Source organism: Sylvia atricapilla, chromosome Z (assembly GCF_009819655.1).
Source record: "Sylvia atricapilla isolate bSylAtr1 chromosome Z, bSylAtr1.pri, whole genome shotgun sequence".
In the NCBI taxonomy this organism is placed as follows: Eukaryota; Metazoa; Chordata; class Aves; order Passeriformes; family Sylviidae; genus Sylvia; species Sylvia atricapilla.
The window spans coordinates 45,086,595-45,209,792 of NC_089174.1; the positions used below are offsets into that span (position 1 = coordinate 45,086,595).

At 41.4% G+C, this 123,198-nt stretch overlaps 3 protein-coding genes across 4 annotated transcripts; 2 read left to right on the forward strand and 1 right to left on the reverse strand.

Annotated features, from left to right (window-relative positions):
• The first annotated feature begins 28,373 nt into the window (after positions 1-28,373).
• LNPEP (leucyl and cystinyl aminopeptidase) lies at positions 28,374-80,147 on the forward strand. 2 transcript variants are annotated; one of them, XM_066339729.1, is made up of 18 exons: positions 28,374-28,554; positions 47,452-48,292; positions 50,603-50,741; positions 53,406-53,537; positions 55,781-55,901; positions 56,536-56,690; positions 57,008-57,121; positions 66,883-67,014; positions 68,920-69,051; positions 70,166-70,326; positions 72,838-72,926; positions 73,636-73,816; positions 74,416-74,572; positions 75,956-76,140; positions 76,845-77,006; positions 77,829-77,969; positions 78,457-78,538; positions 79,497-80,147. In XM_066339729.1, exons 1-18 carry the CDS (start codon positions 28,536-28,538, stop codon positions 79,626-79,628), a joined length of 3,075 nt encoding a protein of 1,024 aa, XP_066195826.1. In that variant the 5' UTR covers positions 28,374-28,535; the 3' UTR covers positions 79,629-80,147. The 2 variants fall into 2 exon arrangements, with proteins under 2 accessions (XP_066195826.1, XP_066195827.1); XM_066339730.1 differs by lacking the exon at positions 28,374-28,554 and adding an exon at positions 45,355-45,399.
• Positions 80,148-83,678: 3,531 nt separating this feature from the next.
• Positions 83,679-86,027, forward strand: LOC136373638 (acrosin-like). The gene is made up of 5 exons (XM_066338576.1): positions 83,679-83,740; positions 84,045-84,257; positions 84,559-84,824; positions 85,076-85,212; positions 85,616-86,027. The coding sequence occupies exons 1-5, from the start codon at positions 83,679-83,681 to the stop codon at positions 85,940-85,942; spliced, it is 1,005 nt and encodes a 334-aa protein (XP_066194673.1). The 3' UTR covers positions 85,943-86,027.
• A 16,329-nt stretch (positions 86,028-102,356) lies between these two features.
• Positions 102,357-111,799, reverse strand: LOC136374262 (serine/threonine-protein kinase PAK 3-like). Its single transcript, XM_066339564.1, has 12 exons — positions 111,724-111,799; positions 110,793-110,830; positions 109,637-109,759; positions 109,226-109,406; positions 108,209-108,272; positions 106,914-106,962; positions 105,645-105,757; positions 104,983-105,100; positions 104,233-104,332; positions 103,599-103,795; positions 102,848-102,985; positions 102,357-102,468 (listed from the first exon to the last, which is right to left on the reverse strand). Exons 1-12 carry the CDS (start codon positions 111,797-111,799, stop codon positions 102,379-102,381), a joined length of 1,287 nt encoding a protein of 428 aa, XP_066195661.1. The 3' UTR covers positions 102,357-102,378.
• Between the last annotated feature and the right edge of the window lie 11,399 nt (positions 111,800-123,198).

The following is a 123,198-nucleotide window of genomic DNA, read 5'->3' on the forward strand; positions in this document are numbered from 1 at the left end:
TTGTCCACAGGCTATCAAGATGCTCGATGTTTTCCTTCTTGTGCATATGTATGACTAAATACAGGATTTTTAGGGAGTTGTGATTTTTTTCTACTTTCCAGGGTGATATCTTCCCACAGTTAGTTTATTCCCAAGTAAGGAGAAATTCTTATATTGTGAACATGTGTTAGTTATTTAAGTCCAACCAATTTGTCCATATTCTCATGCTGCAGGGGAAAAAACCTAACCAGATATTCCTCTTGAATTTTACTTTTGTGATGATCTGTTTGCCTCCAAGAACAAGTTCACATCAATCATTTTTGGTTTTCTTAAATCGTATGAGCAGTGCAAAATCAGATTTTGAAGGGTTTTGTCAACTACAGATATCATGCAGAATTTGCAAAAGCAGCTTCATTTAGCCAGCTGGATTTAGAGCACAAGGTGCTTGCAGATAGTCTATTTGTCAGTTTCTTGTATTTTTGGTGCCTCTCTGGAAAGCTCTGGCTCAAGTGACTGCTATGATCTGCATCATAGATTTCCTTTGCACACACTCCAGTGCAGTCACTGGAATGATGTACTTCAATCCCAGCTACTCTTCAGACAATGGCAAATTCTGGCAAAGATGCAGCTGTAACAGCACAAGGTTCTCCAAGGACTGCAGATTTTGTCTATGACATTGAATTAGCCTGAATTCAACTGGATAAATGGGAGCTCTTTGGTGCAAGCACTTCTGATGCTAGCACTTTAACTTGTTTTTTGTTTTGTTTTTTGTTTGTTTTGTTTTGTTGTTCTGGTTTTGTTGTTGTTGTTGTTGCTGTTGTTGTTGTTTCTTTTTCTGCAATTGCACATTGCAATGTGCAATTATCTCAGGATTCTGACCTTCCTGCCCTGACTTCTAGTGCAGAAAAATAAGCTTTGGGTTGTAACAGGGCCTCCTGCACAGTGAGGAGAAGTTGAGCACTGGTACAGAGTGGTAATAATATCTCCATTGTTGGAAACTGAGACCTCAAATGGAGAGGGCCCTGAATACTCAGATTTAGACTGGCCCAGCTTTCAGCAGGACAGTGGTCTGGAGATACCTGGAGATGGTGCTCAACCTAAAATAAAGCTGGTCTCCTATCCATATTCTTTCCAGTTCTTGTGTTCCTGTCCTGCATAAGGCAGGACACTGACCAAAAGCCCTCAATGGCCTAACAGGACAATCTTCCATATGAATACACCTGATTCCTACCCTACTGAGATGCCACTATTCAACCTTAAATTGAAAATGCTTGTCCTATAATTCTACGTATCAACTGCAACTGTAAGGGCAAACTGATTCTTTTGGAGAACCTCAGCAGAATGATGGCACTGAATTGTAATTACAATTAAAAATCTATTTTTTAAAAACATAATTTTATGCTCAGCATAGTATAGAATTTTATGATCACAGTAGCACAGGTTTTTTTTTTTTTGTAACTGGTATCAGTGTAGCATGATTTGTAAGTATCATAGCACCAAATTTAGAATCACATCTTAAGTGATGTTTCTTCATCACCTGGACTCTCTGCAGATAGTGTGGTTGGCTTGCAATATAAATAAAACAATCATAATCTATAGTCAGTCTTCAGAGGAAGCAGACAACAGTGGAAGGATCCCTGGCCACTGGGGGATTGTGGGTTTTACTGTTCAGCAGCAGCTCTGGCCCAAGTCCCACTTTGGGTTTGTAACTTATCCATTACACAGAGTGCTCTCTCTGTGTGATGTTACGTTTAATTTTTCTGTGACTGGGTCATCAAACTTGTGTGACCAGGTGCCTGAGACCTTCAAGGCTGTAAGGAGGGGAGAAGGTGGGCTGGTGCCCAGGAACCTAGAGGATGATATGGAGGACAATAAATCTGCCTGGTGTGTGGTATCTTAAACACCTGATAAAGGGAAGGAAGGCAGCTGACATGTGACCACACAGTCACAGGAACAGCTCTTTGACATACTAAACGGCATTAGTCTTGCTAACCATATTGCCAAGTGTCAGGAGCACAGGAGTGGGGCACCAGAAAATGTGTAGTGAAAAAACAGACCCCTAGATAATGAGGGAAATTTTTGATACAGCACAGAAAAAGATGCAATATCCTGCTGGCAGTGGTACTGTTGCATTGCTTTAGGTGCACTGTTCAGGAACCATAATTTTAAAATCATTACGCCTAAATTCTAGCCTTCTGATAACAAAAAATTAAATTAATTTATAAAAAGAATACCCCTTCGCTCCGAACTTATTTCTAGTTTCCGTAAACTAAATAGGTTTTCTTATTGGTTTAAAGGGTTTCACATTGTACTTTTGGAATGTGTGGAAGTAGCAATTTGGAGACTCGCAGAGAGCTCCAAGATTTGCTGAAACATTGGAAAAAATTTCTCCATTCCTTTCAACTCTTGTTCACATCACGCTTGGAATACCTAATTACTTTTTCAATATAATAATGAAGAAGATATAGTACTTTACAGGAATCAAGTTGTGTACTTCTCAAGAAAATTATCAGAATAATATCGGAACATCAGGATAATTCCTCTTCATCATTTATTAATGACCAACTTCCACTAGTCAGATATTGGAAAGATTTCTTCATAAGGAGCTTCGCAGTAGAGAATTAGAACAGAAGCACAGACAATTCTGCACTAAAACACATTTAACTGCCTTGGTCAATTGCAGGGAATTAAGGTATAGCTCAGCACAGAGACTCCAGAAAATTAACACATGCACCCATAAACATTCCTCTGAAAGGCTGAAGCAGACACTGCAGCACAGTGAGTACAGCCTCAGCAACTGGGCAAGTAATCATACCTCTGAAATACATTAGTGGCAACTACTGGGACAAGAGATGTGAGAAACTTCATAATCTTCTTTTCAAATTGGTCTGTATGACGCAGGAAAGGAAAGCAGTATTGAACTCACGCTTCCAACAAGCAATCCATACAGCTAGTGCAGTAATTTGGCCTGGATTCTATGAAAACACAAAGCATAATTCTGTAATTACAGATAATTCTGTAATCATAACAAGTAAGTAGTCCTAAATCATGCAAGTAAGGTATTGAATTAAGTTTCTGCATGCCACTTGGACTCTAATATTTCCAAATCTACAGTGCAGATAGACTATTGTTATTGGTTATTTTTTTAACATCTCCCTAGTTCAGGCAGAACAATGAATTAATGTCTCTCAGAAATCTTGTCTTACCTCATTTTCATGAAGTTGTAGTTATCATAGAAAGAAGAACAGTTCTGCAGTTCGATTTTTCAGATTGGCCATACAGGAGCCCTCATACTACTATTGGAAGATGGGCCTGCAGATTTTGCTGTTGATATCTTGCTCTTGGTAAATCTAATGAAGAAGAATGCTACAGATAATCTGTGTCAAGTGTTGCTTCATGCCTCTGAGAGTCAGCAACAGTCATTTACATGTTTGTTTATCTGTCTTGGTGCTCTTCTGTGCAGTAAACAGCCTCTATGCGCCTTCTCTGGTTCACAAGTTCCCTGGTTCACAGCTTTCCTGCCAGGTTCTGAATAACCATCAGGAACATAAACTGTGTTTGTAGCTCCTGATTGCACTCTGTTGACAAAAAGGATTTTGCCTCTCAAAACCTGCCTTTTCCTACAGGTACATTTTGTAGGTCATTTTTCCTCTGTAGCTTGTACAAAAGCGGAGAATGATCTGTAAATCACATCAGATACTGAGGAGTTTCATAATAATCAAGCTCCTACAATGGAAACAGACACATAAGAGTTGCTGAAGCCTGAAATTCTGATTATATAGAGGGAGATAGTTTGGCGACTTGTGCACTGGCACATGCTGCAAGGCAATCAAGACAGCTCTGATTCTTTAATAAATTACTCCTGTGCCTTGAGTCACTGTCCCCTCTCTGACATTTCATTCAATTTGACTCAGTATAAGGTTAATTGCTCCCATTTAGTGTCTACTGGTTTATGGATGTGGCCATTTTACATAATGAGAGATTTTGCAATTGCCTTGCGAGTAGTCCAGATGCAGATTTGCATTTTAGCATGCTTGGAAACCATAAAAGGAGCCTTTAACAGAATCAGGTTGTTCAAATGCAGTCAAATGGCTGACTTTTCAGATAGGCTAATGTAATACACAAATAATATAACTCACCCAAATGCCAGGGATTTTTCTGCACACACCTATTACAGCCTTTACACTTGTATTTGGTCTGTTTGAGGCAGAGTTCATTTTCCCATAGCTGCTCTCCCAGTGCTGTGCTTTGCATCAGTGGCTGGAAAGGTGTTGACAGCACAGCAGTGCCTTGGCTGCTGCTGAGCAGTCAGAGCTTCTCACAGAGGCTGGCACAGCACCAGCCTCTCTCTCCAGCATTCCACCCCACACAGGAGACTGGGCTGGGCAGCATCCTGGGAGGGCACAGAGCTGGGACATCCAACCCAAACTGACCAAAGGGGCTTTCCACATCATAGGATGTCTGTCCACATACAAAACCTAAGGGAAAGAGGAGGAAGGTGTGGCTATCATTGCTTATGGTGTTTGCCTTCTGGAGCATATGGTGTGTGTGTTGAAGCCCTACTTCCCAGGAAGTGTCTGGATATCATTCACTAGTGGGAAATAATAAAATCTTTCAGGGTGTTGTTTTTTTTTTCCCTTTGCTTGCACACATGCAACAATCTCTTTTGCTTTATTAAACTGACTTTATTTCAACCCATGAGAGTTTGTTTCCATCTTATTTTTTTCTGCTCCCACTGTTCTGAGGAGAATAATAGAAAAGTTTGTTGGGCTCCTGGGTCCCAACCCGTCATATCGCTGTCTCATTGATGCCCCCAGACTTCACCAAATTTTTGAAGCATATTCATAGTTTGAGCCACAAAGAGACAAGCGGCTGCTGATTATCCACAGAGGACTTCTTAACAGTTCATTTCTTTATCAAAGAAACATGGGGTGTTTTTGAGGAAAAGTGCTGGTGACCCTTGCTATCTCCCTTTAAAACATTCATTGCAATTTCAAATGGAGGATGTCTGTCATCTGGTGTTTGTGATCACTTTTAAAGAATGGTGAAATGCAGTGGCCTTTTAAATATAGACAAGTATTTTTTAGGGTGTTGTATACTTTTCGCCTGAAACATAAATAATACTTTGAAGTAATTCAGGTTAGACTTTCTTTTTCAACAACACAACAGGAGGTATTGAGTCATTTGAATAGTTTAGGTTTGAAGGAACATTTAAAGGTTGTTGCTTCAAGTTTGCCTGCTTTTCACTGTTTGCATTTTGTTCTCATGCAGCTTCAAGTAAACTATGCATGTTTTTAGAAAATTATCTTTTGTTTACATACTTCTCCTCCAGGAGGAGAAAGAGGCTTGATTGTGATGTTCACCAACGAGGTCGAAGAGGTGGCTACCTGTGTAGCCAATCTTGGCCTGTTTGTGAAACTGTATATATATGGAGTTAGAAAAATAAACTGGAGGGCTTTTCCTGGTTGACCTCCTGCTGCCTGCTTCATCCTTCCCTGTCGCTGACAGTTACAAAAGGTCTTCTAGTCCAACTCAGCCCTTCAACACACCTGAATAGGGACATTCTTCAGCTAGATCAAGCTGCTCAGAGCTCTGTCTTTTGGGGGTTAGGTTTTGTTCCTTTTTACTCTAAAGAATTTTTTCCCCATAAGTTACCAAGGAGACTAAATGTCGTACTTAAGACTATTTAACAAAACCAAGGAGTGGTCAAAGCTCCGAGAGGGGTGGGGGGTTGGGGCAGAAAAAAGGACAGAGCTTCAGGTAGTCTCTCGCTGGTTTGCGGCGTTCAGGGAGAAGGCACGGCTGGGTTGGTGCTCCTGCTGGAGAATTTCACTGCAGTCCAGTCTTGGGAAATCTGCCATCATCTGCTCGTCCTGGAATTCTGAGGTTCTCTGCTGCCCTGCGAGAGCTGGGCCAGCCCCGCCGTCGTGGTTCCATCAGTGCTGCTTGTCTGCTACAGAGTGATCCTGCACCCCTCTGCCTGCTGGGACACCCTGCCCCTGCCCTGCTGGGACATTCTGCCACTTCACAGCTACCAGCCTGAGACTCTTTTCTCCACTGTTCCCAGCTTGGTGCTCTGAGGATCCTGCGGGGGCACCAAGACCAAACTGCCCTGGGTTTTTGTGAAGCAAAGTCCTCAAAGTTCTTGATACTGTTTTTGTTATCAATGTGTAGTTGTGGGTTTGTTCTGTTGTTTGTTTGTTTATACATACCAGTAAAGTACTGCTATTTCTATTTCCAAAATCTTTTGCCCAAAAGCTTTTTTGAAAAAAATTATAATTGGAAAAAAGTTGTTGGTGGTGATTTACATTCTCCATTCCAAGGGAAGCTCCAGCTTTCCACCTGTCTTCCCAAACCAAGACACTGTCCAACATGATCACTTCTGGAAAGGACCAAAGCAAAAAAAAAACAGTATTTGCAAAAATTTTCCTGATGACTTCATCTCTTTAAACCATCCTAATCCCCTATAAAATATTATGTGTGGAATAGTAAGCAGTGAGTATTACATCAAATATTATAACTTGGCAAAAATCCATCTGTCAGTGCCAACAGTCACCTGCTTTGAAGGAACAGACCTACCAAAACTAGAGCTCTATCTACCTGTTACTAGCCATGAGATATAATGCTCTGTGGAGAAAAACAATGGGATAAGAGTGTACATGCACTCTGCATTGTTCTAAAACAGCAAATAATTTACTCATTCTTAGTTTCTCAAACAATCAGTCATTCGTCTTCTTGAAGGGGGGAGTAAGTGCAACAGAAACTTTTGAAGTGAACTGAAGAGAAACTTTCTCTGCAGGCTGTGAATCTCATGGAGTCTTGCCTGTGCCACTGGTTCTGAAATCAATAGATATCTGCTGGCAAAAAGAAATAAAGAATAGACTTTTCTACTATTCCCACATGAACAGATATAAGAAATGTGCCATTTGTCACCCAGAAGAGACAATGTCACAACTGTGGCCATAATGCGGCTGTCTGGAAGAGGCGATCTCAAGCATATACAGATGCTTCCTCATTTTTCAGTAGGCAGTGTGGTGGGCTGACCCTGACTGGGTGCCAGATGCCCATCAAAGCCACTTTATCACTTCCCAACTTCTCAGCTGAAAAGAGGAGAGAAAACAGAACCAAGGGTTCATCTGTCAACATAAGGACAGGGAGAGATCCCTCACTAATTACCATCAGAGATAAAATAGAATTAACTGGGTGCTGTGGTTTGAAAACAGACCAAGTGAGAGGCTCTAAGTCAGAAATAAAATTTAATGAGAAGAAAAGGAAAATAAAAATAAAATAAAATAAAATAAATACAAAAAGAAAAACCACTGACAGAGTCAGAATACAACCTGATCAGGGTGATGGAAACAGTCCAGATGAGGTGGTCTTCCTGAAGCAGAAATCTCGTAGAAAAGTCTGGTAGCTCCAGTCCTCTGGGAATCCAGTAGGCAAAGGCTGTTTTTACTGTCCCAAACCCCAGCTTATATCCAGGTGAGAATGCTTGGCTCCTCCCCATGGGAGGAGCATTTCACAATGGGATGATGAGTCATGGAAGAGAGCCTTAATGGCCCATTAAAGAGAGAGATAACTCCCCGGAGGGAGTTATCTATGAGTCATGCAAAAGGCATTGATGGGCCATTAACTGAAGATGGTGATAGAATACATCCTAAACTATAACCCGGGACACTGGGGAAATTTGTTTAATTGATTGCCAATCAGAGTCAGATAAATACAAATAAACTCAAATTTTAAAACACCTTCCCTCATCCCTCCTTCCTTCTTGAGTTTAATTTCACTCCCTATTTTCTCCACCTTCTCCATTTCCTAGAAGCACAAAAGGATGAGGAATGTGGGCTGAGGTCAGCTCCTCACATATCTCATATGCTTCCTACTCCTCACAGGAAGGACTCCACTGCACCAGTGTAGGGTCCCTTGCAGAGGATATTGCTCTTCATGAATGTCTCACATGCTACAGTTCATCATGAACTGTTCCAGCATGGGTTCTTCCCACAGGATGCAGTCCTTAAGGAACAGACTGCCCCAGCATGGTTCCACCACGGGGTCACAAATTCAGCCAACCTGCTCCAGCATGGGCTCCTCTCTTCACAGGGCCACAGGTCCTGCCTGGATCCTGCTCCACTGCAGATTTTCTGCAGGGCCACCACCTCCTTCAGATATACCCATCTGCTCCAGCATGGATCTGCAGTACTCTAGCACTGGGGTGAACCAGCACTGCTAAAAGGAAGGCATGTTCTGCATCCACACTGCACGTTTCTTCTCCTTAACCACACTTATACCCACAAGAAAGCTGGCTGACCACATGCCCAGCAGCACAACAGTAGGGGCTGAGATTATTAATCTACCTTCTGCCTGTCACAACAAAGATTTTGGTAGGATTTCAGAGTGTATCTGGATTGTGGACCACCATAGAGTTCCTGGTATAGACTTTCCCTCTGCAGAAAAATGCATTATATGTGCAAGCGTCCAATGACTGAATCCAGTTTTGAGGAATAATTCTTGCCATAAAAATGAACTATAAAGTACAGATATATTTATTTTTCAATACTCAACTTGTAAACTTCTTTAACATGTTGAGCAATTTGTTAATCACTCACTCATGAAATTACATTCTCTTATGAACTGCCACTTTACCTTTTACCCTGACTCAGTAAAACATTATTATTTTGGGTGCCAGAGCTTAATATCCTTTTAATTCCTGGCTCTGAGTCCAGATGGTTGTTTTCCAGGAGTCATTCAGTTATGACCATAAATTTACTTGACTCAAGGCATGTAATAGCCATTATGTCTTTAATTGACATTATTTCCCAGTAATTCTATTGGAACCTGAATATCTGTTTAATTGAATTTAAAAAAACAAAGAAAACTTGTCTCATTGTAATCTCATATGCTGCTTTCCCAAATTGATATGTGGTATTATGAGGGGAGAAGTATGCTTATATAATTACAAAACTGCAATATGTTTTGGTCAACTGCTGCCTTTCTAGTAATAGAAGAATGTTGGAAAAAAAAGAAAAACCTTTGCATAAGAAACACTGACATTTTCTAACTATGTTATTGGTGAATCACCATGAGAAGCCAAAGCATTCCTGAAATATCAAAGGTGAAAAGTAGGTTATTTATTTTGCAGAGCAAGGTCCTACACCTGGGTCATGGCAATACCAGCCACAGCTACCAACTAGCTGGAGAAATGATTGAGAGCAGCTCTAAGGAGAAGGGCTTGGGGTGATGGTTGATGAAAAATGCAACATGACCCAGTCACATGCATTCACAGCCCAGAAGGACAATGGGATCCTGGGTTGAATCCAAATTAGTGTGGACAGCAGAGCGAAGGAGGGGATTCTGGCTCTCTGCTCTGCTCTGGTGAGACTCCAGATGGAACACTGCATTCAGCTCCGAGATAAGTCCAGAGGACGGCCATCAAGTTGATAAGAGGAGCGGAGCTCATCCTTCAGAAAGACAGGCTGAGAAATAGCATCTGTTCATCCTGGAGAATCTGTGTAGACACCTCATGGCAACCTTCCATTATCTCAAGGGTCCTACATGGAAGCTGGAGCAGGATTCTTCATATAATAGCATAGTGATAAGACAAAAAGCAATGGTTACAAACTGAAAGAGGGGAAATTTAAGTTAAGATATTAGAAAGAAATTCTTTATTTTCCAAAGAGGAAGTAAAGGAGGAGATGAGGCACTGGAACAGGTTGCTCAGGGAGGTTGTAGGTGTCCTGGCCTTGGGATTGTTCAAGGCCAGGTTGGATGAAGCCTGGAGTAAATTGGTATATGGGAAATGTCCCTCCCCATGGCAGCTGGAGCTGGGACTAGATGATCTTTTAGGTTGCTTTCAACCTTAACATTCCAACGTTAATATAACTAGTAAATTAAGTAAGTAAATATATTTCATATGGCATAGCTGGCATAAAAAATATTTTCAAAGAGTAATAATATTAATTGAAATAAAATTACAGAGAAAAGAAACAGACTTAATCCATATTTTCCTGCAGAATTTTTTTCTTCATAGAAATGGAAGTAATTCTGTAGCATGATTGCCTTTTTTAACTGAGAACTGGACTTTGGTGACCCCAGGAACTTGTCACAGATCACACTTTTATATATATCTGTCTGAAAACCACACCTGGCTGGACAACAGTCTTACCTGGGAGACTGGTAAGAATGAGAAGGTCCAAATGTTAGCAGTATTCATTTGAAATTTTCTTGTAATGGGTTCACCCTAGCTCACACAGCCACCCATCAAAGCTGCTTACTCACTCCCCTCTGCAGCTGGACAGTGGAGAGAAAATACAACAAAGGATTTAGAAGTTAAGGACTGGGAGAGATCATTCATCAAATACTGTCACAAACAAAACAGACCTGAATTATAGATATTAATTGAATTTATAACTAACAAAATCACAGCACGATAATGAGAAATAAAAAATACCTTAGAAACACCTACCCTTCCCAGCCCTACCTTCTCCCAGTCAGTAGCACAAGGAGACAGGGAATGGGTGTTGGTGCTCAGTTCATCATGTTTCTGCTGCTGCTCAGGGACAAGCATTTTTCCCCTGCTTCACTCTGGTGTCCCTCCCACAGAAGCCACCTCTTCATGAACTTCTCCAATAAGAGTCTATCTCACTGGCAACTGTTCTCCACAAACCACTGCAATGTGGGTCACTCTTCCACAGGATGCAGTCCCTCAAGCACAGCCCACTAAGGGGTGGGTCCCCCACAGGATCACAAGTCCTGCCAGGAAACCTGCTCAAGCATGAGATCTTCTCTCCACAGGTCTATAGGTCCTTGCCAGCACCCTGCTCCAGCATGGGCATCCTACAGAGTCACAGCCTCCTCTCAGGCATCCACCTGCTCCAGCGTGGGGCTCTTCCACGGGGTGCAGGTGGTTCTCTATATCCTCATGGGTCTCCATGGGCTGCATGGGAACAGCTGCTTCACCGTAGTCTGCACCATGGGTTGCAGGAGAGTGTCAGCTCCAGTGTCTGAAGCACCTTTGACCCTTCCATCTCCACGGACTATGCTGCCTTTAGAAAGGTTCCTCTCACATATTCTCACTGCTCTTTCTTCAGTCCACAATTACATCTGCACAATAACTTTTTTTTTTTCATTCTTAAATATCTTATCACAGAGGCATTACCACTACTTCTTATTGGCAAGGCCTTGGCCAGCAGTGGGTCTGTCTTGGAGAAATAGGGCATTGGACCTGCCAGACACAGGGGAAACTTCCAGCAGATTCTCACAGAAGTGACTGTACCTCCCCACTACCAAAGCTTGGCCATACAAACCCAGTACACAAGCACTGATTCGTGAATCAAAACCAATGAAGTCTTCTCACATCTCCGACCTTAGAGGTTTGGCAAGACACAGTCTCATGAAGGTTTGCTTAGACCGTTCTCAAGCCACTCAGCTCTGCCAAACTGATTATGAGCTCTAGTCTTTCTTGATGACAGGCTTTCTGGGTTACAATATCTTCTAGCATATCTTTCTGGGTGTGCTGCACCTCCACCCTTTCCCTCACTCTCTTCCTTTCCCTCCACCTCCCATTCTTCCTGCCCCCTTACCCCCCTCTCCTCCTCTTCCTTGTTCTTTTTTTAAATTAAAAAGTTATTTTTTCAGTAAGTGAACTGGAAATTGTGGGAAATAAGGTCTTCGACTAGTTGGTTTACTTTTCAAGCAATCATAAAGGTGGGCTAGTAGGAAACTAATGAGAAATATTTTTGTGTATGTGACAATTACAGTTAGATCAAAACATCATATATTATTATCAAATACTTTTTAGCAATTTCTTTTTAGCATTCATAATTTTTCTTTCCCCTCTCCAGTGTTCTGGAGTACTTTTCCAGATTACTTGGAATACTTGACTGGAAAGAGAATACACAGACATCACATGTGACTCTTTGGGGTTGAACCAAGACCTGCTACCTCAGCCCTGTATCTGTAAACTGTAGCTGCATCTTAAAAAGTCATGCGTTCTTGTATTTCTTCTCTTAAGTATTTTCCCTATGGCTTGTGGATTTTTCTGTTAAGATAAAGTACATAGACTTTAACCATGTTACTACTCTTCTCATTAGTACACTATGAATTATGTAACACATGCCTGGCAAAATTATGACAAAAGGCAAAGCAAGTAGAAAATTACTTGTTAGTAAAAAAAATAGAAGAGAAAAGAGAAAAATTAACATCTGGTTAGTTAGGCAAGGCAATAACTGGCCTTCTGTTAGAAGGTAAACTGAATTTTGCCAGAGTGGTTACAGTACATAGAACTGACATTTTGGTTAATATTTAATAACAGCTTGTCGTTAGGTATAGTCTTATTTTCTCCCATTTGCTCCTTGTCAGCTGTAATAACATCAAACAAGGCCACTTTGAGTGTCACACATCTCTCTGACTTGCAGTTCTTATGCTTGCCATGTAATTTAGAAATGCAAATGCCTTTGTTGACCTTTCTTATTCCTTCATTCTGCCACCTGGTACATTTATACAGTACAGTGTAGCAGTTCTGCTCCTTGGTGAGAGATGAAAACTTCTCAGATATATTTCTTCTGTCCACCACTCTGTTTATGGACCAGAACACTTTTTCTTGCCTCTCTGATCGCATGTACTGAGAAGCCTTAGTTTGTGTGTTAATATGAGCTACCCAAGCTCAGCAGTGAGTGCCATAGTTGGCTAACAATTAGCTTGCTCAGAAAGGACAGACTGTCAGAAAGGCAGAGTGATAAACACACAACAGCCAGTGAAATCACTGCTGTCTTGTATATTGGGCAGATTTCCAGCTGCTTGAAAAAAATGCAGTATGCATGTTCATTCAGCTGTTAACTTAAACTGGAATCATTAGCTTCTAACATGAAAACTTGGCTGCCTTCTGTATTAGTCAAGTGTAAATCCATTGGAGGATTAATAATGAGTGAAAATATGACCTCATTATATACATGTGAAATATTTGCATTGCAGATTTAAAATTCTGAGTGTATTCTTTAGTTTTTATATTATTTTCATGAAAATATCCCACAAAATCATAGACAGTCATCTCACTGCAAGCTATTGTCTGAATACAAACATGGACTTTTATAATACTACGCCACTCAGTCAACATGAGAGAAAAATATCAAGTATATTAAAGTGCATTAAACAAAATCACAGCAAATATTATGTAAAATGGTTGTCACAGACACACTTGACCCCCACCCATGCCTTTGTTCAGACTAAGTAGCAACAAGCCTTGTGCCCTGTGGTGGACTTCCATGCTGTTTAGCTCCTGGCTCATGGATAAAGGAGTGAAAATGCCTTATAAAAATATTTCCAGAGAAGGTTTCAAAACCTGAAAGTACAAAATAACTAAAACACAGAACAAGATGGCACAGCTGAAATGAAGACATCTGTCTTTCCTTTATTATGGAGTAAGAGCCTGTAAATCAGGATGGGCCCAATTCGAGCTGTGCCTGAACTGCAGCTGAACTGCATGCCAGGTGACTCCTCTCTTCAGCAGGGATGCCTTATGAGGTTTGAAATTCCTTACCTGAGACTAGGATAGTCTTTCTTACCCAAGGTGGAGAGAGATCCCTTATATTTGACAGATCCTTACTAAGTGATTGAAATGCTGATTTAATAGTAATGAAATGTTACTAATCCATGAAGCTACCTATTATTATTATTATTATTGTTGTTGTTATTGTTAACATTGCATAGGTTAATTTCATTGCATATAAACCAAATACTAAGACAGGATTTAGCCCTAGGATTTCTAGGATTCCTAAGGAGTTTTGAAAGGAAGGTGGCCTGTTCTGAACTTTGAGATTTAAAAAGGGGGTCTCCCTTGTTCTTTGTCTCTCTGGTCTCTGTGTGACTTGGTCTAACTCAATTCACTTATATTTCAGTAAAAACTTTTTTTGCTTCCTGACAGATGTTCTACTCTAATACTGTATGCTTCTTGTTCCTTCAGCTCAACAGAATTAAAAATGCTGTAGGTGACTAGTACCAGCAAGCAGCCTGTACTTTGAACTGCTCAGTACGTAGTCGTCAATTGCATCTGTTCTCACCTGATTTAAGTGATTTGCAGCTCTTTGAACCTTCAAAAGAAAAATACACTTGCAAATACAGGTTTCTAAAGTGATGTCAAATCTCTAAAATCCTGTCAACATGATAATGCTCTGATTATCACAGATGGTGTTCATCTCTCCAGCAAAACTCTGAGGAAGCTGTAGGTGCTTCTCTTCTCCTTAGATTACCTCTGATAAGCAGTATAGTGTTATCCAAGTTGCATCAGCCTTCTGGAACAGCCAGATAGCTACTGAGCTAGCTACTAGCCAGATTTACCACTGAGAAGTGCTTCTCAATGTGATTCTAGTTGATTTTTTTGTCATAAGTCAGGTTTTAGTAGACTGCATTTTCTACTTCTTTTTTTTTACACTTTTTAAAATATCAATTATTCATAATGTGAACAGCTGTCATGACCAAGGAACTGTCTCTATCACAGAGGCAGAGAGAAATAAAATAGAAAATATGGGTGATTATCTACTGCTACTGCAGAACAAAAGTAAACATTCAGTCCGTACATTCTTGTGGGAAATGAACAAAGAACAAGATAAAGGCAACAGTTTTAACTTAATTTATAAACAAGTATAGAGTCATTCTTCTAATAAGCACAAACAAATAAATATTACAAAAATTTTTTCTAACAAGTCTCTCTTACTGGCTGTCACAATAAAGAAGTGCTTCTAAATGAAATTATGTTGTTGTGCATAAAATGAAATTTTAAAGAAACTCAGTTATGAGAAACACTGCAAGGATATAGTTCCAATATTATAATTATTGCTGAAAAATATTTATCTTCATCTTCACACATTTGAATCAGCTTTTTTCTCTCTTAGAACTAATTATTCTGGGAGTGCATTTTACTTTTTCTGTGGCTGAGTTAGAAGATGTTTCGACATACCAACAAACTAAAAGCACAGAGTACCACAATTAATGCCATTAAACTTGTGTCTTAGAGTACTGGAGTACGACTGGATGATTAGAGAAAAGAAGATGAGGTAAAGTTTGGATATTTAGCTAATCAAGGGTAACAGTTTAGCCCAATGTCTGTGTTAGTTCAGTCTTCATCTATACAGTATGATATGAGCTAGTGTCCTCCAAACACATTGCCATAGCCAATATTTCCTACTACTGCAGCATGTGTAGCCCTTCTTCAATTATAAAGAAAGTGATTTCATCTTCTGGTAACTGTGTTTGTGTTCAGGCTTTACTTTGGAAAACATATATAGCTCACAAAACAGAACATGTTTATGATCAATAATCACTGTCTCACACAAGTTTTCTGGAAGATGAAAACTTGTGTTTGTATTTATTCCTTTGTTTCCTACACTTATTCATTAAGCGCTGGTAATGTGCAACCTTTAGAGACCATATATTGTGCCAAAGAATTAAGCCAAATGCAATTTTAACACTAGGAAGCTCTTATTAAAATCAAATTGATTTTTTTATTGAGAAAACTGCCAAGGAAGGAGTTATTTTAATCATTATGAAAAGTTCTACAAAATTCAGGAGGTGCTCTATTCCATCATAGGATAACTTCCTCTGTTCCTTCATATAAAACCTATCTCAAGAAAGATGTAGTCAAAAGACATGAGCAGAACTTACTATAAACTAGAGCCATAATGGGCTGGAGCATTGCTTTGCAGAAGAACAAACTCACCTTATTCCTGTGATCTTACGGATTTTCACAAGTCACTGGTTAGGAAGATGCACACTCATGCACACTCTTTGAAGTAAAGATCAGAGAAACCTCACAACTCAGTAGTGTGGTTACATATTTTAAACATGGTTTACCTAGTCTACTCTGTTTGATAAGAAATGTTCTTCTGGTAGAGGTGCTTGACTAAAGCTGACCCAGATCAGGCACTGATTGACATGTCTTTATTTAGTTGCCTGTAAGCCTCTGGAAACCATGGACTGTGGCTGTAAACCAATGGGATGGTGTCAGATACCATCATTAGAAGTATCAGACAGCTGGGCAAAAAATCTCAACAGCCTCAGACCAGTTGCTGAATCCAGGTTGAAAATGACTGATACAATGTCTGATACACATGACCTAAGTGAGAAAGGATGTTAGTATTTATCTTTTCTGATGGTGGTCCTGATTAGAGTATAGTGTTCCCTCAGAAAGAAAATCTTGGGGCAAATAGTCAAATATGGTGAACCTGGCAACAGCAAAGGTACACATGCAAACTGGCAAGAATCTTGAGAAGTTTTCCCTGTTTCAAAACTGGCCAGTATGTTTGGAAAGAGAACGTGCTGTAAAAACACAAAGGGCTGTGAAGATATTAGAGTGTTGTCATGATATAATACTGTATATATTGGCCTGTAAATAATACTGTAATATAATACTGTAAATATACAGCTTAAATGTAGAAAAGTGAGCAGATACTTTTTCCTACTGCCTTCTATTCCTCTCTCCAACTATTATTTTTGTCTTTTACAGTTTTGGTAGCAGAAAAACTTAATGTGGTATTGCTAAAAGCTTTTGAGTACAGGCTGAATTAACTCAACTGGAAGGATGCAGGACTGAGAAAAATAGATTTATTAGATATTTGTTAGATTTGTTTATAGGTGATTCCAGAACTTGCTACAGAGAATTAGTCCAATGGAAAACATATGATAATGGATCACAGGATTTAATTCTACTTTAGACTCTGTCAGTGAGCTGCTATCTGACTTCAAATCAAAGGATCTCTTCATTTTTTCTCATTCTAAATTATCTCATCTCCTTCTTTTAAGATTTTACACTTCACTGAAACTTTCTATTGAAAGCTTTCTTTGCAACAGTGGTCTAAAATGGAGTCTCCTTTCAGTGAGTCTCCTCTCAGTGCTAGTCTGAAAAATTCTTTAGAATAAAGTCAGAAACTTGGGAGAAGAGTGCCCTGGTTTAATTTCCTACATGGCAAGTTCTTAATTTGTTTTCTCCCCTAGCTGAACTTGTATTTATTTACTTTGTTACTTTACAGTTTCCAAAATGGCTAAGGTGCTAATAGGTGAAATAAATGGTCTACAATATCACACCCCATTTTCCCTCATTTCCATGTCCCCCAGATTAGTGAGCACCATGTAAAAGCACAAAAAGACAGGAGGCTTATTTAAGAAACTGTAACACAGCATTCTAGAGGGAGTTTATAAGTATGTTGTTTTAAAGGCATTTAGCCAACAAAATACCCTATATAAGCCATTCAAGTTAGCCAGCAGTCACAATGCTTTGACTCTTACTTCTAAGATTGCTAAAGATTATTAAATTGGCATTTTGGATAGAAAAAAATTCTTTTTTTTCCTATGAAATCAACTCCCAGGAAGCATCCCACTGCCTCACGTAATGGAAGCTAAGACTGTGCAGCTAGGTTTCCACAGTAAGAATTTTACAAGGCTTGGATGATCAACTTGAAACATACTTCAGCCCAAGCCATGAACATTATATCCCAGTCTGGGGTTTCTGGGAGCTGAGAGATTCTGTATTTGTCAACTGATCACACCATCATCTCTAGCTGGTATTTATATATCATTATATATAGTTCATATTCATTCTGGCTAAAGGCATTACTTCGAGGCCTCATTTTAGCCACATCCAACATAGAAACAGGGTTCTTCATATGCTTTCCAAGTTTATCTGCCTTTAGCTTACCTGAAATTTCCAGCATTGGGTGGAAAGAGGTGAGAATCAGCTACCCTTCAGTGGCTCTATGTGATCACAGTGTCTCTCCTTTCTTCGAGAAGTGCTTTGTCACTAGAAAGTAAAGGTAGATAACTAATGTAAACCCTTACAGCTAGTTATTATATCTAGAATTCATTTGTATGCCCCAGAGAAAGTAAATTAATAAAAAAATGGGGAGCTGCTCCCTGAGAGTATGTGATATCTTCCATTTCCTACAAAGGTCAGGGTCCCAGAAAAAAACCTCAAAACCTCAGACCAACCAAGCAAAAACCAAACCCAAACCAAACAAAAACCAACCAAACAAACAAGCTGTAAACAAAACAACAAAAAAATCAAACCACAAAAGCACTCCAAAACCACATCAACAAGAAAAAAATTTATATTGTTCAGTTGCTGGTCTGACACTTACCTAAGGCTTCATTATTGAGCTTACAGTTCTCATTTTACCTGACCTAGAGGTGACAATTGCTCAGGCCTGCAGAATCACACCATCTGTCTCACCAGTGACCTTAGCAACTCAACTGTTAAGGAGAGATTTTGACCTTAACACAGTCTCAGCCACAATATGTACCATGTATAAGACTGAGAATTAGTATGTTTACTAGGACACAGAGATCTAAAATCAAGTTCTTGCTATCTTCAAGTTCACTCCAACATTTCAGGACATATAATTGATCTTCACTATATCTCGGTAACATCTTGACAAATCAGATGACTCTTTAGATTTAGGATGAGCTATTTTCTTGTGAGTATTTTATAGGCACGTGCTAAGCCAGGGAACATGGCTGATCCAAGTTCTACAATTCTCTGTCTCCAGTCATCCTGCTTCACAATTTCTTCACAAGTGATATGACAGAAAGGAGAACAGAGTGGAGAGCCTAATGTGAACAGAACAAGTCATCAGTACCTCTTACTCAGCACAGGCAAGGATTGCTTTCCTCAGGCTGAGTTAAATATCCAATGAAGATATATCCTAAGACACCTGCATTTTATAAGACTACTGTAACTCCTCTAAGTTACAGTATTCTAATTCATTAGTTTAATTTCTCTTTAAATCCATCTAGGAATTCACATCTGATGTCAAAATGCTTTGCCAACTAACATTTTATTGCTAACAGTACATTTCCAGGAAAAAATTGCAGTTTGACAAGCAATACTTTTCCAAACTGTATACTGTACTCTCAAAGCTCTCAACCGTTTCCAGGAAGTGCCTGAGTTTTCCTTGAATATTTTGCTATTTATCACTCTCAGTATTTCCAGGCATAAATGTACAAGATGTATGTCAGTCTACCTCCAATTTTTCAACAGCTGAATTCTACATTTGTTCTGTAGCTTAAATACATTGTCCATAAGATGAAATATACCAAATAATTGGATTTCAAAAGTAGTTAGGAAAGTAGGAATATTTCAATATTATCAGGCACATGACACCTTAAATTTGTTCTAAGAATATTGTACCTCTGGCCTGTTATTCATTGGTCAGCATTTGAAACTGGGATATGAAAAAACCCTGATATGACATCATCTTATCTTGTTGTTATAACCTCAGGGGTTTTGTGGGGATTTTTTAGTTTTTTAATCTAACTTCATGCTGGTATCTTATCACAACTGAATGAAGAAAAAGTTCTTTTCCTTAGCTTGGCATCTATTTTTTGGTAGGATGGTATTTTCTGGTGCTTATAGCAAAAAAATTGAAGCAGAATTAGAGCTAAGTATATTCAAATCTCAAACAAATACACACTTTGTATAACCAACTAACATCACACATAAAAAGTATGTATGTAAAGCCATGTCATCATGCATAAAGAGTTTAGACCTTTCATGTGCCTAAGAACTTTTTGTCTTTTTATTTTATTTCTTTTCCACTTGGATTTGTAAGAAGATAAGCACCTGCATTTTCAAGACTCCTTTGAAGGGGAATGTGGATGCAAGAAAGTTCCTTTGCAGAAGACTCCAGTGTCTTCTGAGGAATTTAGCCAAGTGCTTAATGCAGCTCAGTACTACATTAGTGCCATAAAGCTGACTGTCTTGGGGAGGCAGTATGCTCCCGCTGCTTCCCAGCCCCTGCCTGGATTATTTATGATCAGCTCAGATTTCAACTCATGTGGGTGTGCCCAGAAACTTTTGCCATAGAAAGAGATTGTGTGAGGCAATGCTATTTTTAGATACCAGCGTCCTTCAGGCATATACTTGTCTCACACAATTTTTTGTTAAATATGGAAGTGACATCTTGTCTGCTGCCTATGGAGATTTTTTTCTCTTAATAGCCTTCTCATATTAATGCAACTGGTTTTGTTTGCAGTTTGTCTCCTCATTTGTCAGTTGTAAAGCATTATCTATGCTTGAAGCATACTGCTGTGAGTCAGAACGAAGTGATTCGAGGCAATTGCTGGATGTTCAGTTGAGTATCCCTGACATTGTTATGTGCTGATTATATTGCATATTCCTAATATTACATCCCTTCACAGAAAACTGGTGTTTCAAAATGCACGCTCTGCATTCCAGACAGGCATCCTATCAAGCATCATTCTGTTCTAATACTGTGTGCATCTCCTGGTATTAATGAGGGTTTTGTAAGATTCCCTCCTGACATGAAAAGTACTTTTAAAGTTTCACCTACAGAAAAGCCTTATAAGCCTCCTAATAGCCTTTATACAGTTCTCTTCTTCGAGACACTGATACTTTTCCAAGGTAGCACTGGTGAGTGCTAAACTTCTCAGAACAGTGAGCACAAACAAGCTGCTGCACCCACAATCCAAGTCATGTGAATTCCTCAAAAACAAGACTGAAAGACTCTTGGATGTTATGCACAACCATCTGTTTTATTTTTCATAGATATGCCCTTCCTAAGACTGTTGAAGTAACTACAACCACTATTTGGTCACTGATGTTCTGTGTCACTGTGGATGACTCGGGGTTAGTATGAAAAGTTCAAAGCTGTAGGCTGCAAGTGAGCTAATCTCCATACACCATTCTTAGGAGCTTGGTCCAAGGTTTCTGAACAGTAGCTTAGGTTTTCTGCCTAGATTTCTTATACTATTGAGGTTAATGAAGTGGGTGGAGAGAGTAGGATAGAAAGAATGGCATTTTAATCATCACAGCAATTGGTAAGTGAAGACATGCTGTGGTTATTCTGGAAAACAAGCTAGGATGTTGCAACATCAGGCTAGTAATTGCATAATCATACTCGCAGTTAGTTCTAGAAAATTATTGCTTGCCTTGCCTTGCCTTCTTCTGAGTTGGAAATGTACTGGTGCAATGGAGTATCCTAGTTCACCAAATCAGAGTAATTAAAACTACTGTGAAATGCAGAGCTCTGTTTCTCCTCTCCCTGGCTGGCAACTATGCTGGAGACATGTTATTGCATCATAGTGGCTGACAATTCTACACTTGCACAGAAGTCATCTGAGTGAGACCTGAGCATATTCTTTCAACTAGTGTGCAAGTATTATATTATATTTCCAAGGTTTAGTTTTCAGGAAAGATAGCAACATTTTTTCTCTTTCATACCAGTCCATGGGAAAGCTAGCCATTAGTCTGGAAATTAAGGAGTTAAATCATTAGCTTTAGTACTTAATTGTAAAACTACTGAAGGTCAATAGAGCTATGTCAGTCTACTCATTCATTCCAGCAGTGTGACCCATTAACTACAGTATACACACAGTCTTGAGAACTGGGGTCTATCTAAAACATTTTCAAAAATGGATGTATTTAAAGTATTGCATAAAGGAATAAAACCAGACAGGACTAGTTAACTCTGAGTCCTTAGGCTAACATTTAATATTATTTGATTCTTAAATAAGTTGCCTTTTTTTTTTTTTTTCCTCTGTGACAATACCTTGTTTTATTGTATGACTCAGTCTCAAAGGAACTACTACAGTGAAAGGTGTTAAGAAAATAAAGGGAGCACCAGCCACTCTTTAGGAGCATGAGAACTTCAGATAAATCCCCTCAGGAAAGCTGAATTACAAAATTACTTGTTTTTTTAGTTCAAGGGCTTGTCAACACTTAAAAGGTATTCCAGATAAAATATCATTATTCAGTACTACGTCTTATGCCCAGAAACAGTTTTGTACATTAACGGTGCTTTCATTACTGGCAATTATTCCCTGCATTTGGAGCCAGAAGTGGGAGGATTATGAATTTCTAATCCATTATAAATAATCCATCCAAACCACGTTTTGCTAACTGATAGTAAATGATGTTGCTTTTCAGCTATTTGGATTCTTTATCAGTTCACATCTATATCATCTACTGGGTCAAAGTTAGCCAGACCAAATGGCCAGCTGATTTTAAATTAATGTTTTATACACCACCCAGAACCATCTTTCCCATCTGCCATCAGTTGTAAATTTCACATACCTGTCTACGTGATCATATTTCTTAATCATGAGTATTCACACCACTATTTTGTGACTCAGACTGCATTTATTTTCTCTGCAGAAATCTTGTAAATATACTGCTGCTCTAATAAGAAGAACCACATGAAATCAGTATTTCTTAATGTGGTTGTGGACTAAATGTATGAACAGAGATGTTTCAAAGGACAGACATAGACTATAATTTTAATACCAGCAACAGTTCTATAACTAGTTTCTCACAATAGCACATAACTAGCATCAAGCAGCAGCACAAAAGCCCAATTAAGTTCAATCTACTGCTTAGAATGGATAACAGGAATAAAAAGGGTCTAAAAGCATTAAGATTTAAGCATTAGCATTAAAGCATTACCATTTAAGCATTATTCCTTAAAAGAAAAAAAAATTGTATTAACACCTGAAATTGTTTTAAATTCAATTTCAATCAGAAGCAAGGATATGTCTTTTCATGCCAGTGTTATCAAGTAATTTGCTACCTGCCTTTCTCAAAGATTTGGTTTTAAAGGAACACTGCCAATATGTGGATAGCCCTTCAGTGAAATAAATACACCACTGAAAAATTCACCACAGGTAACTGGAAAGAACTCCAGTTCCTGAACATACACTTGAATTAGAACTCAAGCACATTAGCCATATTTTATGTTTCCTTGTCTCGAGATACTGTAAGTTAGAGTACCGTGGCTTAATATAGACATCACTGGCATTTGCACCTTGTTTAGCATACGGTATGTTGTCTATCCTTTAACATATCCTATCTGACTGAAGGCCACATTTTTTTGCAAGTAAAACTCTACAGTTTACTAAATAATTTAAGACTATGAGAGAGCATCAGTACACTATTTTGCTACAGACGTATTAGTCATGCTGTTTTCATACGATTTTCTTTTATAATCTTTTTAATGGGTGTGAGGGGTTTTGCCCTCATTGCCCTGTGCAAATAGAATCAAACTGGGGATGTCAACACTGAACACTTCAGAGAAGTATATGTTGAATGTGTTACACTGACCACTCGACTACACCTAGTGCTTACTTCCGCTTTATTGAAGATCAAGAACACATCAAACTACCATAGTACCTTATGGTAAACATGTTCAAAGAACTCAGCATATCAGGAGCAAGTTACATTGGATGGTTCCTATTTCTCATATTCAATACTTGCCTGATTCACGTCACTTAACTTTGTAGTACTAGACAAAGATTAACAAATAAATTAATAAGAACACATTAAATGAATAGTACTAGTTTTTCGCTGCACCTGATAGGTGCCTGATAATTTCAGATTATAGCTCTTCAGCAGCTCTCTGGTTTGAAAAGTAGAAAGTAATACTATTCCGTTGCTTAATGGCATGCTTCGGACATGAGCCATAAGCATAGATGACTTCTTAAATTCCAGTGTTATTCTGGCTATAAAACATAGGATACTTATGCTTGTATCTTATTTATTAAGCATCCTGTTTGTATCCTATTTATTAAGCACAGTAATTGAAATTCTAAAAATCCATAACCATTGTTGCTTTATTACTGTTCATGTCAGTGTTGATTTCAAAATAAAGTAGATCTTGTCAATACTAAGTGCTTTTAAAATGCTCACTGTGGATTTATTCTGGGCAGACTTCCTACTTTATAAAACTTCAATCTCAGTGAATCAATTTACTACCATTTTTTTCTCAGTATTTAAGAATGGTAATTTTCAATGCTATTTAGGTTCAATTTATGGTAGATAAGAGGAAGTGATTTCTCCTGAGCTGAGCTGAAAATGGAAGGAGAGACAAATATAGGGATGATCTATGGATCAGGTGAAGAACAGAACCCTAGGAGGCAGACTGGCATGGACAGTTTATTACTGGAAGCAGAGGAGAATTCTGAGCTGAGATTGCTTAGCTGCATGTTTATGAGCCCTCTTGTTGCTGTTGCTATTGTGATCCAGCTACTTTGAAGATTCTGATAAAACTCTGAAACCCAAAATTAAATTATCCACTATTTTGGTGAATTCGTTTTCTGCCAGATTAGACAGCTGAAGAGTTGCAATCAACCTTTGGAGCAATATAACAAGCATTAAACTTGGTGTAAAGTAAGCAGTGAAACATGAGGCAAGAACTGAGCAGGGAAAAGGACACTGCCATTTTGGAAAGTGGCAAGCTGTTAGATCTGCCTAAATCATCACTTAACTGTTTCCAAATTCCTCCTATGGAAAAAACAACTTTTGAATCATGTCCAATAGCATTCTGGCCATAAAAACTGGTAAATTAATTCTGTGCTACTTGGTGGATATATTTATAGTACATGATAATTTTTAGCTAGTACATGCTTTTTTGAAGAAATGAAACTCTAGATGTACATCTTTAGAATTGAGATATAAACATATCAGCAATATTCCAAGAGAAAGAAAAATGCACTGGTTTAATTTTTAGGACCTGAAAGTTCTTACAGTAGCTTATTTATTTTTCTGAATTAAACAAAATCAGCAAAGCAAGAAAAGCATTTATGGTGAACTGACTATATTACAATAAAAGTTTTCAGTGCTCTAAGCCTGTCATGACTCTTCTTTACAATAGCTTGGATTTTTTTATCTGTAATGTAGCACGGTAATCTACCCAAAGGCTCACGTGCCACAGGTGTTTATTCCTCCATGACTATTGAGAACGGATTGCAACTGGGGCTGGGCACCATGTCAAATCCTTGTTGTAGGCCACAGAGAATAAAAAGACTTTCTGGATTCTAAGAAAATACGCAGGGGTCTTAATGTTTCTGAAAGAGACGTGGCCAGAGGCAAGGTGAAAGCATGACCTTAACCGCTCTTTCTTAAAAAGAGGAATGTGGATCTAGGAAGTATTGCTGAAAGGTGGCTTGTAGACAACACAAAGCAGATAGCAATGACACTTCTATGGAAGCAGCTGCTTCTCCTAGCAAGAATCTGCAGAGTTAAGATATCCAAAAACAGCCATGCCTCATTTAGCTACACGGTTCACAAAATTATTTACTTTAATTATTTAACTGGTTACACCTGTAGAAAGAGATAGACACATAGATAAGGATGTTTATTTTGCAAATACAGTGCTATGAATTGCTTGGGACAGTACTCTGTGCAAAAAGTGGTTACAAGTGGCTGTAGCTCCTGCTGGCAGGGGATGAGGCTGTCAGATTTGTTCAGAGCAGTGTGCACACCAAAGAAACAATTTTGGCTTTAAATACAAAACCTCAGATTCAAGAAGAAGTTAACATATTAATCAGTTAATCAGTAGTATTAACCACTTCAATCAATGAATAAAAAGAACTTCCTTATTCCTTATCCCTCAGCTCAAACTTTAGGCACAAGTATTTGTTGGGACATTTTTTTCATCTTACTTTAAGGTTGTCAGCCAAATGATTCACCAGCTCCATGCCTGAGTCTGGGCTACTTCTGACATGTTTTAGCAAGACTGATGAACCCTCGCCTTCCAGCACCTGGAGGCCTGGCAACTTCTCAACTACAAAGCCACACTGTGTGCAGTTGCTTGTTATGTGAAAACAACTGAAGACTTTCCACTGGATCAAAAGCACCCAAGTGTCTACTGACACTTGTACTGTTCATGAAATCTCTGTGCCTTTCATGAGAAAAATAAACCGGAAAAAGACAGTCTGAGTCATGTTTCCAGGTGTCTAAAAGCTGGAAGATGTAAAGCATTCTTTACAGATGGCTTGTCTTCAAAGTTAAAAAAGGTGCAAGGTTACTAGCAAACATATTTTAACCCATAAAAGGTTTCAATTAAGCTATTGCTGAATGGATGCTACCAAACTATGGCACAATACAGAATATTGCAGATGTTTTAAGGATATATTGAGGGCTTTGAGCAATCACAGAAATGTTTTATTCTGCATCTTAAAAAAAAAAAAAAAAATTAAAAAAAAAGAGAGATTGTGACAATGCTTGACTTAAAATTTGAAAAAAGAAGCAATCAAAAATTATTCACTTCTACAAATCACTCACAAGCTATAATTAAAACTGTGTTTTATAGTGGAAAGGACCCGTAACTTTTAGGCACTTTTTAAAAAATCATATTGTAGAAATTCTAGCTTTTTACCAGCATAAGTAAAGACAGACCTTCAAATCCATTCAATTTTTTTCTTCTAAATGATGTTATATAACACTACAGCAAAACCATATTCTTCTACAAACAGTACAAACAGTGCTAGTGTGAAATGAGCTCTATACCTGATTTGCACTGTATGACTAATTCCTATTGTATTATCTTAAAACTTGATGTTAATAGGAAAATCTGGGTATGGAAATTTCTGCACATATAATGGAGCATAATCTTATTTTAGCTTTTTAGCTTCCCAAAGATGTATTACATTAATTGAGGATTTTTGATTGGAAGAAATAAAGAATGGTGAAAGTAAGTGATGAGGTCTCACAAAACACTATTCAGACCTCTCTTCAGCCTCTGTATGACACTGTGTAGAATCCCAGCAAAGTTAGCTACATAGGTATTGTTTTTTAATACATTTAAATATAGGCCAAACATGGTTAGTGCTTTGAAAAGAAAGCTCTAGAGACCTGTCATCCTATTAAAATAAATTATTTGATGATTTAATAATTTAAATAACTTATTCTTTTGAGGAGGGACTGTTGTGATATGTTAAGGAGTGTCTGAGAAAATGTAAATGGATATTAAAATTCACTTAGCTCTGGGCCAACATTAGGGCCACTGCTAAACTCCAAGGACTTAGTGTGAAATATGACTTTGACCTAGATTATGCTACAAGGTTGTCACCATAACTAAGTCTGTGAAACATGATCGTATGTGGAAAAGTGCCCTTCTAGGTTTACGAAACACAGAGAAGAGGTACAGAGCTGCACTAGTGCCTGGGCTCTCATGGATTCCGGCCCCATGTCCCTTTCTCTACCCAAAGAACAATTAGCCTCAGATTCTTTAATTTTTAAAATAAGTATGGGACATTAAATTTGTGTTCTTTGGGAGTAATCTATTTCCATTTTCTCCTTTCCCAAAAATCAGTGTTTAAAAATCTCCTGTGTTAAGAAAAAAAGTTAGCCAGTCAATCAGATGATGGCAGAAGTGTAGCTGTCAGGGCTAGATTTTGAACACATATAATTTATATATGTTCCTTTTCCAGGCTAAGTATAGATGGCCTGGCCACCTTGATCAACATAAGAAAAATTTTGTCCCACATTGATGGTATGTGACATATCACACACAACTCTTTCATCATCTCTACATACAATCCCTCCCTAATGCCAAGAGGATTGCAGTGGCTTTAATCCTATGGTTTCAATGTTATGGCTCTTTGTCGATGTTGGGCCATAATCACAGGCTTTTGTCTATCGCGTCCCCACCCCTCTGGGGGTAAAGGGGTTGGCAGCAGGTGTTACTGGCACCTATCAATACTCCATTATAAGTATTAACCCATCTTACAATAAACACAGTAGTACAAGATGTTATGTAGATATTAAATATTACATAGGTTAAGATAATACAATACTATGTGTTCTACTAGCAAATATGTATACAATATCCATCTAAGTAAAAAGGGCCTTGAAAACCAAATCATGGGCAGTCCTCTCTCCTCAAGCTGAAGAGACCCAGGGCCTTTGAAAGCTCGCAGCTGCTGTGCCACTTCCCACGTATGCCAAGTGGAATATCATAAATATTTGTAGCAATTTTTAGTTATTGAATTTGTTCTTGACGATGTTTATAGTTCTCCCCTTTTCCCACAGCAGCCACTTCTAATGATATTTCAGTACTTTGATATCTCATGATGACATCCACCATGGATGTCTGGTTCTCTTTCACATACACCACGTCCGGTTTGTATAATTAATTGTTTGGATCTCCTGTGTTTGGTTGAAAACCAAACACTATCCCGTATTTCTTTGTAGCATCATTTGATCACATTTGATACAGTCGGTTGTGCCTTTTGATTCTTGCGTCTTGCACAGCGTAACACTACTGAATGGTAAGGGAATTACTTATTTGTTTAACTGGAAAATAAGGTTAAATTGCGATGGAAAGGAGACGGCAAGGATATGCAGGCAAAGCTGGCCCGACGGCATCGCCACAGCCTGCGCGTCCGGAGCGCAGCGGGCCGGGCCCAGGGCGGCCGGGGCCCCCGCCCGGACCAGCGGCCCGGCACACGCCAGCCCTGGCCCCTGCGCCTCCGGAACCGCCCCGGCAGCCCCGGCGTGAGGCGGGCCCAGGCGGGAGGAGGCGGTGCTGCGGGGCCCAGCGAGGGGCGAGGAGGAAGCGGGCGCTGAGGCAGCGGCGGGTGCTGGTTGGCAGGAGCTGCCTCTCCTGAAAAAGCTGCCGAGCAGCGAGGGAGCCGCGGGCTGATATCGCTGCAGCCGAGGCGGGGCGGTGCTGGCGGTGGGCAGGGACTGAGTCAGTCCTGGGAGCATGCGGCGGCAGGAGGAGGAGGGGTGAAGAGCTGTGCGGGCGCCTCCGCTGAGGGCGGACTCCGGGAGGAAGATGGAGCCTTTTCCTAGCGGTGAGTAGCCGGGCGGCCGCCGGAGCCCGGGACGGGGCCGCGGGGCCTCCCGGCGGAGCCGCGTCCAGCGGGAGCTGCTTGCCCAGAGGAAAATGAGAGGCTACATAGTCTTGCTGCCGCCGTGGTCCGCGGCTTGAAAATTGTCTCAGGTTAATTAGGAATAGGTGTCTTGAACGACAGAGGTGTCAGGAGCTCCCTCGCTTTTTCCGCGCTGTTGCACGTCTCACTGCCCGGCCGGGGTCCCAGACTGGGAAGCCGTGGCCACTTGTACAGCGGGTGTACGCTCGCCGTGTGTGGCACCATTGAGGAAGCCTTTATAGGTGTCTGGAGTGCCAAAGCCATCATGATTCTGATAGAAAGTAGGAACCAGACCCCACTGTTCATGGCATTTTCCTGATCGGGGCGTTCTCGCCAGAGCGTGCCTCCCCACTTGCCCCCACCTCTTTCCCCATAGCGAAAGGAGAAATAAAATACAGAAGTGTCAGCCATGTACGAAATAGTGTTTCAGGGTGTTCATGAAAGCCAGAAAGCTTTCACCCAGAGAGCTGCCTGTGCAAGAAGTGCGTGAAATACAGACGTGATTGCATATGCTTAAGAGATAAGCATCGGGAGCGTTTGCTGACATCGTGATACAGCAGTGTGCGTGCGTCCTGTGCTTGTACCTGAAATGAAGCCATGAAAAGTCCGTGTTGCTACTGCCTCTACTCATGGTAACACATTCTACCCGTCCAGGACAGAGAAGGAAATGAAGCTCTGAGATAAACTGAAACTAAAGTATGTTTATTTAGATTCACGACCATGGCCAAATATGGAATTAGACAATGTGTAAAACAACAGCCTTCCTGCTGAAAACGCAGCACTTTTGTTACAGGTGGGATTTAGTCTGTTAAATGACAAGCATGTTGGATAGCCATCGCTAAAGTACCAGGTAGAGTTTGCTGCATCATATTTTAAGTCCTCCGTGACCTGCCGTATCAGAGTATGAAACTTATGTCAAATTCAGAAAAACCTCATGCATTAGAAAATAAATTTTCTGTCTCATGGCAAGGGGGCTGGAACTAGATGATCTTTAAGGTTCGTTCCTTATAATCCCTTCTGTGGTTCTATGAACCATGTTATGAATCTCTAAATATGTCTTGATTACCTCGCCTTTCCCTTTTTTCTAACTCATGAAATATCCTCTATCATTCGATGCTGCTGTTTAGAATATGAAGGAAACAGAAGGTTATGAGCTCTGGGCATATTTGGTGGCATAACTAGCAAGAGAGACCTTCTCCCTGTTTTTTTTTTTTCTTTGTATTGTCATGTTAAAATTACAGTTTGTACAAGCAGTTGATGTTTTGGTTCTCTAGTTAATCCTGGTCTTAGTAAAAGGTCTTTCAGCTACAGCCTTTTTCAGTCACTGTCACTCTTATCTGCGTCATGAAAAGAGCTTGTCTTTAATAGTAATGCAGTTTGGGGGGGGAGGGGGAATTTTATTTTAAAGTCATCTTTAAAATATGGCTAAGGCCATTCCCTTTGAAAGAGATGAAATGTTGTTTTAAAGGTCCATTTGACATAATACTGTTCCTGCAATGTGCAGCAAAACAGTAAAAAAGTTCTGCTCCATGCAACTGGAAGAAATGGACCTGTGGGCTTGAGCATGTAGCTTAAGGTACTGAAAAGCAATATTCATTCACTGAGCTTCCTAATTTTGTTCCCTGAAATTAAAAGCCTGCAGATGGTGGTAAGACTGGAAGAAATTTTGGAGCTGAAGTTGGTCAATAAGTTTCTTTCTGAAAGCTGGCACTGCTGGAATGGACACCATAGAGAATATGAAAATATTAGAGCAAAGATGTTCCATCTTATTTCTGATATCTTGAGGCATGTTTGGTGCTCAATAGCAGCTTCAAAAATCTGAAGTGATGAGGCTGCTTACGTTATTGGCTTTTTTAAAAGAATTTTCATTTTCATAGCTGGTGGTCTGAAACCTTTTGTGGGCATCAAATTTTTCCGATAACTGTGTTCTTAGTCTTACACAATAGTTACGAGTTCTGTTTGTGAGTCTGTGTTGACTTCCTGTACAAAGTGCTGTTTAAATTCAGAAGAAAGGATGCCTATCACAGGAAGGCAATATTACAATATTATACTTGAAGATCTCTGCGGTTTTTGGGGCTTTTAACCTTGTGAAACACTAGGAAGAGGGAACACAGTGGATTGATGCTTTACAAAAGCGTTTTAGTTGGGTTCAGAACTCTGATGCCCATTGGGCAAACTAGCAATGAGACAATTTCTTGTTTTACTTTATGGAAGTAGAGCTGTGTCAGAATGAGTATGTATCTTAAAATAGACTTTAAGGCAACAAGTGCACTAAAGTTGATATAAATCCTGGTTTATCTACTTCATTATTTTTTGGGACCTTTTTTCTTTTCCTAAAAAAAAAAAAAAAAAAACCAACAAAAAACCCCAAAAAAACCAAAAAAAAACCACAGCCATAATGCATTTCAAAAGTCAAAGAAACTCTTATCTTTTCCTTGAAATCCTAGTGGCTGTTACTGTTTGATTAGTGTCTCCAATGGAAATTCTCAGATAAACTAAATAAACTTAAGTTTTTGGGTGGGGCGTTGTTTTGTTGGTTTTTTTTTTGGGGGGGGGGGTTTGGTTTTGTTTTTGGTTTTTTTACCCCTCACTTCTGTACTGCAAACTTGGTTTTGAATCTCTGTGAAGAGATCTAGAATGTGTCTTCTCCTATGTCTAGGAATTTAGATGAAGATAGTATATGAGGTCTGTAGCTCTGGAAGAACAGTTAATTGCATATTTATTTTTAGTGCCTGGAATAGCTGAGTTAGTCGTAGAATATTTCAAGTTGGAAGGGAACTATAAGGATCATAAAGTCCAACTCCATGATCCTCTTAGGACTACCTAAAACCAAACCATATAACTAAGAGTGGCATCTAGACATTCTACGATCTCTGGCAGGCTTGATGCCATAACCACATCCCTGTTCCAGTGGCCAGCCACCCTCTTGATGAAGAACATTTTCCTGATGTCCCATTTGCACTGCCTCTTAAAAGTTACGCATGCTATAAATTAGAAAATGTTCTAGGAATGGTTACTGGTAGGATTTTTTTTTTTTTTTTGAGATGGAATCCTCTATTTTGCATGACTGTTGTTAATTTGAGATATTCCCCAAGAATGAATAATCAAAGTTTAATTAAAAGTTCATGGAAGTCTTCGTTATTGTTGCACATAATTTTTCCCCCTAAGTTGTATGATGTCACATTCCTTTGAATTCTGCTCTGAATCAATAAATTTATTTATTTTTACTAGTAATTTGTTACCTAAACAGTTTCACGAAAATTTAAAGGAAAAAAAAAAACAAACCCAAAAACCAAAAAACCAAGAAAAAACCCCCAACCAACCAAACAAAAAAAAACCCCAAACAAACAAACAAAAAGGCGTGAAATATGGACTAAAGGGAGTATGTAATGTAATTTTGGACATCAATACAAATTATTTTGCAAGTCTTTTGCTTACTTTTTTAGATTGTATGTGTTTCTGAAAGGTCTTTTCATAATTTCCTAGTTACATTAAATATGTAATTCTCTACTCCAGACAGAAAAAAGAGGTAGAAGTGAGCTGTTATAGAGTTTCTCATTTAGGACAGGTGACATGCATGAACTTGGGACTGCAGATGGGATAACTGTAGATGATCTGCTGAAGTGCAGGTAACACTCACTTTCGCTGGCATTCCTGAATTATTTTTATCCTTTTCATACAAAACAGATGCAATCTTTGATATTAATTTTGTTACTAAATTGATGAACAAAATAAAAAGACTCTCATGGGAAGAAGTGTTTTTTTGTGTGTTGGTTTGTTTTTTTGGGTTTTTTTTGGAAAGTAGGAATAAATTAAATTCGATAATGTTCATTTCAAATGAAAATGTCCTAATGTCCTTTGCAAAGTCTAGTTATTTTGGGTAGTTCCTGTCAATTCTAAAATGTTTTTGTTCTTCTTGTTAAGTTTTGTTCAGTACTGAAATGTATTGGAGAATGTTCCTATGTGCATAGCTTTAATTCTGTTGGGGCCAGCAGACATAGCCTTGACTGCCAATGTTTTACACTGTTCTGTCATGAAGCAGAAGGGTTCCTGTTTGTCTTAAACTGTTACTCAGTCCTGAACAACAGATTGAGTAACCTTTTTTTGGTAAGATGGTAAATAGAAGGCATCAAAGAGGTCTGTTCTTAATGTCTTTTTTTCCTGCCTTGTGTTTTGTCTATTCCAATTATTACTGGAAAAAAAATGCTGATTTAATATCTTCCGAAGTATGAGGTTTATGTTGTCTGAGTGCGTAGTGCTGGGTAGCAGTTTTCCACAAATCCGTGTTGTAGTATCTGCACTTGCATTCCTGTGTCAGCTCAGCTGAACAGGAACCTGTTTTTTCAGTGTGCTGGATATGTGTTTGCTTTTACTGCTTCACTGTGACCTCCCTGCCAAGCAATGGATGTTCAGAAGGGGAAATCAGTAACTTAAAAAATGTCTAAACATGAGAGTATAGGTGCTCACTATTGGTCATTTGTTAGTATTTTTCCACTAAGCGGTTAGTCTTCCCCTTGCAGAATGAAAACATGGAGTATCTGTGTGTTTGTCTCATAAGTAAAAGATTATGAGTTTATGCTGACCTCAGTATCTACATTTAAAAGTATTCCAGGACTGTCTTGTCGTCTTTTTTGGGAAGATGATGTAAAGTTGAGCCACCATGTTTCACATTGTTCAGGCTATATGAATGTGTGGATAAAGCCCTGTAATGGCTGCCATAAAAAATTGTAGAAACAAATAAAAACAAGGATAAAACCACCCCTGTTTATTTCATGAGAGTCAGAATATTTTTTTCATGTAAATGGGCACTGATTTAACAATTGCATACAGGGAAGCTGAATTTATCTTTAAGGAATCCTCTGATTTCAGTAGTGAGGAATTCAGAGAATTCAGTTTTTTCTTTTCATCCTTTACTCAGTGGTTTAAGAAAGTTCAATGAATTTCCTGTTTTCCTGTGCAAATTTTTTTTCATGAAGTACAAAAGCAAGGATTGTGTAGAAGAGCAAAACCATTAAGATTAATGACTGGGAGCAATATTATTCCTTTGTCTATCAGAGATGTATGCATGGCAGCTGCTGCTTAGACTTCTGTCAAACAGTATCTTAAGATCATATTAACTTTTTAAATAAACCAGGATTTTGTGTTGTCTGGGTTTCCATTGCCTCAAAGTATTTTGAAGAGTACATATGTACCTTTTGAAGTTGTGTTTTGACTACTTATGATACCTCTTTAAATAGTGGAAGTATGTTTACCTCAAATTGTAACAGTCACAAAAAGATTGTGTGCCTTCTTGCATACAGAAAGATCTATACTCCTAAAGAAAATTTTTACCTAGGAGGGGAGGGAACATGTCTGGAAAACTCATGCAGTTGATCAAAGAGACAGGAGTTTCAGGGTAGTACGGTGTGTAGGTTTCTGCGCAGTTCATGTCCCTAGGGCACAGCTGATCCTTTATTGCTTCATGCGTGTTGTCTTAAAATAGATGTTCAAGGAAGACCTCAGAGCCCAGATCTTTTTTTGGATTATTCACACCCTGCAGTAGTCTGTTAAAGCAGTGGTCTTCTTTACTACATCTGGTGGGGAGTGAGGAAATGGAATCCTAATTCCAGTGAAGCATGAGATGCCTTCAATCAGCCGTTTGTTAATGTGGAAATAAGTGAGTTTTGATTTTGGGATTTGTTTTTTTTTTATTCCAATCAAAACTCCCACCAAAACGTTTGGAGGAGTGTTTCAGTGTGCTTTGCTAAACATAGTTTGTGTGCAGAGAACTCTCCTTCACTTGTAATCGCTCTGACATTGAAGGAATATATTCTGTTAACTGGAGTTCTTATGTAGCAATACTTCTGCCACAGTGCCATTGACGTGTATGGAGAATCGGTTGTGTTCAAAACTAAGAATGTGCCTAATTCACCTAGTGTTCTGGGGCCTAATAGTGGTTTTTGTTTAAGCCTTTCTTTGTATAAAAACTAACAGTTTCTTCAGTAATGAGTTGGTAGCACATTAGTAGAACCACTTTTACTATTTTTCATGCATGAAAAGTCTAAGTTCCAGACTTAACAAGATCTGTGTTAGTAGGAGACCAAAATGCTTTGATATACTTTAGAGTCCCAATAGTAGCCTGGCTATTAACATATAAATCTAGTTGGTAAATGGTGAAATGTAATTAATCCATATCATTCTTCAGCCTGAGATACTGCCAAAGAAAATGCAATGGTACTTTGCTTAAAAATCAGGAAGAGATTTTTAGAGAACCTTTTAGAAGCACCCAAGACTAATAAACAGTGACTTCCTTGAAATTACACTCCTTACTCATGTTTCTTATGGTAACTTCAGATAAGAGAGGGTCTTAAAATACATAATCACACATTGTTTTAATTTCCATGATACAGTGAGTTGGTAGGGTTTTGCTCCAGCCTATATGCATAAGCTTGTCATTGCAGTACTAATCTCATATTCATTTAAAAAACCCACATAAACAAGTAAACAGCAGAAGCAGACAATGCAGTATGGCTTGAAAGGGTGAGTGATCTTGTAAAGCTTGGAATTTGAGTTCCCTTGCGTATTTTGGAGTGGAAAGCAAAAATTGTCCTGATTTGCAATACAGGAAAATCTACTAATTTCCAAGTTAGCAGGTCTTTTTGAGAAAGAAGTTGGAGGTTTGGGTCTTTTTCCCCCAAAACTGGCTTCTGTTTTAAAGACCTTTTGTCTGTCCAGTGGAAGCTATGATATATGTTTAACTATACGGATTCTTGTAGACTTCTACCAGTTATTTGTATCTTGAAATTTTCTTGAAATTTGCAGAGTGGCAAATGTGTGTCAGGTTGTGAGCCGATGTTAGATACTGTCTGCCTTTTGATAAGATTATTTATTAAAATCATACAGAGCCATCGGTACTTTTTGCATATAGACGTTGACACTACAAAAAGCAACAGACCCTCTTTTGTTTTCCTAGAATATGTACCTTTAAAAAAAGTTACGTTTTATTCAGCATATAAAAGTATATATAAGCATATGTATGTCCAGTTTTGGTCTATTAAAAATATGCAGTGCATATGTAATCTTACTGCATAGTGGGAATTAAGAGCATGTTCTTAGCCTACCTGTTGCTTCTGTTCTGTCTCTAAAAAGCAAGTCAATCCCATGGATGATTCAGGTTCTCATAGCAATGCTTCGAATTGCCTAATACTTCTTCATTTGTTTTTTTTTTGTTTTTGTTTGTTTGTTTTTGGGGGTTTTTTTCCCATTGGATTATTTCTTTTTTTTGGTCTGAATCCAGTATTTGAGAGAGAAAAATGGTGACATCTATCTTGTAGCAGCCTATACTTTTCTCCTCCACTAATGTTGTTTGCCTTGTCAAGGTCCTTAAAGTAAAGGTTTAACACATTTAAAATAACTCCAGGCATTCAAGATTTTTTCCAAAATGGAAAGACTTGTGCTTTCCTGTAAGAAGCTGTATATTAACCATTTACACTGACTATACTAGTAAGTAAAAATTCTGCTAAAATGTTGTTCTTGTAGGTAAACCCTGATAGGCAGCTAGTCCCTCCATACTTAATTCCATGCAGCAGGGTGGTGGAGAGAATCAGAAGGATAAAAAAAGGGAAAAGTCAGGAGTTGAGATGAGCGTATTTTAATAGGGAAAGCAAAAGCTGCGTACACACAGGGAAAGAAAAGCCCCAGCTCTGAAGTGGTAGGTCAAACCACAGTGAAATGAAGGCAAAGGACTTTCCAGTAGGACTTGTGATTTCCTTGACATTCCAGTGAATTGTGTCTTTATTAGCTGAGTAAAGGTGATAACTGTTTTCTTAACACAGATAGATGCAGATTTGAAAATACGTTAATAACATTGTGTACTGTCCTGCTTCAGTAAGAGCAAATAATTTTTCTATGTAAAATTGAATTATTTTCTTGCTCAGAAGGAACTTAAAATGTATGAGGAGACACTGTAGAGAAGAAGGAAATCTTTAGTCAGTCTTAATATAACTAACATGTTTGTGGACATGAGCTTTGTTTGCTGAACAAGCTTATTGGAAAAGATAAGATAAGCTTTTCTTCATTCCCTCCAAACACAGAATTTTTAATGGATGAGTTGGAGACAGCCCAGAGCATAACAGAGCAGGAAGTAATTTGCATTATAGAAGGAAGAGCTAAATTGATATGACAGAGAATAATAATCATAAACAAGTTTTTAGAGCACACTGAAAAGATTATAAAATTAAAAGGCAGCCCTGTAAAAAAGTCACTTCTTTCTTCAATTCAGTGATTTTTAATGTCTGATGTGATGCATCTGTTGATACTTACCCACAAGAAGAAATAGTGTAATTCAATATTTGTGTTAATACAGTTACCTTAATCACTGCTTCTGCAAGACACAATTTTACGGAAAGAATTTTGAAAATACGAATATTTTTACTTGTTTTCCTCTTTACTTATGTTTTACTTACACACTGTTTCACTAACAAAGTACAGTATCTTTCAACAATTAGATTTCATAAGTAAATCTTCAGGGTGTGGTGGTTGGTTTTTTGTTTGTTTTTTTTTTTTTTTCCGGTAAATATGTGAACTCAAATTTGATCATGTCTTAAATTTAAGAAGTTGTGTTTGTTGTCTATAAGATCCCTGCAGCCAGTCTGCAGCCAGTCTTCAGAGTTTTCATGTTGAGTTCTGGGTCCAGAAATGCCGTAAGATGACTAATTTGCTCTCATGAAGACTTTGAATAAATATAACTCTTTGCTTGACGTTCGTCCTCACACTTCCTTTCCTCTGGGGGAGGGAGGATAGAACCAGGAACATCACTGCTTGCCTGACCCACAAAAGCTTGAGGTTTTAGTTAGGATTTTGAATAGGTTTCCCAATATACTCAGACATTTGGCATGTGATCATGAAGAGCCTGTGCCACTACCCTTATACTCTTTCTGCAAGTGAATTTCTGTGTCCCAAAGAGCAAGCAGATGGCAACAGGAATTTTTTTTACTGACAATGCTGTAAACCAATTGTCTATGACCAAAATTCAACAAAGCTGATATAACTTCTGTTGGGTGATATTTTAGAAGAGCAAAAAAGCAATTCTAAAGATTAATATTTCTTAGTTAAGTATATTTTCCACTTCAGAGGTATTTTTTAATTGCTTCCACCAAATTTTTGAGGTAATTCTTTTCAAGCTGTGATCAGACAAGATATAGAGTGACAGAGCAGGGAGAGCTGGCAATTAGAAAAGCTGAGTTCTTTACCTTTGAGTTGAAACCAAGGTAAGGAGGGAGGTTATTAAGAATTTGTGACTGTCCCAAAGTTTCAGAATAAGGAACTACACTAATTCCATATTAACTGCTCCTCAAAATAGGTGTGGAATCCTACAGTGAATCAGTGAATATAGGGCTCAGAGGAGAAGTAGGTAAAGCTTGCTCACACTTTTTAATTATTCAGTCTTCTGCTGGATAGCAGCAACTGGATGTCCAGAACTGTTATTCTAAAAAGAGGAAAAAGAACAAAGAGGAGAATGGAAAACAAAATTGTCTGCATTATCCTGAACACAGGATATTTGTCTGGGATAAGGATGGTGGGATGTGATGAGGGGGTGATGTACTTTCTGTTAGAGGAAGTGGTGATTTAGGTGAAGGAATAGGCCAAATAATGTTCAGAGTGATGTTCTACCATTTTTAACAGCTAGGAATACAGTATGACATCAGCAAATAAATTGAGATGGTATACAAATTGTGCAATTTACTTAATTAGATCAGAATTATAGAATTTTTGTCTAATATTAGAAGTCCCCATGCTAAGCAATTATTTATCGAATCATAGAATCATTTAATTTCAGAAAAGACCTTTAGAATTGTCGGGTGCAACCATTAACCTAACCCTGGCAAGTCCACCACTAAACCGTGTTCCTTAGTGCCGTCCATGTGTCCTTAAATACCTCCAAGGATGACAACTCCCTTGCCTGGCCAGCCTGTTCAAAATCTTGATAACCCTTTTGGTGAAGAAATTTTTCGTAATATCCGATTTAAACCACCCTTGGTGAACTTGAGGCCATTTCCTCTTGTCCTGTCACTTATTACCTGAGAGAAGAGACCAACATCCACCGCACTAACCTCCTTTCAGGTAGCTGGGGAGAAACTAAGCAATTTGGGAAAATTCCTGTCCACTTAACTGTGATTTGTTCTTGTGTTTTGGTAAGATTCTTGTTTTTCTTCAGAATTTGTAATTGAAATTTGGTGTAAAAATGTATCTTGTGTTGGAACTGGTATACAGTTAAATAATTAACTCAGCATTTTGGCTCTAAATTTTTCCTTGTTATTTCAACTCACTTAGGTTTAGACTAATTTACCCATTGATAGAGCAAGTGAAAGACCAGATTTAACCAAATAAGAATTAAATTTCTGGATAGAAGACATTAAATCTGTATGCTGACCTGAGTTCCTTCATCATAAACATTAAGCAGTGGGTCTATGAGTTGATGAGGTAATAACTTTAACCAAAGTTCTGCTTTCCAAGATTACTGAGACTACTGAGTGTTTATTTTTTGGTGCACCTTTTTTTGGTGTGCTGAATACTTTTTCCTTGAGGTAGTTGAGTAACCAGTGAAATGAGAGAAGGTAGTGCCAAGGCAGTGTAAAGGGTTGTGGGGTACGACTTCAGATTCATATTTTTCACTTTTTTGGGGGAACGGAATTGCATGTAAAACTGTCTGGATTGACCATCAGTTGCTTTGTGTGTCTGTGACAACAACAACTGTATTGTATAGCTCTAGTCTGGGTCCAGTCAATACTGTAGTCCTACTGTTGAAAATCTCTGATTGAGCAGAGATTTCTGAGGCAGTTCTGCTTCAGAAGTAACTTTGGTGGGTGTCTCCTTTCAGATGTCAAAAGGTAATGGAGCCTCTATGTACTCATACTCAGTGTTCAGGTGGACTGAGAGGCTCCAACCCGTAGTTGTGGACTGGCTGTGAACATTAAGAAGACAAGTGTTTCTGCATATGAGTGGGTCTGTTTGTTTATCTGTTTGCTAAACTGACTTTAAAAATCTAGACTCAATGGTGAGAAAGCTTGGTTTTCCTTTCATGGCTTCATGATCATGCTTCATCAACAGTGAATTATAGCTGAAAGGTTAAATACCATTTGGTTGCTTTTAGCCAGTTAATTAACATGTCTCTTGCATAATTTTTGTTCAAATTTTGAAGTGATTGCCTGAGCAAGCAACCTGTCATACGCCTTATTACAGAGCTGAGGTTATTTCTGGTTTGACAAGTAGGTTTTCAAATGGTGGTAACACAGAAAGCGGCTCTGAATGTGCATCCAAGTGTAACAGAAGGCTTTTGATAGCAGGAGGCTTTTTTGTCTTAAGCACTTACTGTAGACTGAGCATTTGCTGGCATGTACTGCCAGAGATCAATCAGTGCTGATTATTTGTATTCTTTGAGAATTTTGGGGGAAAAAATAGAGGTCACTTAGTGATGAGATAATATCATCTATGTGTTCAAATCTATATGCCAAATATCTTTTGATACAGCATATAAGTAGGACATAATAGATCTATAGGGATTTGAATGATGCCTAAATGAATAGTGAAGTGAGACTGTGAAAAACAAAAAAAACTATTGCCTCAGTAATTTGTTGAAGGTTTTATTCTTAAAATATTTATCTTCCACAAAACTGTTGATATAAAATACTGTTAGTTTTCTAAGTTGTCCCTTCTCTTTCTTGATCTTTGTTTTTTTCTCATTTAATTTGCTGAAGTGGTTAAGTAGGGTAGAATGTTGCTTCTTTCTCTGCTAGATTCTTGCAACTCATTTCAGTCATATTAGGTTATGCAATTCATAAACAGCATTAGCTAAAGTTTCCAGACTTATTTCATCTTTAGATTTAGAAAAAAAAAAAATTAAGCTTGTATCTAAGAAGATGTTAGCAATGAATGTTTTAAGTGTGCATTTTCAGAGTCTAACAATCCAGATGTTTAACTGTCGATAAAACCTCTTCTTTGCTGGCCATTTTATTCCTCACCTGAAGAACAACAACTGATAGACAATTCCATTTTATCTGTGCCCCTGACAATTCTTGTTTCTGTTTACTTAAAGTCTAATGCTGATTTGCAGTGGTAAAACCTCTTGACTAGTAATGTTTGAAACTAGTGATTTTTTGTCTTCATTGAGAAACTGATTGCACTTTTTGAAATATTTCTCACCTTTTGGATTTCCAGTGTAGTATTTGGAATCAAAATTTTGTTCAAAATGCCTCTGTCTGCCTTGTTTGAGTGTCTGTGACAACCAGTTTGTTTTGGCATTCCCCTTTGGGCTCTGTCTCTTCTCACCTCTCAGATAATGTAGAAACAATAGCCAGGACAATAGTTTTGGGTGAGAAGAAGGTGCAAGTTTTGGAGCAGGTCTCAAGCAATGAGTCTGGCATGAGATGCACAAATAAGAGTGAATGTTCCCTTCTGTCTTCTATAAAAACATTAATATTTGGCAGTTCAGAATTGGGGTGATTTATCTGCTGCTTCCTGTTAAGTAGAATTGGTGAACTGCCATTAGTAAGAGCTGAGCCGAAGTATATAGTTTTAATTTTTACAACTCTGTTAAAATTAATTTTTTACTAAGTAACTTGGCATAAATAAATAGATTTGTGGCTTTTATTAGTTACATGTGGAAGTTGGGCCTATGGAATTTTATTTTAAAAACCCCCAAACTTAAAAAAGGTGATTGAATACCGTATGTTATGTTGCTTTTCCATAGTAGCACTTCTGAAATTTTAGACAGGACAGTTCAGGGAGATTTGGTGTATTAAACATTTCTCTGTCTCTACCCGCCCCCCGCCCCCTTTTGAGATTGAAGATGCAGATTTGCATCAGACAGTTCAGGAAGGAAAGTGTAAACCTTTAATAGTGTTTCCAGATCCTTAGGGCCTCAGATGTCCTTAAACATATTTTAGATAACTCTTTAATATGAAAAAACACAATTCTGTTTCTACAGTCAAGTCTAGCCTTTCTAGGACAGAAAGGAGCATTAAGATTTATTTTTTATAGTGACAGCCTTAGTGCTTTGCGCATTTAAAATGTTATTTTAAGTTTAAATAGAAACTAATAATAGGAACACATAATATTTCTGAAAGTTTGCTGAATATTTGTTATACTATTCTCCTGTAGGTAGCTTGATTTGTTCCTTCTTGCATGCAAACTATACAATGCAAGTACCTCTGGTTTAATTGTGTGTCATATTTCATCTTGTTCTGGTCACTAGCGTGGGATGACTGAAGATGTATGACATGTGTGAGAAATTTCCCTAAGCAGATATATTTTTGGTTTCCTCTCTCATAAATATATATGAGTACTGTACTGTGAGTACAGTAATATTGTGTTCATCTTTTCCCTAAAATAACAGATTCTATAGCAGATACACCTATTATTTGCAAACTTTCTAGAGCCATGTCTGCACAAATCCTACTGTCTCTTAAAGACAGTGCAAATGTAGTAGAAAACTTCAATACATTTGTCATGGCTGATAGGTTCTTTTTAATTTCTGCAGTGTTTCTATTTTTTTTTTTCTTTCAGATACAATGAGAAATGATTATGTCACTAAGCAAAATATAAATTATAAGTTGGAGTGAAAACATTTCTTCGATATTGAATTTTCAGCCTTTGTTTTTTTTTATTTTTCTGGGAAATAGTTACACTGAATTTAGTGCTTTCAATACGAGAGAGGGCAGTGACTCCATATGAGGCATTATTTCTGCAGAATTCCTTCATTGGTTTTTCCATGGGACATAATGTTAGTTACTGAAAAGGACTAAATAACTTAAAGAGCAGTAGCATTTGTACATTTTTATATCCATGGCTGTGTATCAGTGACCTGCTTTAGTGGTAACTACTGCATTCCTTTCCTTTAATGTTTGTCCTGAAGACCAAGTAGAGGAGAGAAGGTCAGGTTCTGTGTACTCTAACCAATCTTATATTTTTACAGTTGAGTTAGACATACATACAAGTATCCATCTCTGCTTGGAGCATGCTTACATGCCATACACAAAGTATTTGCAAGTGCTCATAAGGGCTTCAAATATTTCATCAGAGTCCTGGAAACAAGGAATTTTACACTGTTTGCTAAACCTTAAGAGTGTACAACTAATTCTCTGATTCTTGAGTAATAGTGGAGCTTTTGTTATTTTAGTTTTAGACTGTGTGACACAGTATTTGTGCCCAATAGCATCTTCTCCTTAACCTCACTTTGCCATCCTGGTAGCAAGCTCATTCATGTGTTAGATATAACATACTCTGATCTTAGTTCCTGTGCTGAGATCTTGCCAGTGTTTCACCACTACTTCTAGCTGAGGTGGCATTTAGACAGGCACATGAAGATAAAACATATCTTTAAAGGGAAAAAAATCTATCTCAGAGTTCCTTTTTGCCCTGCTGGATGGCCTTAGCCAAAGTAACCAAGCTTTTAATATGAGCAAATTTATCTGATTTGTCTATGGAATTTGCTGTTTTGTCAGCAACTTCTGCCAAAAAAAGGGCCAATGCTTTCAAATTTAGACGTAAAAGTTAGGTATGCAAAACAGTATTATGGCTCTTCATAGCTAATGGCATTGTTAAACATCTATTCCTGAAATAATTGGACAAAATTATTCTTTCACATAATGTCAGTGAGTTGCTTGATTGCAAACTTTCAAATTGTTCAGTTTTATTATGTTCTTTTCTGACCCACCAATCTGGTTTTGGGCAGGCTTAACTCTGCACCTTCTCTCCCATTATTTATATGTAGCTGAAGTAGTTTAAATTCAGTGAGAATCAGTTTTTATTCTGGTTGGTTGCCACACTTTTATATTCCTGGCCTTGGGTTTTGGTCTGGCCTTGAGTTTTGCTACTTCTGCTGCTACATGCTACCCAATAGTTGTTTTAGGCCTAGGGTGTTCCAGAAGTACAGAAAGGTTCTCACTTTTCTGCAGTGGGAGTTTGTTTGCTATAATGTGTCAGGCGTAACTGTAATTCCTCTAACATTTCAGTTAAAATATTGTATGATATCTACTCACTATTTAAAGTTTGTATTGTGCTGAATTTCAGTCTCAGAAAGCAGCAGCAGTCTGAATTGGAGTGAATAGGATTTTTAGTTTTTTTGGTTTTAGCCTCTTAATCATGGTCACTTAGATTCATATAAGAATTTTGAGCATTGAGATTTCTGCTCTGAGGTAAAACACCCAGACACGATAGGCAGACAAGAGACTACTGATTTTGTTTTGCAAGAGAAAAGTACCTACTTGTAGAACTAAAGAGATATCAATAGCATTACAAGAAGATACTGTCCCTGAAAAATAAAGGAATAATTTCTTTTTGTATTCTGCAGAATATTTATAATGGATTCCACAAACTAAGCATCATGAGATACTTTATTGTTGCACACAGTAAGTTTCAAAATATTGCATTGCCTCTTAAACTTCAGGGAAAAGCTTACATTTTTCTCCCTAATGATTGGACCTCTTCAGACAAAGTAAATACCTGAAGCAAATGCTAGAGTACTGTTTTACTCCAACACTTGATTGTTCCTGTAGGATCATGTTTCGTACTGAACTTGAGTATTGTGGTAAAGTTACTTTCTAATTTTGAAGACTAATTTGTGAAAGGATGCAGAAGTGAAGAACATATGTCTTGTAGGAACAGGCTGTGTGGCTAATTAATCACTTGCCTTTGTGTCCTTAAGTCATGCCACTCAGTGCCAGCTAGGTCACATTATCAGAGCCTATGGGGATTACATTGTCAAAGACTGCGCTACATAATAGCAAGCTCATTGCAAACTGCAGCTTCTTTCCAGATTAATTTTCCTACTTCTGCATTTATAGTAGTTTATATAGTAGTCATGTGTTATATTTGGAATCTGAATTAATCTGCTTTGTATGTGTTTTAAAATGGGAATCCTTGCTGCTTGGCTCTACGTGGCATGAGAGATAACAGTGAAATGCGATGCTTGCAGTCAAGCTCCCCAAGCTGCTCCATATTGCTTGTGGCATGATTCAGTTTTAAGAAAAGTAGGGGTTTTTTTTGTGTAACAGCTCATGGGTTAAAACTGAAATGTCATAGAAGTTCAATTCACTCACACTATCATGTTATCAATGTCAGTGAACCAGCAGGAAGCAAATACTTCAGAGTTTATCTGGGCGTTAGAGTTTTAAAATTAACATCTCCAAAAATGTATTCTCTGAATAAAGAAATTTATAAAAATACTTTTATGTTTATATAAATAGCTCTATAGCCTTTTGATACTTGGTCTATGTTTTTTCCAGTAAGGGGTAGCAGTCTGGTGATGCTTTTGATAATGCAGTAAAATTTTGATCTTACAGATTCTGATTATTTCCAGTTTGTGCAAATATTTCTGTAGAAATTGTCTGTAACTGTTGTTTTCCTGGAAATTAATGCCTCTAGATATTAAAACTGTGAATTGTCTTGAAGCTAACTTCTAGTTAACTTTTCTATCTTAGTTTAAGTTTGAGATTTTTTAGTATAATTCTTTTTGACTGAAAAAGTTGTTAGTAGCTGCATGTGACTTTGAAAATAGTGTCTTTTAGAAGAAACTTACTAGAGAATAAGCTCTTCAACAAACTGTTCTCTAAGCATTACAGCTGATGAAACCTACTTTCTGCTAGATTCATGCACTTTATCTTTCTCCTCCTTCCCTCTGCAGTGCCTCCCCTGTCTTCTACCTCTTTTGCTGGCCATGCAGCTGCACATGCCATGGCCGGGGTTGGAGCTGTGTACTGATTGACTGCTACCTTTTGGAGTGGTTAAGATGTGAGTCTTAATACCTGCCTTTTCTACATAGCAGATATGGTTTTGGGTGTCTTCCAGCTGATTGTTTTGGGGTGGGGTTACATTCTAACTTGAGGAAATTTGGTCTTGAGTCCGTTTTCAAATTTGATAGAAGCTAGTCAGGAGATTTCAGAAGCAGCCAGCTGAGGGAAGTAATCAAGAACTTCTGTTAGAAGTAGTATAGTGAATTCTTGATAAATTGTTCTTTGGGGGACAAATTGTAAAAGAGTTTCTGCTGCACAATACTTTTTTCCACGGTTTTTTCCTCCATTAGTTTGGCTGAGTGTTTTCACTTGTAATTTAACTTAGCTTTCTGTCCTCTCTGCTCTGTGTGGCTTCCAATCTGACAATTAAGTGCACATGTTCCAGGGTAGAGATCATAGTGCTAGACCACTGAATGCAACCGCAGCCTGAAGGCTGGCACGTGAGCAGTGTACTGGGAAATGCCATAAGAATAGAACATTCTGGAAGCTGCTTTTGCCTAGAGGCTGGCACAGATGACCTCCTGAAGCCTCTTTCAACCTCAGATATCTGGTGAAGCTCTGATCCTATTCCTTCTTAGAGCAAATGGTTGATCCAAATTTCACCAAACTTCCTGCTTTCATACATCACTGTATCTCATGTTCAGGTTGACTAGTGCACCTTTCTCTTACTGAAGTTTCTGGGGAAGGATTTTTTATTTTCTTTTTACCTTATTGAAAGCCTATTAATTGCTACAGCTACTGACATACCAATTTTTTTGAGTTTGTGGCCTTGAAACAGGAAGTCTTGATACACTTAGAGTGAATATATGCACTTAAAGGAACTTAGTATATCTGCTTTGAAAATATTTTTGCCATTTTTTCTTTAAAATGTTTTAAATTCACTTCAGAGATTTTTAGCCATATAGAAACATGACTTTAATAAAATTAAAATAAATAATACATTGGAGTTATATTCCAGGTTGTTTATAGATTGGCAAAATGTACATTCTAGCCAGAAATTAATAAAAGTTAGTCTACTTTACAGTAAGTTTATATCCAAAGCAAAAATAAGCTTTCTTCCTCTGGAAACAAATAGAAGAAGATAGAGGTATGATGTGAATATTATTCAATTGACAGTAGATATGCATGTCTGAAAGAGATTAGATTAATTTCTGAACCATTGAAGTTGGGCAAAAGTATTGTCTAGTCCCTTGGATAGAACCTATTATGGGAGACTAATTAGCTAAAAGATAACCTTTTACATAATAGGTGATAGATATGATCAGAAGTTTAATTAAAATGTAACTGCGTGTTATAAAAATGTGATTTTAAAATTTGGTATGAATTTCAATTCCTCATTTATATTCACTGGTTCATTGTCTGTAAAGGACCAATTTTATGGAGGCAAATAGTCTGACTAGAACTGATTGGACTTCTTAGATGCGTGGATTGTTTCAATGATTGTTATGAGGTAGATCTTAAATGAAGATGTCAATTGGAATTACAATTTTTATACTGCTGTTTTTGTGTGAGAAATATTTTTTTTGCAATGTTTGTGAAAAATTAAGTTTAAAAAAGCGAAATGGATGTTTTGTTTGTGTGGCTGCCATCTCATTGGCAGATTTTCTCCTCTACTAAAGAACTCAAAAAGTTGCATATTTGAAACACTTCTAAGAACTGTATTGGCTGCTGTGCTTTACTGTGCTATGTAAGAAATAATCCAACTTAAAGAATTCAATTGAGTACAAATACAGTTTACTGGAGTAGAAGAAATGCAGCCAAGTCAGTGACACCAATGGACTGGGAGATCGATGCAGTGGTATAGCTGGCCTCCAGTTATTTTGATTGTGCACAAGGAAAGCATCCTTTTGAAGATACTAAAAGCAGAATTATGGTAGGCAGAAAAGCATAAAAATATTCCCAGGAGACAAACTCAGAAGAGAAAATGGGAGAGGTCTTGATGGTACATACTGTAAAGATATTTCCCATTCTGTAATTCAGTGAAATGTCTTTGAGGTGTTACACTCAAACCTGTTGTTTGTCATGTAAAATGTGGTCATTTCTTTTTCAGATCAAATCCAGTTACCCAGGAATATGATTGAAAACAGTATGTTTGAAGAGGAGCCCGATGTGGTTGACTTGGCAAAAGAGCCTTGTTTACATCCACTGGAGCCTGATGAAGTGGAATACGAACCAAGAAGTTCCCGTCTCCTGGTGCGTGGCCTTGGCGAGCATGAAATGGATGATGACGAAGAGGATTATGAGTCATCAGCAAAATTGTTGGGGATGTCCTTCATGAACAGAAGCTCGAGTCTGCAGAATAACATGTCTGTATATAGGCAAAATCCAAATGGATCATGCTCAGTGCCCTCTACGAGGACCATGGTGGTTTGCACAGTTGTTTTTGTGATTGTGTTTTCATTAATAATAGTGATTTATCTTCTTCCCAAGTGTACATTCACCAAAGAAGGCTGCCATAAAAAAAACCATACAATGGAACTAATATACCCTTTGGCAACCAATGGAAAACTATTTCCATGGGCAAAAACTAGGCTTCCTCCTGATGTTGTACCACTGCATTATGATCTTGTCTTGCAGCCAAATTTAACTACTCTGAAATTTACAGGCTCTGTAAAAATAGTGGTCAATGTCCTCCACGTAACTCAGAAGATTGTACTTCACAGCTCAGGACTTAATATCACCAAGGCAACAATTACTTCAGCACAAGGGCATCAAGCAAAGCCAGTTGAATTCCTGGAATATCCACTGCATGACCAAATTGCCCTCATGACTCCAGATGCTCTCCTTGCAGGACAGAATTATACTGTCAACATGGAATATTCATCTAACTTATCAGACACCTACTATGGCTTCTACAGAATTTCTTACAAGGATGAGAACTCTAAGGAAAGGTATGCCCACTAATACAGCTGCTCTGTCCTGTCACTTCTGGATTGTGCTTTGATAACAGAAGTAAAAAAGGTTGCTTTTTTATTGGACATTTTATGCAACTTACTCCTGTTTAGAAAAATCAGTCTTTAATCTCTTGATTAATCTACCTAAAAAATGGATGAGTTCCTTAAGTCAGGGCAGCCTCTCATACAGTGAAATATACTTCAGTGTGGAGGTTGTAGGTAGTCATAGAGTTGCTTTTTTGATTTGTTAAATTTTTAGTTTCTCATTTTGGAAATTCTTCCCATATTTCTTGAGCTTTTGAGCCTCAGGACAGGGACTGAGGAAACTTAAGTCCTGTCATCATAGGAAGAGGGCAGGTTCAGGACCAGAGGAACCCAGGGGGGCCCAAAGGATGCATCACACAATCCTGTGGGAACTGGGAGATGTCATTGCCAAGACACTCTCAATCGTATATGAAAAAGTCGTGGCAGTCAGGCAAAGTCTCAGGTGACTGGAGAAGAGGGAAGCATTACACTTTTTTTACAAAGAGTAAATCAGTGCTTTTTATCAAGAAGAGTATTGAAAATCGGCCCTCCCTCTCCACTTCAAATGGGCCTTATGCTGGTCATAAGAGTGTTCATGTACTTTGTGGGCAAGTAGCTATCCATGCAGATCTTCTAGAAACAGTGTGGTGCAATTAAAGAGACAGAAAAACTTGGGTTGGCTAAGCAACTTATTGCAAGCATGAAAAACATGCATTCCAATGAAGTTAGCAGGCATAAGAGTGGAGTGGGTGTAGAAAGCAAAAATCACCGAAATGATTGAAACTCAGTGTTTTTTTTTTCTTTTCTGATGTAGCTGCAGCTTTTTTTTCTCTTTGCATTTATTGTAGTAGAAAGAGAATGCATAGTTGTTCACAGAGAAAAAATATGATATGTGAGTTATTTTTTGAGGTTTTGTCCCCTTCGGTCCAGTGCTACCTGCTTTTATTCGGGAACAGGATGTAGCACATGTTTTAACCTGTATGTTTTTCAGTTAATACTTTTCAGGTAACTCTTCAGTGATTTCATAATTTCCATTGCCTTCCCTGCCTCTTCTTTTTGCCAGAGCATTGTCTCTATGTGCCTGTCGTCTGTAGTTTTATAAATGCAGACTACTCTGGCTAACCTCTTTTGTTACTACGCTTTCTGTATAAAACTCAAACTAGCAAGCTGATTTTGCAAGAAAATATTCTTTCTTTAGTTTAGTTATTCAATTTCTTTTGAATGTTTTTTATATCACAAAAATGTCGAATTACCAAATGGCAAAATAACTCACTTAACTTGTTGCCAAAAAGCAAAATAAATAAATTGGGCTTTATTTCTATTTTTATGCAGAGTGGTTCTTTATTCTTTGGTTTTCTTCTGCACAATCTTGGGCTGAAACTGCTTTAATTTATCAGGGGAAGAAAAGACTAAGAAGTTGAAAATAGGCATGGCAGTTTAATCTTGTGACTTGTCAGCACTGTGCCTTCTCAGAAAAGCTGTATATCCAAAAATGTTCGAATCGTGGTGCTGAAGAAATAAACCCAAACACTTGTGGGTAGCTTTGCAGTAGGTTATAAAGAAACGCAAGGAAAAAAAAGCGCAATTTGTATCATCTTCTCCGTATAGCTCCAGTAAATATTTCAATTAGAAGACCTGTTGAACTCTGTGTTGTCTTGCAGGTGCAGAAGTCAGAGATGCTCTCCATCAAAAGGCATAATTTCCATGATTAGTTAGTATAAAAACAGTGGAGGAAGAATGTAGATTCTTGAGAAGTCTTCTTGTGATACGAATAGCTGTTGGATTAGAGACAAACCAGTACTTTAACTTGGGCAGAATCCATCTAGTAGCCAGCACAGGGAGCAGGCCTATAGTTAGATGAACTGTGGGAACATCTGCAGGAAATGGCCTGGCAATTAGATGAAAAAGCTTCCTTGCAGTCCTATCTACTGCAGAGATTTCCAAACTCTTACATAGTAGGCATGCTCACTAATGTAATTTTTCAATCTTCTTTTTGTTCCCTCTCCCTGGAAACTGGCTGGCTTATATTTTGGTGATTGTTTTGTGTGTTATTCCAGGTGCATTCTTCTTTGTTCAAAAAGCAAAAAATACCCAAGAAGATTACTCCTCAAATAAGTACGTTACTGGGTTTTCTGATTGGCACTTGTCATCTGCTGTTCAGAAAGCTATTCCCACAACACAGTCTTATAATGTTTGTGAGGGAGATGACTGTTCTATCCTAAATGAACTGCCATTTGTGCTTTTAATAATTCTTATTTTGCTCTTCTCCACTCTTCCCATTAGGTGGTTTGCAGCAACTCAGTTTGAACCTCTGGCAGCAAGGTCTGCTTTTCCATGCTTTGATGAACCAGCACTTAAAGCTACTTTTTTAATCAAGATCAAAAGGGATGAGAAACTTTCCACTCTGTCAAATATGCCAAAGGTACCTGGTTTTGGGGGGGAATTTTAAAGCTGCGGCGTAGGTAATCTGTTTCAGTGGTTTTTATGTGTTTTTATTGCAGTAATGTCCAGGGGATTGACCTGGGTGGGTAAGCTATAAACTATATGACTTTATCAACTATATTGTTCTCAAAGACTTGAACTTTGTAGAAAAAATAACTGCTCAATGCACTGCTCAGTACCATGTTTCTGACAGACAGTTGAATGACTCAAGGATTCCTGTTGGAAGTTAAATGAACCATTATTTTGCAAAGGTTATGTTGTTGGTGACATTGGTCTCAACAGGCATTAAAGTTTGCTTTTGAGTTTTTTGTGTTTGCTGCTGCTGCACTTGTGCAGAGTACTGGAGTACCTTCAGCAGTAGTTTGTGTAACTAGCATCAGTGTATGTGAAAGATATGCCTGATCTTGAAGGATGTGCTTCTGTGGCTAAATGAGGGGAGGTGTGGTATGAATACAGACAGAGTCAGCTCCAGAATGTGAATGAGGGATCTGACATTCCTTCAGCTAGAATTCTTCCGACAAAATCTTGTATGAGCTTAAGTATCTGAATTTTATGGTGGTGGTTTATGCTACTACACTTTTGGACAAACCTTTGTGGAAGCCTAATTCATTTAGACAGATGAGAAAGACTAACAATACCTAATCTGTGTCTGAACTAGGTATTCTCTCATCAAAACATTACCACCATCTATCATGCAGCAGAAACTCAGTACTGACAATGGTCTAATCAGTAAGGAAAAAATTACACCTTTGGTGTTGCTGGTGCATTTATGTACACTGTGCGGCTTGGGTTCCAGAAGTTGTCTAAAGCTCGGGTGCTGATACAGATGCCATTTTTTTGAAAACCAAGCTAATAATTGGAACCTTATTAAATAGTATTTTTCACAGTGTACGAATATTTATTTGGATTTGTAGTGATTCTTAGCAATTACAAGAAGAATTGGACTCTGGTGGACCACTCTTCTGTTCCGTGTAAACAAGAACCTCACTCACTCTCCTCTGCTAGGAGCTGGGCAAGTGGCTAAGGCATCTTTCAACATCTTCCCAAGTTCTTCATGTACAGAAAGTAGATGATGGTTTAGCACTGCTGCATGCACCCACAATTAGCTCTGTTGGTCAGAGCAGTGTGCTAATAATGCTAGGATTGTGCGTTAGAGCCCCATTAGGGCTACTCGCTTAGACTTGTATTCCATGGTCCTTGTAGGTTTCTTCCAACTCTGATTATTTTGTGATGTGTGCGGCAGACATTGCTGAAATAATCATCTATACCTACCTACATGAGCAAGAGATCCCAGAAGTCAACCTTGTCAGCTAGCGTGTACATCACTAAATTGACAATACATAGCATGTAATGTGGATTAAGGCTAGAAATAAACTGGATATTTAGGGTCTGTGGAGCTACCTTTTGTCCTGGTTTTGGGGTGGGTTTTTTATTATTATTTGTCTGTTTTTAATGAGGATAACTAATTTTTAAACCAGTTTATCTGCAGCTGCAGAAGATTTCTTAAATAGGCTGTCACCTCCTTATAAAACAAGAGCTGTAATAAAGGCATACATTTATGAATTCACTGGAGGAATTCAGAGATGGCATTCTGTTTCTATATAATGGTCAGATTAAATTATTATAGTGATTATATCATCAGGTTTAAAAATCCATTTTCTCTTTAAGGTTGACAGTTACATTTTCCGTGACAGTTAAATGTCAAAATATGTATGATTTCAAATGATCTTGTCTAAAACTAAAGTAATTGTTGTTGGTTTTTAAATGTTTGTGGGTTAATCATATATAAAGTTCAGAATTTATAGACTGCCATCTCTCTCCAGACCTTTAGTATTCTGCACTATAGTGCCTTTAAACATTTTGCTTTATTTTTTTTGTATTTTATGTTTGTGGAGGAATACATGGAAAAGTACTTTAAGGCATATAGCATGCTTTTATAGGACTATTATTAAAGAAAACTGCACAAAAAATACAGTACTGAGGTACAGTACCTTACTTCTGCATGGTGTGTGCTCAGAAAACTGGGCAGACAGTTGCTTTTGTCAGTGTATATTTAAGCTGGGCATGTTTTTGCTTTGAAGTAGCTGAGATCTTAGGTTTTCCTGAGTTTTTAAAATGCGTTCTCTTTTGATTAGTAAAAGTGCATTTGAGGAGTATTTTGTTTGGTTTTGAAATAGTGAGGATGTCTGGTTACCTAGTATTGCTGAGACTTAAGGAAAGAGACAAATATTTAACTCATGTAACACCAGTATTTTTAGTAGGCTATGCCGAACTACTAGTGTCTCTGGTTTAGCCTAACACTCCCTTGAATTAATGATGATCTGTGTTGACTTCGTTTTATACTGGGATTTAAATGCTAACAAAATTAGATTAGTTTCTCCAACGAAGTAGTTGTTTGGTAATAGGACAAAATAAAACTGGACAAATAATTTTTGTGTATGTAAGTGTAGATGTCTCATGCCTTCTTAAGTTTGTTACATTGTTGTAAGTATCATCAATCCCACTGAAATATAACAAAAATATAAAGATATTACATAAGCTTGCCTATAAACTGTTCATAGCAAGAAATAATTCTTTAACATTGATTTATTTTATGTCATAGTGTTCTTTTGTCTGCATTAATAATATTTCATTTCCCCTGCAGAAAGCCACTACACCTGTGACAAATGGAATTGTTCAGGATGAGTTTTTTGTGAGTTTGAAGATGAGCACCTATCTAGTAGCTTTTGTTGTTGCAGACTTGAAAAACATCAGCAGGGAAACTAATGGGACTCTGGTATGTGTTTGTTTCACTTCAAGTTCTACTTCACTCTTCCCAAGCTGACCCGGCTACTAAAGAAACCAAAAAGCTGCCCAAACCAACAAGCAAACCCTGCCTCTTTTAAGTTTATTTATCTTCTTGGTTTCATTGTATTCATCTTAGGTAGGGGACAAAAGCCATGTGTTATAAAGTGACTGAGGTGATACCAGGCTGAATATACTTTGACAGCAAGGGGCTCTGCATCAGGTCCTGTTAACAGTAGAAGTTTACAAAATAAAATTCCAAAGAACTTTCAGAGCCGGAAGCTTTAAATTCTTTTTTTCACTGCTTCATCTGTGACTAGTAATGTCATGCAAACCGGGAGTTATTCTGAGGGTGTAAAGAAATGTGACATGTTTCTGGGAACACCTACACATGGTTTCAAGCAGTGCCACAAAAATTTTCTGTATCTGCCAAGATAACATATCTCAAATCTCATGCCTTACGGTAAAGGAAATTTAGGCTGACTTTAAATCTGCATTTAGTCACTTAAATGGAATTATTTAATTTCATTTTTCCAAAAGTCCCAAGCATCAAACAGTGGGTCCTGCCTGAGCTTTGTCCTTTATAAGGGTATGGCATGTTTCTACAATGTGTGCAGTTAGAGCAACTAAAGAACAAACGTGGTAATATTAGTAGATGCTCCTTAATCTTATTTTAGAAAGTGCAGAAGTTTTGTGTAAGCAACAACTTTCATAACTCTTTAGCAGAAACTGCCCCTTTGTGGTGAAATGTCAGAAGTACCCGTGTACCTAGAAGAAGCCAGAGGGAATAGTGCTAGTGGCATTGTAGAAGGAGAAGCCCCCCCTTTAATCCACTAAACAAACACATGTGAAGATACTAGACAGGCTTTGATTCTTATCTAGACAAGTATTTCTAATGAAAGCTGAGTAGAACATATTGTTACACTTATTTTTTTCACTTTGTGGCTTTTATTCAGGTCTGTGTTTGAACTGTACTCTGGTAAAACCATACAGTAATTTCCTTGAGACAGATAACTTTTTAACTTAACAAGAATACTTCTTGCTTATTTTTTATTTATTTTTTTAATGTCTTCTTTCTCTTTAATTTATCAGTATTTTAATCTTACTAAGAATACTTGCTACCTTGAAGGGAGAAAGGATAAGAATACCAAGTAAGGCCAGAGTTTTAGTAAGTCTAAAGTAGTCTCATCAGTGTCTAGCAGGCCAAGGAAGTCATAAAAAGGAAGCATATATTGACATTTCCCAGGAAATACAGACTTAGAAGGCTTCCAGCAATTTGTGGCTGGAAGATCCAAAGAATTTGAGCTTCATACAGAAGAAGTTTATTGTCATGAAAGCTTTAAGATAGTGTAGAGTTGAAGTAAAGTTGCTTCATTGCTCATAATGCAATGAGATTTTTCTCAACTGCACATGATCCTTATGGAGGGAGACGCTTATGTTTTGTTTTTGGGCTTAGAATTTGCAACAAATAATGGTTTTGTACTCCAGGATCACTAGAGTAGATTCTTATTTATATGTGCTTCATTCAAACTCAAAAATTAAAAGGTGACCTTTTCCATCTGTTTGAAATGTTGTTTGTTGAACTAATTTATAGCAGAAGAAGAGGGACTCCTTTTTTATAGAAATGGAATATGGTTCTCCATGTTTTTATTTGTTTGTGTAGGAAAGGCAGTCCTAAAAGTGAATCTGCCTGTAACCTAATCAAAGATCTTTCCTTGAAACAGACAATTCAACATGAATAGGGGAGACCATAACCTCTCAATTTTTATAAATGTTTCTTACATCATGTCTAATGTGGCCATACCTTAGATAAGGATGAGCTTTATGCCAATTATTATTTTTGAGAGAATTTCTTGCAGATTATACTACTGCTATCACACTATAAATGCTATTATAGCCTAAAGATTAGTTGAGGTGTACAGGGAGGGTCTCTTAATAACTCATGAGAGATTTTAAAATTTGTGTTATGTAGACCTTTCTTGAACAGGTTCCTTGAAGCAGTATCTTGAATTGTTCTTGCATGCACACAGGACAGTGTCCCTGTGTTTTGACTAGTTAATAAGCTCTAGTAAGAAAAATCAGCTTTTTATGAGCAGCTTCGTAACTACCGTATGTAATTTGTATAAGTACTTATGTGTCTTATCTGTTTCAGGAACTCCTGCCAGCTCCTTCTTCAATTCTAAATCTTTTGTAGCTGTAATTTTCAAAATATTTTCTCTTCTCTGTTTGGACTAGGTATCTGTCTATGCCATACCGCAGCATCTAAACCAAGTTGGGTATGCCCTAGACACAGCAGTGAAGCTTCTGGAATTTTACCAAAAATACTTTGTAATGAAATACCCTCTTGAAAAATTAGGTAAGTTCTTTAAGACTTAAAAAGGAAGCTCTGATCTGAAAAATGCACGGGGATTTTAATTTTTAAAAAAGTATTATAATTATTAAATAATTTTAAAAACTAATTACATGTTTGTCTGAGTGCAAGTATTAAGTCAGTCCCAAACTGGAAAACTTTTGTGAGCTTTTGGAACCAGATTGCTTATCCTTTTATGTAAATTTACACAGAAGAATTCATTGGTGTTGCTCAACTTGGTAGCGAGGAAATTCTCAGTCTGTGAACCATGTTCACAACTGCAAGATCTGCAGCCTGACTCCTCTACATGCATTAGTTTGACTGGAAAGATATGAAATGCAGTCTTCTAAGACACTACTTTTCAGCAGTGTACTTTCCAGGGCATCTCATTTCCATGTTACTTTGGTTCACGTGGATCCATAGGCAGGGTTTCTTTAAGTTGTTTGTGTCAATGTACTGCTAGAGAAACATTGATGTAAATCTGTGGGGCTTCTGTACTTGAGATTTGAGTGTATGTCTTATGTCTGCACCAGAGGGTTTAAATCACGAATTTTTTAATTATTGTATCACATAATAGGTAAGCTTTAATGACGGGATTGCTTTAAATAGAAATTTTCAAAACTTTTCAAATCTTTTCCAGATCTGGTGGCAATTCCTGATTTTCAGTCTGGTGCAATGGAAAACTGGGGCTTGATCACCTTTCGAGAAACAACACTCTTATTTGACAACAATAGTTCCTCAGCAAGGGATAAAAAGCTAGTAACTGCAGTGATAGCCCATGAACTTGCCCATCAGGTACTAGTCTGGCAAGGTTATTGTTTTCTTTTTTAATGTCTTTGGTCTTTAAGTGCAATTCTGTCCTTAAATTCACCCTTCTCCTCACTGCGACTGGTTTGGGCATTGTGTCTGTTCAGAAAACGTGCAAGTGTATTTTCTACAGCACAACAGCCAGAGTGCAACTCTCGTGCTGTGCTTGAGGAGTTGTTGCTGCAAAGGCTTTACTGTGGTTTTGACTGACCTTCATTTTCCCACAAAATAAGGCAGAGAATGGATGGAGTACTTCTCATTAGATTTAGATTTAAAAAAATAATGGTGGTTTTGGTCTTTTGTAGTGGTTTGGAAATCTAGTAACTATGGAATGGTGGAATGATCTGTGGCTGAATGAAGGATTTGCCACATTCATGGAATACTTTGCCATGGAGAAGGTTTTTCCAGAATTACATTCAGTAAGTAATTCCTGTAATTACATTTACTGTACCTGCACTATTATCTGGTTTTAGTGCTGCCTATAAATGATTGATACTTATAAACTTGTACTGAAATTAATCTTGGGAACCATTGAGATCCTGCTACATCTCTTCTTTGGTATTTTATTATATTGCAAGTGGCTTTGAGAAGGGTAGATTGTTTCTATGGGTTGACATTTTTTTTTTTTTTGCTTTATTTTGGTAGTAATATACCTGTAGTCTACTAAGAAGGTTAAAGTATTCTGTGCAAAATAGCAGGTGTTAAAACATGTAGATGTCTATATATCAAATTATAACTTAAAATCTTTCTAGAATAGGTCCAGACATGTTGTTGAACAAGTTTGTCTACTTCTGCTTTTCCTAATAGACCTAGGAAGCTTTAGTTTATTAAATATGCCTGAGGTTGTAAGCACATGAAAGCAGCACAGTCCCCAGTCGCAGTATAACCATTGACATTTATTGAGAGTGTTCACAGCTTTTATAATATTTTCACAATCAGGTTAGAATAGCATGAGCCTGGGTAACCCATAGAATAATGGTTAATAAGCTCGCTAACCAATAATTTTCATGATCAATTCCTTAATAGCAACATCAGACTTTTTATCTCAAAGATAAATGCTTATATAATAGTTCTTTTTGCAAACTACTGTGTACCTGTTAATTGTTATATTTCTTAAAACTTTGTTACAGATCTGCTGCCTGGACTGAATAGTCTTTTCTTTCTAACTGAATACTCTTTGTTCTCTCAGTTACAAGTGCTCTTTGTTTTCTTTCCCTATATCTCCCCCTTTCTTTTTTACTGAGTATTGCAAAGCTAGTACAGTGTGTCTGCATAAGCATTACCTGCCTTACATTCTGATGGATAAGCCGTTGAAAACAAGAAAATACACATGATAAACATAACATAATTATCAAAAATGGTGTGAATTCTACTACAGTGAAACTAACTACATGTTTGACCAAAGGTCTGAAATTAAATCTTCCTAGCCAGGAGAACAGGCTGAAAGGATCCCATCCCTGGTTTTGCTGCAGTTCTCCAGACAGCTCCTCCAATTCCTGGATGTTTTTGTGTATGGATTCAGCGTGGTCACTCAGGTTCATACAGCACATTCCCTTGAAGTCTTCACATCCGTGTCCTTGGTCTAACAGTAGAAAGTCTAATGCTATACTTTCTGCAGTGTTGCATGAAAGATACTGAGGTACTGAGTCAACATCTATTAACAATCCTGTTAAAGCATTACTAGGAGCATTACTTTCTTTTGCAAGCCAACACCTAGTTTATTAAATTTATTCAAGGCATGTGCAGTATCAACAGAGGCAATTAACTAAAAGAAAAAGTCTCTTTGCTCTATTCCAGAATTCAACCTTAGAGTTAGAGTCAGGGTCAAATGACTTAGCATCGTGTTTATTTTGCCCATGTCATAGTGTCCAATTGGTTAGAGTTTTGAGACTGGGATGAAACGCAGTCAAACAACCAAAAGTACATGGATCTCCCACTGTTACTTGGAATGCCTTTCCATGCTCTGTTGCCACATATTAAAAATATGTTACCAGGCAGGCTTACTGCACAATCTGTTGTGATTTGTGAGGGCATAGTAAAATTGTACTAGGCAGAAGCATTACAATAAATGCTACTGCCACTTATGTCAACCCCTGTGTTGTCTGGTTTTGAATCATTAGCATTATTAAGGTAAAAACACACAGGAACTTTTATAGAGCTTAGTACATCCAGCTCTTGAGGCTGCTGTGAGAGAGCAGGGAAGTTACTTGCTTTTATGGTTCCATCAGTATTGCCCAGATGCCATTCCACAGACTGGCCAGCATTAGACTGCCATGATCCCAAACACCACTACTCTTGATCTACTCTTACCTGGAGTTGTACAATCATGTGTAACTGATCATATAACTTATTCCAGTCATCCTTTGTCACAGGAATGCCAACCAGACATGTCTGAAATGGATCACTAGGACTGGTCATGGGTATTCAAAGGATAGATTGGTTAATTGCTTTAGCAAATGTGAGCCAAACACTGGCTCATTGATTGTGGGACCCATGTTTTGTTCACATTCATTAAGAAAACACTGAAGATGCTAAAAAGGGTTACGTATGTTGTGCCTAAACCCACAGTAGCTGATTGCCAAACTAAAGTTGTGATGCCTTCAAGTCTTCATCCCTTCTGTGGTGGGTTCGTTTTCTTCACAGGTAACCATTGATCACCTGTGGATAGAGTAACACAGCCATAACCACACCCCCACGTTAGCAAAGGCACAGGGTGTAGCCATTGTCCACTCTGCAAATCCTTGTAATAAATGAGTCATTGAGAATCTTTTAAAGCACCATGAGAAACCTTCTTTCACTTGCTATTTTGTTATCAAATCTGTAAATACTTAAACATTTTGAAACAAATACTGCTTTGTCCAATTGTTCCTGAGGTGTTAAAACAAGGGGATCCCCTCTCTTTTGTTTAAGAAGCATATTCTTTTAAAAGGGCATGAGTTCATTCCACAACAGCTTAACCTGTTGAGGAATGAAGTATACCAGTTAAGAGATGTGTACCTTAACAATGAAGAAAGGTTTTCCTTGGTTGTGAAACATGTGCTGCACCATTATCAGTTTTCACTACTTTTGGGACTCCTAAGATAGCAGTAGCTCACAACATGTGTTTAGTGACATCTCTTACCTTTCCCCCTTTATGAGTGGCAGCAACAAAATATTTGGAATATGTCTCAACTGATATATATGCATATTTTAGGGTGCCAAAAGAGGAAACGTGTGTAACATCCATTCGCCAGACTTCATTGACACCCAAACCTCCTGGATCTGTACCTACTGTTATATGTAAGGGTGTTAAATGAGCACAGTTAGGGCAAAAATGAACAATTTGTCTGGCTTGAGAAAGGATAAAATCAAACTGTTTACTCAAAGCTTTTGCATTCTGGTGATAAAAGTCATGTGACAACTTTGGCTGTGTAATTTGGTTGAGAACTGTTGCAATCATCATCAGAGCATCAGCAGCTGCATTGCCTTCCACCAGAGGTCTAGGCAATGATGAGTGAGACCTGAGATGCATAACATAAAACCAGCAAGATCTGCATTGAACAAAACCATACAAAGTAGATAGCAGTGTAAACAAATCCGTGTTGAGTACCTGCTTTAAAAAGTACTGTTCAATATGGCTTAAAATGCCTACTGTGCAGAAGGAATCTGATATTAAGTTGAAAGGTTCATTTTTAAACATCAAAAAGCTTCTACAGTGGCTGCTAACCCTACTAGCAGTCAGTTTTTCCAATTCCCTGTGGAGTTTTTCCAAACAACTGCTTTCTGAGTTTTCTCAGAACCATTGATGTAAATTGTCTTTGCTCCAGACAGAGGCTGTGACAATTTTAGAAAACATGGCTGTGAAGAAGATATTTTAAAGATTGCAGAAGTTTATTTTTCAGCAAAGAATTAACAGTATTTCCCAGAAAGTCTGTCAGGGCAGGCTGTAAAGATCATGATTCTTGAAACAGATCCTGAAAAGCATTTGCAGGCAAGGGAATGTGGATATGAGAAGGATCTTGCCCGCTTAGGGTCTGGCATAATTTTCATGCTTTAGAAACAAGTTGAGCAATCATGTCAAGCAATGTAGTTACTGGTTTTGAAAATGTGTGAGGTAAAAATACCGTCTCTATTATCCACAATTGTTTATACACCACTGTGCTATTATTGCATATGGTCGGAATTCAGCCAGGATAAGAAGAAGCCTCTGTGGTAACTCTGCTTATCATCTGGATACAGAAGAGGTCTGAATTTTATTTGTTACAAGTTGCAATGCTTCAGGGGCTTCTGTGTCCAGCTTGTGAGGAGAGGAGATAGTAAATCTGCATCTTCTTTAAGTAAGTTAAACAAGCATGATAATTCCTCAGTGGAGATACCAAGGGTAGGTCTGAGCCAATTAATAGTTCCTAATAATTTTTGCAAATCATTTAACATTTTAATAGAGGTCTGCAGCACAATGGGCTGAGGAACAATTTTCTGTTCAAATAGTAGAAACCTTAGGTATTTCCATGGTGGGGCAGTTTCAGCCTTGTCTGCTGCAATACAAAGACCAAATTTATCAAGAGAAAAACACAAAAAAGTGAAACAGTTTTGCAGTACTACAGAGTCATCTGCTGGTAGCAGTGTATCATGCATATAATGATACAACAAAACTTTGAAAAGTACTGTCACACTGATTGTAAAGTACTTGCTACCACAAACTGACATACTGAAGGACCATTTTCCATTTCTTGTGGTGACACAGTCCAGTGATACCTTTGCATAGGTTCACTGTTGTTGAAGGATGGTAATGAAAAAGCAAAACAAGGTGCAGCATCAGGGGGTAATGCAGTTGTGAAAAAACAATCTTTGAAGTCAGTGATTAACAATTCCCATATTTCCGAGATCATTGCTGGATTAGGAATTCTGGGTGCGGAGTCCTTTTAAAAATTTGTTGTTAAAATCAGTCCCCACTGTGGTAACAGATCTCTTCCCCAGTGTGTGTGTAGCTGTAAGTACATACGGTTTGAGCTGTGCTTGTTTCCCTTCTGGTCCTGTGAGAGTTCATCAGCATGAATTCCTCAGCTGACTTCTGTGGCATCTGCTTATGTCTGATGCCTGTGATGATCACCGATGGCATTTGTCAAGGTAGGTGGCCATTCACCTTCACTGATGATGGTTTTGTTGGCTCTGATGTCTATTAGTCCTGTAAAAGACTTGCCATCTACAACACAGGTTAGAAAAGGTTGCTGCACTGAAGTAAGTTTAGACCAATAAATATGAGGAGTGCTTGTGCTCCCAAAACCTCCAGTGCCTTTTTCAGCACTGGCAGATGGTATCAATTACGTGTCAGGTAGTATAGGGAGTGGTATCAGTTGAGCAATGCATGATCCTGCTGGAATAGTAAAGGTGGATTAGGAGTCCAAGCCATGATTTTTATTTCACCCCTACAATCAGAATCGACAATTCCTGGTAAATAAAAAGTCCACTTCAGATGATGCTGATTATCTCCCAAGTAACAGTGCATGACATTTAAAGGAAGGGGTCCATTTAAACCTGTAGGTGTAAGGTGAACTCATGTGTCACTCATTGTGGCTGTGGTGGAAACTGCCAAGTCCATCCCAGCACAGCCTGGGGTCCCCTTGATGTTCCTGAGCTTGAGCTGTGTGGGATTGCTGCAGCTGGATCCTGTTTCGTTGCAAGGCACAGGATTCTGAGCCCATCTTCAAGTTTCCTTGCTGTGGCAGAGGTTTGCCATTTTGTCATACTTAGAGTGGTATTCATTGCTCTAATGGTAACCTTTCTTGCATTTAGGGCACGGTTTACTAGGGTTTTTTTCCCCTTGTTTATTCTTTGAGCACTGCTTTTTCACATGACCTTCTACACCACAGTCAAAACACTTGACTGTTGCCCTAGCAACCTGTTGCTGTTGGGCTAAGGTGGTTGCTAGCAAATCTGCTTTTATTGTTCTGTACCAACATGTGCACAAGCTTTGAAAAAAGTCACGTAAGGAAACATCCGGTTTGTATTTAACTATATCAAGTCCCTTGCAACAGACAGGATTAGCATTTTCATAAGCTAAGGATTTGAATAAAACTTATGCTGCATCTGGTAAATCCGTTTGCCTTGTCAGTTTGCAGACAATCAATAAAAGTAATGTAGGGCTCTTGAGGTCTCTGCCTTATAGTAGAGAAGCCAGGTTCAGTCCTATTAACATCCAGGACTCTCCTTGGAGCTCTTATAGCCAGCTCCCTTGCTTGGTTATGTGTTTCTAATGGCATCCTTAACTGTTCTCTTATCATCATCTTATCTCCAGTCCCTGTCAAATGATCCTTGTTACCGCAGCATTTATGTTAGCCTGCACTTGATCTTCACCAAGCCAGCTGCACTGTGTCCACCATATAGCATATTGTGCTGCTGTCATAATTGATTTAAATAAAGCTTTCCAGTCAGCAGGTAGCATAACATACCTCTCTGTAATAGCTTCTGTAAGTCTCAATGTATAGGAAGATTGCAAATTATTTCTCTTTCATAGATTTTCTTCATTCTTTAACCATTTCATAGGAAAGTTCTCATTTCAAGGCTGATTGCCTTGATAAACCTCAGGCAAAGCATGGAGCAATTCAACATGCCCTTGAAGCTAAGCGGTTTTTTTACAGGTATCTAAAAAGACTTTTGGCTCAGGGAGCAGCAAAAATTCACTTAAGTCACAAAGTGCTGTTTTGGCACCTTTGCATCCATAGATGGTGCTGCAGCCATAATTTTCAGCTGTTGCGATGTTATTTTAGAATGTGAATCACAGATTCTTTTTTTTTACAAGCTTGCTTCCTTTTTCCTCCCCAGTGATCCACTCCACATGCAAAGCAAGCAAACTAAAACATGAAAGCATTGCTCTGGGTGAGGGGGAACTGTCTGCAGAAGAATTTGTGGCTGGGAGTACTATGTCTTCAAAATTATGAAAGCTTGCAATGCAGAATATGTAATTTTCCATGTCATAAATACATCTGAGTTAATCTCAGGCATATGTATTTGACGTGCTTCTAAAGCATCCACCACTCATTTCCAGTGGTTGAGGTCATAGGGGCCTTTAGGGGGGTACCAGGAACACCCATATAAAGAGTTGTATTAGTTTTGTTTTCCTGAATTTTAAGATTTTGCTCCTTTGCCATACATAATAAGCAGTCTTTATGGCAGACTTCTAGTCTAGAGATATTATGGCCCATTTTATGTTGGAATTAACCTGTTGGGATGCATCCCTTGACATTATCCAACCACGTCACTAACTTGTTCATTAGCCAGCGATAAAAGGATGTCCTCAGTGATCCCTGGAGCTCACTGTTGGTACAGTCAAGATGCACTGCCAGTCCAGGATTGCCTTAGGAGACTGAGTGTTCCTGTTCAAGGAGCCATTTGCATGCACAGGAAAGAAACATGGTCCCCAGTCACAGCATAACCAGAGACATTTATTAAAAGTGTACACAGCTTTTATAATATTTTCACAATCAGGTTAGACTAGCAGGAGCCTGGGTAACCCATAGTATAATTGTTAATAAGCTTGCTAACCAGTAATATTCATGATTAATTCCCTAATCAGGCTTTTTATCTCAAAGATAAATGCTTATATAATAGTTCTATCTGCAAACTGCTCTGCACCTGCTACTTGTTACATTTTTAAAAACTTTGTTACATGTCTGCTGCCTGGAATGAATAGTTGTCTTGGTTTGGGAAGACCGGTATCTGCCAGGGAAAGCTGGAGTTTCCCTTGGAATGGAGAATGTAAACCCCCCCTTCCTCTCCTTTTTTCCTAATTATAAATTTGCAGCTAAAAGCCTTTAGGCAGAAAATTTTGGAAATAGAAATAGCAGTTCTTTACTAGTATGTATAACAAAACCAACGACTACAGCATTAATAACAAAAACAGTATGAAAAACCTTGAGGATTTTGCATCACGAAAAAACCCAGGGTGGTTTGGTCTCAGTGCCTTTGTAGGATCCTCAGAGCACCAAGCTGGAAACAGTGGAGAAGTCCTGGGCTGGTAGCTGGGGTGGCAGGATGTCCCAGCAGGGCAGGGGATGCAGGGTCACACTGTAGCAAGAGGAGCAGTGCCAACGAACCTGCGAACCTGTGACGGCAGGGCAGGGCTGGCCCAGCTCTCGCAGGGTGGCAGAGGAACTCAGAATTCCAGGGTGAGCAGATGATGGTAGATTTTCCAGGACTGGACTCCTCCAGATAGAGTGAACTCTTCTAGCAGCGAGCAGCAACTCAGCCATTCTTTCTTCCTGAATGCCAAAAAAACAGAGTGCCAAGCTGCCTCAAGCTCTGTCCTTTACCTCCCCCAAAACTCACGTTATCTCCTCCTCCGAGCTTTGACTACTCCTTTGTTTTATTAAATAGTCTTAAGTATCAACACTTAAACTCTTTGGTAATTTATGGGGAAAAAATTCTTTAGACTAAAAAGTAAGAAGCCTAACTCCCAACAATAGTCTTTTCTTTCTAACTAAATTCTCTTTGTTCTCTCAGTTACAAGTGCTCTTTGTTTTCTTTCCCTACATGACGTAACTGTCATCCTATCATCATGGTACGTGCTTGTGTCTGAATCTGTTTGGGTTTCACAAGTGAGCGGACCTGGCATAAAAGTATCAAATAGTCCACCACAAAGGATTCTGGTAGCACTGACTAACACTTAATACAAAGCACTGTTCCCCCAGGGACATCTATATGGCTGAAGGATAGAATTTTTCTGATGTAATAATGTAGTTATTATTTACAAACTCACTCAGATACTGAATGATGTAGCTTTCCAGACACTGGAAAACATGATGGGTTGAAATTTACTCTCTCTTCTCTAAGGAAAGGATATCATCTGCTGCTATAAAACTTTCTTGTCACTAAGAATGACAGGCAGATAAACAAAGATGAATGGAATTGAGTGTACAGGGTGATGGAGAGACTAATTTTGCATTCTGGATAAAGATATCTCCAAGGAGAAGACATCCCTGGGCCCTGAAATCAACTTCTTGGAGTGTTTTGGTGATTTGCCTTAGTCATTGGATTAAACACCTCAGTTGTACTGGTTCCTGCTTTATAGATTGTATTCTTCTCAGCATTCTGGAGAAGTGTGAGTTTTGAGTTCTAAAGTAACTCTTATTAATATTAAGAAACTTGAGTGTAAAAAAACAGTTTAGTATTAAGAAACCAGTTCTTCCTAAGCTGGTCCAGTAGAATTCTTCTACAGGACTGGATGTTTCAAAACTTCTCCATTTGGCCTAACGTGGTTGTTCAGTTGGATTGTCACCAAAAGTATATAGCCATTCTGCTTGTTGGGTGCATACATGCTGAGGGTGGGACACAAAAGTAATGTCCTTTTTTAACAAAGACACATATAACATCTGTGTACTTCATTCCAAAAGCTGTCTGACAAGCTGCCTTGACCAGTATATAATTTCTTTGTTTGATGGTGCCAGAATGTGTTTTGGTAAAAATAAAAGACATCATCCAGAACTTCTCCATTCAGGAAGAATAGCTGTAACATTTTAAACATTAATAATTATTTTTATTGTATTTCACAGAGGGTTTTTGTGGGTTTGCTTTGTTGTTGTTGTTACTGGGTGGGGTTTTTTTTGTTTTTTTAGCTGTCTACTGTATAGAGAACTGTTTGCTTGCCTTGATAAAATGAAATTAACAAATACTGATATGATCAGCTTTTTTTTTAGTGTTTGGGGTTCTCTTGTTCTGGTACCAGTATATGAAACTCAAATATCCTCATTCTAGAAGAAAAGAAGTAAGAGACTTTGGTAATCACTAGATAAGATGCCATTTACATTCTCCCAAACACGACAGTAGTGAATAATTTCTCTAGACTTCATGCTTAAAGTACATGAAACTCCTATTTTTGTATTCCATGCCTCCTGTAAATGAACTGAAAACAATGGTGAGCCAAATGGGAAATTTGACACACGCTTACTTAGAAGGCGCATTTTTGTCTAATGCCATTGACACACTTGCCTGAGACAGGGACTTAAGGGTCTGTATAATGATGCAAACTCAAAAGTGAGATTCCTCTGCTAAAATGTGGCAGGGAAATAGTATCTTTTATAAATGATACCCTGACAATTGTTTTGCTGCCAAGAGCAATGGAGGAGAAAAGCAGAGACAACTTTTACTTTTCTGCTTAATGTGTATGTTTCAGCCTCCTAAACAGTTAAAAATGTTTCTCTTCTAGGATGAAGATTTCCTTACTTTAATTTTTAAGGCTATGATAAAGGATTCCTTGAATTCTTCACATCCAGTCTCTTCTGCTGTTCAGTCTTCAGAGCAAATTGAAGAAATGTTTGATACTCTTTCTTATATCAAGGTAACTGTAAAAATACTGCAAAATATTTGGAAAGTGATACATTAGCTATTGAAAATATGAATGTGGAATCACAACTAAATGTGCATGCTTGACAAACCACAGTAGTGATGTGCTTCCTTGTATTTTGGACTCTCTTTTCTCAACTGCAAGAACAGATATTTGTGATTTTCAGGTTACCTTGGTTGCCAAATGAATTTGGATTTTCTCCTTTTATCAAAAGGCGTGGCTGTTGTTTCATGCTTCAGAGGTGCTGTCTCAACTAATTCTCTTTTTGTTGAGCTTCAGGAAGCTCTGTATTTGGCACAATCATGTCTGTAGCAAACTAACTTTTGAGATACAAATTCTGTCAGTCCTCGATTGAAACTACTCTATGTAATTTTAATGGAAAAGTCCCCTAAGCAACTGAATTGGAATTTCTGTCAATTTTTAACATTATATTCGGAGAACCATTTTATTACTTCGTCACTACTACTAAGTATGTGCACGTTTTGAATAGAATTGTACCAACCTGCACCTTTAAGAGCTGACCAAAAGAGGTTTTCCACATTGTCAGAAATAATGTTTTCATGGCTGCTTTCTGTGTTTCAGAGGATTTCATTGCATATCTTTTCATTCAAGCATGAAGTTTTTGTATTCCACTCCTCTTGTCCCTATAGCTTAGGTAGAGTTCTTGGTGATTCACATGAGAAGACACATGTAATGTAGTCCCTAACAGGCAAAGGGTTGTCTGTTACTGCATTTGAAAACATAATTTGTTTTAGTGGACTGCCAGCTGACACAGATTTGTAGGTGACCTCTACCTTGTACTGTCTGGAACAGAAGTAATTTTACAATATTATTTTTAGTCTGACTGTTTTGCAGATGGTCAATAAATCTAACACCCGTGGGTGGGACGAGATACACCTGCAACAACAGAGTGTATGGAAGGATATGACAGTAGGAAAAACAAAGGAGCAGAGCCATAGGTTAAGTATGGATGCATACAGGAGAAGAAATTGGGACCATATTATTAAAAACTGTAGTAAGGGCTATTCCTGATGAGTAGTGAATAACCAGACAGCCTTCAGTTTCAGATAAGATGTTACTCAAATTCCAGAACCTGAGTTTGGAATGTGTAAGAACAATGCATTTTCTCTTTAAAATCTTCTCCTTTACTTCTTGTTTCTTTCCTAGAAATAGTACCAGAAATATAAAGTACACCTTTAAACTGTTCTTGATCTATGGCTGCTCATCTGTGTTTAGTTCTACAGTATGCAAGTCCTCAGGCAATTTACTTATTGGTGTCTTTGACGCAGAAACATTCACAGCCCTTTTCATACATAGACTTTGCAGTTACTGCTTTTTTTCCTTTACAATACATGGCTGTGTTTAAACACATCAACAGGTGCTTGTTTTTCTCCAGTCAGTTCTAGCTTACCAAGTGTATCTCATCTTTTTCCTGTATTTTTAGGTTTTTTACGTAACTGTACATTGTATGACTGTTAAACACTGACTCACAAGTGCAATTCTGTGCCATATAGATGAATATTGGTAATGAAAAATGGCAGCCAATAGAGACATATCAGTAAGAAGACATATCAGAATATTTTTCGAATTATGTTAATTGGAAAAAAATGTCAAATTCTACTTAAACATCTTGTAATGTAGTTTGAGCCTTTTATATACTTTTTTCCAAAGAAGCTGGGAAGAATTTTCTGTAACTGTATTTGGAATTTATGAAATAGTAAAAGAATATTTTTTCCAAGACTACTGAGTGTAAATGTTATTTGAAGGCTATTATTTGGAATAAGATCTGCTAGCTTCTGACTTACTCCTGTACTGTAAAAGAGCTATAATATGCATATGCTTAAAAAAGTTCTGCAACTTCAATATACTGATTAATTTCTCTTTTTTTTCTCCATAAAGGGGGCTTCACTTCTTTTGATGTTGAAGCATTATCTCACTAAGGATGTTTTCCAAGCAGGCATTGAGGTATACTTGCATAATCACAACTATGGAACTGCTCAGAGTGATGACCTGTGGGACAGCATGAATAAGGTATCCATCTTTGACACACTGTTCCTCTTCTTCCTTCTTTTTTTTTTTTTTCTCCACTTCTTTAAGCCTATCATAAGTTTTTATTTCTTTTTTTATGAAAAAAATAGGATAGTGGAAAGCAGGTAAATACTCTGAATTTTTTGCTCATCCTATTCCAAAATTCTCTCATATAGATAGGGAGATTACTGAAGCTTCTAGAGCTACACTGAGTATCATCCCAAAAAGGCACTGTGAAGTGGGTGTGTTACACCATGCATGTCCATCCAGTATGGATATATCCTCTCTAGAATTACACAGGTAGTGTGTTAGGACCAGAAACCAGAATGAAAGTAATAAAATGGAGGATAAAATTTACTTTCAAGGAATAGCTACAGTCTCACAGAGGTCTTGGGTTACTCTTTAGTAGTGTAACTCTATTTGTGTTAGCTTCTGTTTTAACAAGTGTGTTGAAATTTTAGGAAAGCAGACTGTACAGGCAACTCTGAAATTATAAAGCAGGCTTAAGGCTGTGTCTAATTTTAAAATGAGTTTGAAGGGCTTAAGAAAGCAAGTGCTTGGGCAGAAGAGAGCAAGTGCTAGAGTCAGCAAGGCTGTGGGAGTCAGAGAGGCAAGGGAAAGGAGGGTGGAGAGACAGCAGGAAGGACAGGGGAACAACTGAAGGTCTAGGGAACTACAGGCCTATCAGTCTGAACTGAGTGCCTGGGAAGGTGCTAGAGCAGATCATCTTCAGTACCTTTACACAGCACACAACCAGGGAATCAGGCCCAGTGTCATGGTTTGACACCAGCACAGATAGAGGAGGAACAGGTCCTGCCTGACCAACCTGGTCTCCTTTCATGACAAGGCGATCTACCTGGTGGATGACGGAAAGGCTGTGGGTGTCTGCCTGACCTTCAGCTAAGCCTTTGACACTGTCTCCCATGGCATTTTCCTGAGAAAGCTGGCAGCTGATGGCCTGGACAGGTGCACTCTTTGCTGAGTTAGAAACTGGCTGCATGGCCATGTCCAGAGAGTGCAGGGAAACTTGCTACCACTTAATTGGTAACTTAAGAAGAAAGTTAAGTATTCTCCATTTGCTATTTTCTTTATATGTGATGATTTTTTTTTTTTACAGATTACCAATGGAACACTAGATGTAAAAAAAATGATGAAAACTTGGATTGTTCATAAAGGATTTCCTGTAGTCACTGTTGTCCGAAAGGGAAAGATTATTTCAGTACAACAAGAGAAATTTTTGTATCGTGTGGAACCAGAAAACTGGACATCAGATGCAAGGTTATTACCTTCTTAATAATACCTTTTATCCATTAATAGCAAGCTGCTGTCTTAAACCTTGTACATTTTTCTCACTTTTATTCAGGCCTTTTAGTGTTTCCTTTGAAGACAGGTAGTAGAGAATGGAGAAATCAGCACAGAAATTCACACATCTAGTATCTGCCTGAAGGTCCTTGTCCCTTTCCAGTGAAGCAACTGGTAAAAATCGGTGACACCTTTTCTAATCTGAATTTCTCACATTCATCATTTTCCTGAGGCTTTTAAATTTGACATTGAGTTGGTTTTCAGTACCAGAAGGCAGATCTCATAAGTAAAGGTTTCTTTACATTTGAGAAAATTTTCTTTGTTTAACAAGACACTGAAGAAAGATAGGTTGCAGAAGTTACAGATGCATGTATCCTACTTCAGAGCCTATGCTTCTTACTTCCAAAATTCAGTGTCTGCCTTGGGTTTTGCTACAAGAAGGTAGAGAAGCTAGAATCAATGCTTTCTTGGCTTGGAAATTTTAAGATGACACTACTGCATGGCAACAAATGACTGAATATATAACAGAGGCAATATACATTGTACCAAAACCTAAAAGAAACTACTGAAGAGGCAAAGATGTGGCAGTTGGTAATTTTAAAGTTCTGTTTACTGCTAATGGAACTTACTTTATGACCCTCAACAGTGTCTTTTATCAAAAACACGCAAGTGTGATTTCTCTTGAGATTTTGCTGCTTTTATTGAGTTTTTTTGAAGTTTCAACAGGAGCTGAGTCTATTGCATCATCCTGCAGAAAATTAGGTCTGTGAAAGAAATTTGTCTCTTGAAATGTAGGAATATAGAAGGCTCTGTTTTATGTTTGTTATGCGGAGAAAGAAAAGCAGTGTGGGGTTGAAAGGTAAGGGAAGAAGAGAAAGATTTTAAGCTGCATAGTTTCTGTTTCTAGTTGATGTAAATTTGAGGCATGCATGAAAAGGCTTTGAAAAAGAGCACTCTGTGTGAGTCATACATAGAAGGGGGTCCCTGTCAAAATCAGATTAATATGTGCAGCTTCTTTCATCCCACTCAGATAAGTGTATTTCTCTAAATAGCCAAGTCCTTATCCTCATTATGAGCCTCCTTAGCATTTTGCAGTTCCTCCTTCCAGTTTGCAGTTCACTTAAGAAAGCGTTTGTGGTATGCAATTAATTATGGTTTCTATACCATGTTTCGGAATTCGAGTCTGTTACTTGGATCAGAACTATCAGAATCTGGTACTTTTTTAAAGGTGCTTTTTTTTAGTTAAAACTTGTGAAAGATCAGAAAAAGTGTTGGAGACTCAGGTAAAAATAATACTGGATTAATTTCTGATGCAGAGATTTACTGTCGGTATGATTTTGGACAAGTTGGAACTGGGAAAGAAGTACTAGGAAAACTGGGGCCCATCAGGTACTAGTGCAGTGTAAGATCTTCATTGGTGATGTACACAGTGGTATGAAATGCCCCTGAAGAGAATTTGTAGATGACACGAAGCTGAGTGGTGCAGTTTGTATGCCTGGGGGAAGGAATATCATCCAGAAAAATCTGGGCAAACTAGAGCAGTGGGCCCTTGGTCAGGGCAAACCTCTGGTATCAACACAGGCTGGGGAGATGAACAAATCTAGAGCAGCCATGCAAAGATGTACTTGTAGGGAGTGGTGGTACTGGACCACCAGTGTGCATTCATAGCCCAGAATTCCAGTTGTATCTTGGTCTGCATCCAAAGCAGCTTGGGCAGCAGGGCAAGAGAGGGGATTCTGCCCCACTGCTCTGTAGAGACCTGGAACCCTGCATCCAGCTCTGTGTTCCCAGCACAGGAAGGGCATGGACCTGTTGGAGTGAGTCCAGAGTAGGTTCACAAAAACAGTCAGATGGACAGAACACCTCTCCTATACAAAGACAGACAGACAGTTTGGTCTGTTCAGCCTGGAGAACAAAAGGCTCTGGGGAGACCTCACTCTGTTCTTTCAAGTACTTAAAGGAAAGATGGGGACCGACTTTTTAGCAGGTCATGTTGTGATAGGGCAAGGAATAATGGTTTTGAAATAAAAGGAGGTAGATTTAGACTAGATATAAGGAATAGTATTTTTATGATAAGGGTGGTGAAACCATGGCACTGGTGGCCCAAAGCGGCGGTCAGTGCCCTGTCCCTGAAAACATCCAGGGCCAGGTTGAATGGGACTCTGAGCAACATGATGTAGTTGAAGATACTCCTGCTTATTGCAGGGGATCTGAACTAGATGACCTTAAAAGGTCTCTGAACCCAATATTTTCATAAAATGTACGCGTTTCTCAGCATGGTGGGATAGAAAAAATAATTTCTTTGGATGCTGTACACATTTCTGTGCATTCTTTCATTATATTCTGATTATATAAATTATATTTATACTTTATTATTTTACACAGCATTCAGTGATTCTAGTATTTTTAGTATACAAAAATACTTAAACCATTCAAGGGAGAAAATACGTATATAACATGTCAGTAAACATTTGTTTTCCTTTGCAGTTACCTGTGGCATATTCCTCTCACTTACATAACAAATAGATGCAACTTCACACATTGTATTAATGCATATTTACTGGATCAGAAGTCAGGTACGTGACCAAAAGCTTTGGTAGCAAATTATGTAAGTGTTACAGATATATGATTTTTCTGAGAAGACCCTTGAGTAAGGTGTGAAGCTGATGACATACAGGGTAAAAAATAATTTCAGAGATCCAGAGCAAATCGCTGCTGGTGTTGTCATCATCACAGAGTTGGTTCCCTGTAGCATTGTGTGTATAAATACATGACAGCTACTGGAACAGAAGCACAGGTTTGAAATTTATTGTAGCCTATGCTTTTCATCACAGTGCATACACACAAGTCTCTCAAACTGCATGTTCTTTAGAGAGCAAGTTACGTGAAAGTTGATCTGCCAGTTTGCTGAAATGTTAGGAAGTAACTTTCCACTGAAATATTTATTTTATTTAATTGTGTAGGAAAATATTGTATTTGGAACAGCAGATAGGGCTGTTTGAAAGAACAACTGGGCAAAAGGAGAAAAATTAACTGCTGCAACTTGGGGCAGACTGTGACAATGTTCATTCAATCAGATATAGGAAAAAGGATGAAGAAGTAAAGCCTGGAATTTTTGAGCTGTCTTTTGAAACCTTCGTTCTGGCTTTTCCCTCTTCATTATAGGGAGAAATGGCATGAAAGAATTTACTGTCTCTCTGGAACTAGTCTACTTCATAGACTTTGATTTGAGCAAACAGTTGTTAAATGTTTGTTTCTGCTGATAACATACTGTCTGTCTACTAGCTGTCATTGAACTTCCAGAAGAGGTGGAATGGATAAAATTCAATGTGGACATGAATGGCTATTACATAGTACACTATGCTGAAGACTGGAAAACACTGATTGATCTGTTGAAAAAAAACCACACTGCTCTGAGTCCTAAAGACAGAGCAAATTTGATCAACAATATCTTCAACCTTGCACGGTAAGACTGCCTTGTTTGAGCTGTTCACTTATGCTCTAGATGTTATCTCCCTCTTCTTTATAGCATCATATATTTATTTGGATCACAGAGAGTCCCGTGATAGTTTCCATTATTGGAAGACTCTGTTTTCTTTAGTGTCCAATAATCTGCCTGCTAGACTGTTTTCCTGTACTTTGGTGCTCCACTTTAGAAAAGTAAGCTCTTAAAGCTTACTTTTTTCCCTCTTAAATTTTTACTGGTGCCCTCTCATATGTTTCACCACCACTGTCAGAGCAGGTGAGGCTGCACATTATGGACAGTCTGTTTGGAAGCTGCTATTCTATCTGAGTACTCTTATTTATGATAAATATTTTCAGGCATCCTTGCCACACTTACTCATTGCCAATTTCTGTTAATTGAAGGCATGTTAGTGGCTATTGTTGCTGTGTTGTAATCTTAGTGAAGTTAAAATATGAAAATTTCTACATGTAAATTGTTTCTTATGTCGCTCCCTCTATTCACTTATCTCTCTGATAGTGTAATGGAAAGCATCACTTCTGATTTGTTTTAGGGAATGCTTTTTGTAATCCATTTTAATGTTTGTGTTCATTGACCCCTAGTCTAGGAAGAGAGTCTCTGGAAAAGGCCTTTGAGTTGATTGATTACCTCAACAAAGAGAACAGCACTGCACCACTTACTGAAGCTTTGTTCCAGCTGAGTCTTATATACAACCTTTTAGACAAAAAGGGTGAACAACAACTGGCAGCACGAGTTATGGTATGTCTTAGTTTTTCATAAATGATGATTTAAAATAACTAGCTATAATGTTCTTTATAGTTACATTCTCTTTTTACATGTTGGCTGCTGAACATATTAATTAATTTCACTAAGTTGGATGGGGATTCTAGAGAGTTGTCAGTCCTGACAGCTTTTTCTAATGATCTCTTCCCAAATTGCTACATTTTTTTGGACCAGTTTGTTCCCCTCTCCTTACGTTGTTTCCATACCATACCCATGTACACCAAAATATTTTGTATGGAGTGTGGTGCAGTGGGAACACCACGGTGTCTGGGACTACCTTAAGGTGCCCATAGAGGTCAATTTAGTACAGATATTTAATTAAATAGATTCCATGTACTTTCCCTGTACAGAAAAGTTATTTTCAAAAGTTAGAGTGGCTAGAGATTATAGATAATTGCTTTGTAGAGAGGCAAGAGAAGAACATAGAACTGTTTCGTGTAGAAATAGAAACACAAGGATGGTTGTCATTGTCCTTTTCCAGTTGTGTAATAGACTGATACAATACAGCTCTACAGACTTCACAATGAAATCAGTATTGTAGGTTCAGTTCTTGATAAGCATATGTCTTATTAAGACATACTTCTCTATTTACCTTCTTATTATGGAGCTTGTTCTCCATATTCATTTACTGGTTTGAAATGACCATTGCTGCTTTACAATGTAAAACATCATTAAGGGATTTAATCTATAAAAAAATTATTAAATGATTAGGTAAAATACCAGATGATTTTTCTTTACACTAGATAGGGATAATTAGTGAGTGCTTAAGGAAACATAAGGAAAAAAAAAGCACTATTTTAATTTACCCAAAGTTGTTTGTATCTGCTGTAAAACAGCCCAAGCTTTGGTTTGTAATGCAGTGTCTGTGCAGTTTTATTTAAGTTCAGAAGTTTCAGCTGAGATGTGGCATCCAGCTGCGGTTTTGGCAAGCTAAAGAACTACAAAACTGAAGGTGTTCAGCCTATAGACATAAAGAAGTTGTTTCTTTGTGCTAAATGAAGGTGTGTTTATTGTGACTTGGTGAAGTTAAAAGCAGTTAAACATACAGAAGTTGTAGTACCCTGAGATTGTAAGCTGATTACAAGCAAGTCTGAGCTGTGGCTCAAAGAGTAGTCTTCAGTTTCCATGTGCAGTTTAAGATGTACCTGGCTGATCTTTCAGATTTATGTGGTATCTGATATTTACTCGTACAGTTAAGAAATAGCACATGGAAGTTGGAATAAATAGATGAAAAACTACTGTGTTTAGCTTCCACAGTTCAAAAACTCAACTTTTTTTTCTTTACTTTAAATTAATTTTATATATAGAAAATCCTCTTAGGAGGAATTAGCTATTGCTAGTAACTTCTTCCTCCTTTAGCATAGGATAGAGCACTTGCTTGGAGACAAAATTGATCAACAGCACTGGACAGATGATGGGACCGTGTCTGAACGAGAGCTCCGGTCAACACTGCTGGCTTTCGCCTGCACCCATGATATAAAAAACTGTAGAACAACTGCTGCTGAGATGTTTGAGACATGGATGAAGTCAAATGGAACAATAAGGTACCACAAAAACTGAGCTTCCACTTCTTTTACACGTGTTTTCCTGTTACATTGCCACCATTGTGTTTGGGGAAAACACCCCAACAACAAACAGAACAATCAGAAAAACAAACAAACAAAACCCAAAACAAACAAAAAAAACCAAACAACAAAAAAAACCCCACACCACCACCACTGACTTATATTAAAGAATAATGTGAATCTGTCTTTAACTCTTCCACATGTAGAAGTAATTGCTGTTTCATAATAGAGGATGACTGTGCTAGACTTTGTCTCCAGTCTCATTAACCGCAAAACCAGCCATAAATTTTCTTTCATCTGCATTACCTAAGCTGCACGCTGAAAGATTACTTAGTGGCAAAGCCAAAGCACATCCTTTTATCACACAGAATTCATTCTGCTGTGAATTCATATGCATTTTGAGCCATAGAAAATTCTTAATTTTGTGTATAATTTACTTTGTTTTCACCTGACTGAGTGATTTGTTTTTTCTTAGTGACTGAAAATTTTAGATTGGCATTAATTCAGTCATGCCAAATCTTAACAATTGGTACAGAATCCCATTGCTTCAAAGAGAGGAATCTCCTTCAAGTTAATATTTTAATTTTGTGACTGCTTTCTTTTTTTCTCAGGTGAGCATTTTTGTTCCCCCTATATTTATTATTGATATTTATTTGTTTTGTTGCTTTTGTTTTTCCTTGCAGTCTGCCTAGTGATGTAACAAAAGCCATATTTGCAGTTGGAGCCAAGTCTAATGATGGCTGGGAATTCCTCCTGAAGATGTACTTCTCTTCAGTTTCTGAAGCAAAGAAAAGCAAAATGATTGAAGCCTTGGCCAGCACAGAAGATGCCAGAAAGTTGATTTGGTATGAATGATCCAAAAGAGTTGTATGCTGTGTAAATAACAAGTGATAAAATCTTCTTGGAAAAGTGCATTGCCTTTTTTTTATTGTTGAAAAAATTTCTGATTGCTGAAGAAAATCTATCCAAATATTTTGCACAGGCTTCCATACACACAAAGAACCTGATATTTTTCACTTAAAAATAACTTATGTAACAGAGAAGCACAAAAAACCAAATTCTGGGTATGCATAAAGAGAAAACAATTGAATGTACAGGCTTTGCACTACTGGTAACACAAACTTCCAGATTTTGCACTGCAGGTAACAAAATTGCGGGCTGTTCTATAGAACCTTAAAAGACTGATGTATTTTTATAATTAAAATAATAACTAGTTGAGGTATATTTTTTGCTTGTTTTTTTTTTCCTATTTCTTTCTTTGGGTGAAAATTTGACTTCGCATTATGTTCCTCTTTGCAGTATAAAAATAGGGTCTACATGGAGAACACAAGCTTGTCCTGCTAATTTAGTCTTTAGCTTCCCCCTCTTACGTCTTCAATGTATTGTTTTTCTTTACAAGTTATTAGAATTTACTTCATCTTTTCCAACACCAGGGAAAATTCAGGTACTTGGATTAGAACTAAAGTCACTCTTATTTCTGGAAATTAAAGCTAAGTAAATACAGTTGCTGTAATAAAATGTACTGTTGATTTCTTCCAGATGCCAGAAGTTTCTTGCTTGATGTATTATATCACCTTTTGCAAATAATTGAGGACTTTCAGGAAACCCATGTGAACATATGAATAGATGTTTTTTTCCCGTCTCTTTCTACATGCTTTATCTCCTAGGCTAATGCAGAACAGTCTTGAAGGAGAAATCATCAGGTCACAGGAGCTTTCACATATCATAGCAACTGTTAGCCAGAGTTTGCCTGGATATTTACTGGCCTGGGACTTCGTCAAAGAGAACTGGGAAAAGCTTACACGAAAGTAAGGCTTTTGATGTAACTAGAACTTCAAACTCACAGTGGCAAAAGCACCTGGTTGTTTCTTTCAAACAAGACAATAAATAGTAGCATTCATATTAGCAGATTCATATTAAAATTCTAAATAATGTTTTGTAATCAAAATCTACAAATATAACTTGCTACATAAAATTTGAAGTCTCAACAATCATCCTAGAGCCTCAGAGTAATTATAAACAATCTTGATCTTAGTTTCTCTTGCAAGGTTGCTGTCTCTGAGATGATTGGTTCAGTTGCAAGATATTTATGTGGATCAAATGGATTCAAAAGGACACCTAGGGAATTAATTTAGCGTTTATTTTTTCTGAATTGTCACAGCGTTCCTAAAACCAAGTAACTAGTATTTTCCAACTACTAAACAAAAAAGTAGAAATAGTAGAAAAGAATGCATACATACACCAAAACTGCGTCTTAAAGTGTCTGCTAGCTGAAAATATTTGTTTGTCTTTCAGGTTTCACCTAGGCTCATATACTATCCAGAGTATCATTAGCTGGTCAACTTCTCAGTTTGCAACAGAGGCACATCTGCTTGAGGTTGGTGCCAGTGCTGTTTTCGTTTCCTTGAAGGATGAAGAAAACACATTTTCACATGTTATTTATATCCTTGACACCCTGTTGCGAATATATATATATCAGTTGCTTTCACTATGTCACACATGACAAGTATATGCATAGATACTGGGAGATTATATACTGAGTCTGTGACAGAGTTGCGTTGTAGAGTTGAACCCAGTTACTGGTTTATGCTGTTGTGTTTTCCTGTGCACTGGAACACACTGTCTCACAAAATAATTATTTGAGCTTTATGTAATTTTGGGTAGATTTTGTAAACAAGCTATGCATTCTGTATCTCTGAAATATTTATGTGCCATAAATATTGTTTTATGCAGGTTTTTTCCATCAGCCATCCCAAAGAGTTATTGTGGAAGTTGAGTATCAGCCCAGAGTTGTTTAATAGCTTTTAGAAAACTCTGTTGTCTTCCCTACAAGGCCTTGAAGTTAATGTGTCAAGAATTGTTTATGGTTTAATCCAGTGTTTTCATTCAGATAATTTGGTAGAGATAGGTGTTAATGGTTTGATGGATAGTATTTTAAATGTTAGCATTGACAGTTATAATGATGATTGGATGTGAGGACTGTTCCAGAAGGCTGAAGCAGGTTGCTTGCAACAAGCAATTCTTTGTCACAGAATAGCACTCCTTTTCCAGAACTCCGCATATTCTCTGTTGGTTTTGTGATATGGTAAATAAATATCTGTTTATTGGTGAAATGATATATTGAAACCAAAGAGTTTGTGCTGCTGAGTCCATGAAAAATACTTTCCTTGCATTTTTGGAACTCCTTTGAGAAGTTTGCTTACTGCATAGATACAAACAATTCTCAAAAGTAGATTTCCTGTAACGTGTATAACCTTTGCTGCTGAGCCTATTTATCTGGCTAGTGTTGATTTTAATTAAGATTGTCTTTTTCTTTCTTTATTCTTGTTATACAGGTCAGGTCATTTTTTGATTCAAAATCAGAGGAGAGTTCTCAACTGCATTGCGTAAAAGAGGCAATTGACACAATTCAGCTCAATATCCAGTGGATGGATAGAAACTTGGCAAAGCTACAAGAACTGCTGTAGTACATATAATACTGTGCTGTTTCAGCCATTTAGGAGCTCTGTGAGCAGTTATTGTGTTTCATTTGCAAAAGCCAGGGTGAAACCAGGCATCACTGCAACATTGCACTATTAAGGAATCTAGATAGCTCAGGGCATGTCTCAGATAAATTTTTATTTTCCTTGAAGCATTTTGAGCAATATGTAAGTATTTACCCTGAAACTGTTTTCATCTATAGACCAAACATCTGCACAAATGATTAAATATAATTTTATATGTGAAACTCACGCCCTTTCTTTTGGAGTTGTTATAGTTTCTTGGCAGCGCGTTAATACTGACAGGTAAGAAAGAGTTACCGCGAACTGTTACTTCTTCGCAGACTGCTCATTGAGCAGTAGATTTTTTCCTTAATGCAAAACTGTATGCAGTTTCCACATTTGTAGATGCAGAAGCTGTTGTGAAAGAGAATTATATTTCAGATATGTAAGTAATAGTGAATGTTATAAAGTTCAAGAGGCAAAATAAATACAATTCCAATTCTATTTAAGTTTGGAGTTTTTATTTTCATGGTGTTCTTTAGGAATTATGCATAAAAAATTAAATCTTATGCTAATAATATATAATTTGATATATAAAAGTGGCTGGATAGTAGTATGGAAAAGAAGAAACAGATAGCAAAACCAGGTGTTTTAGAGATGGGATTTCCAGAAACACTGGTGTGACTTTGGAATTTCTACTCTGAGTTTATCAGATAGTTTTGAGAATCTCATCATTAATCGTCAAACTTTAACTGATTGTGATGTATTAGTCTCTGACCAACAGCACAAAATTGTATTATTTCAGGTTGGTTCACCTGTTATACTGATCTGTGCCCTTTTGACTATTGACTTTAAATTTCACCACTTGTTGCAGAGGGTTTGCAGTTGATAGATCAATCAGTCACTTAATTTTGTAAACTTCTGGTCTTTCATTGCCTGATAATTTGCAAATCACAGTGTAATTTGTCATCATTGCTCACTCTTTATGGCATTAATTTCAGGACAGCTTCTAATTTAGATTTTAATTATTGGCTTTAGTACTGTTGTAAAAAATCTTGTGTGACAAATCCTCGAAGTCTTTTGAAGAGTAGGAGCTAAAACCCTAATGTGCAACGATGTAAAGATTAAATACCTGCAGTGCAATCTGTGTCTTTCTGAAGTGGTGAAAAAAAGCCATATTTGGAAGTATAGTGTGTATATATAGATATATATAGGTGCGTGTGTGTGTGTGTATATATATATATATGTGTGTATATATATATATATATATATGTGTGTATATATATATATATATATATATATATATATACACACAAACCATGCAAGAAGAAACATACTTTTTTCTTTTCATTTTACTACCAGTGTATCTTTTGTGGATTCATGCAAGGAGATTTTGAACTCTTGTTAAGTTATGGAAGGAAAATTGCAATTAAGTATATTCTTGGAGTTTTTATACTGTCATGTGTTATTACTTTCATTCCTTCTTTATTTTAAATCTTTGAAATTCTACAGGAATACTGTTCCATCTTTGAGTATCTGTGTGTGTGGATGTATGTGTGTGTATATACACATATATATGTCATAATTTTCCTCCTAGTCACTTCTTAAATTAAATGAGAAGTCGGTTGTAAACTTCCACTTTCTATCCGTGCTGTCCCCTCACACATGTTTTATTTCATCCCTGGCCACAGTATTGAGTCTTTAAAAAATCGAAAATCAAAACTGTGGAAGAGGATCCCATCTTCCTCCTTTTGGAATTTCAAAATTTTACTATTCTATTAAAATGCTTTAGTAACAACTATGAAGCAATAACGTGGAGCTGAGTTTTAGACAAGAAAGTGTACGTAGAAAATCTGGAAAGTTGGGAAGTTTTTTTTCATTTTACCATTTGTTACATATGCATACTTTGGTTATCTCAGTAGTAGAGGTTTTAAAATTGTTTTTCTGTTAGGGAGTCTCCAGCCCTATTAATAAGTTGTACTGGAGTCAACTCCTCCTTCCATGAGAAATGCATGAATACAATTCTCCTTTTTTTGAGTGTCTTGGGAATTGATGAGACTGAAATGGCTAAGACATAGTGCAAGGTAGACAGCCTTAGCTGGCAAGGCTCATGTTGGATGTGGGCTTAGGGCAGGGTGAGGGTCAGGAAAAGGGTGAAGTGTCAGTGCAAGACAAGGAGCAGAAATCCAGTGTTAGGAGGACTGTGAGAAAGCCTCCAAGGGAAGGTGAGGACTGCCACTTCAGCTTGGGAGCCAGAAGATGATGGATGTCGCTGGTGTGAGTATGGCTAGCTATTATGGCTAGTTAAGCTTAGCCATAGGTGCAGGACAAAAACTTGAACTGTTCAAACTAACCCAGGTAATGCAGGATTATGGAATTCTTTGTATAAATAAGTAGTACTTTGTAAATGAGACTGCCAGCTGTAGGACACTAAGTATTGGGGGCTGTACAAAATGCAGACTAATAGGCTGAAGTGTGGTAAACAAATGTTTCCTTGGATGCCTTAGGGACTGACCTAATGAGCTAGCCTTAGCAATACTAGAGGGATGACTACAGAATTTAAAGAAACAATGGGACTTCTGAAAAAGGATGCGTCTTTGGGGCAGGTTTGATTTGGGAGTGAAGGGCCGTGTGACAAACCAAGCTTGGCCACTCCCAGAGGGATGTGGCTCTCTCATTACCTTCAGTGTCTTCGACGCTGTTGGCACAGTTGTCCAGCAGCATCCTTTCATTTGTGGTGCAGCTCTTCAGCTCAGAGGCTATGCAAGGATGACAGAGTAGCCACACAGGGCATGATCCTTTGCTTGATACTGTCTTTCATCTCCTCTTCAGCTCCACATCTCCAACTCCATTGCTAAAGCTCTGGGGTTGCAAGAGGAGAAGGCTACTTTCATCAGCAGCTGCAGAAGGTGTTGTAGAGAGCAGGAGGCAGAGCCTGAGGGTACTGCCAGCATGGGCACTTCTTTCGCATTGCAGCCAGCAGCAGGGATTTACCTTGCCATTTCTTTGCACTCAGCATCTCCAGACTCTTCCATACAGATCTCATCCAGCTCAGAGAACAAGTCAGGAGGGATGTTTTGGTCATCCTACTTGGTCCTGAGGATGAACTGTACCCACTGTGGTGGCGTTTCTGGGGATATAAGACAAAACTCCATCCTGTTACTGTGGCTTTCATGCTCACATTTAAAGTGGGCATCAGGGGTGCATCAGTTCAGCGATTATTATTGGGCTAGGCCCTTACCCTTAGGTCTGTGCAGGCTTGCCCAGAGCCATGGAGGAGAAACATCTGTTTCACCTCTGCATAAGGATAGACTTGCTTTTTTCTCCCACACTTCCATTTTTAAAGGCAGGATCCCTTTAAGGAAGGTGTGTTTAGCTAAATCATGCACTAAAACTGACTTAAAAAAAAAAGTCTGGAAAAATGTAGTCTTGCTAAACAATGCCACTTTCCCTCAGAGCAACTAGCCACATGGACCTGCCTGCGGAAGACCTTATGCAGTGCCCATATAGACCCAAGGAGATTAGTGAGTGATGTGGATTGTTACAGTAGTAGTCCTGCGATGCCACAAATTGTTTTTAAAAATCAGAATGTGTGTTGCTTTTAATTGTTACTGCAAATTCTAAAGAAGTTTTGGATGTCAAGCAAAATCTTGTATCATTAGCACAGTACTGGCACAGGTTGCCCAGAGAAGGTGTGGATTCTCCATTCCTTTTACCATTTGAGGCCAGCTTGGGATGGGACTCTGAGCAACCTGGTGCAGTGGAAGGCATCTGTTTGCATGGTTGTGGTTTGAAACTAGTCAATCCTTAAGGTACCTTCCCATCCAGACCTTTTGTTTTAGGCCTCTACATTGCCCTTCCCCCCTGCCTCCAGAGGCCAGCACCATGTCTGGAACATGGAACCAGTCCCTCTGTGACATCAGCCCCAGGGCCAAGAGCACTGTGGCAATACAAATTCTGTGGGCATTGCGTTGGCAGCTGCCCTGGAGGTGTCAAGCCCTCTCTCCTTGCAGCTGACTTGCATCTCTGACAGCTATGATTTTGTTGTGTGTCTTCATCCTCCTGGCTCTTTGCGGGCCTGCGCATGGAGCCTGTGGGTAAGTAGCCCCAGGCTCTCAGGGGGCCGAGGCAAAGGCTTAGGGGGTTCCATGTGGGTGCCCACTTGCCACCTGTGGCCATACCAATTTCCTAACTGGTGGGTGTCTCAGTTTATCACCAATGCCTAGGTTGCTTGCACCAGTTGTCTACGGGGCTAAAGCAGAAACAGGCAAACATGCACACCCCAGGTGGTTCTCTGGCCCTGCTGGCTTTGCAACCAAAGGCTTGTGGGGAGGGAAGCTGGCTGACCTTCAGTAGAGCAGCAGGCCTTCTCAAGGGACAGTAATGACTTTCTGCTTACAGACAGACCTGTGGACTCCGGCCCATGGGTACTACCTTGAGCTCATCACGCGTTGTGGGTGGCACAGATGTCATGCCAGGGTCTGGGGCCTGGGCTGGGATTGCCAGTATCCGCTGTGTCTGGAAACCACCAGTATCTGTGCACGTCTGTGGAGGGACCCTCATCAGCGCAAAGTGGCTACTCACAGCTGCCCACTGCTTTGTCAACATCACGAAGTAAGGAGGACCTGGGCACAGGGATATCCCCACAGCACCAATGCATGCTATTCCTCTCCCATTTCCTTGCATGTTCCTAGTGCCAGGACATTGCAGGGCCCAGCTGAGAGACTGCTCAGGGAGAAGACTGGGCACATGCCACTGCTTCCTAGCAGCCTCCAGCTTAACCTATCTCAAGTCTCCTTTCACTCTGTGTAGTGCTGTTTTTCTCTCTGCCTCAGGAAGCAGAAGTCAAGGAAGGGCTGGGCTGTCACAGCACATGATTCTACTTCCCTCACCCTTCTCCCCATCTGCCTTCCAGTCCCATCAGCGAGTGGGCCATCGTGCTTGGGGCCACCTCATTGGGCCAGTCAGGCCCTGGTGTGGAAGTGCGTCGGATTAAGAGGCTGATCATTCATGAAAAATATACCCCTGTCCTTGAGTATAACGACGTTGCCTTGCTGGAATTGGACCGGCCAGTCCAGTGCAGCTCCACCATTCAGACTGCCTGCCTGCCTGGTCCTGCAGTGAAAGTGTCGGAGCTGAAAAACTGTTACGTTGCTGGCTGGGGTGACAGAATTGTGAAATGTGAGTTCTCATAAAGGATCTGTGCCCTAAGGGCAAGCTTGGCCCACCAGGGAGAGATGGCTGGGGCGTCCTGGCAGCAGAGTTAAGCTGTGGGACATATGCTTCTGGAGAGATGGGCCTGGCCTGCTGCCCAGTGCCAGACAGCAGTGACAAAGCACTACCAACACCTCTCATGGGGCAACCAGGCTGTAGGGAAAGACCAACACATGGGCAAGGAGCTGCTGAGAGTTCATTCTTTTCTCTGCTCACAGCTTCAGGTAGAGATATCCTGCAGCAGGCCAAGGTGCAAGTCGTCCCTAACCAGCTCTGCAACAGTAGCGAGTGGCTGCAGGGGTACATCTACGACTTCCACGTGTGTGCTGGCCAGGGCGGTGTTGGCACCTGCCAGGTAGGAGCATGCTGAGTCCCCCAGCCTCCAGCAGTGTAGGCAGCCCCATCACACCACCCAAGCACAGTCCAGTGTGTGCTTTCCCTGGCAAGTCGCTCTCCCAGCCCCAGCTCTGTACTGCTGCTGGAGCTTCTGCCCCCTTTCCAATCCATAGGTCCTTGATCTGTGAGGTCCAGATGCTAACCCTGAAACATCCAACCACAGGGGAGACAGAAAGCCCTACCTTACAGGTCCCCAACCTGCTCGCAAGGGTGTTGAGGTTCTGCAGGTTCCAGCACTCGAGCAGAGCCTTGCTCAGCCAGGAGTCCAGTTCTTCTGGCAGGGGTTGGGAGAGTAAAGGAGTCAACTCTAACTGCTGACAGGGGCACACAAAGGCACCTTAATTCTCTCTGCTCTGCTCCAGGGTGACAGCGGGGGGCCTCTTGTCTGCCAAGACAAGCGTGCTGGCTTCTTCTGGCAAATTGGTGTGACCAGCTGGGGAGTAGGCTGTGCTAGACCTAAACGGCCTGCAGTCTCCAGCTCCACTCAGTACTACTACAACTGGATCCGGACTACGATGGGAATAAGGCCAGTACCAGCGGTTACTCCAGCGCCAGCCTACACCCCAACTCCCCTTCAGACGCTGCCTCCAAGACCAACACAACCCTGTCCAGTTCCACGCACAAAGCTGATCCAATTCTTTAATCTGCTGAAGGAGATCTTGCTGTACCTAAAGGGAAAAATTTTTTGAACAGCAAAATGGACCATCTGCAGTTCAGGCTGTAGTAGACCCCAACCCTTTCCTTCTGAGTTATATTAATTTGAATTTCATGAAACTGAATTAAATTTTAAATTGCAAGCAAAGAAAGGGGGATCTGTATTTTCTGCTCTGAGAATACTCCGCATCCAAATTCAATAAAATCCTACTGGCTTGATCATTGCCCTGAACTCATGGGTCCCTTCATCCTCATCTAGGAAGAATTTGGTTTCACACTCCCTTCTATTTAGATCAATACCTTCACCACAGATATTAAAACATCTGCAGCTGAAAAGTAGCATTTGGCATCTTAAAAAACAACAAGTGCAAGAAACACAACACTAGGAAAACGAGAGAAAGGAAAAAAAGGGTGCAGATGTTGCCCTGTCATTAAGAATGTGCAGCCCTTCATTCTCTGTGCCCTAAGGATGATTTTTGTCTGTATCAAATGGTAACTGAGTTTTTTGACCAATGTAGAAACCTAAGCAGTAAAGAGTTAATGCACTGCTATGCCTGAAACACCAACAACCATCAAGCAAATGAGTTACAACAGCATGTGCCTGGAAAGGGGAGCTGTATTGAAGGTAAGGCAGCACCATTGTGGAGATGAATTTCCTGTTCCAGTCTATAGTTACCACACAAGATAAAGAACAGCTTAAGTGCAGGAGTGGAGTAAAGGAGCAAGCAAGACCAATAGATGGAGAATCAAAACCACCAAAAAACTCCCAAAGCCCCCCAGCCCATTTCCAGAAAAGTCTAGAATTCTGGGGTGCACATGCTAACTCATTTGTATGAAGAGTGAGGAATCTAATCCCAGAATGGGGAAAATTTACCTACAAAAATGTACCACCACAGAGGCTGGGTAGCATTCTCTCAGGACCCTGGACGACTGTTGGCTGGATCAGTGCTGGACCCAAGACTGTAATCTTCTTTCCTCTCCTACTTGATTTCTCTTTCTGTTCTTCTTCCCTCTTTTCTTTTAGTCTTTTGTCTTATTATTAGAAGCTAGTGGCAAAACATACTAATTGCCATGCTGAGTGTGTAGTTTGTTAATAAAAATTCCTGAGGTTTTTTTTGACCCTTTTGCTTTTTACCATTCTTTTTCATCTGTGAACATCTACAAAGCCTGGTTGTTCCCTTCCACATGGGAGTGGGATGTAAGACCAGTGCATAAACACTCCAGGGAAGATAAGAGCTGTATCTGCCTTCTCCAGGTCCAATCCCTGGGCCAAGGATCAGTTGCACATCTCACCTTCTCACAGCAGCAGTCTGTTGGATCAGCACATCTTTTATTATCTGATTGCTGACACATTCCTCTACCTAAATTAAGGTGCAGACAACACCATGTGCCAAAGTCAATAGTATGGATTTTATTTAACAGTAAACATGAAGTACAGAGATAGAAATAGGAAAGAGAGGAGGGCCAGAGGGAGAGAAAGAGCGGGACAGTTTAAGCAGAAAGCTATCACTGCACTTGGATCCAGAAAGCATGCTGTTGCATCTTTTCTTCACTCTGGTCTCCTTGCTGGTGTGGTTCCCCAAGGTGTTCAAAACTTTTCACTATTTATACATTTTACCAAACAAAGGAATTAATGCTCATTGGCTACAGTTACCCACTCAGAGTTGATTTTCAACAGAGTGGCATTCTTGGCTTTCTGTGTGGATTTTTTCTGTCCAGAGTCAGTGCTACTCCACTATCTATGTTTTCCTCCTGCTAATCTGAGATAACATCCAAACAATCTTACCTCACGTTCCTCTCAGGTGGGTTAACTCACAGCCCAAGTTTCACAGAGGCATGTTCAGGGAGGGGGAGCTTCAGTCATTGCAGATGAGCAGTTGCCTCTTCGGTGAGTTTGTCATGGTGGGCAAAGTCTTTTGGTGATCTTAACGCATCTTAGAGGGGCAAGAACCTCTAATCTTTATTGGATAAGGGAGGGAATACAGTTACCAAAGATGAAGAAAAAGCTGAAGTCCCTAATATCTTCTTTGCTTCAGTTTTCAAAAATAAGACAGGCTCTCCTCAGGACAACTGGCCTCCTGAACTGGTAGATGGGGACAGGGAACAGAATAGCCTCTCCTTTTATCCAGGAGGAGGCAGTTAGCGATCAGCTGATCCTCTTAGATGCTCACAATTCTATGAGACCAGACAGTATTCCACCTAGGGTGATGCAGGAGATGGCAGAAGACCTCACTAAGATGCTTTCCATAATTTACCATCAGTCCTGGGTAATGAGATGACTGGGCTTATGTGATGTTCATCCATAAGAAGCACATGGGAAACTAGAGGTCTGTCAGCCTGACCTTGGTACCCAGTAAGGCTATGCAACAGGTCATCTTGAGTGTGGTAACACAGCACCTACACGACAGCTGAGGGATCAGACACAGCCAGCAGGGATTTAGGAGGGGCAGGTTGTGCTTAAACCAACCTGATCTCCCTTTATTACCAGCTGACCCACTGTGGAGTGTTTGTCAGAGGAATGGCTGCATAGCAAGGGCCACGATAAAATCAGGCTGGTTAAAGTGCAGCCATCAGCTACATGACTGGTGGCAAGTATACATTACCCTTGAGAACGGATGTTAGTTAACAACAGGGATGTTGAAAATACATACTATCCAGAAAGATACATAAAACGAAGGAAGTTGCAACAGCAAGGCTAAACACAAAAGCTACATGCGTCATAGAAAGTACAACCAATAATGAGCTGTATTTTTGCAATATGCATGAGCTAATTACTGTGTGTATAAGTATGACAACTTTGGAAGCAATAAAATGAGACTTGTTGACCATGATAGTATGAGACTCGTCTCCCGCGGCTCTTTCCAACAGTGGCTGGCAGTGAGAGCAGTATGCTTTGTGCACAGTATGCCCTGTGCCTCTGTGGTCTAGATGGGTGTAGCAGGACATCTCACCCCAGAAAGAGCTTATCTGTTGCTTTTACCTGGTGGAATAACAGAGCATCTTGCCCCTTACCTGTTTCTTGCTAATTGATGAAAAAATGCAAACATTACAATCTGTCTTGTAGTGAGTTATTTTCGCACCATGGGAGTAACACTCCCAGCTGGCAACAAACATCTTGATGTGGTAGTGATATCTGGAAAGACAAGCTGGAATTTCTGACTGCCAGACACCTCACCTTTGAAACTATAAAAACGACACCAAATTTTCACAAAGCAGGAAATCTTCTGCACATTCCCTGGAAATGTGTTGGATTTTCCTCTGAAGTGGGAACAGCTGATTTGTGATTACTTCTCTGTGACTGAGTGAAAGGATTTGGTATATATTATCATCATTTCCGTGGTAAATTACATCTGACTTCCAATCTATAGTATTTCTTTTGCTAGCTTTAATATAGGTACAATAATATTTGGTACTGTTTTATGTAATCAACTAGATTAACTTTTTGGTTTATACAATGTAGTAAGTGACTCTGATTAAGGCCTTGTTTCTGTTCAGTAAATAAATAATTTTATAAATAGAGCTAATCTGCCATCCTTAGAACTTGCAGGTCAGAGTGATTTTGGATGTGAGCCACCTAAATTTAAACTGTTGCCAAAAATCTGAATTAAAGGCAGGGCTTGCCTGAAGCTCTTGATTCCTGAAAAAGGGGAGGTCATGGTCCAGATGCTGCAGCCTCTCCTGGAGGAATATACAGAACAGCTGGTTGATAGCACTGTCAGTTTCATTGTGGGCCAATGCAGTGCAGAGGCCCAGAGGCTGCTGTGCTCCCATGCTGCTGAGGAGGCCAGTTCCCACTCCACCAGCTCTACCAGCTCCCAGGGAGGGACTCCCACCTGGCATCCAACCCCTGCCAGCAGCCCTGCAGGCTCTGACATGGAGGACCAACCCAGCACCTCAGAAGCTGCCCTCTGTGCCCTCCGCATCCTCCAGCCATCTGTGCCGATTGGTCCAGAGCAGGTGCAGCCCCAGAAAGAGCAGGGGAAAGTGGTGGTGGCAAGTTCCTCTGCCCACGATGTTGCCTAATGTCAAAAGAAAACTCTTGCAACAATCTTAGAATAGTAAAAGAATCCCAAGTCATCATTGGAAGCTTCCAGGTCCCCCCATCGTCATAGGCACACCTGGCATCAGATTTCTACAATCTTTGTAAGTTTAACAAATTAGCATATCTAAACAAATATTGTCCAATTAGAAGAGCAGTTGGTTAGGTAATTTCCCCCTGGGTTCTGCCACACTGGAGTTGCTCCAGGGGCTCTCTTGTTACGTCTCTTAAGTTCTAGTGGAAAATACAGTGTCCTTGCTAGCCTAAAAAGCAAGACAAAACAATAATTCAGGAATGTGTCAGAAGGTTAACTTACTGTTCTAAAAGGTAGGGGCAAAGGGTAGGAAAAGTACTAGAAGCTACAACCATGTATTTGTAGTCTACAAATCAACAAATATATGAAAAATGTATAGAAAGCAAAAATCTCTAGCCATAAAGGGCAGCAGCCACTGTCCCACTGCTCCTTTTCAGGACTAGGAACACTCTCACAGAGGGCCCTGGTGGTTGCAAAAGAGGAGGGCTGCTGGCCCCAGGATTCTACCCAGCAATGCAAATAACCATTTCACTGGCAGAACTAACAGGGCTCCAGCACACTTTTAGACTGGAAAAAGGAAATACATTATTTCTCTCACATAGTCTCTGGTTGCTGCTTTCTCCCCCTTCTGGTGCCTTTCCTCTTTAACCTGTAACCCACTGTGGTTGGCACCTGTCTGTTAGGGAAGCAGGCTGTTGAGAAAGTTGCTGTTGAAATAGGAGCTGCAGGTTGAGTTCTGGATGGGAGCCTGAGGCAAGATGCCATGAGCTACCAACCCTGGGCTCAGGAAAGGGGACAGGGACCTGTGGCTCCAGGCTGGGGAATAGACACTGAGACCCCCCAGACTTTGATGCGGCTGAGGATATGAAAGCCCAGGGATCCCTGAAGAGGGATCCTTTGTTCAGGGTCCCTTCCCAGAGACACCAGCAGGATATGTTGTTATTTAGTTATTGCACTAAAGAAGGAGTTCTGCCACCTCTGTGTACACTGGCGCAAATACATGCTCCTCTCTACCCAGCAATGAACCAAACAGCCTAGTCCAGGCTGGAGCTTTGTAGGGGATTCATCAGAGTATGCACCTTTCTGGAAAGACACCCAAGAGGAAGATGACTAACTGCTGCAACACAGAGAACAATAGTGACAAGTTTGCACCAGCTGAGGATGTCCCACCTAGAAACTTAATTGAAAGCATCAGAATAGGGAGAGGAAAGTAAAACAGTAGCTTCAACACATACACAAACATGGCATTTCAGGTACCTACATACTAGGCAGGTCTCGTGCAGCAGCAAGAGATACAGCCAGCATCTTTCTTTTCCTTTGTGTTCAAGACCAAAAGGAGAGACTGCATTTGGTGCTGTAACAGAATAATGTCGTCCCATACCCCTCTCTGCACATGGGACTCATGGTTTTCTACACAAGGACCAGCCACAGGTAGAGCAAAGGACACTCACAATTTGTCAGATGCCATAAAGTATGAACATGTGAAGATGCTTTGTACAAACCAAATGTTCATAAATTGCATTTTCCATAGAAAACATAAAATTAGTAACTCCATCGAACCATTTCCCTAAATTTTCAACAAAAATGCTTGCCTTCAGTGGCAGTTCTCAAAATACTTCTTAGTATCAAATGCATAACCTAAAAATCTACCATTTCATCTGCATGAATGAATGAATGTACAATGTGCATTTTTCCCCTGAAAATGAGCATCTGAACTTGGTCTCATGCAGCGGAATGCGGGATAGATTTGATTCACTTATCTTTTTTAAATATTTCTTTAATAAACAAGCACTTAACTAAAGATGCTTTCACTTCTCAGGCACGTGAGGACTCTGAAAAGCTCTCAGCGCACACCCCAGCATCGCCATCGAATAGAGTCACCTCCAAAAAGGCAGCCAGTTCAAGGTGGGACAAAGAAACAATCTCTTCGAGCGCCTGAAACACAACCCCGAGGCCGGCCGGGCCGGGGCAGCTCCTCCGTCGCTCTCAGTCGGCGACAGTCGCGACACACAGGGGCGCGTGCCCCCGCCCGACGACCGAGCGCAAACGGCCGCGGCGCGAGGGCTGCGCAGGCCCCGCCCCCGGCACGCGCCCGGGTAACGGGACGGGGCCGGCGCCGTGGCGCTGTGTCCGCCATCCTTCAGACACTCGGGGTGGCTGTACAATGAATCTCTGGAACATCGATGAGTTCATCAGTCGCGAGGAGGAATCGTTCAGGCTGGAAGTCGCCTCACAAGATCTCGCCTTCAGCCTACTGCTCAAAGCACAGTCGTTCATCGGTCAGACCACGTTGCCTGGGGCTTTACCAGTTAAAGGATGCAAAACCTCTCTGGGCCCTTACTCCACCACATTGTCCTAGCTTTTTCCTTCTCTCCAGCCCAAGCCTCTCTAGCTTCAGCTGATGCCACTTTCTCTTTTCTCCTGCCAGGCACCTCTGTGAAGGGCGTGGCCTCAGCCCCTTGATCCCGTCTTACTGCCTCAAGGTGTTTTCAGATGCCTTACAGCTGTCTCTGCTCCAGAGTGAATTAATCCTGGACTCACAGCCTCACCTATCACAGGCAGAGCCTCACTCTCATAGCGGCCTTTCCTGAATTTGTCCTGTTTTGCCAATTTCCATCTTGACTTGTGGATCAGAACCTGGATGCAGGAGCCATTTGTGGTCTGACAAGGCCCAAGCAGAAGTGATAATCCCTTTTGTCCTTCCTGAATTTGATCGGATTCCTTTTAGCTCACTCCTTCCCCCGCTTCTGGTACCTGTAGATGGCAGCCCTGCTCTCTTACATAATGACAGATTCTTCCTTCTCTTCCCTAGTTTATCATCATCTGCCAGTGTCACAATGGCTCTCCTTTGCTTTGCCTATTGCCCACAAGTTAAACGGGAAACATCCCACGTTAGAATCCTGCTGGATTGAACTTGTTGCTATATTTCTTTGACTGTTTTGCTGTCAGGAATAAATCTGGGCATATGCATTTCTGCTGCACCTGAAAAGCAATGCCTTTCCCTCAATCTGCAGGAAACCGTGAAGTTTAAATAATTGAATTTGTACTTACAACGAGGTTTTTGGTTTACAGTTAGACCTCATCTTAAGGGTCTTTTCCAATGCAAATAATTCAATACTGCCATATCCTGGAGTGAGGAATATCAAGTTCTTCCAATGCAAATAGTTCAATACTGCCATATCCTGGAGTGAGGAATATCAAGTTCTTCGCTCAGGGTGATGAGCAGCTCTTGCCCTTGTGCCACCTTATAAGGCATGCATGCACAAGTCCTTGTCTGTCTCCTGAATACAATCACAGTTCTGCACATTGTTTTAGCATATGGTTGACAGCAAACATTTGAATTCTCACTCCATTGACTTTTCTTCTGTAGGCTGCAGCTTTGGTAGCTGTCTTCGTATCTAAGTGTCGTAGCAGATGGGCACTGGATTTAACTGACTTTCTTGTGCTTGTACTATGATGAATATCCACACCCAGCAACACTGAGTTGGTATCTGCTGTTTAGATATTTATTATTCATGTTACAAAAGGGCAGGCTGAGAGACCTTGTGTTACATGTGAAATTATGTGTGACACAGAAAATTGAGAGTCATTTACTAATTATCAAAAATCAAAGCAGCATTTCACTAGGCACAGCTAGAATAGCACTGGGGAAGGCACAAGACATATTTATTTGAATTTTTTATTCTGCAGTACTCTGTGACACTTATGTATGTAAAAGAGAAGAATACTACCAGGAAGTAAAACTATTAATAGAAAAAATATCCCTTTTAGTTTCTTATTATACATGAACTAGTTGTAATCAGTTTTCCCAGAGAACATCCTACCAACATTCTGCAGAGCATGATGTTGGATTACAGTTTGCTTCTAGCAAATAAGGAAAGCTAATCTAGCAGTCCGAGACAGAGTTGTGTCAGATTTTTTTTTGGTATGGCTTATAGGTATATTCAATATTTTCTGACTTTCTTTTCCTTGCTTTCACTACTAAATAAATAACAAAATGTGGTTTAAACTTAGTCTTCCAGCAATTTCTGACAAAATACATATATACATTGGGGATATGAAAGCCTGGAGGATAAATTATATATCTCTTGCTAGTCTGATGGGGCAAGTGGTGAGTGGTATCTCAATCTATTTGTGTTAACCACCAACATATTGGTTGCCAACAGCAGCAAGTCTATTTGTGTGAAGAAACAGATACTACAAGGCTCAAAGCCAAACTGCTGATGCTTTGTTAGCATGACACGCAGTCACACTTATTTCAATAAGTCACTCTGCCTTATTTTATCAGTAACTGATTATTTACAGCTATCAAAGGTCAGACGCAAAATTTTTATACTTCTTTGGATATTACAATTCAAAAGACCACAAAAGTGGCAAGATTGCTAAAAAAGCTCTGTCTTCACAGAATCCTTTGCAGTTATCTTCAGCTAGGACAATATCACTGTGCATGTGGGAATGCATGCACAAAAACTCCAGGGAAACATTCCCCTCTCACTTACTTGAAGCAAGGATTTTTTTCCTGTTCCTCTTACATTCCTACAGAGACATGAAATACAAGGACTTTTGACCCCATTTTAATGCTAATAATCCATTTCATACACCAAACTTCCTAAATCATTGCTTCAATACACCCCTGTCACATGCTATTGACTTTACTGTTACCATTGCTGTTATTTCAAGTGATGAATCTTGTTTCACAAGGCTGGAAAGACAAAAATCCATTTCAGAGCCTCTGACAGGGAGTTAATTTATCATTACTTCAGTAAGTGCTCTTAGCTGCATAGGACATTAATTCTCTCTCTTGGTCCTCCATTTCAGTGGTGTGGGGCCTTTCCTGAACTACTGCTTATTTGATGAAATACTGCTATTTTTCCTTCATGATGATAGGCAACTGAGATATTATTGTCCAATTTTTATTCTCTTTCCTTTTAGATCTAGTCACTGGATCCTGGAAATTACATATACAACTGATGTATGTATTTATTCTTTTTTACATTTCTACATTACAGGAAAAGCATCCTAGGGCTAATATAAAAATTGTATTAGATTTGTGTGTAACATAGTTTGAAACTTAACAAAAAGCAGGTTTTATGTCTGTCCATCCATCTATCTGTCCGACTATCTAGCTACCTATTGACTCACCTACCTTTCTACCAACTCTCTGTAAGTTTGAGAACAGATTTAATAGTAATCATCTTTACACTAATTTTCAGATATAAACCCAAGCATGCATTTACTGAAAAACACCTATTGACCACTAATTTATACTGTCCACCTGGTCCAGTTGAATTGTGAGCTGAAAAAATTCTGCAGCCTAAAAGGGAGAAGATTGAAGCAGAGCAAAAGGCCCATTTTGTTGTGGAGTTTCCTCTATCAGAAAAAGGTAATTTTTATATTTGTTCTTGTTGTTCTAATTCTCTACTTCTAATGAAAGTGAGGAACAAAGGAAGTGGAAGAAATACACCCAAAGACCCACCTTTCTAATGTGGAAATGAGTTCAGACTGGTGTGGCAAAGATCTCTGTGAATGGAGCCAGGTTGTGGGTCTGACTCTCCAGTCGGATATCTATTCCTTCAGGTCATTATTTTTGTAGGGTTTGACCTGGTCTCCCTTGTCAAAAAGACCTTACTGCTTCCACCTGGTACATCTTTTAACCACTTCATTCCAGAAACAACTGTGGCCTCATAAGAGTGCTAAAGTGCTTGGTAGGGAAAGGGAAAAATGAAATGTTGATGTGAATCAGATCCATAAGAATAAATCCTTCCCAAAGTAAGGAATCAAAATTCACCTAAGAATTCACTGGAATGTCCATAGAAAAGCTGTGATGAACTGATATTAAAACTGGAGACATGGCCATTTGGTGACTGGCATTTAACTGTGGTGGTGAGCCAAAGACATGAGTGAGAAGACAGAGAGTAACATGAAGCGACAGTATCCCTGGATGTATGTGTAGAGGCATGAGGAAATGCAGGGACTGATGCCTCATTGTAACATCACTGAGGGGAAGGATGGCATCACCAGGAGACAGATTGTAACCTAACATCCCTCACAGCTTGTATGCAGGGGTCACCATCTGACTGTGACATCACTGGGTGGTGGAGAATAACATCACCAGGAGATGGACTGTGATATCACATCACTTGCTGGTTATATGTGTGCCTGCAGAGCCTGGCTGGACCAGTTTAGTTCAAGCCTGGACTTCTGCTGAGTGTGACTGCAAGTGGGAGCTCCTTCTGGCCCTCTGTTCTCCTCAGCCTGCTGCAGCAAGAAGACATGGCCACGGGGACAGACTGGAACTGCCCCATCTGCCACAACACTAGGAGTGATGTGGCTTCTGTTCTGCCCTGTAACGATCAGTTCTGCCTGGGGTGCATCCTGCGGTGGGCAAAGACAAATCCAGCATGCCCACTCTGCAGCAAACCTGTGGAGATTGTCAGGTTTTCTGAGAGGAGTGAATGGGACTATCTACAGTTTGCCATCACAGCCTCAGAAGAGTTGGCAGAGGACAGCAGCCAGGCAGGGAGTGCTCTGTACCACCTGGCCCAAAACAGCTCTCATCACCCTGGTGTGTCCTCTCCACCTTCTCCACAAAGGATGCTGTCTTCAGGTGAGCAGGGGGCTGCAGAGCCAGAATTCATGGGTGGCCTCCTGCCTGAGGTCTGGGCAGACCTTTTCCAGAGGCAACAGCAGCTACTAGACCCCGTGCTCCCCTGGCTGCGCTGGAGGCTGGCAGCAGTCTATCAGGACCAGTGGTGGCGAGCAGAGGCTGCGGAGGGCTCCATCCTGCATGGCCTCTGTGTCTGTGGTCCGGATGCAGAGACCTTGGCTGAGCTGCTGGAGCCTCTCCTCAACAGGCACACGGCATCGCTGGTCTATGGCATCATCAATACCATTGTAGGCCAGTGCAGTGATGAAGCCCAGAGACTGCTGTGCTTCCACCATGCTAGTACCAACTGCAATAGCTCCAACTACACTAGCTCCCAGGAGGGGACTCTTGCCAGTGGACCCACAGGCTCTGAGGTAGAGGAGGAAGCTGGTACATCAGAAACCAGTCTCCAGCCAAGTTCCAGCCACCCTATGCCCATCTTCTCAGAGGAGGAGCAGCCACAGGAAGAGCAGGAGCAGACAGTGGCAGCAGCAGGTCCATCTGCTCAGGGCTGCAGCTCCTCTGCTCCTGACCAGGGCAGGGACCACTCTTCTGGAGAACCCCGGCATGCCCAGAAGAAGAGAGCCCACAGCCCCCAGAATTCTCCCTGACCCAAGAAGAGGCCACCCTGCCAGCAGGACTACCACACCTCCAGGGACTCTTCAGCCAAGAAAAAGGAAATAAATTGTCTTTCCCTGACAAAGTCTCTGAGTGCTGCTTTCTCCCTGTTCTTCTACCTTTCTCTGGCCCCCTACCCTCTACCATCAGCCAAAAGCCCCCAGGACTCCAGGGCCATTTCAGCAGTGCCTCCTCACACAGGAAATCCTGCTGCAGCTGTGATGATTGAAAAGCTTTTGAATAAGCACCAGGGCGATGATACCAGAGGTATGAGGAGTGAAAGACTGACCAGACATTCATCACATGAGAAGGGAAAAACTCTGATAGTGTCTAACACAGTTTCTGCCTATGACATTTGTGAAAAATGTACAGTTTAATGATGTACAGTCAGAAGACAGGTGTAGCCTGAACGTACAACCAACTAGAATTCATTCAATCAGTGGGAGGGAAAAGACCTATGCATTTATGTAGAATGCACTATAATCTGCATTAATGTAGAATGCACTCCAATCTGTATTAATGTAGAACACTATAAAAAGAGGGCAGGAGGAAAAGGAAAACTGCATCAAACTGGGAAGTGGAGGTAATACCAGAAGTACTGTTCATAAGGACACTAATTATACATTTTGCAGGTATGCTTCAAAAAATTAAATAAACAACAAAACCAAAACCAACCAATCAACAAAGAAACCCCCCCAAACCCAGCAAAACTTTGGAAACTGTTTTTGGACACATTAAGTTTGCATTTTGGGTGATCTGTTTGTTGGAGAGCAGAAAAAATTAGAGGCAGTTGAAGGAGGAAGGAGAAGTAATAGCATTTAGCACATTGCATTTTTGTTTCTCATGTTTGTACAGTCTCTAAGATAGTTCATTCTCACTGCAGAAAAGGCTGGCCAATGGAACACAGTGGAAAAGTTGCAGATTTGCCACCTGCTTGCAGCAAGCATCAAGCTCAGTGACTTGAACAGGCAGTTACTGTCCTGCTGCATGTTCCTGGCAAAAGCCTATGCTGGCTTCCCAGACCAAGCATGTGCTGTGCACTCCATGAACATCCTGTGATATGACTGAATGGGACTAAGCATGACTCAGCCCACAAGAACATGGGTGCAAAAAAATTCTCTCAAAAGGAGGGAGGGGTGCCCAGCTGGCCAACCAGCAGACATTCATCCTGGGTAAGTCCTGCTGAACAACCTGGTGGTCTTCAAGGATGGAGTGTCTACAGTAGCAGGCAAGGGAAATGCTACAGATGTCATCTGCTAGAGTGTTGTAAGGACTGTGGCACTATTCCCCACAATATCCTTTGCTCTAAATGGGTAGGTTGATGGGACCAATTCAATGGAATTGGTTGGACTGGCATATCCAGATGGTAGTAGTCGATGTCTTAGTGTCCTTACAAGCATCACTGAAAAGTGGTGCTCCCCAGGGGCCCGTACTGGAACCAGTGCAATCTTAATCAAGGATGTAAGAGCGATCTATTGCACCCTCAGCAAATTTGTGGGTGACGTGCCTGAGGAGTGACATGCCATCCAGAGGGACCTGGACAAGCTCAACAAGTGAGCCCATAGGAACCTGATCAGCTTCAACAAAGCTGGAATTACAGCCCAGAAAGCTGACTGTGTCCTGGGCTGCACCACCAGCAGTGCGGGCAGCAGATCAGTGGGTGTGTCTTCATTCTGCTCTGATGAGACCCCAGCCAGAACGCTGCATCCGGGTCTGGGCCCCTAAGCATAAGAAGGACATGGAACTGTTAAAGCAAGTGCCGAGGAGGCCACCAAGATGATCAGAGGGATGGAGAACCTATGCTATGAGGGACAGGTGAGAGAACTGGGCTTGTTCAGTTTTGAGAAGATAAGGCTCTGGGAGACCTTACAACCCTTTCCAGTACCTAAAGGGGCTACAAGAGAGCTGGAGAGGGACACCACAAACACATGTAGTGATAGGAGGGGTAACGGCTTCAAACTGAGAGAAGACAGGGTTAGATTAGATGTTAGGAAGAAATTCTTGATTATGAGGGTGCTGAAGCACTAGCATGGGCTGCTCAAAGAGGCTGCATCTCTCCCTTCCCTAGGTGTGTTCAACACCAGGCTAGATGGGGCTTGGACTACCGGGTCTAGTGGAAGGTAGCCCTGTCCATGGCACAGGGGTTGAAACTAGATGGCCTTTAGCATCCCTGAAATTTCAAAGCATTTTATGAATCTGTGATTTCAGGTAAACCAGCTTTCCTCATATTGGTGATTTGTGCTATTTACTGCATGTTCCACCCTCCAGGCCAGCTGTTCTTCAAGAAACATAAAAACTACATTCCTCTTTCAAAATCTCACAACATACTATAAGACTCTATGCTTTCAAGTATTATTTTATTAGAATAATAAACCACTAGTGTTGTGCTAACAAGATAACAACTTACATGATCACCTGTGGAGCATCAGGCATAAAAATGTTTTATCTCAAACATTCTGACTTGCAACAAAAAAGCTGTGACTGGAAGAGAGAATGCTGTAGAGATGGGAGAGCACTGAGCAGAGCCAACTTCTTTTTCTGCCTTGAAACTTGTGCTCAGAGCTGATGTGTGAACTACCAACTCCCTGGAGAGCACCAAAGGCCTTGCTGCACACGCCCAAAACAGTGGCAAAAATCTGTTTTACATATTACATGTGTACCAGGAAAGCTTCTAAAAGGAATTGGATCAGCCCCAGCTCTCCCTCTTTCAGTCTGTTGCTCTCTCTTTGTTCAGCCCCTTTCCTCATAAGTAATAGTTGCCTGAAGAGGTAACAGCTCCCTGACACATGATTTGGTGTCTTTGTTAAGCCTGAAAAGAACTTACAAGGAATCACACACCCTATAGGCTCAGTTGTGACACAATAGATGAGGAAAAGAGGGTGGGAGTGCTAAACCATTGGATGAACTCTTGCATGCATTATGAGAGTGAGAGGCACTGGAAAATTGATCCAAATACTGAGAAGCTGCAGCCCTATACTTACATCCTATTGCAGAAATAATTGCTTTCAATATCCAGTGTAATTCCCTGTATTAGAAAGACTGTCATTTCCTCCATTTACTTCAGAACTAATATTAGCAAGCAAGTAATATGGCCTAGGACTGAAAACACTACATCAAACTTGCTGCATCCCCACTCTCAAAAACCCATTCGTACAGCTTCTCAAATGTTTACCAGAGAACAAGGTGGGATACGGGCCTTCCAAGGGTGGGATTGGTGAAAACATGGAATGCCAAGCAACACGTCCACTGCGTACAGATCAACCTGCTGCTGCACTGCTGTGGCATTTCCAAGGAACCTTACCCACCTGAGGTGCGCCTCTGGGAGCTTCCCTGGGCACATCCCTGCACCAGAGGGAGCTGCGTGCCTTGGACATAAAGAAAGGAAGGAAACAAATTTGCAACACGCCCTGGGACAACACACAAAGTGCTGGGGGGAGGAGGAAAGCAGTGGGCCCAAAGGGGTGGGTCCCAGCAAAACTAGAAGTTGTGAGGCAGAGACCAAACCAGGTCAGGTGCTGGGCAGGCTACAGGAAGGCAGCCTTAGGAAAACAGAAGCATCACCACCATTCCAGCGCTTGGGAGCTTCATTCCTCTGCCTCTCACTCTTAAACCACTTTTGCTCCAGTTCAGTTCTCAGGTGAGGTTTATCCCCAGCCAGTAATCAAGCACTGCACACAGCCATTCTTGCTCAGTGTCCCACCAGCAGGATGGACTGGGCCGACAGCTGCTATGGAGGGCCTTGACAGCTGGTCTGCAAGCAACACAATGCTAGTAGAAGAAACTACAGTGGATGATTTTCAAGTGTATCCATAGCAAGGAAGGAGACAAGGCCATCAGCATGGAAATGGATTTAAAAAGATACAGAATTAATTTCTGGAGTAAGACTGTGTGCATAAGTAAACGCATATTCATGCCTTACTAACTTTTTGCAGAACTTTTACCAGCTATATGGACGATAATTGCTTTCCACCAACGAATATAAGAAGTTATTGTGATGTAGTCAATGACTTAAGATCACACTTCCTAAAGAGTATATAGGCTGGAGAACGCGCCAAAAAAAAACTTCAGCTTCAGTTTTGGATCCCGACCACGTGTGTGTTTGCATGTCACGTCCGGCCTGACAGTGACAACTGGAAGGGTAAAAGCCGGAACACTCACGGGTGGAGGACAATTCAGTTCAATTCAGCCTAGGGAATGCAGGAGCCACACACACACAAGCAAAAAAAAACCCAAAGAACTGCTTCAGCATTTCCCACGGGCAGGCAGGTGTTTCCCATCTCCAGGACAGCAGGACCCCCTTGCGCCACACAGTGACTTGGGAAGACAAATGCCATCGCTCCAAACGTCTCCTCCTTCCTCCCTCTTGGATGCAGCTTGAAATACTGAGCAGGATGACACACGGTCTGCAATATTCCTTTGGCCAGTTTGGTCACCTGTCCTGGCTGTGTCTCCTCCCAACCTCTCGTGCAGTGTAACCCCAGGGGAGCTGAGCCTGGGCGGTTGTGTCGGTCATAACGGTGGGTGCCCAGCTGAGAGAAGCCGTGGCTCATGCAGATCCAAAGTGCACAGGTTTTCACTCCCTCACGGTGGCCTTAGTTCCCGTGGCAGAACATGTGTTCCCGCTGGACGTTCACCTGCGCCTGAGCCTGCGGAGAAGCCCGGCTGCCTCCCCCTCTGCCCAGAGCAACACGGGCACTCCCAACCTTTCCCAGGAACTACAACACAACCACGGCCACAGCGGCCTTCCCAGCAGTGGCACCACTGCTCTGCTCCATTTTGCCCCACTCTGCTCCTCTATTCACAGCTGCAAGCCTCTATCTCCACAACAGCTGGTGGCCAGGAGGCAGTGCAGGAAGAAGACCTTTGCCCACTTCCCAATCGTGCCACAAGCCCCATCCATGGGTCTTCCCATGCTCAAGGAGCACCTGTCCGACCGTTGCAAAGCCAACTTTGAGCTTATTCACAGGATGAGAACAAAGGAAAGCTTCCAACGCAGTGAAGATGTTATCGTATTTATTTGGACTAACAGTCTAAACAAACTACAAACTCTCCACTAGAAACTACAAACTGCAAACTACAAACTCTCCACTAGAAACTACAAACTACAAAAAACAACAATGGCCTCTCTCCAGGGCTAGTATCTCCCGTCGGCCATAAACTGCTGCGCTGCCATGATCAGAGGCGTCAGGCTGGAGGTCGGCTTGGCTGAGGTCACAAACGGGTGCTGCCCAAAGAGAAAAAGAAGAAATGAACTTCTACTTTCCTCACAGGCTGAAAGGGGCTTTCTCTGGCTACCAGAAAGATGCAGAAATGGGGGCTCTCTGTGTGCCTCTGTCTCTTGCTATGTCAGGCAAACACGCCTCACGGTCCCACAAGTGCACTAATCCAGATGTCTTTGGCCCAGAGACCTTTGCTCTAGGTGACCTTGAAAGGCTCCTTTCAACCAACCCATCCCGGGCCAAGACTCCCCTCCGTTTTCCTCGGAAAACTGCCTAGACTGGAGATTCTTAGGAACGGGGCCCAGCTGACGCCTTGCACTGCAGCAGACGAGGAGCCCCTGGCAGCGGGCAGCAGGCGCACCCTGCAGCCCCTTAGCCTTTTACCTGCAGAAGTTCCTGGGCAGACCAGCGCCTGTCCTCATCCGTCTCCAGGCAGCAGTGCAGAAAGTCTCGCAACCAAGCCGACTGCTGCCTGGGCTTCTGCAGCCTCGGGGTGCCCCCAGTGCTGATCAGCTGTCGCGCCTAGAGAAGAAGGAAACGCCACGCTCTACCTGTCTCCTTCGCACCCAAAACTGCTCACGCACACGCCCTGGACAGGCACCACTCTCCTGTGGCACTTGCCTCCCTGCCAGAGCGTGGGACGTGCCTTTCCTACCCCAACCCAAAGAACCCAAACCCTCAGGCAGACACCGCCAGTCCATACTGTGCACAGGCTCTTGCTTTGACCCCTGATTTCACCAGCTGATGCAACTACGAGCAATTCCATCAGCCAAAAGCACACTTTGCTTCTCTGACGACTGACACCAGCTCCATGGGCTGAGGAACTTTTGGAAATTCCAGCTCTTTTGGAAGAGGGACTTTAGGCTACCTCTGCTATTCCCAAGGATTATTTCATAAAATCCAGCTGGGCACTGCTCACTGCTCCCTTAAGCAAAGTTTCCATCTAGCAAAAAAGCATCACGATATTTTCGTGCTGTTCATGATGAAGTGGGGAGGGGGTAATCCGGACAAGGAGCACGAGAGGCTACCCGGCCTGGAACCTCTGGCCTTCAGGGGTTAACAAGCTTCCTGGGCGGAAGAATGGGGGCAGGTTTCGTTGGGGTGACAGTAGGATCTGAGAGTAGTTGCGGTGTACCGTGCGGGAGGTTTTCGTCAGGTAAGGAGGCTCTCCTTCCACCATCTCGATCCCCACGATGCCGAAGGACCAGATGTCCACTTTGGGACCATAGGGCTTCCCGGTGAAAATTTCTGGCGCCATCCAGTAAGTAGTCCCCACAGCTGATCTCCGTTTGCTCTGCTCAGCAGTGAGCTGTGCAGCGAGGCCAAAATCAGCTGAGGAGAAAAAAAGTCCCTGGGATCAAGCCCGCGTGAATTAGCAAAGCAAAGCACAGAATTCCCCACCGTACCAACATCTGAGGAGGCAGTGTGGAATCCAGCTGCAAAAGGGCCCACACTGGCATTCCTCAGGCCTGCGGCCGAGGAACTACGGAATGGGCCACTTGCCAAAAGTCCCCACTTTCAGACGGTGGCTTTTAGTCCCCTGAAGCTTTAGACTGCAAGTGCTTCGCTTAGGAAGGGACACACACAACCCAAAGCCACTCCTGAGACCTTCTTCCCAGCCACACCTCCCTGCTCCTTGCAGATGTGCTCCGCGCTTGCAGCAGGGCAGCCTGCACTGCCACAGGCACCACTCCTGGGGAACTGGCAGTCACCCAAAGGCAGCCCCACACCGCAGCCCGCCACGGCCGGGCCGGGCCGACAACACGCACCCAACTTGACAGATCCGTCCAAGCCCAGGAGAATGTTGTGGCTTTTGATGTCTCGGTGGATCACTTGCTTAGAGTGAAGGAAATCCAGGCCTTGCAGACACTGAGAGAGGGAAAAGAAACACCAGCCTAAGAGTTCCTCCTCTGATTTCATCCCACAAGCAGGGAAGTGGCACATTTGCAAGACTGCCTTGCTCGAGGATGGTGAGCCAAGGCAGGACAGCCTGTTGGCAGGGGCAAGAGCTTGCTGCTCCAACACGAGGACAGCAGTGCCTTTCAAAGCGAGGATGTATTCGCTTTTGAAAGAGAAAGGGCCGTCGTTTCACTGGCCAGTGCCCTGCAAACACAGACTGAAGTGCTGCAGGGGCTGTGCTCTCTTTTTTTTTTCCTCTGGCTTTTGCAAGCACCACTTGGGGTGCAAGGCTCTCCTTTGAGGCTGAGCTCTGGGAGAGTCCCACAAGTATCTCTTTGTCTTTGCCACCGGTTTCAGATTCTGCCACCAGTGCCTTTGCTCTTACAGGGAAGGAACGCAGTACATGCAGGCTCCAGGCAAGTGTTTAGAGAGGCCAAAACAAACAAACGCACTAGAAGAAGGGCAGGCACACCAGCAGGCACTTCAGGTGCTCTTGCTAGTGCCGTTTGTAAGGGAAAGGCAGAAAGGAAGCTCGGAAGATGAAATCACTGCTCTCCTGATGCCCCATTGGGAAGGAGCATCCCGTAAAAGCCACGGGAAGCACAAGTGCCATCCCTTACCTCCCGAGAGACAGCTGCTATCTCTCCTTCCGCCATACGAATCTCCCTGATGACATCATATAAAGAACCTCCGTCCATGTATTCCATTACCAGCCAGACTTCCTCCTCCACCAGGTAGCTGAAAGGAGGAAACCGCAGCCTGGAGATGAATGCCCGCACTTCCACCACCGGATGCGTTCTTCTTTCCGTGTCTATCTCAGAGCAAGAGCCCCAAAGGAGCATGTGAACCCTCCCTCACTAGGCTCTACAGGCCCTGCACTTTGTGCAGTCTACAAGACTGCCTGCTATCCACACCGATGCAAAACACCGCAAACAGGCCCAGGGAAATACAATCTACAGTGCTTGGTCAGCACGAAAGACCCATGGGAAAAAAAATCACAGCCTAAACCCAACAAAACAATGTGGAGAGAGGCCAGGGACTTGGAGGCTGTTGGCTCAGTACGATAGGGCCAAGTCAGGTCTCTGAAAGCGCGCTTCAAACTAGGTATGCCAGGAAGGGCTAATGCAGCCCCAACGCAATCTCCTCCCCAGATGCTGTGGATCAGCCAGCCCAGGAACAGGAATTAACAGCTCCATCCTCTGCCAGTGGCCAAAGCAGCGATTGAACCAGGAGCTTGCAGGATGTGAATGCCCCTTCACAGCAGAACAGCAGAACCACTCGCCTGTCTACATAGTTCACAAGGTTGGCGTTCTTCATGTCGCGCATGACTTGGATTTCATTCAGGCACACTTCGTCGCCGCTCTCTTGCAGGAGACTGATCTTCTTTATGGCCACCTAAAACAACATGGAAAACCATGAACCAAAGAAGTCTGTGGCACAAGACCGCAAGGGGAACACGGAGACAGTGATTTTGGCGTGACAGAGCTGGGCTGGGCCCAACTGTCTTGCGACTGGACTTCAGAGGAACTCAAAGCTGAGCTTGCAAGAGCCTCTTACATCACTTGCTTGGGTGCCAATCCCAGAACACAGTACCAGAGGTCCTCTGCCTTGTAAACCTTGGAGAAACAGGGTCTAAACTCTCCACCTCAAAGCTCGCTCTGCCCACAGTCTTCCCCTGGGGCCTCATTCCATCATCCCCATTTTCATTCACACATCTCTTGCAAGCAGGAAGCCATCTGGTGCCAGGGAAAATGGAGCAAAACTGCTGGGGAAACTTTGGCAGTTCTAGGGGGTTTCATCATTACTGCAGCAGCCACTGGCAGTCTCCATTGCACAACCACAAAGCAAACGTACAGACATGAAGGATAAAATGGCATACTAGAAACATCCTGAGGGTTACCCCTGCAAGTACGTACTTTATGGAAAAGAATGCCGTGAGGATGAAACATCTGTAAGGAGCCTTCCAACAAACAACTATTCTAGCTCTTCCTCGTTCCAGGAGTTTTCATCTTGCTCCACTAAAACCCTTTCCTTCACACCATTGACACTTGCAATTACTGCCTGACTGTAAAAGGAAATAACCCGCACCTTGATCCTCTAGCGATATGCGCCGGGCCCTGAGCAGGGCTTAGGCCCTCGAGAGACTCCTTGCAGACATCTCTCTCTAAGCACGGTTCCCGAGGGCAGCACTGCGGCTGACTAAGGCACTACCGGCACCATTCCCATGTGTTTGCTGACAGCCAGAAGTGAGAAGTCAGGAACCCTGAGCTGCAGCCCCAAAGAGCAGAGCCATGCTCTAAGACACCACCTTGGCACTAAGACCCAGCTAGCACATTCTCCTCTGAAATGTACCGCTTGGCCTCCTTGCATTCCTTGGGCCAGCTGAGAAGGACCAAATCTGTGCCCTCCGTATTTGGCAGGCGGACACTGCCCTGCACTTCATTTGCCTTTGCAGCAAAGCCCTACCGGCAACCCAAAGCTCAGCCACGGCTCACAGCAGAGGGGAGGTCTCTCGAGAGCTGCAGAAGCTACGGCGTTGCTTGACACTTACCTCTTCTCCCGTGGCAGTCTCCACTGCCATGCACACTGTGCCGAACCCCCTAGAAACAAAACAGCAGCGGAGAAAGGAGAAGTCCTTTAGGCCTTGCAAGTGCAAGACGCCGGGGTGCAAGGGGATAAAACGTCCTGGGATAAAGAGCAAATGGAACATGACAGAGACTGGTCTGGGTCCTTTTCCCCTTTTCTCTTTCCGAATCTCTGCAGGTGTGGGATTTCTCCAGGTACACGTATGCCCCTCGGACCTTCTCACACCTCTCCTTGGAGTCTATGTGCCAAATTCAGGCACCACCACACAGGCCTTCGGGGAAGCCTGAAGCCATGGAACAGCTGTCGGAGGAAAGCCTCAGGACACAGGTCCTTTCTCCAGCTGGCAAGGAAAGTAGTCTCCGGCCACAGCTGCAGCCACAGAGCAGGCAAAGGCTTCCATTGGTGCACACACAAATGGAGGAGGACTCAACCCAGAGGATCCTTAGACAGCTGCCTTCTGGGTCCAGAGCCATTGGCAGCTGCTTCTCTTTGGGGAACCAGACACACAAAGGACTCAGCTTTTCTGGCGAGTTCTTGTACACTTGGCTCCCCACCGACGGAGGAAATGTTTCAGATCAATCCCATCTACAGTCAGCAGTGCTGGCTCTCAAAAGGCAATCACTTGGTGGATTCTTTGCAGGAAAGGCCTAAACCCCACTGGATCCACAAGGGCTCTGCCATCAGACAGGCGATGCCTTTTCCTCTAGAGCGCCTTGGCGCTGGGCATTCCCTTGAAGCCTTGGCTCTTGCCACCTCAGCTGCTGAGGAGAGCTGCTTCTTTCATTTCTGCCTTTGGCTTCTAGACTAGGAGGTGGTCATCCTGACCACTGAATCTTGTTCTCCGCAAAATACTGGAAAGAGCTGTTATTGAGAGCTGTTCCCTGACAGCTCTTGGCTGCTAACTGGGCCTTAGAGGCCGTGAAGTCTCTCCTCCTTTCATTCCCACCTGGTCTGTATTCTTCGGAGACACGCAAAAAATGGTTTCTCCTAAGAAAATTGGCAAGCAGCTGCAACACGCTTGAGGGACAGGACATCTGCCAGGTGCTGCTCTTTGCTGCAGAAAAGACATTGCCAGCATCTCGCTGTCTTTGCCATGGCTGTGGACCGCAGCCATAAGCACTGGCCAGTACTGAGAGCTGGCAGCATCTCAACACCGTGTCTGGACAGCTCTGGAGCTTGCCTGACGTCACTCTGGGGAGATGAGGCAGCAGCAAAAGACACTGCCCCTCGCTTTGAAGAAGGAACCGTGGCTGCACTCACCCTTTGCCAATGGTTTCCTGTTCTGTGTATTTAGCCTCGGGATCTCCCTCGCTCACCAGCATCCCTGTAAAAATCCAAAGGAGAGATGCTCACTTCAAAACAGGCACTCCACCCTGCAGCTGATCAGAAAGGCAGCTCCACTCACTGGGCCCTTTTGACTCAGCCAGTCGAGGAACAACACCACCACTGCACCACCACCAGCAACAGCACAAAAACAACAGCAGCAAGGCAAGTGGCTCTGCAGCACAGATGGCCTGCACAAAACTCAAAGTCTAAACTACAATCAAAGCGCACGGGGAGAGAGGCAGAGGGGATCAGAAAACCGTGTGAACCGAGTGAAGTGATTGTTGTTGTCTAGAAACATTAAGGGCAGCAGGAAAAACAAAACCGTCCCCTTCTGGTCAAGGAACACTCTGTGACATTCAACAAAATCTTTAATCCTTGCAAAGGTCAAAGGCTTCTTGTGCTCTGGAAGCAAGTTTTATCACCAGCTGCCCTTGCCAGAAGAGGAAGATCATCGCAAGATGCTTCCGGCAAAGGCGTGCTCTCCACCTCGAAGCAGGCCTTTGCCTAAACAGTGCCCTTCTGCCTTTTAAGAGCATCAGCTCATGCTATAACCTCCTGGGATGGGCCTTAGGAATGAGGTCCCTCAGCCTCTAGCATAGGCCAAGCTCTGAAGATGACCTTGGCCGTGCCCCACGCTCCCCATGGGAGCTGGGCCCAAAAAGCTCCCTGAGGTCTACTCAGTCGCTAGGCCACAGCCTCCTCCTGGCTCAGCCAGAGACAATCTCTGCTCTGCCTTTTGCCTGGAGGCAAGCTCGGACAAGGCCAAACCAGGCCCTCAGCTGCCCCCAGAGGCAGGAGCCACACCCCACTGCTCCCGCACCACCACAAAGCACAACAACGGGTCCCGGGTGGAGGCCTCAGGGCCTGACACTCGGCTGAGGACCAACGGGAGGTGGGACAGCTCACGCTGGCACACGCACACACAAGGCACAAGGATCACAGAGGACATACTCAGCATGGCCAGGCACTCGTCCTCTGTCCTCTCTCGCAGCTGCTCCCTGCTGCCAGAGGAACTACTGGTGCTCCAGGTGGGCGAGCTGCTCGTGCCTGACTTTACGGCTTGGTGACTGCAGGCTTCTTCAGAGCCTGCAGCCGCAGCTCGTGCAGGTGCCAGGACAGAGGAGGTGGAGCTCTGGGACAAGAAAGGAGTTTGGGTCACAAATGTGCCCGCCAGAGATGCCCCTCCCACCCCAGTTCAAATGCAGGCCCATAGGAAGGTGCTGCCAGCCACGTCCAATACAGGTCTTCGCCTCTCGGCTCTTGCTGCCCCCTTCTCCGACTCAAGGGACAAAATCCACAGCCTGCTTTTACATGATGGACGAAATGTCACCAAAGACGCTGCCAACCTAAGCCGACACTTACTGATCTCGGCCCCTCAGGCTCTGGGCTGACAGCAGGGGCAGATTCATTGGCAGCTTCCTCCTCTTCAGCCTCCTCATCGTGTACAGAGGCAGCCAGAGCAGGTGCTGACGCTGCCTTTCTGCTCTGTGGACAGACAGAGGCATGAGCGGCAGGAAAGATCTTGCCATTCAGAACCTTACGTATCCCCGGCTACAGGCCCCACGGCATCTCAGCCGCTCCTTCAGCTACCGACAGCTGCTCTGTGGAGGGGGCCAGGTCCCTCCTGGGGGCAGTGTCTCCTCCATATCCTGCGAGGCTGCAAACTGCATCTTGCCCTGCTCTCTTCACGGGGGACAGAGAGCCTGCACAGCCACTGGGCACAAAGGGCCTCACTTTTCCCGACCCCGGCAGCATCCTAAGGCATCCCAATGCTGCTGCCTCTTGTCTCTTGCTAAGACAAATTCACGGCCCCTGTCAGAATAGTGGGAAACCGGCGCCTAGAGGCCCAAATTCCACACTGCTTTCCCAGGCCCCATCAGCTGGGGGAAGAGCCCGGGAAGTGCTTTCAGCCACGCACGGGAGGTGCTGTTTGATCAGAAGCTTGCAGCTCTGCTTTGTTCCAGCCACAGGCCTACCCAGAGCTGCCACTTACTGATGCTGGATGCTCAGGCCCTGCAGTGGCAGCAGCTGCAGCTTGGTGGGCATCTTCCTCCCCTTTGGCCTCTTCTTCAGGAAGACACGCAGCCGAAGAAGGCTCTGAGATTAGGTTTGAGCTCTGCAAGACAGGCAGCAGCGTGACGCACAGGCAACCTTCTTTCTATTCAGCTCTAGACCCAGATGCATTAAGGAGTAAGCATCGGGAGAGAAATGGGATTCTAAGTTGTTCAAACTCAAGTCAAATGGGCCCGTTAGACGGGACTGCACTCTCACGGACGGCAGAAATTCCACCATGCCTTAGAGCACCAAGCAACCCCCACTTGATTCCAAGCTCTGAAATGGAACTGGAGAAAACAGCCAGGGATCCTTCTCCTGCTGCCGCTGCTGGGCTGCAAAGAGTCGGGACTCTACTTTCATTCATCCAACCAGGCCGGCGCCAGACTGTAACAGGCCCAGCAGCTCACAGCTTACTCCACAAGTGTCAAAGGCCACCCATGCCAAAGGCTCCTTTCCCACTCACCCAAGGACTGGATTCTCTCCAGACACGGGCAATGTGACCTGCAACACACAAGGCAAAAAGAACCGGATGCTGTAAGGAAACTGCCTCTGCTGGGCAAGCCCACCAAAAGGTCAAGCCAAAGACACAGCGTTCTGCTTTCACTACATCCCTCCAGCAGCAACCCTTGTAGCCACACAGCAAGCAAGACAACAGCACAAAATACTGCCTTGTGTCCTCTTTGGCCACTCAACCCAGAGAAACCTGAGACTGAGAAAGTCCAAGTGCTCCTGAAACAGTCATTGCTTCTACCCTGCCCCAGCCAGAGGCAGCTACATCTCCTCTCTTTCCTGTACTTTGGTTTTCTGAAGAGATTGCAAGCAGCAATTGCCACCAGCTTGCTGAAAACGTTTCCCCAGAAAAGCTTCACCCAATTGCCCCTTAGCCCTGCTGGCAGTTCTATTGTGACACAGCATGGGAACAGCTCCTGACTTCGGGAACATACAAGGAGTCTTTGGAAATGTCTGCTTCAGAGGGCTTTTCCAAGCCAATTCTGTCATTTCATCACAGAGCAAATGGCTCTTTCAACAAGTGTTGAGTTCCACAGCCCTATCCTGGCGTGAGGGAATGCAGACAAAGGAGATGCTTCCTCTCAGTCCTGGAGAGCAGTGCACCGTTTTCACAAGGGCTCCTGCCAAGCTCTCCCAGTCTTCCCATCTTGGAAGCAGATTTGCCTGAGCCAGCAAACTGAGGAGATTCCAGACTCCACTGACACAGGCCATGTCGTGGCGGGAGCGGAACCCCTGTGGGCTCCACTACAAATGCTGCCCACGCCCCGCGGGCTAGAGACACCCTCTTCTTAGCTGGAGCTGTTGACAGCAGCTTTAGCCAGCTAAAGGCCTCTTGGTGGGATTTGGCTTTCCATACGCTGCACCAAACACAGATGTCTACTTACGTGCCAGGTGGACAAAAAAGTAGCCGGAATATGCCACGGAAAAAGCCGTGCAAACTGCAGCACACACTCTCTCCATCGCTTCAGCAGTGCCGCTCAATCCGCACCAGATGACACCTGTGGGGAAAAGCAAAAACAAAACTCCTCAGAGTCCTGTCAGGGGGCAGCCTGCTGGCAGAGACCTCGTTGACCAGCAGGTTCCGCCCGCGCTGAACCTGCCAAAGAGCCGCTCTGCACACTGAGGCCTTCCCTGCCTCGGCACGGCAACTTTGCCTCGACAGCGCTGTGAGGCGGCCGCTGACATCACAATAGCAGCCGCTCTGGCCTGCTTTGTGAATTCATACGTGGGACCACACCTTCACTACGGCTAAGGCCAAAAACACCGTAAAGTTCTTCTCTCCTAAAGAGCAACACGAAAAGCCCTCCTAGTCTCTAACTTCTTGCTCAAGGCATCTAAGAATAATTCGAAAAATACGCCACGCGTATATTACCCACACTGACAACCTGGATACTAAGAATGTACCAGGGTGTGAGGAACCCCATTACTGATCTTTGGCCACTAATGCTTCTGAGCAAAAATCAGAAGGCATGTTCCAGGTAGACTGTTCATAGTTTTATAAAGAAGGAAACAAGTAGAAGCACTGTAATTAAATTTAGAGGTCTTTCCTGGCTACGAGACAAAGTTATGGATCTTTTAGCACTATTTATTCAAAACACTTTACATCATAGCCATTGGTGTGATTTTAGCAGGGAAATGCCATGACCAGAAATGCAAGGGCGATTGTTATGTTTGGCTCACTCTAGCAGAGAGACTTTGTGAGCACAGCACCACCACCATTTTTCCCCCCATATTTGTCCTTCCACAGTATTTTTTATGACATGGGTCTGAGGATGGGTGACACAGGAGTGGCAGCTCTGACACACAGCTGAAACCATCAGGGCCAGAGAGGCATGTGGGACTGTTCCTCCACTCCAGCAGAAGAAAGCAACCCAGAGCAGTGACACTGATACCAGCTGAGCTGAGTCAAGCCAAAAGGAGCCCAGCAGGGTGGTAGGAAGAAGCAGCAAAGTAGCAGAACCAACCCCCACACACATACCCTGTGTGGCGGACTGATAGCAATGGCAATGCCAGACAGAGCTCTGCAGGGAGAAAGACACCCATCGCCACCACCACCACCACTGCCACAGAGAGGGAGCAGGAGTTTCCTGCTCCAGGTCCAGAACTGCTCCAGGCAGCACCTGCAGCCCCTATCTTCCATCAGAACCACTCTGAAGCCCTCACCATCTTGTCTTTGTTCCAGGGGCCCATGTGACATTTCACCTTTGTTGGTTAAGCCATTAACTATTTTGTACAATTTTCTTTTTATTGTTGTGTACTGCCTTTTTTTTTTTTTTTTTTTTTTTTTAACAACATTGTGATTCTAACATTTTTCACCTCTCATGGATTGTTTTTTTTTTTCATTGTCCCCTCCATTGTCATGGTGAAGGGGATACAGGAGAGGCTTTACAGGGACTACCTCAAGAAGAGGACATATAAAGGAGGGAATGCCTTAGAAAGAAAGAAAAAAAAAGAACTCATGTTGCCTCTTGGAAGGAATAAAAGTGCAAGTTTCCCTAATATCCATCCACAAATCTTTGGAGTCTTGACAATCAAGAGGCACAGGAACCTGAAAACCTTGTTGTGAGAAACGAGAGGAGATTGCTGGTTCAAAACATTTCAGGTGGTTGTATGTGGGGGAAGGGGCAGATCAAGACTTGCTCTGGGTGAGGTGATGCCCTGCACCACAAACCCTGCACCCCCAGGCCTGTATCCCAGCCCAGCAGTGGCTGCTGATCCCTGGCACACCAGAGGCAATGCCTGTGTCTGGATCCTCTAACTCAGCTCGGCCAGGTGAGTTGGAGCCCCGTGCAGGGGAAGGCCTCAGGAAAGTCAAAGAGTATTTCCACTCAGGATTTGTGGCAACCACATGTCTAGACCCTACCTCCTCTTAGAATTTCTATCAGTGGAACACTACTGGAACTGGTAGTGGAAGCTATGTCAGTTCTTTTCTGTCATTCTCTCTTTCTCTTTATTATTCTAATTCCCTCCTCTCAGATTTTTGAGTAAGTTAAAATTTAACAGGCTTGGAGTTTGTTAAGTTGAATACGCTAAGTTAATGCTTTATGGAATGTTTTCTGTTGGTTGAATGCTGCTCTAATTTTTTTGCCAAAGTTCTCTGAAATCCAAAAGTTGGCAGTGAAGGGGTTTTTTTTTGTTGTTTTGACCCCTTGAGAATATCTCATCAGTATTTCTCACACTTGTCTAATTCAGAGTACATGAACAAGTTTCAGTCCTTTCAAAATGTCTCATTGAGTGACATTTTTGGGGCCTTATATTTTAATTGATGCAGTGAGCAGGGTACTCTTGAGGAGACATGGGTATTTTACACAGCAGTAACTGCTTGTCTTGTAATAAAGAAGAAATAAATTTTCAGTCAAAGCTGCTATTTTCTGGCACAAAAGTAATGGAATCCCATGCAGAAATTGATCTGAACTGCTCTCCACTAACAGACTCGCTAAAAGCTTATATATAAAGCTTGTCCAGCCCTAAAGAGAGATGGGGACTAAGAAAACTAGCACCATCCACAGTTACTTGCGGAGAAAACATGAACTTTGATAAAATAAAAATTTAAAACCCTAGTAAAAGACAAGGCCTGGTGTCTGTATGCGTGGAGGTTTGCTTCATTGTCAAATATGTTGCTGAGCAGCTAGAGAAGGAGCTGCATCAGCTGCAAATTGCCTCAGAGGTTGAAACAATAGCCGGCCTCAGGCCGGAGCAAGAACTGAACACAAGGAGGAAGCTAGCCCCCAAAACCTGAGAAACCGGTTAAACACGGCTGTGCAAAGCCAAAGAGCTTTAGCGCTGCAATTTAACACTGCTGGAGAGGGCCTGGAACCACGTTTTCCAGACCCGATGAAGAGGCGGGCATCCCAGACTGTACCGTCACTCCCACAGCCATTGGGAGGCGTTAATTGGGTAATGCCTCCCTTCCCCTTAAACGCCGCCTGCCCCTAAAAAATATGGGGGTGGGACGCCCCGAGCATGATGTCGCCTTCCTCCGCTCCCTGGAGGAGAGGTTTGACTCAGCAAAGCCGGTCTTCTTCCCTCCTTCTCATCCCAGGCCCTGCCCATTGATTAAGAAGGAATTCGCTAATCAGGAGGCAGAGTCCATGGCAGTGATCCCTCACTCAACGCTCTACTCACTTACACGGGAAAATTAGCAATAATCCTAAAGAAAGTGAAATGGAGAATGTTTTGAGAGTTTCACTAATGGCGGAAAATGAAATAAATCTTTTCGAGGAGGAAGCACATGGTGAAAATTCCTGGTCTTTTGCCTGGGGTACCTTTTGTGTGAAAAGTCTGGACACCTTGGAGAAGGGACAACCCCTATCTATCCCCACGCCAAAATGTGCTAAAATTACTGGGAGTGTGGGAGATAGCTGACCTCCAAGCAATGCATGAGAGGCAGCTGATGCCCCATTGACCTTCTTCAGTGTTAATGTTACTTATTTCAAAATTTAAGGATCGAGACTGAGAAAACAAAATCTCGGCACCACCTCCAAAAAGTGAGTTGGGAGAGGGTGGTGAATTCAAGTATCCTAAGAGGCTCTCCTGAAAATAAAATGGGAAATAAATGGAGATTCAGTTTCCCTGTATGCTTAATGAAGCTTTTCAAACTGCTCCTGCAATGCCTCTTTCTGGCAGAGGTGGGTATTGAGCATTGTCTGCCACCAGAGGCTGCAGGCCGAAATGCTGCCGCTAGAGAATTTAGGATTAGACTTTAGAATTTAAGAGAAAATGCTTTTATTACCATGCAAGTTTCTTGTTTTGGTCTCACTAATAACTCTACATGTTCAAGTATATCCTCATCACTCAGAAGACCGGGTGTATGTCCATACCTGGAATAATGAGCCTCTTAACCAGAAGTGAAAAGACTTTTGACCCCATGGCTGTGAAATCTGCAGCTGAAGACTCCTAAATTATGTGATTATAGTCAGCTCTGGACACACGGAATTGTATTGGACAGCACAATAAACCTAACTCCAGTTGCAGATAAAGCTGCAATGGAACAAGAGACTCTAAAATGAAAAACGTTAAATGGTTTACCTTTCTGCTCATTTCCAGAGCAATGTCCTTAGTATGGCAGTGTGGCTGTTTGTTCCTGAATTAGTCAGCCATCCTAGCAGGACCTTGTACCTAATGACTGTAATAGCAAGTATGGCTTTGAGTGCCAGAGGAGTAAGAGAACAAGAAAGAAAAGAGAGCCATGTCCTTTTTCCTAAGGACCACTCTAACATCACACACATAGAATAAATACTACCTGAACCTTGGAAAAGAAATTTTGGGTTATGGACTTCATATAGACTGGACTCATATGGACTTCAAAATACAGTGTAGCAGAAAGTGTACATCTGACAAAACAAACAAACAAACAGATAAACAAAAACCCAAAACATGTTACCTAAAACTGAAAACATCTCAAAAGGATGGTTGACTGCTCTAACTTAAGTTTGCCTACATGGTGCTAAGAATCCTCATTACTGTTATTAAGGTACTGGATAATTTAAATAAGATAACTTTTGCCAAATCAGTTTTATTAGTGATTGCTGCTTTCTTGATGTCTTCTAAATTTCTTTTTACAGACCTTTATTGTTGGTTTGATTTAAGGATCACCAAAACTTTCTGTGGCAGAGAACACAAAAGAATACCAAGTGGATAATTCCTCATTATGAAGCAGGTCTAAGTGAGACTGGGTTTTCTCCTTTTAGAGGTGTTTCATGGAAGGATGAAGTAGTGACAGGACTGAAGAATTCTGTTCTTCACTGCATCAAGGGTTTAGATGTTTTTATCTTGCTACGTTTTAAGACATTTATGTTCATATGTTTTATATAAATTTGTTGCAAGCAATATTTTAAAATTTTTGTATTTTCTCTCCGGTTGCCACAGTGGGTAGAGAAGATTTCTCCCCAAATTTCCCTTAGCCAAATTTTTATACCTCTTCCCATGTCTTCAGAGCAAAGCATAAAATTACTGCACCAAGGCAAGTACGTGTAGCAATGGTAGGTGATGTGTAGAGCATGACTGTGCAGAAGAAAGGCATGTGGAACTGTTGGTGCCCACTGGAAGCAGGGAGAAAAGGAGCTGACAGAGGAGCAGATATGGCAGCTTGAAAGTTCTCTCCAGCTGTAGACAAAGAAGGCATAATTGGTTAAACTGACAAAAGACAGAAGAAAGATTTTGGGGTTGAGAGACACTGAAAGGTTAGGTAAAGTTGGAAAGGTATTCAGTGGGAACCCAGGACCTTGACTGAAATGATATCCTGAGGAGGTTGGAACCTCTTGAGTTTTGTTATATCTTTGACCCTCACCCCTGAGGCAATCCAGACTATTATGACTATTAAGTAATTTTAGATTACTTTACTGAGAAAAGTTTCTCTGCTTTCATTTTCTGAAATGTGGTGAAAATGATTGCTCTGTGGGTGCCTGTTCCCTTCTCTGCACCCCATGACAGCCAAAGTGCCAGCCAGCAGGAGGGATGTGCAAATGGGGGATATCCTGGGGATAGATGGCTAGCATGGTGCACTACTATCATGATGCCAAAATTCTGGTGGGGAGAAAAGTTCTTTGTGTCTCATTTTGCAAGCTGAGCTTCCTATCCTCTTTCAAATCCTTTCACAGTCTAGTTCTCTGTCAACAGTGCTTCATTTCCATGATGGGAATTCTAAAGTCCTTTCAAATAAGGTTTTCATGAAAGAGAACAGATCTGGCTTGCCGTGCATTGCTCTGTAGGCCTTAGGAAATCACTTTGTCAGCCCTTACCCACCTACTATCCTAAAAACACATGTGAAGACTGAAGCTTTGGCAGCTGTGACAGTGCCCTGAAGAGAAGGCAGTTAGAGGCAAAATAATGAGAATTATTGTGGTGTTGGCATGTCAGGTACCAGATGGGTGACAAAAAGGACCTTAAGCTATCTGTGAGTAGCTTAGCTGACAATCAGGGAGGGGAAGGTCCGAAGAAAGGAAGAGATAGAAACATCAAAGGAACGAGAGGACCATGTACAGAAGTTGAAAGTAGCAAAAAAGGGGGGGGGGGGGGGGGGTGGGGAGAGTAATTGTATAAAATACTGAAAAAATTAAACAAGGCTTCTCCTGGTGCTGGATGGTGCATTGGGGGATGGTGTCAGCAGCTTTGGGTGCCCATCCCAAAGTGATCACCTGTTTTCCCTCAGCCCTGACAGGTCCAGGCAGCCTTTCTGATAGTGTTGTCCCACAGGGCACACAGTCAATCATAAACCTTTGATTGGTTTGTTTTCAAAAAGAAGAGAATGATGTCAAATTTGTTGTAAAAGTTTTCTCTGGGGAACACAAAATGCATTTTGAATTCAGTTTGAAAACATAGTTGGCCACTCCTTGAAAAACTCCCCAGAGAGGTTTGTGGTACTTCAATGAATTCTCCTACCACTGTACAAAAAATTAATTTTAAAAGTTTAAAGAAGCTTTTCGTTTTAAATTTTAGATTTTTATTTTAAATTAATCAATATTTAATTAGATGTCTAAGTACTTGCAAGCATACTGTACTGCTATCAGGATCACCCATCAGCTGGAAAATATATCTAAAGAATCACCTTATGAAGGGAATGCCATACATTTTAAACCAGTTTTGTCAGTTTGTTTACTCATAGGGAGCCAGAAGAAATGAGCAACCTGAAGACGAGTTAGACTTCATTTTGTCAGGGTTGGGATATGAGACCAATGTGTTAATGTAAAAGTAACAAAGGTTGGTATCACTGGGTTTTGGAGCAGGCTTGATACCAGCCAGGACCAACACAGAAGGTGGCCTCCAACATGCTGTGTTGGTCCAGTGCCCCATCCCAATGAGCTGAACATCCCATTGTGATGTCACACGTACTATCACCTGGTAGTGAACTGTGACGTCTCTAGGGTTAGACTGTGACCTCACATCTCTTGGGACTTTCATTCAGGCCCAGAGAGAACCTGACTCAGGCTGCCTGAGGTCTGATTTCCTGCCATGTGTGCCCACAAGATCTGGAGGATTGAGCACAGGGACAGCAGGGGGACCAAGGTTTCTCCATTTTGTTGCCATGTGTGAGATTCTTTGGCAGTGCCAGTGATGGGGAGCAGCTTCTCAGGACTCCCTGAATTGCCATGGAAGACAGACAGAGCCATGGGAACAGAGTGGAGCTGTCCCATTTGCCATGATGAGCAAGAGGGTGTTGCTTATGTCATACCCTGTGGCCATGAGTTCTGCATGGGCTGCATTCTGCGCTGGGCAGAGAAGAAACCAGAGTGCCCACTCTGCAGAAGATTGATAGAGTCTGTCAGGTTTTCTCTGCAGGAACAAAAATACCTCGAGTGTGTCATCACACCCCAGGGAGAATCACCAGAAACCAGCAGACAGGCAGAAAGATCTCTTGGCCTCCTGGATGGAAACAGCTGCCAGCATCCTGGAGTGGTTCCTGTGCACAGGACACCTTCCCCAGCTGAGCAGGGGCTTGCAGGGACAGAGGCCGTGGGTAGCCTGCTGCCCAAGGTCTGGGCAGAACTTTTCCGAAAAGAAGAGCATGTTCTTGACCCCATGCTTCCCTGGCTGCACCAGAGGCTGGAGGCAATTTATGGGTCCCAGTGGTGGCTGGCAGTGAGAGCAGAGAACAGCATCTTGTATGCCCTGTGCCTCTGTGGTCCAGATGGGGAGGTCATGGTCCAGATGCTGCAGCCTCTCCTGGAGGAATATACAGAACAGCTGGTTGATAGCACTGTCAGTTTCATTGTGGGCCAATGCAGTGCAGAGGCCCAGAGGCTGCTGTGCTCCCATGCTGCTGAGGAGGCCAGTTCCCACTCCACCAGCTCTACCAGCTCCCAGGGAGGGACTCCCACCTGGCATCCAACCCCTGCCAGCAGCCCTGCAGGTTCTGACATGGAGGACCAACCCAGCACCTCAGAAGCTGCCCTCTGTGCCCTCCGCATCCTCCATCCTCCAGGACCATCTGTGCCGATTGGTCCAGAGCAGCCCCAGAAAGAGCAGAGGAAAGTGGTGGTGGCAAGTTCCTCTGCTCAGGGCAGCAGCCATGATCCTGCTGTGCCTTGTCAGGGCTGGGAACACTCACACAGCGGGCCCCAGCACCCCACAGAAAGGACCGCCCCCAGCCCCCCAGCCTCTTCATGGAGTACAGAAAGGCCCACAGAGAGAGAGTGGACCTGTCCCATCTGCAATGATGCTCATGAGGATGCTGCTTATGCAATGCCCTGTGGCCACCAGTTCTGCCTGGGATGCATCATGCATTGGACAGACAGGAAACCAGCATGCCCAGTCTGCAGCAGAACAATTTTGATTGTCAAATTTTCTGTGCGTGGAGAAGATGACTATCTGCAGTGTCTTGTCACGCCCTCTGGAGAGTTGCCAGAGATCCGAAGCCAGGCAGGAGCAGCTCCCAGCCACTTGCCTGAAAACTGCCCCAATTGCCCTGTGCCATCCCTGCCATCTTCTCCACAGGGGACACTGTCCCCAGCTGAGCAAGGGGCTGTGAGACCAGAGGCTGTGGGGGGCATCCTGCCCAAGGTGTGGGCAGAACTTTTCCAAGGTCAAAAGCATCTCCTAGACCCTATACTGCCCTGGTTGTGTCAAAGACTGGAAGCAATATATGGGTCCCAGTGGTGGCTGGCAAAGAATGTAGAAGGACACATCCTGCAGGCTCTATGCCTCTGTGGTCTGGATGGGAAGCTGTTGTTCCAGATGCTGCAGCCTGACCTTGAGGGATATACAGCACTGCTGGTCTATGGCCTTATTAATGTCATTGTACATGAATGCAGCATGGAGGCCCAGAGGCTACTGCAAACCCACGCTGCTGGGGAGAAGGACCATGGCAGTGCCACCAGCCCCACTAGCTCCTGGGAACAAAATCCTGCCTCCCGTAGAAGCAGCGCTGAAGGTTCTGATATGGAGAACCAAGCCAGCACCTCACAAACTGCCTTCTGCATAGATTCTGACTGTCCCTCATCTGTGTCCTTGTCTGCAGAGCAGGCGCAGGCCCAGGAGGAGCTGAGGGAGGTGGACGAGTCAGGTTCTGCCCAGGGCAGAAAATGCAGACCCTCTTCTTCCATCCAAAGCAGGAACTTCTCACATGGTGGGTCCCGGCACTCCCGGAAGAGGAGGGCCTCTGGCCCCCAGAATTCTCCCAGCCCTAAAAGGGGCCACTCCAGTGGTGGCACAATCAAGGCTCCAGCAAGTCTTTATTCAAAAGACAGAAAATAAATTGGTATTTCCCTGACACAGTCACTGAGTGCTGGTTTGTCTCCCTTCACCTAGGGCCTGTCCCTTATTCCCTTGACCCTCTACGTTCCTAAGATCCACAGAGCTGCAGGGTGCTGTTGATGGTGCCTCCTCCTGCAGGAAATTGTGCTGCAGCCATGACAGTGGAAGAGGTTCTGAATGAAAAGGGAGCAGTGCATTTACACTGGAGAATGTGCCAAATAAAGGCCAGTGGTGTCTATGCACAGATGGACTGAACATGCTGCTCCATACAGTGCCTTTCTCTGGCACTGGAAGGACCCTGTGCTCCCTTGGTCAGAGGGTTTCCAGGCAAACAGGCTGGCAGGATGGCTCCTGCCTGCCAGCCATGAAAGGCTATGTGACTGAAAGGATTGTGTCCCAGGGTACAAGGCGCTGGGGCTTCAGAGCAGCTTCTCTAAATCCAAATACCAAATTGTAGGGATAACCAGAGTTCTGTGACTAATCATAGCATGCAGAACAGATTGGATCTGACAAAAAGCCCCCCAGTGGCCTTGATACTGCTTGTAAAGCTACACTTGGGTGAAGAAATGGGCTTCAAGGAAGACACTCCTTAGCTGACCTCTTGGCTGATCCTCAAAGTCAGAAAGTGTCTGGCTGATGGAGGGATTCTTCTTCCATACCTCCTTCTCTCTCCTGTCTCTCTCCCTTTTCTCTCTCACTTCCTTCCTTTCTGTCTCCATTCCTCCCTTTCTTTTGCACTTTCTTTTCCCTGTCTCTCTTCTGCCTGTCTCACTGAAGAGAACAATTGACGGGACAGCACATCCCTCCAAGACAAGGATCTTGGTCTTCCTGGAGTAGAAAGAAGGTTGTCCCTTGTAACTTATTTTTGAGAGACGACTATAGCTCCTTCCTGCGTCTATGGGATGAGGTTCCCTTGCTGGTGTTTTTGAGGAGCACCAATAAAACAGCTGTCCAGGAGCTTCACCTTCCAGAAGCATGGCAGACATGGTAAGCCGAGAGGGACCTGGCGCTGTGGGCAAGCGCCAGTGGTAGTCGATGAGAAGGTATTGTGGTTTAATCCAAGGCATCAACCAAGCATCATGCAGCCACTCTCTCACTCCATACCAGGGATAGGGGAGAAAGAACTGGAAGAACTGTAACTAAAAGTTACAGAACTCCTGGGTTGACATAAAGATGGGTAATAGGTATAGCAAAAGCTAGACACAGAAGGAAAACAAAACCAGGAATTCATTCACTGCTTCTCATGGCAGGCAGCTGTCCAGCCATTCCCAGGAAAACAGGATTCCATCATGTGTAACATTTACTTGGGAAGACAAACCCAACAACTCTGCATGTCCTCCCAGTCCTCTTACCTCACTCTACTACATCATGCTGAGCATGATGCCATTTTGCAATTACTGCATCAAAATTCATCCGTTCCGTCTTTGCTTCTGTGTAGCTGAGTGTTCCTGATCGCCCAGAATTGTTCTTCCTGTGTACTGCCATGCAATAATGAAATATTCTCCAGCAGAGCCTCCAAACTTGCCTGCCACTGCGAGCGTTGGCCAAACACTTCTTGAACTCAGATAGGCTTGGTGCATTAACCACTTCTCTGGGAACCTGTTCCAGTCCTTAACCACGCTCTGTGTATAGAAACTTCTCCTGAAATCCATCATAAACCTGCCCTGATACAACTTCATGCCATTTCCTTGATTCTGTCACTGGTCACCAGAAAGAACAGATCAGTGCCTGCCCCTCTGCTTCTCATGAGGAAGCTGTAGACTGCTAATATTTCCAGTGTTTCTTCTTTTGCTTTTTCTTATTAGAAGGACTCATTGTGTCCATCTCTTTTCCTTCATAGATTGTGTCCACACTTGGACTTCTTTTTTTCTTTTTGTCACACTTTGTCTCACTGCATGCTAGATACCCTGAAAGGATGTATTCATCAGTGTAGCAGTCACTGAACTGCAATAGTTTTGATGAGGTAATTTTCTCTCACTAGACTTATGAGCTCCTCAACTGTGCTCTCCATAGCAAGTTTTATATTTCCTTTATCCAGCAGATTTTTTCACTTTTCATCCTTCTCTTTTCTCCTGAAGTGGCTCAGTGATCTGTTAGTTTATCAGTTTCTTAATCTGCTTCTTTTGTCAGAGGAGTATCATGTGCTGTGGTGACCCCTCTGGCTCTAC

Bases quoted from the DNA above. Each gene is read 5' to 3' on its own strand.
- LOC136374262 (XM_066339564.1), bottom strand. From the start codon at position 111,799: ATGGAGAGAGTGTGTGCTGCAGTTTGCACGGCTTTTTCCGTGGCATAT. The intron at 109,407-109,636 runs GTAAGTGTCGGC...TTCTTGTCCCAG, and splicing joins AGCCTGAGGGGCCGAGATCA to AGCTCCACCTCCTCTGTCCT. The intron at 105,758-106,913 runs GTAAGTGTCAAG...ATGTTGTTTTAG, and splicing joins AGACTGCCACGGGAGAAGAG to GTGGCCATAAAGAAGATCAG.
- LOC136373638 (XM_066338576.1), top strand. From the start codon at position 83,679: ATGATTTTGTTGTGTGTCTTCATCCTCCTGGCTCTTTGCGGGCCTGCG. The intron at 84,258-84,558 runs GTAAGGAGGACC...TCTGCCTTCCAG, and splicing joins TGCTTTGTCAACATCACGAA to TCCCATCAGCGAGTGGGCCA. The intron at 84,825-85,075 runs GTGAGTTCTCAT...CTCTGCTCACAG, and splicing joins GGGTGACAGAATTGTGAAAT to CTTCAGGTAGAGATATCCTG.
- LNPEP (XM_066339729.1), top strand. The intron at 70,327-72,837 runs GTTATTACCTTC...TTTCCTTTGCAG, and splicing joins AACTGGACATCAGATGCAAG to TTACCTGTGGCATATTCCTC. The intron at 76,141-76,844 runs GTACCACAAAAA...TTTTCCTTGCAG, and splicing joins AAGTCAAATGGAACAATAAG to TCTGCCTAGTGATGTAACAA.